Source organism: Haliotis asinina, chromosome 15, assembly GCF_037392515.1.
Source record: "Haliotis asinina isolate JCU_RB_2024 chromosome 15, JCU_Hal_asi_v2, whole genome shotgun sequence".
NCBI lineage: Eukaryota > Metazoa > Mollusca > Gastropoda > Lepetellida > Haliotidae > Haliotis > Haliotis asinina.
Window position 1 is genome coordinate 13,632,165 of NC_090294.1, and position 109,853 is coordinate 13,742,017.

The window sequence follows — 109,853 nt, forward strand, 5'->3', positions numbered from 1 at the left end:
ATCCACTACTCAAAGTTACTGTAGGCACAACATATTGTGGGTTAAGTTCGTCTCTGTTGCCACGTCTAACTCGGCGACGTCCGTCACGGACGTACAGATTGAACCTGGATTCATCGGACCATATTACCCTATGCCATGTGCTTCAGTTCCAACGTTGACGTTGCTGAGTCCATAACAAATGTTGATGTTTGTGACGATCAGTCAATCTGGGCCGTTTCACAGGCCGGCGTGCTTTTAAACCCCCACGGAGTAAACGTTTATTAACCAGTTCCCGTGAAACGTTAACGCCATTTGCATGCTGCCACCTCTGACGCAACTGATTAGTGGAGTGGAATGGGTTTTCACGTGCCATCCGTAGCAACAGCCGATCATCCCTTGCAGACGTCTTTCGTGGACGACCTTAACCTCGCCCGTCTGTCGATATTTTTTAAGAGTCTACTGACAACGCTATGAGAAACATTCATACGGTCCGCTATCTGTCTCAAAGACATTCCATCGTTTCTCATGCCCACAACTTGCCATTTTTGAGCTTCAGACATCCGATTTCGCGCCATTTCACCACGAACGCAGCTCTCAAAACCATGTGCTCAATACCGTGTTTTCACGAATCAGACACCACCTTTCCATTTGTGTCGTGAACGAGCATGCTGAGAAATGCACGTGCAAAACATGTGCTTAAGGTAACATATTGGGCGTATGATAAATTGCATTCAGGAGTTGAAGAATGATGTAGATTTTTTATGATATGACTAAACATTTAATGTTGCTTCAAATTTTACCTTTCAGTATAGTATATCATAGAAAACATAAAGGTAGATTATTTCTTGAAAAATGTGCATGTTTGTACATGGTAACATCCTGTTGAATTACAGTGTTATTTTGACAGTGACAGGTGACTCAGAGATGTCTCATAAACAGATGATAGAACATCTATGATCAAATTCTGACATACTTACAACGATTCACTTTTAGAATGCTGCCTGGTGTACCTCAAAGTAGTCAGTCATGCGAGTGCCTTATGATAGTGCAAATTTTAATTTTAGTGTTTGTGAAGTTCATTTTAGAGCACAAAACATTCAAAATAAATAATGAATCATGGAGCAGTTGTATAAATGTGATGGATTATTTCAAACGTCAGTGGTATTTTTAGATGTTGTATGGGGCAATTTCATATAACAAAAGAAATGTACCTTTTTAACATTTTGATGTGTGCAAAAGCATGACCCACCACAATTTGTGCTTTCTAATGTACTCTCTTCATATGTAGTTAAAAAATTGGGATAGGTGATGCTTTTGCTCACTCTATTTTATCAGTCTGAAAATGAGAAAATGTAGGTTGCTGGACGATGTTGTAAAAAGGGCTAACTTTAAGGTCTTCAGAATGGAAGCATAACAGCACTAAAACAGAAAAGGCATTGAAGGTAACTTCAATAAATAATTTAGCCTTTGTTCTGCTACAATTCGTAAATTGTAGTACTTTGGACATAATGAAATTGTGTGGGCCAGAATGGGCCTCTATCACACCTAGTCGTTTGCACTGTGAGTAAACTGTGGAATGAAGAGAGGGTCACCAAAGTCAACCGTCCCTGCACGCCCCCTAGATAAAGCTTGGTGTTAAATATGAAAAACATCCTGAGAAAGGCTCTTGAGATATCCCGCTGACAAGCTGGACATGCAGTTTAACATGCTGAAATCTTCAGAGTGTCGAGATGACTTTGCAAATTAAGTGAAGGTCACCCAAATCGACTGGGCCCTAGCAAACGCTTGGTGTCCAGCATGTTGAAAATACAGTGAACGGTTCTTGAGATGTCTGGGTTACAAGGGTTTAAGTACCCTTGATTGGTCAAGGTCACCAATCCTGACTGGAACCTTTCTAGTACTGTAGTGAGCATAGGTACCAAATGTGAAAAGAATCTGGTCAACAGTTTTAAGATGTTCGGAGTAGGCACTTTATCCTCCGAAAAAAAACGAACAAAAATACAAATAACTCCATAAAGAAACCAATCACTTTTAAGTCAGTGGTTTTTTTAGACTTGACAAATTAGCACATTAAAATATCAAAACAGGCATTGGTGTAATTCAATAAGGAGACACATCGAATCCAAGTTACTGTTCGTTTTGAGATATTGTGGCCATGGCCTAATCTAACGCATATTGTCTTTAACTCCTGAAGACATTATAAACACATAGTCATATTATGACATCATGGCTGTCCTTCCCGGGTAAGTATTTTAGTCGAATAGCATCACACAAAAATATGCGAACTCGTGCATTGTTTTCAAAGAGTGGTTAATGAGGTTCGCAATTATTACTCAGACCCAAACTCACGGAAGGGCCGGTAAAATATTAAAGGAACAAGAAATGTACCGAACAAACCAAATCAAGGTAAGTTGATTTTCCTGTCAGTCGTATTCTGTCTTATAGTTATTGAATTACGGATGTAAACTGCATCGATGTCGTTACAAGTTCAGAACACCAGTAGTCCTGTACCCTCCACAGCATTACCGTAGGCACGCAAGGTACCATGCATTATGGATGCCGTCATGTTTTTCAGTCTATTTATAACAGAGACGTTACTTCTTGTGACATCATCACCAAACTCTGATTTCTCACTTATTTGCTTCCTTACACGAATACTCAATACTCGTAACTTTGCTTCAGATGAGGCAAAATTGATTAGGATGGGTTTGATGATCGACTTATTTCCGTGATCAATCCTATATACAGCTTTATTTTTATAAAGTCCCCGAATATTTGCATCGAGTCTTCACATTGAAGAGATAAATGATATTCTTTCTGGAAAATTGTTTATTTTGGTTGCTGTCTTAAAGTGTGCGTTACTTCCAAAGATCCTTGTTCTAGACTGTCAGTTATGGCTTTTTTCCAAGTCTTGACGGAACATTTCGCTTTCATTGTGTTGCGCCAAAATGTCACTTTTTACTTCATCAATGCCAGTTTCGGTAATGGCCGCTTGTAAAATGTGTATTTTTCACATTGTCTCTCAATGAGTGCGTGGCTTCGTTAACCGCCGACTTTGGAAGTTCTCTGATATCATCCTTTGTGGGTGATGTGATACGCAACATATCGTGAAGTAACTTTGGGTTTTTGTTTTGGTTGCATAGTTAGTAAGAATAGACGCGTGGCCTGAACGCGTGGCCTGAAGTACGCTCAGCACGATTTAACCCTTGACCCGTCACATGTGTACAATTCACACTTGGTGAGTTTGAGGTATTTTTGAAAGTCACACATGTGTAGACATTATTTTCATAAAATTGACATCATAGCATCAGTAATATAACAAACTTACTTCTTAGTCGAGTTTTAACTTAGTAAGCACACCAGAAATGACGTTACAGGGCTTTTGTGTAAAAGCTGTCGTTAGGTGTCTCCAGATCTAGCCATCTAGGGGAAGCAATCAGAGATTTCTACAGTTGAAATTTAAGCACACTATTAAAGATTAAACCTGAGTTATATTTGAATCCATAGAACGTAGCTAAAACATTTGATTAGTGAAACTTGTGAAATTTATTGTGAACTTTATTGTGAACTTTATGTAACTGACTATATAACTAACTAACTATATTAACCCGTCCGAATATATACTGAGATGTAGTGGGTAGGCAAAGTCAAGAAAAATACCCAGTAGAAACAATCGGGACCGTTATGTAAACCAAATTTCGTGTGTGATATGAATCTGTCAACAATTTTTGTATGTCAATCCACAACGCTAATTCATGAAAAGAAGTTCTACTAGCTTTTAACTTTGTGACAAGTGGTTTTGATTTTGATTAATCATTGTCACATGATCATAAATGACCCCCTACTAAACCAAAACTGATAAAATGTGGGAACTCAGCACATTTGCACATTGTGTCGTGACAACCATGGATCGCACAGTACTGTTGCTACTTTGTGCGTGTAGCACTGCTCTTTCAGTGAAGCCAAATATAATTTTCATTTTTGCCGACGATTACGGGTACAATGATGTCGGGTATCACAACTCGGACATTAAAACACCCGTCCTTGACCAGTTGGCAGCAGGTGGGGTGAAGCTCGAAAACTACTATGTACAGCCTATATGCACCCCTTCACGGTCACAGTTCATGTCTGGCAGGTACCAGGTGAGTTAGACATACACTTTCAAGTCATAGGGTATACGCCACATGATAAGGATTGATCTACTGAGTTGGTATACGATGACATGTGGCAGGCACATCAGCGAGCCTGACCATGCGATAACATCGAAATGGAATATATAAGTATTATAAAAACATGTCGACAAAGGACAGTAAAACAACTAGAATATCACAGAAAAGAATGTAAAACTAGTAACTATACCTAAAACAGTTTATCTATACATGACAATACAATATAAAAATGGGCTATAGATTGCTAACAACTGAAGGTAGATCACCATACTAGGGACCATGGGGACTTACATCAGTTTTGCTACCTACATGGACCCTAGCTGGATTTACATCATCCCCTCAGCCGTCAGCAGTTTGTGACATCTAGCCATACAATAAAAACACACTTATTCTAAGGTTAAAAATCTGGAAATTTAGAATTTACTTTGAATGTTTGCGGACTTACGTACCCTCTCAGGAGGACAATAATTTTACGGTACTTCAACCCCCTTCGAGCATACAGCCACTAACAAGCACAGTTACGAATTTAAACTTCCAATAATAAAATATTTATCTATGTACAATTCAGCTAATAAATCTAATTCCTTTAAAAAATGCAATGATTAAATGAGAACTTGTGTTATCAAAAAGACCATTCATAGTTCGGGAATTAAAATGCTGATCCCATGTGATGGAATACTCAACACATTCAATCAGAATATGCTTGACTGTGATTCTTTCATCACAAGGGATACAAAACGGAGGATCCTCACCTTTAAGCAAATATTTATGTATATATCTTGTGTGGCCAATACGACATCGCCGCATGATTACCTCTTCAAATCTGGACTGACAACCCAAGTAGGTATAACCAATATAAGATTTTATTGCACGTAATTTATTTATGCCCTCTTGACTGGGTAACCAACAGAAGACAATGTCGTATGGGCCAGTGGCAACGTCATTATACAATTCAATAATTTCTATTAGAAATGGATGTTTGCAAGAAATATTTTTAATAGCCTGAAGGTAAGAAAGAGGGTCGGATAAGATTATATACTGCTTATGTTTCGGGTGCCCTTAAATATATTTAAGAGCCGTTAGTATGGCGTTAGCTTCAGCTGTAAAAATAGAACTGTTGTCTATTAATCTAGACGAAATTGTTCTCGATCCAATGGCAGTGGCGGGGCGGTGGGGTAGCCTAGTGGTTAAAGCGTTCGTTCGTCACGCCGAAGAGCCGGATTCGATTCCCCACATGGGTACAATGTGTGAGGCCCATTTTCTGATGTCCCCCGCTGTGATATCGCTGGAATATTGCTAAAAGCGGCATAAAACCAAACTCACTCACTCACTCACTCAGTGACAGTGGCACAAGCTACTGCTCCACCGTTTTTGGAACCATCTGTAAATAAGGGTTTGTAATTGCTATATTTAGATTTTAATTGATTGTATTCTTGTTTATATTGTAATTCATTAGTTTCTGACTTTCAAAATGAAGTTAATCTTAGGTCGACTTGTGGGCTAACCAACTGCCAAGGAGGAGAAGAAAGAAGACGGGAGGGAGCTATGTTTTCCAGCTCAACACCGGCCGAAGAAAGAAAGGGTTCTGTGCCCTAGAGGTGGAACAAGAGAACACTTCTTGTCGTAGAAATCCTCATAAAGTGGACTGAACACACACTTATATGCAGGGTTAGATTCATGAGAGTTTAATTTAGAATGTATTGTAAGGATAATTTTATACGATCTTGTGTAAGAGATGGTTCATCGGCCTCAATGTAAAGACTGTCAATAGGTGAAGTTCTGAAACACCCAAGACAAAGTCTTAAGCCCTGATGGTGTAAAGAATCAAGAAGTTTAAGGTTGCTTTTGCAAGCTCCACCATGTACGTTGGAGCCATAATCGAGTTTTAACGGACGAGTGATCGATATAGATGTAAGAGGGTAGTTTGGTCCCCTCCCCACTTTGAGTTGGAAACAACTTTCAACAGATCTAGTGCCTTCAGGCATTTTGCTTTAAGGTATTTAATGCGCGGTAAGAAGGTTAAATGAGAATCGAAAATTAAACCCAAGAACTTGGCCTCCTTTACAACTTTGGGAATTGCGGCTTATATTTTTTACGAAAGTGTATACAGTTAATTTTGGATTTAGAAAATTTAAAACCGTTTTCAAGACTCCATTTATTTATTTTGGTTAAACACAAATGCAATTGGCGTTCAATAGTATGCATATTTTTACCACGACGGGAAATATTAAAATCATCCCAAAAAAGTGGTCCATTAATTCAATCAATTAAAACCTTGGATAAACTGTTGATTTTAATACTAAATAAAGTGACAGACAAAATACTGCCTTGAGGGACACCCTGATCCTGATTGTAATGATCAGACAGGGTTGAACCCACTCGGACTTGAAAATGACTTTTTTTTAAAAACTCTGATGTAAAAAAGAGGCAAACGTCCTCTCAACCCAAAATCATGTAAATCATTCAAAATGCCATGCTTCCAGGTCATAAGCTTGCTCGAGATCAAAGAAAATAGATACAGCATGCTGTTTGTTTACTATAGCATTTTTAACGAAGGATTCTAAACGTACCAAATGATCAATGGTACTACGATTTTTCATGAAACCACATATTTCCTGAATATTTGTGATCAGGTTATTGGTTTCAAGATACCAAGCGAATTTGTTGTTCACCATACGTTCCATGGTTTTACAGACACAGCTAGTGAGAGACATCGGCCTGTAATTCGACGGATCTGTAGGATCCTGGCCTGGTTTTGGTATTGGGACTACAATGGCATTACGCCTAGAAGGAGGAAATTCCTCAGATGTCCATATTTGGTCAAATATATCTAACAGTGCCATAAGACATGGTTCAGGCAAGTGTTTCAATAGCTGATAATGTATGTTGTCATCACCCGTTGCAGTGCAATGAGCTTGCTGAAGAGCTGTATATAGCTCATGTAATGGAAACACTTCATTATAATCTTCACCGTTATTTGAATCAAAATTAAGTTTTGCTTTTTCCTGCTGTTTTTGATACCTCTGAAACTCAGAACCATAATTTGCTGATGATGAGTTTTTGGCAAGCGTTTCCCCAATTTTATTTGTAATTTAGATGTGTCAGTTATTAAATTATCACCGTCTTTAAGATGGTGAACGCCCGTTTTTGAACCTTTGCCTTTTATTCTCTGACTCATGTTCCACACCTCAGACATAGGCGTGCGCGAATTTATTTTGGAAATATAGTTTCTCCAAGATTGCCGTTTATTTTGCTTGAAGGTACGACGTGCCTTCGCATTTAATATTTTAAAGTTATTTAAATTGTGGACAGTTGGGTGATGACGGAAAAATTTCTCTGCCTTTTTCCTCGCTTTTCTAGCATTTGTGCACTCTGCATTATACCATGGCTTCCGTACATGTGGAGCTGTAGAGGATTTTGGTATACACTCATCAGCAATTTCAGTTAAAACGTCGGAAAACACGTGAATAGGATCAGCCATATTATAAATAAACATTCGGGTCGTAGTTTAGATGTGCATAAAGTTTGAAATATGGACCAATCTGCTTTGGAAAAATTCCATCTTGTGTAAGATGGCGAATCAGTTGGAAATAGTTCTGATAGTATCGTTGGAAAGTGATCACTTCCACAGAGGTCATTGTGGACTGACCATTCAAACTCATTGAGTGCATTAGAGTCTGCAAGAGATAAATCAAGAGAAGAGTAGGGACCAGTTGCAGGATGCAGATAAGTGCTCGAACCATCATTGTATATACACAAATCATTATTGGAAATATAATCTTCCAGTGTTTTACCGTTAGCGTTAGTATTTGTACCACCCCAGTGTGGATTATGGCCATTGAGATCACCCATTATAATGCAGGGTTTTGGAAGTTGATCATAGAGAGCTTGAAGGTCAGACAGGTTAAGTGAGTGAGAAGGCGGAATATACAGCAAACATATTGTAAATGCAATATGAAGAGTGAGTCTCACTGCAACGGCTTGAAGATTAGCGGGCTATGAATAACATTTTGCTTTACGAGGATTGAAGATCCGCCAGTGGCCTTGTCACCTGGAGGTGAGAAAGAGTGATATGCATCGAACTGACTGAGATGAAAATTATCTGTCTGTTTCAAATGAGTTTCCTGCAATACTGATGGTGCCAGGTGTTGAACTAAAAGATGTAACTCTTTAAAATTTGTCTTTAATCCTCTACAGTTCCACTGTACTATAGTTCTGGAAGACATTATCGTTTGGGTGGGTTGATTGGGAATCTACCCCGCGCTTTCGTTGACGGCGACAAGCTATGTGCCCTGGGATGGATGTGGTCCGATACATCCATTTCCTCAAGTGATCCAAACATGTTAAGCAATTTGATTATATTATCTGACCCCTTTGGTGCTCGATTTGATTTCGAAGTTTCTGGCCTTGTCTTGAATTTCGACTTTACAGTTTGTTTATCGTTTCTATCAGAGTGTGAAGCAGTTGTAGTCGAAGGAGATACGATCTTTTGGGTAGACTGAGGAATATCAGGTCAGTCTGGCATGAGCTTGACAAAGTTAGTACTGGCGTCGTTGTTACTTTTGATAAGGTTTCAGATGTTTTTGTGACAGAGGCGTACGTTTCGGTGTGCTCAGTAGATTGTGCAATCTTTCTTGTTTCAGCAAAACTGACGTTCCCGGAAAATTTGATTTTGTTAATTTCCATTTGCCTTTTCCAAATGGGACATTCTTTCGAAAAGGATGAATGATTTCCTGAACAGTTTGCACATTTTTGTGAATACTGTCACAATCTTCAGTTACATGTGTATTCTCAGCACAGTGAGCACATGTAACAATGTGCAAGCATTAACACCATGTCCGTACTTTTGACACTTAAAGCAGCGCAGAGGATTTGGAATATATAAGTCAATATTCAGACTGCAGTAACCTGCTTTGATTGACTTTGGGGGAGTTGGAGCTGAAAATGAAAACAGATATGTGTTGGTTTGGACAGTCTCATTATTTTTCCGTGTTGTGAAACGTTTGGCGAAAGATACTCCTTGATCTTTAATCTCGAACACTATATCGGGCTAAGTCATGTCTGTTAGAAGACGTTCACGGTCTCGAACTATGCCTTTGCTTGTATTCCGTGTTCTGTGGGCAGAAACTAATACCGGGACTCCGACAAACATATCAGTTGATAACAGGTTGGTAGCTTGTTGTTTTCTGCTACATTCAATCAGCAGTGAACCTGATCGCAAGCGTTTGATATCTTCCACCTCACCTGCAATGCCAGAGATACCTTTTGAAATTGCAAAGGGATCTAATTTTAGAGGAGTCTTGTCAAGGGTCTCAATATACAAAAAACGTGGCCAGTGATCAATTTGTATAGAGGGTCGATGGTGATCATCATTTTCCAGTTTTGTTTTTTTTTGGTAGGGGTTTGGTAATCCATGATTATTGGTATATTTGTTCGTCATCCGAGCTCTCCACCCACCATGGAGTATCACAAGGACAATGCTAAAGCGAGCGGGCCTCCAGCTTACAGCACCAAGCATACATGGATGATATACTCCAGCAGAAGAATTAAATGATTAATAATTCCACCGGATTGGCCCATGAGCCACCGCCTTCTGGGAATAGGACTTTAGGCAAAGTTCAGAACGACATAACTTCAAATAAAAAATGTTTTAGACAATAACGCCAAGACCAAAATACAAGGCCAATTCCAAATGATATTTGTGCAATGATAAATATAATTAGAATCCATGCAAAGGGCTTGGTGTGACCAGCCGATTCAATCACCCGTCTAGGTGAAGTCAGGGCCAAAGTTGTGTATTAGGCAATAGGAACATAGCTGCAGGCCCCTATTGCCCTCAACCACCAGGATCCCTTCCTCCACCGACACAGGGCCGCAACCCACGGCAAACGGGTTGGTGGACCAAATATCCCCCCGGGTCCACGATAGGGGTGAACGGCTCTCCGCATTACCCAGCACCCACCACGAGAAGGTGGCCGTTCACGGGTGCCAATCTGACAAGGAATTCCTAACATTAATCATTGTTTTTAATATCAGAACAGGGCCTGCCCACCAGATCAATTTTGTCGTCTCTTACAACACATAGTCATCAGTGCATCATTGAATGCGTTCAGCCTTTTACTGGTACCCTTTTATTTTGAAAGTAAATAAATGTCTGGTTCAGTTCAGTTTTGAAGCCTCCTTTATTTATTTTGTGTCTTTGAAACACTGTGATGACTTATTTGTTTTACAGATTCATACTGGTTTACAACATGGCATCATTTTGGCTACCCAGCCCAATGCTCTGCCGCTAGGTAGCGCCACAATTGCAGACAAGATGAAAGATGCAGGGTATTCAACCTATGCTGTCGGCAAATGGCATCTGGGTTTCTACAAGAATGCGTACCTCCCTACCAACAGGGGATTCGATTCATTCTATGGTAAGGAAATATGTTCCTTTATGTTTAACGTCACGTTCAACAGCAATAAGCAAAGTAAATAATCAAGTCTGAAGCACAGTCAAGATCTTTGCAATTTGGACACTCTGACTTGGAAGAACCTGACAACCCTCTTACAACAAACAGGGAATGGTGTGATCAGTCCTCACCTTGGCCCTTATTTACGAAGCGTTCTCAACCTCAAGCATTCTTAACAGTGACCGTAACAAGTGTATTAAGAATGGGTTTACGAAGTACGTAGTTCGAAAAATAAGTGCCCATGGCTTCTCTAAATTATTGGTTTTGTCACAGATGTTATCATGGTATGGCTGCAATACTGCCCTTGCAACCGCCATTCTTACTATTGATAAGAAATATATGAAACAAAAGTACCATTACCCCAAATCTTGAAGTAAACCTTCTTAAATTATTGCAGGTTAATAAAATACAAAAGGTTCGTATTTCCAAGACGTCTAAAATATTCGTTACATCTGCAAACTTAACTATGATTTTCAAAAGAAAGAAAATGCTGTGTATTACCCATGAGGATTGATAAATGTTGCACAATTGCATAAAAGCAACAGCCTGAGAGATTTTTAGTCATCGAGAATTTACACACATGTGATCTTTCACTTGCGTATTATTTGTCCAAACTTTAGATTTAGATTTACTCGTCACGCTGAAGACTCGGGTTTGATTCCCAGCATTTACAGTGATATTGCTGGAATATTGCTAAAAATGACATTTTTAAAACTCACTCACTCCGTCATCGGACGAAGGGAGAAATACATTGATTTATGGTACAAATGGCACATCTGTAGTATTTGTCTACAGATAATTCTGAATTGTGATAATTTGCAGGCTACCTGACAGGAAAAGAGGATTATTACACACACAGCCATTGTGACTTTTTCAATACCTCAATTTGTGGCCATGACTTACGGGACAATACAAAGTCAGTATTCACCGAGAACGGTCACTATTCTACGCACCTGTTTACGGAGAAGGCAATAGATATCATCCAGAAACATGACAAGTCGAAGGTAGGTGCAACTTTCCTCCAGAATCTTACATGAAGTTACTGTAAAATTATTGCGACAGTCTCTGTGATGACCTTGTTTGCCAGTTTCAATGTCTGTGCATCGATGTTATGTTCACTTTGTAATAGTTTTCTTTTTGTCTAGCTGTAGCTTAGTGGTTTAAGTGTTACCATGTAAAAGACCCAAACAGTCTTGTTCCCTTCTTATCTACAATGTGTGAAACCCATTTTGGTTTCCCTTGTCATAATATCCTAGGAACAACAATGCTAAAATCAGCAAAAAGCCATACTCAGTCACTGATTTTTGTCTTGTTGTTTGCAGCCATTCTTTTTGTACCTGGCGTATCAATCTACACACGTCCCCCTCCAGGTACCCAGCCAATACATGGATCAGTACAGCCACATCAATGACACAGACAGGCGGACCTTTGCTGGTAATATAATCATTGATGACTTATGAATTCGTCAGCACGTTTATCCTAACACAGGGTTATTCTGGTGCCAAGCTATTTATAGCAATATTTCAGCTAAATGATAGCAAGGGACACCAAGAATGACTTCACCCATTGTATCCATGGTGAGGACGAAACAAATAATGAATCCAAGGGCTCAACAAGACAAGGGAACACAATAATCAATCTATGGCACACTGTGTCCCTTGATTCTGCAACCTGCGAAGGTCCCGGGGTAGAATACGCCTTCAGGAACCCCTGTTTGCCATAAAAGGTGACAATGCTTGTCGTAAGAGGCGACTAACGGGATCGGGTGGTCAGGCTCGCTGACTTGTCATCGATTCTTAATTGTGCAGATAGATTCTCATGTTGTTGATCACTGGATTGTGTGGTCCAGACTCTATTATTTACAGACCGCAGACATATAGCTGGAATATTGCTGAGTGCGGCGTAAAACTCACTCAACTCACTCACCCATAATTCTGCCGCCATATGGTTGGAATATTAGTACGACGTTAAGCAACAGACATATCTTAATTTCATTTCTGCAACAGTACATGAATACAGCATGTGAAATCCTCGGCTAACCTGCATATGTGTACATAGCTGACACTGTTTCATACCATTAGTGTTATCAATATTAACCATGGGAAAGGTTTCTAGATTATTTTGCGTATATAAGCATATTAACCTCATAGACCTTTTCACAAGGCGTAAACTATTGTTGCTTGCCTGATTTTGATATTTTTCAAATTACAGGAATGACCACTTGTATGGACGAAGGAATCGGAAATGTTACAGCAGCTCTCAAGTCATCTGGTCAGCTTGCAAATACTCTCATTGTATTTTCCGCCGGTAAGTGATGTTTTATCTCTGCAAAAGTTCAAAACTGAGGTAATTCTCATACTAAAGTGGATAAAACATGGAAGTTCTCACTGAGAAATTTGACTTCTCAGATGCTCCGACCAACAATGACCCATCCCACCCCTGTCTTTTGAGAATGTTTACCATGAGATCAACTGAACGTTCAAATAGGTTTTCAGTTCCGATACTCTGTATAATGTTATGGATACTTTGCCTGTGTGCATGAGCAGTACTATATTTTATGTTCCTATTTTCGAGATTTATATCCGACTGAGGGCTAACTATCGGACCTTTTTGCAGACTTAGATAAATTGCTGTCCAGTGATAAATACTCCTGTATTCTGACACTCAATCGATTCTGATTCTGAAGATAAATTATTAGGTATTCGGGATTTATATCCGACTGAGGGCTAAATATAGGACTTTTGGTAGACTTAGCTTGAAGATAGTTTTCTTTTGCTGAAAATGTGGCGGAGTTCCAACACAAAATACTTGTTTTTCAGACAATGGAGGCCAGGTGAGCGACGGGGCAAGCAACTGGCCATTGAGGGGAACAAAAGGGACATTATGGGAAGGAGCTATCAGGGCTGTGGGGTTTGTGTACGGCGATATGTTGAAGAACAAAGGAACGATCAACCGTCAGATGATCCATGTGTCTGATTGGTTCCCAACATTGGTGGGACTGGCTGGTGGGAACACCAATGGAACAAAGCCTCTGGATGGATTTGACCAGTGGAAGACCATCAGGTAAACTCATGCTTATATCACCGACAGGGCTTCAAACGCAAAAGTTAGCACACATGTGTTCATTGTCAGTTAAGGACAATAAGGTCACCAGAAGGCCCTAAGATCCCGGCAGTGACAACATATTCCTCACTGCTATTTTAATGTTCTTTCATGTAGTTCAAAACCGCATCACAAACACACGCACGTACGCACACACACACTCACACATAGACCAGTGCTCGTTATAGTGAGTTCATATTTAATGTCACATCAGCAATATTGCAGCCATATCGTTGCGAGAACGACTAATTATAAAAATATAAATGAATTAATAGCACATACATTGTAAAACCCTGTCAACGAAGGACAGTAAAACTAACTAGAATACCACAGAGTAGAATGTAAAACTAGTGATAAGACCTAGAACAATGTATCTATAGAGGACAGTGCAATATAAAAATAAGCAATAAGTTGCCAACAACTAAAGGTAGATCACCATACTCAGGACCATGGGGACTTACAGTACATTTGCTTCCTACATGGCCCCTAGTTGGATTTGCATCATCCCTTCAGCTGTTAGCAAGTTAGACAAATCCAGCCATAAAGTGAAGAACACTTATTCTACGATTAAAAAACCTGGAAAATGCTGGATTTACATCATCCCCTCAGCCGTCAGCAATTTGGGAAATCTAGCCATACAATAAAAATACACTTATTCTACGATTAAAAAAGTGGAAATTTACAATTTACTTCAAATGTTTGGGACTTAAGTACCCTCTCAGGAAGACAATTATTTTACGGTACTTCAACCCCCTTTGAGGGTACTGCCACTGACGCTTTGAGTAACTAATTTAATCTTCCAATTATAAAATATGTATCTATATACTATTCTGATAACAAATCTAATTCATTTAAAAATGCAATAATTAAATGAGAGCTGGTGTTAGTAAAAAGATCCTTCATAGTTCGTGAATTAAAATACTGATCCCATGTGATGGACTACTCAACACAGTCAAGCAGGTTATGCTTGACTGTGATTCTTTCATCACAAGGGATGCAGAACGGAGGATCCTCACTTTTCAAAAGGTATTCATGAGTATACCGTGTATGGCCAATACGACATCGCAAAATGACTTCTTCAAATCTGGACTGACAACCCAAGTGGGTATAGCCAATATATGGTTTCATTGCATGTAATATATACATATGGAAATTAATTAAGCAACACCAAATTCAAAGACACATAAAAACTTAACAAAGTTCAACGAAGTAATTTTGATGATTGATTATTCAATTTTGATGTATTGACATACAGCATGAGCTTTTCATGGGTTGATATGACGCGCGTGAAGCTTGCACAGCGCACGTGCATTGCTTTAACCTCAACTTTCGAAAAATGCACTTTTTCCCTGGGGTGTTTACAAGCGCAGGTTGTCGATTGCATTCGGTTTTTCATTCATTTCAATGTCATGGCACGTAGGAAATTATCAGAGGCCACTCGTTGGCAAATAATCGGCATGAGGAATGCTGGTATGTCTCTAAGACAAATCGGGACTTAAATCGGACGACATCATTCCATAATTTCAAAACTTTTGAAAAAATACCGGGCCACTAATGAAGTTAAAGACCTGCCTAGACCAGGAAGACCCAGGAAGACCACAGTCCGGGAGGACAGAGCTTTACTGAGACTTGTACGGCGCAGGTCCTTCGACTCGAGCTCTCGGTTGAGACAGGAGTGGCTTCCAGGGAGACCCATCTCGAACAGGACTGTTCGGAATCGTCTGAAAGCTGCAGGATACCGGGCAAGGAGGCCAATCAAGCGACCCAGACTGTCTCCAGCCCATAAGGCAGCCCGACTGGCCTGGTGTAATGACCGTTTGCACTGGAACATTGCCTCTTGGAGGAAGGTCCATTTCTCAGATGAGAGCCGGTTCTTGCTGCACATGGTGGACGGTCGTACTCGGGTCTGGAGGCAGAGGAACACAGCAATGGCTCCACGGAACATCCAGGAGACTGTGGCCTTTGGGGGAGGTTCCGTTATGGTATGGGGGTGCATTTCCATGAACTGCAAGTTGGATATCATTACCATCCGTGGCAACCTTAACGGTGTTCGTTACCAACAGGAGGTTCTTGACAGGGCTGTGGTACCTCATTTTGAGAACCATCCTCTGGCAACGAGACCCATATTTATGGACGACAATGCTAGACCTCACAGGGCGCATGCTGTAAATGATTTTTTGCGGCAAAATGCAATTGACAGAATTCCATGGCCTGCCATGAGCCCTGACCTCAACCCCATTGAACATTTGTGGGACTTTATTGGCCGTCGTGTGAGGCAGAGAGACCCACCAGTCCATAATCTCAACGAATTGACGGCTGCCCTGCATGAGGAGTGGAACAGGATCCCCCAGAATCAGATCCGGAGACTCATCCAAGGAATGAGGAGGCGTCTGGAATCGGTGGTGCGTGCGCAGGGAGGACACACTAGATATTGATGAAAGTCGGTGTGCAGACTCTCAGATGACTGTTCTTTCTTTCCATGTGACATTTGTGTTAATACACCTGACAACAACGTCTGTGGATGAATAGTAAATTGTGTCCATTTTTTCATGAATTTAAGACAGTTTTAAGAATTTGGATTTCGTTGCAATAAAGCAAAGTCTTGATACTTTTTCCCTTTAAGTTGTTTGTCAGAGATCGTCTGTTGAATAAAAAAGTGTCAAACTATATCAACCCGGCATATTTTGATTGTCAGAACACTTCAAAGTTGCTCCAATAGAAAAAATTGGGGTGTTGCTTGATTAATTTCCAGGTGTATATTTACACCCACTTGGGTGTCCCGCTTCTTTTGCATCAGATCACGGATATACGATCTAATTGTAGCTTTATAATCAGAGTATGGAAGAAGAAGTGGTGTCACCGATTTGTTGAGTGTTGTCTTGGCAGCAAGCTTAGCCATTGTGTTTCCAGAAATTCCTACGTGGCTTGGTAAGCAACAAAGGACAATGTCATATGGGCCAGTAGCAAGCTCATTATACAATTCAATTATTTCATTTAAAAGTGGATGTCTACATGACAGGTTTTTAATTGCCTAGAGGGAAGAAAGAGAGTCGGAATAGATAATATACTGTTTATGTCTAGGATGTCTTTCAATATAGTTAAGAGCCATTAATATAGCGTTTGCTTCCGCTGTTAAAATATATAGAACTATTATCCGGTAATCTGGATCCAATGACAGTGGCACAAGCAAGTGCACCACACATCCTCGGACCCATCTGTAAATAAAGATTTGTACGTATTATAGTTACTTTTTAATTGATTACATTCTTGTTTATACTGCACATCATTTGTTTCTGATTTTTTTAAACCTCGTCAGTGTTAGGTCAACTTAAGGTCTAACTAACTGCCAAGGAGGAGACGAAAGTAGACGGGAAGGATGTATATCGGTCCCAGAGGCGGAACAAGAGAGGACTTTTTATTGTATAGATCCTCATAAAGAGGATTACAAACACAGTTAAATGCAGGATAGGGCTCATTAGAATATAGTTTTGTTATATACTGTAAGGAGAGTTGTATATGTCGTTGAGTAAGAGATGGCTCATCGGCCTCGACGTACAAACACAGTTAAATGCAGGATAGGGCTCATTAGAATATAGTTTTGTTATATACTGTAAGGAGAGTTTTATATGTCGTTGAGTAAGAGATGGCTCATCGGCCTCGACGTAAAGACTGTCAGTAGGAGAAGTTCTAAATGATCCAAGAGAACGTCTTAGACCTTGATGGTGGATAAAATCAAGTATGTTTTGAGGCTGCTTTTACAGGCTCCACCATAAAGGATGGAGCCGTAATCAAGTTTCGAACGGATGTATAAGTGGAGTAGGGTAGTTTGGTCTCCTCCTCACTTAGAATTGGAAACAACTTTTAACAGACCAAGTGCCTTCAAGCATTTAGTCTTAAGGGATTTAATGTAGGGTATAAAAGGTCGAAAATAAGACCCAAGAACTGGGCCTCCTTTACTACTTTGATGAGGGTGCCATTTAAAAATAATTCTGGATCTTTATGCGGTTTACACTTTCTGCAGAAATGCAAGCAATTTGGTTTTCTTGTAAAAAAATTTAAACCCGGTTTCAAGTGACCATTTTTCAATTTTATTGAGACACATTTGTAATTGCCTCTCTATTGTATGCATATTTCTACCTCTACAAGAAACATTAAAATCATCCACAAATAGTGATCCATATACTGAATCACTTAAAACCTTAGAAAGACTATTGATTTTGATACTAAATAAAGTCACAGACAAAATACTGCCTTGTGGAACACCCTGATCCTGATGAAAGTAGTCTGAGAGGATTGATCCTACACGTACTTGAAACTCTCTGTCATTTAAATTTTAGATACAAACTGAGGCAAGCGACCTTTGAACCCAAAAGAATGTAAATCTTTTAAAATACCATGCTTCCAAGTAGTATCATAATGCTTTTTCGAGATAAAACAAGATTGATACTGCATGCTGTTTTTTAATGAAAGAAGTTTTAACAAATGATTCCAAACGAGCCATGTGGACAATTGTGCTTCGGTTTGTACGGAAACCCCATTGTATATCAGATATCAGATTTTTGGTCTCCAGCTAGTTTTCCAGCGCAGCTAGTTAAGGAAATAGGTCGGTAATTTGATGGATCTGTACGATCCCTCCCACACTTTGGAATAGGAATAACTATGGCTTTTCACAATAGGAATAGTTTCATCAGCTATATGTTTTAGTTTGTTCGTGAACATTTTATTGTATCAGGTATATCCATGAAAAGGTCTGATTTACGTTCCTTAAGGCCAGTGGCCTGAAATAATGGCCAATTAGCCTTTGAAAAATTCCATCCTGTTACAGGCGGATCATCGAAAGGGTCAATTGCTGTAAGTACTGTTGGAAAATGGTCACTACCACAAAGATCATTATGGACTGACCATTCAAATTCTTTATAAACGTTTGAATCCGCGAGTGAAAGGTCTAAGAATATGTTCCCGTTGCAGGATGTAAATTTGTGTCAGTTGAAACTTGTTATAGATTTGTATAGGATCACGTGATCCCCTTTGTACTCGATCGGATTTTTGTCTGTAATCAACTTTTTGACAATTTTCACAACAGGAGATGCTGTTTGTGATTCAGTGCGGCAAGCTGATGTTGCATGGTGTTTATCAACAGTAGAATCTGATGTACTTAAAGTGTGTTTGTCAGCTTTAACCCAGGTGATACCTGTCTGACATGCAAGTGACAGAACAGATTTAGTATTGGGGCGAGCAACAACTCCAGAAAATGATACATCTGATGACTAAGGGGAGGCTATATTAACTAAATGTTTTACCTCATGATATATGACATTCTTTTGGATTTTGATTTTGACAATTTCCTATTCACGTTTCGAGACATAACATGAATTTGACGAAGACATATGATCTCCAAGACAATTAGCACATTTTGGAGAAGACAAACAGTCAGAACCTTCATGATCATCTTTGCCACATCTATAGCATATTGCACGATTCCTGCAGGATTGGGCACCATGACCAAACTTTTGACACTTGTAACAACGAAGTGGGTTTTGAATATACTGTTCCACCTTATATGTACTTTGGGTGTTGGGGTTGTGAAAAAGAAATTAAATATGTGTTTGTATTAAGAAATTCTCCATTTTTCTTAAACGTGAATCGTTTAACATTACTCCTTGGTTTTGCAGTTCAGTAGCGATTTCCTTTTCACTCATGCGGGCAAGTCAGCAGTATCTGCCCCTCAAGATGCCTTTGCTACTATGCAGTATTTGCAAGCTGTTTTGTGGCTATGAGGGTACCTGATTGTTTTGCTGTTTTACACTCTATGAGGAGAAACCCTGATCCAATTTTTCTAACAGCTTGGACATCACCAACAAGTCCATAAATTGCTTTTGATGAGGCAAACGGATTTCGTTTTAGTGGTTCGCCATCAGTCGAAGATGCAACCAAAAATCTACATCATGTATCTGGATATTTGTTTGTGATATTTTCCTCATCAGAGCACAAATACTCATCTAGTGCTCGTTTATGTTTTTTGGGTTGATCCATGGTTAATAATAGAAAGTTCACCATCCTAGCTCCCCACCCTCCACCAAGTATCACATGGACAATGCTATACACCAGTGGGTCTCCGACTGGCAGCACCAAGGATACCGAAATGGTATACTCCAGCAGAAGATTAATAGAAAATTAATCGATCTACCAGATTGGCCCATGAGCCACCGACTTCTGTGCATAAGACTCTAGGCAAAGTTCATAACATCACTTTTCAAATCTAGAAGTGTTATGTGAGTGAAAAGCCATGACAAAAATTGAAACAATGCAAAATCAAATTTGTGCAATTACATAATCCACGCACAGGGCTTGGCATGACCAGCCGATTGGTCGACCGGGCCCATTCGGGCCCGTCTAGGCGAAGTCAGGGCCAAAGTAGCGTGTTGAACAACTGGAACACGATTGCAAGCCCCTATTACCCTAAACCACCAGGATCCCCTCCTCCGCCGACACAGGGCCGCAACCCACGGCAAACGGGTTGGTGGACCAAATATCCCCCCCCCGGGTCCACAAAGGGGGTGAACGGCTCTTAGCATTACCCAGCACGAGGAGGTGGCCGTTCACGGGTACCTGTGCTTGTTATAAGCTGCAGTGGACTCTGAAACGGAAACAACCACAAATACATACTTTATATACTGCATATATCACTGGTGGGATCTTCCAGCCAGATAACAGAGCGGAAAGGTAACAGCTGTCAAGGCTGGTATGTAAACACCATGTAAGATTTTTAGAATGTGCTTAGATCGTGGCACAGACAGGAAATATCTAAGTGTTTGCTTACCAAGCCCTGACAGGGATAAAAATAATACTGCACCTTTTAGTGGTGTTCCAGTGGCCAAATCCGACACAAATGCATAGTTTATATATTACATATATCACTGGTGGGGTCTTCAACCACGTAGCAGAGCCTTTAAACTGGCAAAAACGTAAGGTCTGTCAATGCCGGGATGTAAACACCATTTACACTGTGCTTAGATCATGGCACAGACAAAAAATTTGTAAGTGCTTTTGCTTAGCAAGCTCTGACAGGGATAAATATACCATTGTACCTGATGATCTTCCAGTGGTCAAATCCGACACGTAATTCAAACAGTGTATAATCCCATGTGGTTCATATAGAGTTTTAAATACATGATGGATTTGGTAAACTAGATGACCGTCAGTTCTCCAACCAACTGCCCGGTAAATAATTTGAGCCTTGAGGCATCGATAGATGAAATTTCCGTATAACTGCTGTCTAGTTACGACTTTTTAGTCGGTCTCAAGCTCGTCCAAATTAGACAGAGTACACTGTAGATGCAGATGAGGCTACACAAGAACTGACGGAGCATTAACGAATTAATCAAACCAATTTCCAATGCTTGTTCAAAGCACTTAAACTTCTGTGTTGAATTTCAAGACATGTTGTTATTGCAGATTTTAAGCCTTGGGAGAATCCCCTTAAAACCTTTTGCTGAGAATGGACGTTCTGAATAAATATACTACCGACAAGAAATAAGGGAACTAATGAAATAATAGCGAATTTGAAACTGCTTTAAATATCCACTAAATCAATTTTAGGCGTCAAGTTCAATATCTGGTGTGTCCACCATGTTGGGCAACACATTCACGTTGATGGCATGCTGTTAAACAACTTCCGGATGGTTGCCCGTGGTATTGCCCGCCAATCCTCTTGGAGAGGGGATGTTCAATTGGGGACAGGTCTGGGGACTTAAAGGGCCAGTCCAATGTCTGGATACCTTCTTGTCGGAGATAAGCGGAGACAATTCGGGCCCGATGTGGTCTGGCATTATCATCTTGGAATACAAAATTTCCGCCGATAACTCTAGTCAATGGAGCCACAACAGGACGCAATATTTAGTCAACGTATCGCTGACCAGTCATGGCTCTGTTAATGATGACCAAATCTGAACGTCTGTCTTGTGTAATCCCACCCCACACGTATACCTCCATATCGATCATGGTCAAGAATTGCTGCTTTGGCATATCGCTTCCCGCTCCGACGCCAACAACGTTTTCTGCCATCTGTGAATCGTAGGCAAAACCTTGACTCATCAGAGAACATGGTGTAACGCCAGTGGCGCATAGCCCGTCCCTGATGCTGCCTAGCCCATGCCAATCTTTGGCGCTTATGGTGAGCTGAAAGGGTGACACCCTTAAAAGGCCGTCTTGCTTTCAGACGAGCTTGATAGAGTCGGTTTTTAACGGTTGAGGTTGAAATGCGTCTTCCAGTGAGTGTGCGGAATTCTCTATTGATGGCAGGGGCCGATTTAAACCTATCGGGTAGAGCAATTAACGTAATGAGACGATCCTGTCGTGGTGTTGTTGATTTTGGTCTACCACGCCCAGGTCTCGTTGCAACCCCACCCGTTTGACGGTACTTATCCCACAGGCGTGAAATTACACTTTTTGATTTACCCATCTGCCGGGCAACTTCACATAATGATGTCCCCCCTCCTCTATCATCCCCACAATTCTCCATTTTGTTGCTTCACCGAGATACTGCCTCAGAGGCATTTCTGTCAGTAAGTGTCAATCGCTATTGCATTAGTGATTGCGACTTCTCCAGTACATTTACAGGAGTTAACTTCTGTATGCACGTGCTGGGCATGCATTATGCGGAATTCCATTGTCATTGGATGTTGCGTTTGGGAGATACGCCACGATAACGGACCCTGTCACAGTCAAAGTCATCTACATTCAATTTCTTGGTTCCCTTATTTGCTGTCGGTAGTATAGGTCTTCACTGTGCAGTTTGTTACCCCTAAAGTGTTCTTCTGGTAAACACGAGCCTCATCGCGAAGCTTCGACACTTTGCTGGAAGGCTCAAGAATCAGTGACTTTGAGTGTGAGTGAGTGAATGTTTAACGTCACATCGGCAATATCTCAGCCATATCGTGACGAGAACATTCAACAATGAAAACGATCATATATACATTATAAAAACCTGTCAACATAGGACAGTAAAACAATTGGAATATCACAGACAAGAATGTAAAACTAGTAACTACACTTAAAACAATTCATCTATAGAGGACAATACAATATAAAAATGGGCTATAGATTGCTATCAACCGAAGGTAGATCACCATACTAGGGTCCATGGGGACTTAAAGTACTTTTGCTACCTGCATGGACCCCAGCTGGATTTACATCATCCCCTCAGCCGTCAGCAATTTGGGAAATCTAGCCATACAATAAAAATACACTTATTCTACGATTAAAAAAGTGGAAATTTACAATTTACTTTGAATGTTTGTGGACTTACGTACCCTCTCAGGAGGACAATAATTTTATGGTACTTCAACCCCCTTCGAGGATACAGCCACTAACAAGCACAGTTACGAATTTAATCTTCCAATAATAAAACAATTATCTATTTACAACTCATTTAATAAATGTAATTCTTTTTAAAATGCAATGATTAAATGAGAACTAATATTATTAAAAAGGTGCTTCATACTACGTGATTTAAAATAGGTATCCCTCGTGATGGAATATTCAACGCAATCAAGCAAGACATGCTTAACCGTCATTCTTTCATCACAAGGGATACAAAATGGAGGATCCTCACCTTTCAAAAGGTATTTATGCGTATATCTGGTGTGACCAATACGGCATCGTAATGACCTCTTCAAATCTGGACTGACAACCCAAGTGGGTATAACCAATGTAAGGTTTTATCTCATGTAATTTATTGATACCCACTTGAGTGTCCCACTTCTTCTACATCAGATCACGGTTATAAGATCTAATGGTGGCTTTGTAATCACTATAAGGAACAAGAAGTGGTGTCACAGATTTGTTGATTGCTGCTTTAGCAGCAAGGTCAGCCAATGTGTTACCAGGGATGCCTACATGGCTTGGTTACCAACAAAAGACGATGTCGTATTGGCCAGTGGCTAGATCATTACGCAACTAAATAAGTTCTATTAAAAGTGGATGTTTGCAAGAAATATTCTTAATAGCCTGAAGGCAAGAAAGAGAGTCGGAATAGATAATATACTGTGTATATTTAGGGTGTCTTTGAACATATTTAAGAGCTGTTAATATGACGTTAGCTTCTGCTGTAAAAATAGAACTATTATCAGGTAATCCAGAAGATATTGTTCTGGATCCAATGACAGTGGCACAAGCCACAGCGCCACCGTCCTTGGACCCATCTGTAAATAAGGATTTATAATTGCCATATTTATGTTTCAATTGATTATGTTCTTGTTTATACTGTAATTCATTCGTTTCTGATTTTTTAAATGTAGTTGTTAGGTCAACTTGTGGCCTAACCAACTGCCAAGGAGGAGAAGAAAGAAGACGGGAAGGAGCTATATTTTCCAGCTCAATGCTAGAAGCAGCAAGAAATGGCTTAATTCTGAGCCCAAGAGGCGGAACAAGGGTGGAATGGGTGAACATAGAGAGGGTTAAAGACACAATTAAATGCGGGATTAGACTCATTAGAAGCTAATTTTGTAATGTATTGTAAAGATAGTTTTATATGGCGTAAGTTGAGAGAAGGCTAATCAGCCTCGACGTACAGACTGTCGATAGGAGAGGTTCTAAAAGAACCGAGACAAAGTCTTAGGCCTTGGTGGTGCACAGGATCAAGTAGTTTTAAGTTGCTTTTGCAGGCTCCACCATAGACGATGGAGCCATAATCAAGTTCAGAACGTACGAATGATCGATACAGATGGAGAAGGGTAGCTTGATTCCCTCCCCATTTAGAATTTGACACCACTTTCAATAAATCAAGTGCTTTCAGGCATTTAGTTTTACGTGATTTAATGTGTGGTAAAAAAGAATTAAATTTGAATCAAAGATTAGACCCAAGAACTTGGCTTCCATCACAACTTTAATCGGCGTGCCATGTTGAGATAGTTCAGTGTCTTTATGTGGTTTGTATTTACGACAAAAATGTATGCAGTTAGTTTTGGATTTAGAAAGTTTAAAGCCGTTTTCAAGACACCATTTATTTATCTTATTTAAACACAACTGCAATTGCCGTTGAATGGTACGCATATTTGTACCACGACAAGAAATATTAAAATCATCCACAAATAACGATCCATCAATTGAATCGTTTAAAACTTTAGACAAACTGTTGATCGTGATGCTAAAAAGAGTGACAGACAAAATACTGCCTTGTGGAACACCCTGATCCTGATTATAATGATCTTGCAACCCGAAGTCATGTAAACCTCTTAAAATGCCATGTTTCCAAGTAGTGTCATATGCTTTTTTCACGATCACAAAAGACAGACACAGGGTGTTGGTTGTTAATTAGTGCGTTTTTAACAAATGATTCCAGTCGCACGAGGTGATCAACAGTACTTCTGTTTTTACGGGAACCACATTGTATATCTGTTATCAGATTATTAGTTTCCAAGTACCAAACAAGTCGATTATTTATCATGCGTTCCATGGTCTTGCAAACACAGCTAGTTAATGAAATCGGACGATAATTGGATGGATCCGTATGATCACGTCCAGGTTTAGGTATTGGTACTACTATGGCGTCATGAAGGAGGAAAGTTACCCGATGTCCAAATATCATCAAAAATATTTAGGAGAGTTTCCAGACAGCATTCTGGTAAATTTTTCAGGAGCTGATAATGTATGTTATCAGCTCCTGTAGCAGTGTCATGAGGTTGATCAAGAGCAGTATGGAGTTCATGAATAGAAAACGTTTCATCATAATCTTCCCCATTATCAGAATTGAAATTAATAGTTTTCTTTTCTTGTTTTTGATATTGCTGAAATTTAGGTATATAATTAGAGTGAGTGAGTGAGTTTAGTTTTACGCCGCACTCAGCAATATTCCAGCTATATGGCGGCGGTCTGTAAAGAAGCGAGTCTGGACCAGACAATTCAGTGATCAACAACACGAGCATTGATCTGCGCAATTGGGAATCGATGACATGTGTCAACCAAGTCAGCGAGCCTGACCACCCGATCCCGTTAGTCGCCTCTTACGACAAGCTGAGTCGCCTTTTATGGCAAGCATGGGTTGCTGAAGGCCTATTCTACCCCGGGACCTTCACGAAATATAGAGTGAGCATAGCGTAAACGCTACATGTAAAATAATTCTCACAGCAACAGCCTGCATATTAGTATTAAGTGAAACAGGGCTTTGAATAACGTTTTGTCTGACTAGGACGGACCCGCCAGTGGCTCTATCACCCGGAGGTGAAAAAGAATGATATGCATTAAAATGACGAAGGTAAAATGTATCTGTTTGTTTTAAATACGTCTCTTGGACACAAATCGCTGAAGGTGCAAAGTCTTGGACTAGTAGCTGTAATTCATGTAAATTAGTCCTCAATCCTCTGCAGTTCGACTGTACAATATTATTGGAATAAACTATCTTTTGGGGGGATTTATTGGGGATCTACCCCGCACTCATTTGGAGGGCGACAAGCAATGTGGCCTAGCATGGACTTTTTAAGATACGTCCATATTTATTGACCCATATTTATTGAGCACTTGAATTTTATTTTGTGACCCTTTAGGAGCTCTTCCACTTTGTTGTTTTGAAACATCAGGCTTAGGCTTAGATTTACCTTTAGGAGTTTGTTGTCTATCAGGTGTCGATTGAGACTCAGTGCGTGACTGCAAAGATGATTGATGGTCAGAAGAAGACTTTGATGTTCCAGGAAGTGATTCCTCAGTCTGTGATGACATAGCTGGGTATAGAAGTTGTGGAGTGTCGCTGTTGACCCAAGTCAAGATAGTTTGGCAGCTTGTAGATGATTTTTAAAGCTGCGCACAGATGATGCGTTTGCTACTGTAGCGTAACTTTCTGTAAGGTCAGATCTCTTCACCAGTTTTTTTCCTTCAGAAAAAGAGATGTTTTGGGTATGCTATATTCTGTTTATTTCCATTTGCTCTCTCCAGATCGGAAACTGTTTCGATGAAGATGAATGGTCGCCTGAGCAGTTGGTGCATTTTTTAAAATCACTGTCACAATCTTCTGTTGTGTGTCTCTTCTCACCACGGTGCACACACACAACAGACAATGTTCAGGTAGATACACCGTGTCCATATTTCTGGCATTCAAAACACCTGAGCGGATTGGGAACGTAGGTTTCAACTTGGATATCGCAGTAACCTGCCTTCACTGATTTGGGAACATTTGGCGATGAAAAAGAAAACAGATAGGTATTCGTTTGGAATATTTCATTGTTTTTTTAGATTGAAAAGCGCTTCACATACAGCACACCTTGATGTTTCATTTCGCATGCTATATCAAGTTCGGACATGTCAGCTAACAACCGATCACGATCTCTGACGATACCTTTACTAGTGTTCACGGTCTTGTGATCAGAGACCGTGTGCTCATCAGATTGGTTGCTTGTTGTTTCTTGCCACACTCAATTAGTAGCGCACCCGAACGTAAGCGTCTAATGTTCTTAACATCCCCAGCAATACCTTGAATACCCTTCGACACTGCGAAAGGGTTCAACTTCAATGGTGTCTTGTCAGGAGTCGACAATAACGAGGAAACGTGGCCAATACTCAATCGATAGAATCAAACAAGTAACAAATCACCAGTATTGCCAAGGCCGAAATTTAAAACAATTCCAAATCAAATTTGTGCAATGGCAGATAGACAGTCCATGCAGAGGGCTTGGCATGACCAGCCTTTTGGTTGAATCGGGCCCATTCAACCACCCGTCTAGGTGAAGTAAGGGCCAAAGTGGTGTGTTGGGCAAATGGAAAGCAGTTAAAAGCCCAAATGCCCTCAACCATCAGTTTCCCGTCCTCCATCGACACGGGACGCCACCCACGGCAAACAGGTTGCCCAATTACGACAAGCAATAGGGTGCTGTGGACACATTCTGTCACGGGTCCACACTGGAGAAGAGCACTTAGCGTTACCCAGCACCCACCACGAGGAGGTGGCTCTTCATGGGTGCCTAGTGACTATATATATAGAAGGTTGGTTGTTGTGTTTACGACACACAGACGGACTTACACTCAGATTAATACAGGAGCTGTGTCGTCATTCGACCTGCCAGCATCTTTCTGCCTCTTCGTCAAGCTTGATCTACATTCAAAATAGACACGCCTGTTCCTGAAAGTAACGTTTTTTAACCGTAACAGAATTGGTGTTCGTCCGGGATAGAATTCATTTGACGTTTGAGACTCATTGTGAAATTTATTTCATTTTTTTAAAACCTTTTGCAACAAGTTCATTGTGGAAACGGCTAAATGGTGTTTGAACTTGAGAAGTTTCTTAAGTCCCCTCACCTTGAGACAGTCAGTCAGCTGCGCTAATTAGATTTATTGAAAATTTCTTCACATCTCAAACTTGATGCCAAACCTGCAATGAGAAAATTTCAGATTTTGAAAATTGATGTGGGATTTCCGAACAAGATGTTTTGGAAATTGTTCATGAGGAATGTTCAGACCAGTTGGAAATGAAACAAAATAGAATTGAAAAGGACGAAAAAGAAATGAAAATGAAAATGTTTGAGATGGAGAAGGAAATAAAAAAAAATAGAAAGAGATATGAAATAAGTACAATTGAGAAACTTGAGGCATAAGGCTTGAGACTTATCAGTGACATTTATGTTAAGATTGTCAGTCTCCTGAAGCTTGAATAATAAGTGCCCTGTAAGCTTCCACTGTAAGGTTACCTTCTCAATGCCTTGCAGACTTACCTTCTCTGTGCTTCGTAGGTTGATCTTGGAGACTAAACCTTGAGGCCCTACCTTGTCTACGCCTTGTAAGCTTACCGTGTAGGCTTTTCTTGTCTGTGACTTGTACGGGTACCTTGTCGGGCTTATTCTAGCTTTGATGCACAAATATTCTTTTCCATGTTGGGTCGGAATGAACTGAAGATTTCTCTGGCATGAGCCATGATTGTGAATGCATGGTTTAGTAAATGTCTAATTATCCCCCGCAACGCCTTTTGCGCGGTTTTAAAACGGACTCCGTCCATGCGTAGATGCACACTATTTCTTTTCCATAGCAGAACTCTAAAACCGTTCAATATTGTTTCACCAGATGTGCCTATTAGATTGGTGTAGTGGTGCACTGGTGCCTTTTGGTAGTTTTGGATTTCTGAATAAATTATGTATACACTCTTGGTATAATGTTCACTACTCAGGGTTCGGCAGTGGAGTAGTCTCGTGGTTAAAGCGTCCACTTGTCACACAGAAGACCCAGGTTCTATTCTCCACATGGGCACAATATGCGAAATCCATTTCTGGTGTCCACTGCTGTGATATTGCTGGAATATTGCTAAAAGTGGCATAAAGCCAGACTCACTCACTATTCAGGGATAGGGTTAGTAAATTATCAAAGTAAATTTAGTAGGTGGAGAACATGTTTTTGAAACTAAAGTAGTAAACTTTGTTCACACTTAATGTATTCAGTTTGCGGTGAGCTAAATTCTCCGTTGAAAGGTATTTCTTCCAAGACTTTTGTTGCTGAATGATTCCATTTATGATTTGTCATGTACTTTCATGCATCATTCTTTTAGTAAGGGGGATACGTACGACTTACCTTCTAAGAGTAGTAACTCTTCTTGATAAGTCCGATAGTTTATCAAGTGGTGCTCACATTCTTTCCAGAGAACAGCATATTAGTGTGCAGTTTGAGGATGTGCAGAGGTTGGCTTGTAAGGCTGTTGAGGAGGTAGCAAGAAAGGTGTACTGATGAGGAAACATAGGCCTCTGAATGTATCATCAAATTGTGGGACCAAAATTATTTCAAAGACACGTACTTTCATTGGTACAGAAAAATGCCATGACAGTTATCTGGATGTAAACAAAACTGATTATTTTGACCCAGTTTGTCATACATACCAAATTGTTGGAAAACCAAATGAAAAATTTCCTTCCGCTTCCGTAAAACCTTTACCGGCTTTTGAGAAACACTTCCATAGAGTTATTACTGATTTCCTGAAGCGATTCCACATTGTAGGAGTGTTGCTCCTGTGACTGTCAAGGCTTTGATCAACGTTTTCACCTTAGTTGGTTTGCCAGATGTTGTTCATCCTGATCCGGGCCTACCTTTTTGTCCAAAATGTTTAGCAAGTTAAGCCTAGTGCTTATCATCCAGAGCTTTAGAGAGGTTTCATCAAACTCTGAGTATGATCAAGACTTATTGTTTTGAGACAGAGAAAAATAGGGAAGAGGGTGTACATTTGTTGTTGTTAGCTGTCAGGGAGTCAGTTCAGGAAAGTTTAGGGTTTAGCCCCTTTGAGCTTGTATTTGGTCGCAGTGTGTAGGGACCACAGAAACATTTAAAAGAACAATGTCTCAATCACAATCCTGAGATCAATCTTTAAGAGTATGTGTCTACATTTAGTGAAAGACTTTCAAAAGCAAGTGAGTTGGCCCGACAATACTTGAAAGTTTCACAAGCAAAAATCAAACAAAACTATGACAGAAAGTCAAAAGTGAGAAATTTGTGGTGAGAAAGTGTTAGTTTTACTTCCCATCCCTTGTCAAGGTCCATATGTTGTCCTCATGCCATCATAAACAAAAGAGGGTTTGTCATGTAAACATGATTAAGTGAGTGAGTGAGTGAGGTTAGTTTTACGCCACTTTTAGCAATATTCCAGCAATATCACGGCGGAGGACACATTGACGTGATTAAGATATATCATGACAGGTTAGAAACCAAACATGTCAGTTGTATTGCCACACTCTCCCCAGTTACTGATTGTACTAAAGACGATGGTACACATGTTGACAACATTGATGATGGTGTTGGCAATTTGAAGTGTGATGACCTTAGTGATAGTGTTTCTTCAAAGTTAAGAAATTCTAATTCACATCTGTCTTGTGAGCATTTTGATTTTCATTTGATTTTGCATTGTTTCAATTTTTGTCATGGCTTTTCACTCACATAACACTTCTAGATTTGAAAAGTGATGTTATGAACTTTGCCTAGAGTCTTATGCACAGAAGTCGGTGGCTCATGGGCCAATCTGGTAGATCGATTAATTTTCTATTAATCTTCTGGAGACCCACTGGTGTATAGCATTGTCCATGTGATACTTGGTGGAGGGTGGGGAGCTAGGATGGTGAACTTTCTATTATTAACCATGGATCAACCCAAAAAAACATAAACGAGCACTAGATGAGTGTTTGTCCTCTGATGAGGAAAATATCACAAACAGATATCCAGATACATGATGTAGATTTTTGGTTGTATCTTCGACTGATGGTGAACCACTAAAACTAAATCCGTTTACCTGATCAAAAGCAATTTATGGACTTGTTGGTGATGTCCAAGCTGTTAGAAAAATTAGATCAGGGTTTCTCCTCATAGAGTGTAAAACAGCAAAACAATCAGGTACCCTCATAGCCACAAAACAGCTTGCAAATACTGAACAGTAGCAAAGGCATCTTGAGGGGCAGAGACTGCTGGCTTGTCCGCATGAGTGAAAAAGAAATCGCTATTGAACTGCAAAACCAAGGAGTCATGTTAAACGATTTACGTTTAAGACAAATGGAGAATTTCTTAATACAAACACATATTTAATTTCTTTTTCACAACCCCAACACCCAAAGTACATATAAGCTGGATTTTGTAACACTGAGGTGGAACAGTATATTCAAAACCCACTTCGTTGGTCATGGTGCCCAATCCTACAGGAATCGTGCAACATGCTATAGATGTGGCAAAGATGATCATGAAGGTTCTGACTGTTTGTCTTCTCCAAAATGTGTTAATTGACTTGGAGATCATATGTCTTCGTCAAATTCATGTTATGTCTCGAAACGTGAATATGAAATTGTCAAAATCAAAATCCAAAAGAATGTCATATATCATGAGGTAAAACATTTAGTTAATATAGCCTCCCCTTAATCATCAGATGTACTATATTCTGGAGTTGTTGCTCGCCCCAATACTAAATCTGTAATGTCACTTGCATGTCAGACAGGTATCACCTGGGTTAAAGCTGACAAACACAATTTAATTACATCAGATTCTACTGTTGATAAACACCATGCAACATCAGCTTGCCACACTGAATCACAAACAGCATATCCTGTTGTGAAAAATCCTTGTCAAAAATTAGATTACAGACAAAAATCTGATCGAGTATTGCTAAAAAACTGGGCGAAACTCTCGCTAAACATTCTTCCTCTTCTAATTATATACCTAAATTTCAGCAATATCAAAAACAACAAGAAAAGAAAACTATTAATTTCAATTCTGATAATGGGGAAGATCATAATAAACATTTTCTATTCATGAACTCATTACTGCTCTTGATCAAGCTCATGGCACTGCTACTGGAGCTCATAACATACATTATCAACTCCTGAAGCACTTACCTGAATCCTGTTTAGAGACGCTCTTATCAATTTTTGATGATATTTGGACTTCCGGGAAATTTCCATCTTCATGGCTTGATGCTATAGTTGTACCAATACCTAAACCTGGACGTGATCATACGGATCCATCCAATTATCGTCCGATTTCATTAACTAGCTGTGTTAGCAAGACCATAAAACGCGTGGTAAATAATCGACTTGTTTGGTACTTGGAAATGAAAATCTTATCACAGATATACAAGGTGGTTTCCGGAAAAACAGAAGTACTGTCGATCACTTAGTCCGTTTAGAATCATTTGTGAAAAACGCGCTGATTAATAAACAACATGCTGTGTCTATCTTTTTGGATCTCGAGAAGGCATATGACACAACCTGGAAGTATGGTATTCTGAGAGATTTACATGATTTGGGTTTGCGAGGTCGTTTGCCTGAGTTTATAGGCAAATTTGTAAATTACAGACAATTTCAAGTCCGCATGGGTTCTACCCTGTCTGATCATTATAATCAGGATCAGGGTGTTCCACAAGGCAGTATTTTGTCAGTCACACTTTTTAGTATAAAGATCAACAGTTTATCAAAAGTTTTAAAGGATTCAATTGATGGATCGTTATTTGTGGATGATTTTAATATTTCTTGTCGTGGTAAAAATATCCATACCATAGAACGGCAACTACAGTTGTGTTTAAACAAGATTAATAAATGGTGTCTGGAAAACGGATTTTAATTTTCTAAATCGAAAACTAACTGTATACATTTTTGTCGTAAATTTAAACCACATAAAGACCCTGAACTGTCTGTAGATGGCACACCAATTAAAGTTGTGAAGGAAGCTAAGTTCTTGGGTCTCATTTTTGACTCACACTTAACGTTTTTACCGCATATTAAGTCACTTAAAACTAAATGCCTGAAAGCACTTCATTTGTTGAAAGTGGTTTCAAATTCTAAATGGGGAGGGGGTCGGGCTACCCTTCTCCATCTGTATCGATCTCTCATACGTTCTAAACTTGATTATGGCTCCATCGTCTATGGTGGAGCCTGCAAAAGCAACTTAAAACTATTAGATTCAGTCCATCATCAAGGTCTCAGACTTTGTCTTGGTTCCCTTCGAACATCACCTGTAGACAGCCTGTATGTCGAAGCTGATGAACCACCTCTTGAGCAGCGCCGTATAAAATTAGCTTTACAGTATGTAACAAAACTATATTCAAATGAATCAAACCCTCCATATAACTGTGTTTTCAATCCTCTGTATGAGGATTTATACAATAAGAAATCTTCTCTTGTTCCGCCTCTTGCTATAAGAATAAAACCGCTTATTTCTGCTGCCAGCATTGAGCTGGAAAACATAGTCCCGTCCCGTCTTCTTTCTTCTCCTCCTTGGTAGTTGGTTAGGCTACGAGTTGACCTAACATTAACGACATTTAGAAAATCAGAAACGAATGAATTACAGTATAAACAAGAATATAATGAACTGAAACATAAATGTAGAACAATATCGTCTAGATTACCATATAACAGTTCTATTTTTACAGCAGAAGCTAACGCCATATTAACAGCTCTTAAATATATTCAAAGACACCCTAAACGTGAACAATATATAATCTATTCCGACTCTCTTTCTTGCCTTCAGGCTATTAAAAATATCTCTTGTAAACATCCATTTTTAATTGAAATTATTGAATTGTATAATAATCTTGCCACTGGCCAATACGACATCGTCTTTTGTTGGTTACCCAGCCACGTAGGCATTTCCGGTAACGCAATGGCCGATCTTGCTGCCAAGGCAGTACTCAACAAATCTGTGACACCACTTCGTATTCCATAATCTGATTATATAGTTAGCATTAGAACACTTACATCCGTGATCTGATTCAGAAGAAGTGGGACACCCAAGTAGTTACAAATAAATTACATGAAATAAAACCGTATATTGGTTGCACCTACTTGGGCTGTCAGTCCAGATTTGAAGAGGTTATTTAAGACGATGCCGTATTGGCCATACTAGATATACTCATGTGCACCTGTTAAAAGGTGAGTATCCTCCGTTTTGTATCCCTTGTGATGAAAGAATCACGGTCAAGCATATTCTGCTTGACTGTGTTGAATTCTCCACAAGGGATAAGTATTTTACAGTTAAATCAATGAACAATTTTTTTATCAGCGTTAATTCACTTTGAATTATTGGTTTTTTAAAAGAAATTGATATTTTGGTGGAATTTTGAATATTATGTTGTGTAAATAGGTGTATTTTAATGATTAGTAGTTTGAATTAGTAACTTGAATTGTTGGTGGCTGTTCCCTCAAAGGGGGTTGAAGTATTGTAAAATTATTGTCCTCCTGAGAGGGTAGGTAAGTCCACAAACATTCAAAGTAAATTTTAAGTTCCGAGGTTCTTAATCGTAGTATAAGTGTGTTTTTATGTGTATGGCTAGATTTCCCAAATTGCTGACGGCTGAGGGGATGATGTAAATCCAGCTGGGGTCCATGTAGGTAGCAAAAGTAATGTAAGTCCCCATGGTCCCTAGTATGGTGATCTACCTTCTGTTGTTAGCAATCTATAGCCCAGTTTTATATTGTATTGTTCTCTATAGATAAATTATTTTAGGCATAGCTACTAGTTTTACATTCTTTTCTGTGATGTTCTAGTTGTTTTACTGTCCTTCGTCGACAGGTTTTTATAATACTCATATATTCCACTTTAATGTTACGTTCCTGTCACGATATGGCTGAAATATTGCCGATATGACGTTAACTTTTAACTCACTCACTCACCCACTCACTCACTACATAATATTGAATATATTAGACTTGTCTTTGTTATATATTGCTGGTTCTGATGGTATTTCTTATACCTTTTGTCATGGCAAATCATTAATCTTAACAAGTTCGTACGAGCTTCCAACGCAAAGCGTATCAGTTTGCCATTCTTTCAGTGAAAATAGTGCCAGTCCAAGGACGGAGATCTTGCACAATATTGACCCCCTGGCCAAACCTCGAGGGCAAACGCTTTATAACAACACCTTTGATACACGGATCAGAGCAGCAATAAGGGTCGGGAAATGGAAGCTTATCACTGGAAATCCAGGTCTGTAGACACTCTTTGCTGACTATTGTTGATCACCTGTCTATACATTGATTCAGCTTCCTCTTCAGGTCACGACAAGTGGTAAAAGTCATATTGAAAACCCCGTGAAGATTCGGGTTAGACTTGGTTTTCAACAAACCGCGCTTGCCATGAGAGATTCCATATTTGGGGAATTTTTATGAAATTAATTTTGTTTAATTATGATTTTATTTATGATGCCCTCCCACAAGCAGTTCCTTACATCATCAGAAACTACCTTCGGGCCTCCGCTCCTTGGTAAAGAACCTGTTGACGCCTCGAAGAACCTCTTGCTGTTCAACATACCAGATGATCCAAGTGAGCGCCATGATGTATCAGCGGCAAACCCAGACGTTGTCAAGGATCTGCTGAACAGATTAGCCAACTACCAGAAAACAGCAGTGACCCCTGTCTTCCCTGACGCTGATCCCAAGTCTGACCCTAAACTACACGGAGGGGTCTGGACTCCATGGGAGTAACTGGCATGTACACTCGCCTATCGTTTGGCAAAATCAGGTGTTAGATAGCGTTAATTGAATCCATGACGTCTTCATTCAGCTTAACAGTACTTTCTTGATTAGATGATATTGTACTCATGCTTATTTCAGTATCTTTCCTGAATTCATTATGCCCTAAAAGTTAGTACAAAGTTGAGTGTTCATTATAATGAAACACATATCAGTAGTAATGAGTATTTACGGTTTGTGGATTTAAACATATTCTTTATTACTGACAGCATAACAAACAATCCTCACCTATATATCATGCATGATCTGTATCTATCTTTATAGTCTTTAGTTTAAAAAAAAAACTTTCATAAAGAGTCGGTAAGTAGAAATGTCTAAAACTGTAAACTAGGTGCTGTTGTACAGTGCAGCCTTAAGTAAAAAAAAACTGGGTTAAGGAATGAGGGTGCATGAAGACAATCTACAGTGGTTAGATCACTTTGCAAAATGTCATTTTAAGAATTCTGGTTTGATGTACACTGCAGGTGTAAGCAGTGCTGTGATACAGTGTTACAGAGTTACATAGGTTTATACACAAAGTACACACAGTGCAAAACAGATATAGTTTAGGTCTTGTTAATGAAACATTTTCACTCAACTACAAATAAATATGGCATGTCCAATGTACTACCAATACACATTGCATGTTTAATATCCAACCAATAAAATAGAGCAAACTAATTTCGTGTTCATTTCATTTTACGAGACCTTTGATGATGGCAAATGTGGGTTACTTATGCATTCAGCTGTTGTATTTCCCAAAGGATGTAGGAGTCTTTTGGGTTTAGAAGTGATGAAGGAGTAAGCATGTGCTTGGAACACTGTGATTCTTTCAACGAAGACGTTGACATCTATGAAATCTCCACGGTAACAGAAGCATTTGTGTACCCTCTCATCTAAGGTTTCACAGTCGATTGTGTAATGTTGCACTCATTAGACATGTGGAATGGTCGTCGTTTTGACTTCTAGTTTGTCACCACTACACCCCTACTCATTGGTTTGCATAAATGTACTTTATATGCGACATCTGCATTACATGGAGGAGCTGCGATGTAGCGATATAAATGTTCTCTGTTCAATGCGGTGCTAATCACGACCGACACCGTCACTCACTTGTACATATTGATTCCTTTAAATAATAAATGATCTCAAGAATTACAAAAATTCAAGCATCTGTCAAAAGTGAGACTAATAACAGGTCACCAGATTTCATGAAGAAAAGTCAAGCAAATCGCAAGTACAAATTCAGAAAATCGACTGTAAAACTACAATGGTTGCTCCAGCTATGGGGAGGGAACATACACCCTACCTGCCAGTACGACCAGCAGAGAGAAAATAAGTTCCAAATGTACGCCCATTTTGAATGAATCCACGTTGGTGGTTGCAACTAAAACCCTCTTCTCTTCAAAGTTTCCAATGGCATTTTAAACACACACTCCAAACCCACATGGCTTATCTTGGTTACTGGACCCGTCCAACCAGAAAAGATTTAGTCAAGTAAATGTGTCTTAAGATAAGAAGAGTTGAAGAGAAATGTGGTTTAATGTTAGTAACGTTGCTCTTAACAGAGACCATATAATAGATCTCTGCTCTTAACAACAATAGGGATATTGAATTTATGGGTTTTGTATAAATCGCCAGTGTGCACTCTAGGTCTCGATTGCATGCTCATGGCACTGAGAACATATGGTACAAGGAAAATGAAGAGTCACTGGAAGGCTTAAGAGAAAAAAGTGTCTTTCTTGACAAAGATTCAGTTTTTAGAAAGTTTTGTGTGGAGTGGCAAAGAGCTTCATAGAAGTGGAGCAGCGTGTTGAAAACTTTTCTTTCCGTAGGAAAAAGAGAGGTGAGCCGGGTGAACTACCAGCAGATGCTGATCTTGAGAACGAAGAGTCCTGGATGGAAGATACTGGATCAGGGATGACAGATATGAAGGATTGTTGAGACACTTAAGTGCGTCTCACACGGTCTGCCGATGTGCATACATTGTACAACATGTTCGGTGGTTGGAGCCAATATCGATCAATTTGCTTCCTCACACACTTTTAATCTGATGCTAGTGTACTCTACACATTTACTCATAGTACTCACTTGTCTGTGACTATCCTGGAATAGCCGGGTTGGTCGCAGAATTCCTCTTCTCTCTTCCGGAGTAGTCCTTAGACGTAACACTCCTGAGTATATCATGACTCAGATATTGAGCCACATAACGCTCCGTTTCCACCCTGGTAAAATCAGTCAGGTTTCTTCGCAGCAGACGCTACCATCTTTCCCGCTTGTTTGTAAACATTTATCACGTGACACCAAAACACATTTTGATTGGCAGCCAACTTGCCGATCAACTAGAACAGGCTCTACACATTCGATACAAAATTGTCGTCGATTCGAGTGGTCGATTTGTACCATTTGTTGAATTCGATTTATCACTCAGACTCGGTCGAATTCGACGGGCCAACCCGTGTAAGCCCGGCTTTAGAGACGAGGCACAGAACTTTTCAACTGTTCGCCATCATGATGACCTCATGCGTACGTGTTTGAGTTAATGATAAATCTGAACACATTGCCCACATAAATGCGTTACAATGGCATATGCAAATCAATTTATTGAGCCTCAACATTTGATCACTTTAGTCACTTTTTATTAAAAGAAATGGTTGCTGAAGGCTAATCTAACCCGGATCTTCACGGGTAGTGTTTTCCTGTATTGGTAATGTTAGATACGTGTACCATCTTCAAGCTGCACATGGATACGCAACACAAACGCCGAACCAGCTCTTACTTTCTATATCAATCAATTACCAGTTCTAGGCAGGGTAACCAAAAGAACCATTTCTTGGTAAGACACTGCCATACACCTTTGCTCTTTGAGCATATAAAGAACTCATGACAGGGTTGGACTGGCAAGTTTATTACCATCTAGAACATCAAGACACTAAACAATGGCATTGTTTCGTTATTGTTGAAAAGTCCGCCACAAGAACCTTTTGGTTTTTGGGTCTTGTTTAATGCAGCTTTCAGCAATATTCCGCAAATGGGATACAATGACATATGTCAAAGACGTCAGCAAAACTGACCACCCGGCCCCATTCTCTTAGAATAAACATGGGTGCTGAAGACAATTTAACCCGGACCTTCATGGGTAGCATGGATATATATGTATGTTCTTAAAATGACATGGCCAATGGCAACTGATTAATTATTTATATGTGCTGTATAAGAAAATGCTTATTTAGATTGAAAGCATACACTCTTTGTGTCATTCACAAAATCGAAATAGGAAGTTCTTGTTCTTTGCAGAAGGCGACATTTCTGGTTACATTAAAGCATTGTCAATATACAATGTTCTAACCGTAGTTTCGACTAGAGTGCACTGAAAGTTCTCAAGGACAAAGGACTGCTTCTACTCTTTTTCAGCGTAGTATATTGTATTTTCTCATGCCATCAACCTACAGTCGGTCCCCTGCCATTGACGGTATGGTACAGATCCTTTGAATGGCCGATTGGTCGAACTTGTAAGCGAAGAATATAAACATTCCTCCGAATAGCAGCGTCCTGAATGAGTGACGTTAAGGGGAGTCGGGGTCAAAACTGGAAGAAAAATATAAATAGAGATATTATAAAACGATGATCAACTTGAAACACAATAAAAAGTATACCAAAATATTTGTTTTGGTAATATTTGTATCGACAATATTCAAAATTTACAACAACTATCGATTCTGGATTATACAAACCAGTGAATAACTTAATTGTGCATCAGTCTGTCTTGTCTGACTTTTGAATTACTGAGCTTGAAGTCCTTTCCGATCCTTTTCAACCCCTCCTAATTCTAACAGTTACTTCAACTTCGGTATCCTTCCATCTTCATTCGCCAGCCTCCATGTTGCTTCTATGCCACCTGCACCATCAACTGTCTGCACACATAGAGCAATCAATATGCTTTGATAAAGATCCATATAGTGCCTCTAACTCTATTCCATATTACAACTGGTTCACCGTAATTATTCCGCTTTGACGGGACAATGTCTATTCTTAGTATTCAATATGTTGAGATATCTGTACATTGAAAGTGGTATCTTCTCACAGATGAATCCAGCCATAGAGGACGTTTTGCAGGTAGACATTGGTATATTGCAGCTTGTGTTTCCGCCCAGAAATCTGGACAACCGAAAAAACACAAATCAGTGTAACCATCAGTTGCTTGATGTTCCATAACTTCATAATTGTGAGTGGCGGTGGGTTAAATGCGCAGTTGAAATGACTTTCACTTCGTTTTACACGCTCAAAGTTTAGGAAAACCAAAATGCGGCTGAACATCAGAAAAAAACCCTCATCAAATACTTCCACGACTTCAAGGTATGGGACAATAGAAACACAATTTGAGCGTTTACATTTGCCACACTGATAGAATCTGTCCATTTCATTTCTTGGCGTGAGCAGAGGCAATGTGATGTTTTTTGGTCTGAATTAGTCGCGATTCGGACCCCAACAGATGCAAGGAAGATGTTTATTGTTGAAAGTTGATTGTCGGGAGTGTTATTTTAGAGTGAGTTCATATTTAACGTCACATCGGCAATATTTCAGCCATATCGTGACGAGAACAGATTGGAAATTGAAATGAGAAATGTGCATACTATAAAAACTGTCGTCAGAGGACAGTAAAACAACTAGAGTATCACAGCCACGGATAAAACTAGTGTGGAACGGTAGAACTGATAGAACTATTAGGACAAAACAAGATAAAACACGGGCTATACACATCACCAGCAGCTGAAGATAGATCACCATGCCAGGGTCAATGGGGACTTACAGTACCTTTGCTACCTGCATGGACCCTGGCTGGATTTACACCAGCGCTTCAGACACTGGCGATGATAGGAAGATTTAGCCAGAATTTAAAACAACAAACACACTATGACTAAAAAGTATGGTTCAGCAAAATCGACTTTGAAAGTTTTTTGGGACTTACGTACCCTCTTGGGAGGACAATAATTTTACGCTACTTCAACCTCCTTCGAGGGCACAGCCACTAACGATCGCAGCTGCTAATTTACAATACCATGCATAAAAGATATATTATCTATGTACAAAACATATTCAGAATTTATGTAGCAATTCTATTTCCTTTAAAAATTCAATTATTAAATGATGATTAACGTTATAAAAAAGATCCTTTACAGTTTTCTCATTGAAATATTTATCCCTTGTGATGGCAAAATCAACACAATCAAGCGGGAGATGCTTAACAGTGATTCTCTCATCACAAGGGATACAAAACGGAGGATCTTCACCTGTTAGCAAGTGTTCGTGAGTATATCGCGTATGGCCAATGAGACATCGTCGTATTACAACCTCTTCAAATCTGGACTGACAACCCAAGTGGGTATAACCGATATAGGGCTTTATTCCATGTAATTTATTGATACCCACTTGGGTGTCCCACTTCTTTTGCATTAGATCACGAATATATGATCTTATGACAGCCTTATAATCAGAATATGGTATGACAAGCGGTGTCACAGATTTGTTGAGTGCTACCTTGGCAGCATGATCGGCCATTGTGTTACCAGAGATTCCAACATGGCTGGGTAACCAACAAAAGACGATGTCACATTGGCCAGTAGCAAGTTCATTATACAATTCAACAATGTCAGCTAAAAGTGGATGTTGAGAAGATACATTTTTAATAGCCTGGAGGCATGAAAGAGAGTCTGAATAAATGATATATTGTTTATATTTAGAGTGTTTTTTTAATATAGTTTAGGGCTGTTAATATGGCATGAGCTTCTGCTGTAAAAATGGAACTGCTATTTGATAATCTAGACGATATTGTTCTGGATCCAATGGCCGTGGCACAAGCAACTGCGCCACCATCCTTGGACCCATCTGTAAATAAGGATTTATATGTACTATACTTACTTTTTAATTGATTATATTCCTGTTTGTATTGTAAGTCATTTTTTCTGATTTTTTATATTTACTTAATGTAAGGTCAACTTGTGGTCTAACCAGTTGCCAAGGAGGAGAAGAAAACAAGCGAGAAGGAGCTATGTTATCCAGCTCAATGCCAGCAGCAGAAAGAAAAGGTTTAACTCTCAGTCCAAGAGGCGGAACAAGAGAAGACATCTTATTGTACAAATCCCCATACGGGGGATTGAAGACAGAGTTATATGCAGGATTGGACTTATTTGAATACAGTTTAGTGAGATACTGTAAAGATAATTTAATACGACGGTGGCCAAGAGAAGGTTCGTCTGCTTCAACGTATAGACTGTCAACAGGAGAAGTTCGGAATGATCCAAGACAAAGTCTGAGACCTTGGTGATGGATAGAATCAAGTATTTTGAGGTTACTTTTACAGGCCCCACCATAGACAATGGAGCCGTAATCCAGTTTAGATCTGATGAGTGACCTGTATAAATGTAGGAGGGTTGATTGGTCTCCTCCCCACTTTGAAACGACTTTCAACAAATCGAGCGCCTTCAGGCATTTGGTTTTTAGGTATTTAATATGTGGCAGAAAGCTTAAGTGTGAGTCAAAGATGAGACCAAAGAACTTAGCTTCCTTGACAACTTTGATGGGTGCACCATTTAAAAATAAGTCAGGGTCTTTATGAGGTTTGTATTTTCGGCAGAAGTGAATGCAGTTTGTTTTAGATTGAGAAAATTTAAACCCGTTCTCAAGGCACCATTTATGAATTTTGTTGAGACAGATTTGTAACTGTCTCTCAATGGTTCGCATGTTTTTGCCACGACAAGAAATATTAAAGTCATCCACGAAAAGAGAACCATTGATTGAATCTGTTAAAACCTTTGAAAGACTATTTATTTTAATACTAAATAAAGTCACAGACAAAATACTGCCTTGTGGAACACCCTGATCCTGTTAGTAATGATCAGAGAGTGTAGACCCCACTCGGACTTGAAACTGTCTGCCCGTTAAAAACTGTGATATGAAATGAGGCAAACGACCTCGTAAACCAAATTCATGTAAATCTTTTAAAATACCATGTTTCCATGTGGTATCATAAGCCTTTTCAAGGTCGAAAAATATAGATACAGCATGCTGGTTATTAACAATAGAATTCTTAATGAAAGATTCCAATGGAACCAAATGGTCAATAGTGCTTCTGTTTTTACGGAAACCACACTGAATGTTAGAAATCAGATTATTGGTCTTCAAATACCACACTAAACGATTATTTACCATTCGCTCCATAGTTTTGCAAACACAGCTAGTTAGTGATATAGGTCGATAATTAGATGCATCTGAATTGTCTTTACCAGGCTTAGGTATAGGAACCACAATAGCATTCCGTCAAGAGGGAGGGAATGTTCCTGAAGTCCAAATTTCATCAAATATGTCTAAAAGTACCTGAAGACATGAATCAGGCAAATGCTTCAAGAGCTGATAGTGAATATTATCAGCCCCTGTTGCTGTATCATCAGCTTGCACTAGAGCAGTTTGTAGTTCATGTAAGGAAAATACTTCGTTGTAGTCTTCACCATTGTCAGAGTTGAAATTAATGATTTTCTTTTCTTCTAAATTCTTGCCCTTGATCCTTTGTACCATATTCCACACCTTTGATGTAGGTGTGCGGGAGTTAATCTTGGAGACATAAGTTCTCCATGACTTCAGTTTATTTTGCTTGAATGTACGTCGAGCTTTAGCTCTGGTTACTTTAACATTATTCAAATTATGTACAGTTGGATGTTTGCGAAAATATTTTTCCGCCTTCTTCCTGTTTTTCCTAACCTGTTTGCAATCGCCATCAAACCATGGCTTACGAATGTGTGGATTTACAGAGGACTTGTTTCGGTAGCTATAGTATGCAGTGTATCTGAAAACAATTGAATGGCATCAGCCAGATGTGAATTTAGACCAGTTAGCCTTTGAAAAATTCCACCTTGATGAGGGTGGAACATCAGACGGGTTATTGACTGAGAGGAGTGTTGGGAAATGGTCACTTCCACATAAATCATCATGAACTGACCATGAAAAAATTCATTCAGAAGATCTGCATCTGTGAGTGTAACGTCCAAGGCAGAATAGCTACCTGTAGCAGGGTGTAAATATGTGTGTGTACCATCATTAAATATGCAGAGACTGTTGTCAGAAATAAAATCTTCTATTATTTTCCCCTTGGTATTGATAACATTACTTCCCCATAAAGGATTATGTCCATTTAAATCCCCCATGAGTATACAGGGATGAGGAAGCTGATCATACAGAGCTTGAAGGTCAGATTTCTGGAGGTTTGAAGATGGAGGGATATACAAAGAGCATAAAGTAAACGCAATGTGTAACGAAATCCGAACTGCAACAGCTTGAAGGTTAGTAGTAAGATCAACAGGGCTGTGTATTATACCCTTCCTCACCAAGATAGAGGAGCCTCCAGTGGCTTTGTCACCCGGAGGAGGAAAGGAATGGTGAGAGCTGTACTGACGTAAGTCAAATTTAACAGTCTGCTTAAGATATGTTTCCTGGAGACAGAAAACTGATGGTTGAAAATCTTGTACTAATAATTGTATTTCATTTAAGTTGGTCCCAAGACCTCTGCAGTTCCACTGGATAAGTGTATTATTCACGTTGTATTAGGTGGTAACACAGGCGCTCTGTTCCTGGACCGTGGCGAGTGACTTTTTTGGCGCACACGGTGGTGAGGAGTGACATCCATATCTTCCGGAAGTTGATATTTATTATATATTTGTACCGGATTCCGTTGACTCTTTGGAACCCGATCTGACTTTTTTGAATAGTTCACTGTCTTGCTAGCATTCACTATAACAGGTGATGGTGAACGAGATTGTGGACGGGATTGTGATGCTGTTTGCGTGGAAGCAACAGTTTGCATTTCACATGTGGAATAAGTCTCAGTATTCACCCAAGTGATTTCAGTCTGGCATTCAACTGATTTAGCAGGCTTAGTGCGTTGACGGGTAACAGCTGCAGAGTATGACACAGTTGCAGTTGGAGTGCTATCATGTGCAACCAAACGTTTAGCCTCTGCAAAAGTAATGTTTCTTTCATGTTTAAGTTTCACTATCTGATGTTGTTCTTGCCAGACAGGGCAAGATTTTGATGAGGCAGCATGATCGCCAGAGCAATTTACGCATTTAGGGTTGTTTGGACAATCTAACGTGTCATGAGCAAGTTCTCCACAGCGATGACATTTCTTGCTGTTGGTACAAGATTTAGCACCATGAAACACCGAAGCGGGTTCGTTATGTACTTATCAACATTGATATTGCAGTACCCTGCTTTGATGGATGACGGAGGAACAGGAACAGAAAAGTTGAGCAGATATGTGTTTAAGTTTACAATCTGACCATTTTGCCGACTTGTAAAACGTTTTACACCTGTTACACCCTGGTCTTTTAGTTCAAACGCTATCTCATCTCCAGACATGTCTAACAGACAACGTTCTCTGTCTCTGACAATGCCTTTAGAACTGTTGAGAGTTTTGTGTGGGGACACAGTAACAGGTACGGACACGAGATGCTCAACAGCTAAGAGTGTATATGACTGAAACGCTGATTTGCATTCAAGTAATATAAGACCAGATCGCATCTTTTTCATTGACACAACGTCACCAGCAATGCCGTAAATCGCTTTTGACAGAGCAAACGGATTCAGTTTCAACGGACCGTCATCTGAAGAGGAAATCACTAAATAACGAGACCAATGGTCAGATTTGCCTTCGGAGACTGTGTCATCATCAGAAGATGAACTGTCCTCTAAAGTACGTTTGAGTTGTTTTGGGGTTATCATGGTAAAGTCATAGAACTTCATCATCCCAGCTGCCCACCCACCACGGAGTATCATAAAGACAATGCTATATGCCAGTGGGTTTCCTACTGACAGCACCAAGGATACTGGGATGATATACTCCAGCAGAAGTATCAATTCAAGATCAGTAAATCCACCAGATTGACCCATGAGCCATCGCCTTCTGGGCATTAGACTCTAGGTAAGAACAGCTTGGTTAATGTGGCATCAATATATCAATAGATATTACTGGTCTACAAGCTATATGACAAAGGCCCATTTACAAACATTTGAAAAAGTAAAATTTGAGCAAAAACAATGAGAATGCTCAGGGCTTGGCATGACCAGCCGATTGGTCGAACCGGGCCCACCCGTCTAGGCGAAGTCAGGGCCAAAGTGGTGTATTGAGCAACAGGAACACGGTTGCAAGCTCCTATTGCCCTCAACCACCAGGATCCCTTCCTCAGCCGACACAGGGCCGCAACCCACGGCAAACGGGTTGGTGGACCAAATATCCCCCGGGTCCACTACGGGGGTGTCTGCGAGCTCTTAGCATTACCCAGCACCCACCACGAGGAGGTGACTCGCCAAGGGTGCCTGTTATTTTAGACCGCGACTGAGAAAGTCTGGATTATAAAACATGTTTTAATGATAAATTATGAAGAAGCCTGTACGGATTATGGAAAAAAGACGGATAACACAGAAGCGGATTTGACAGATTCCACTGTACGAAATGCATTAAGTAAACAAAGCTAACGTGTCGATGTTTTCATATATTACCATTTAGTATGATTAAGATACTGTAATTACGACGGTCAACCTGTGAGGGTCAACTCATCCACCAGGTTCACTGGTATACAACTTAGTAGGTGATATTAATAATTAGGGTCACTTTATGCGTAGCCTTGTCTATGACAGCAATAAGATGTCTTAAATTTGTATCGCCACACAAAACGAGAAACGCCGGCACAAATGTTTAGTTTGGTTTTCACTTAATTTGACAAACTGCAAGTTTTAGACAAACCACAATGGCGCAGAACTTCAGTGGAACGCAAACTAACCCAGTACCTCCACGCCTGCATGGCAGGGAACGATGACAACAAAGCAAGATTTTTAACGTCGGTTGCAGACCTATATATGTACTCTATTACTTACGAAACGAAAACAGATTGATGCAACAAATATATTTGCATTTGTTTCTAAAAAGACACTGAAGCACACATGCCTGAATTTACAAGAGTTTCCATTCCCCTGAAGATCATGTTTAGAAATGATCTTCAGCAACCCATGCTTGTCGTTAATGGCGATTATGCAATCAGGTGGTCTGGCCCGCTCACTTGGTTGACACCTGTCATCGTATCACAATTGCATAGATCGATGCTCATGTTGTGGTTCTTCGGGTTGTCTGGTCCAGACTCGATTATTTACAGACCGCCGCCAAATAGCATAAATATTGCTGAGTGCGGCATAAAACTGAACTCACTCACAGATGAACATAATTACATCAACGAGTGTAATGTAATGTTATATATTGTTACAGTTGTATGATAGTATACTGTTTGTAGAGAGGGATCCGGGGTGTTGTCGTGGTTGATGTATTCCAGACAGTTATCATCATCTTTGGTGTGATAGCAAGGTAAGCAAGGTAAGGTGCTGTCGTGTAAAATGCACACACCGACGGGTAAAAACAAGTTCCACTTGAAAACTTTAAGTGATGGAAAATTTAGAAACTTCTGAATAGTACTCTGAAATACTGGAAAAAATCAGGTTGAAAACAAGTGTGATGAATATCTACATAGCTGTTTTACCTTTTGTGCCCAGAAGAGTGTGTTCCGTCGGACAGACCATTTTTTTTTCAGTGATGTCATATCATACATATCTCTGCATTGGACATTAAATATCTTGACACCATTTCACAATACAAAACCATTAAATATATTGTTTAGAGCAGGAACAGCCACATGCGTCATATTTTCGGCTATCTGCTTAGTGCATTGTGATACAGGCGGCTTGGAGAAATCGCTGGAGTTAGCCATAGAAGGCGGGAGGATAACTCATGGCAAGTAAGTACCTGATCACTCATATGGGGACATCGGGCAATATTTGACTGAACATCCTTACATTCGACCCTTGTCGCCGATGTCTTGGTGAATCTGTGTTTTTTCTCCTCTCACCATTACATATAATCAAAGGTCATTGTTTCAAATGTCTCTTCTTTATCTCTGTCTGCAGTTTTGACTTCGACCCCCGAGAACGTCATTCCTTCTGGGCACTAGCTATAGGAGGGACATTCACATTCTGCGCTTACTCAGTCGACCAGTCAGCAATTCACAGGATTTGTGCTTTACTAACTAATACAAGGGCAAGGGTGTAAGTTTCTCAAAATTATCCATTTTGCTTTACATTATTATTACATTCTACATGTGGCAACCAAGTCAGCGAGCCTGACCACCCGAGCCCATTAGTCGCTTCTTACGACAAGCATTGTCGCCTTTCATAGCAAGCATGGGGTGCCGAAAGCCTATTCTACCCTGGAACCTTCACTGGTCATCATATTATTACAGTTATATGGTGCTAGCCTTGTAAGCAAATACTCTCTGTAATCACATTTTCAGTAATCGTTTCATTTAATTTTACACATTATGCTACCTTTTCACGACTGTCGTCTGGTCGGATGATAGTGGATGGTAAGGACGTTCCAATCGTAACGCATTCTACTACACAGATATAACAAGTAGCAAAGAAATGACGATATTTGACCCACAGCGCATACATTGGCAACATGCTTCTGGTTGCCATCTAAATAATCTGCGTATGCTTCATGGGAACACTGGCTTAGAGCTTCTTTGCTGCTACAGGGTGTAACCCCTTCAAGGCTGGCATCCTGACTAACAGAAATCAGGTAAGGTTTTGGGGGGGGGCGTGCATACCCTGGACAAATGAAATCGTAAGTAATATCTTCACAATGATACCGTAAAGGCAGTCCTTGTCAATTCCACTCATGTGTAAAAACTTTGGTAACCCCTTTGAAATATGTGCAAATTGCTTAAAAGCGGGTGCAAATATCTAAAAGCAGGAAAATACAGTATACTTGTGCTTTCATTTATTTTCTGAACACCCTGCTTATGCTCAATCGATAACGATGTTGCGCAATCATGCTTAGGTAAAAATCATTGAAGAAGAAACCGAGAAGGTTATTTATCGTACAATGGATAGTGTTCTCGGCAGGATAAAGACAACGGATCTTTTCGGTATCCGTTGGGGTCATACACGGATACCGATGCAAATTAGACAGGTCATATGCAAATTTTACGGACTACTTTCACAGTGTAAACAAACATGGCGTCAAGGGTGTGTGATCGTGTCGGGATTGTCTGCCGTGGTTACGGTATTGTAAGTCTTTTGATCCCAGAAAATTCGTGCCTGGTTATAATAGATTGAGTACATTATGAAGCGAATATAAACATCCATAGGCTTGCGAAGATACCAAAGACAGTTTCTCGACCGACTGTCAGTGTTAGCGAGAGTACTGCTTAGGAATCTATGTGCACAATGTCACGCGAACATTCAGTGTATTTGATGTTTAAAAGTGTAATTGAAATTTTCGGAAATTTCACGCGAAGTTTTTTTTTGGTTATTTTTCAAACGATGTGTTGTCAACAATGCGTTCTTTAACATAAAGCTTACTGGGAACTAGATGACGTAACCCACTCAAATGAGTGAATCAGTACAAACTTGCGTCACCGAGCTTGTGACGTCACGTATTACTTAGCACATATTTGTGACGTCATAGATATGCATGCGCATTCCACGAAATTTAGTTTCATAATCTGCGGCGAATGAAATCGTACTTTTGTAATATTATAAAGTAGGAATGACGTATGATAAATAGGTTATCACGCTCGTGTGTTTGGGGATGGTTAATATCCTGCATTAGGAATAAACACTATGTATTTAGCTCGCCAAGGCTGGCTAATACAATGTTTATTCCTAATACAGGATATTAACCATCCCCAAACACACGAGCGTGATAACCTATATTTCTACAGAGTAGAAACTGTGTGCGAGGACGTTCAAACATTAACGTGAAGCAGGTTCAAGTGCAAAAAATATGGCAAGAAGAACACTCTTATCCAGAGACAACAGTATACGGACTACATTTCCACAAGATCAAGATTGATATAGAGTGCATGTTTATAGGAAGTCATGTATACATTAAACGGAAGGTCTTGATGGACATAATCAGTAACTTTTAAGATAACATTTATAAATTTGGATAAGTTGTTTTTCATTTCTCTAAGATTTTTATGTTAACATTAGTCAGTCTATATGTATGGTATGTAAATGGTGATAAATACAATTCATCCTGCCTATCACTTACGCTTTGCAAGCTGGTGGGATATGTTTATAAGCAAGATTAGAATCACAATTCTGAAAGGAAAATCCATGGTATGTAATTATGAGAGGTCGTTAACTTACCGTTAAACAGTAAATACATTTTGAAGCGAGTCTACTGGAGAATATGACAGCAGGTCACCATTTGCCATTATAATGTTTATTCCTCGCTCCCATTCAGCATTCATTTTTCGTACAGGGAGCCTTATCAGGACTGATTGCCTCGTTTGTAGTGAACATGTGGCTGAGCTACGGAGCAGCGTTGTACCTGTACCATTCACCCAGCAACTCCCGTAACGTTTAGACAATCTCTATTGGGCCTACTTTAACGGCCTAAACGTCTTTACAACCTCTCCAGCGCTGTTGAATGTGACATCCACGACGGTATCGCCCAGGTACCCGTTTTCATCTAGATCAAGTGTAGAATATAATAATAATACCCAGTACAGACCCAGTACTTGGAAAACACACCATGTAGACGATTACAATGATACTGGTACAGCGTTGCTGAAAAGATACATAATTCATCCTTGTAGCAACATCAACCCATACAAAGGACATCCATTTTACGACATCTCCTACCAGTACTACGGATTGACAGGATGGCTTGTGTCCTTCTTCATTGGGTTGCTGATAAGCCTGGTGACGTGTAAGTCGGCAAGTCCAGTTCTTCTCTCACGATTGTGTGTAATGACTTTAATATCTTCGGAGCTGTTGAACTGTACGTGGGATAAACATGTCTTTTGTTTGTTTTTCACCGCACTTGACAATATTCCAACTATATGGCAGCGGTCTGTACATAATCAAGTCTGGATCAGACAATCCAGTGATCAGCGTTTTCAACATCAATCTACGCATTTGGGATAGGATGATATTTGTCAACTAAGTCAATCGGATCCCATTAGTTGCCTTTGCGACATTCATAGGTTGATTAACACCAATTCAAACCCGGATATTCACCTTCCTTCCGACTGGTTGTGTTACAGATAGAATGTAACCCCAATCACAGACGAAAGGCTGCTGATTCCTGTTGGAAAATGAAGGGAAATCACAACTCTCAACCCGTAAGTACTGATATGATATACTCATCTCTTAAAACTGAATACACAGATACTCTGTCTGGTGGAAACGAGAATGGTTATTCCATACATTCTGGTTACAAGTGTTTACAAAACAAGTGTTTTGTTTACTATCTGACGGCGGTCAGTAAATATTCTAATGTTCAGTAGTGTGAGCGTCGACTGACATTAGTCAACCAAGTCAACGAGTCTGACAACCCGATACCGTTAGTCCTCATGTGACATGATTGCTGAAGACTAATTCTAACGTTTTGTTTTGATTCTAAAATGTATATGTTCCTGGTATTAGTCTTGAAAACTTTTGATAATGTTATAAAGTTTAATCAAATCCATTTCCAAGTTGACACTCTGTTTCGCCTATTTGATACTGGTTATTCGCTAATGTTTAAATTATGTATATATCAGTACGATTTCGTTATATATGCGCTTAGCCAATCAGAAATCGACATTTATGTGTGAGGTAAGATAAATAATTATGTAGAAAATATTTAAGTCATATGACAAGATATTTAGTTAGTGCATACGTCTGTTGTATGTTTGTATGTATGTATGTCTATTGTAAAGTGAAACGTGCGATTGCTGACACAATCTTTGACAGATTCCATCTTAAAAATGTCGTCTGTGGAATTCTCAAACCAAGAAAGAAATGGGGAATCAAGTATTCATATTATTCATTTTCATTTCCAGTTCTGTATTATTTTCAAGTACATTACTGAATACATTAGTGAAGACGTAAGTAGGCTACACAGGAAACTAACAGAGTGTGGTCAGTGTAAACACATTGTAGTACCTGTGTAGAATATAGTTAATCATATAAAAAGTTGTTTAATTTGTGTTTACCTTTATTGTATCGAAAGTGAAAAGTATAATTGTTCTGCCGAAAAAATGAACAGAAAGTATGACAAGGCTACAGTAGAAGACGATCTTCAGAAAACACATGTGTGAGCAGACTTTAACGACCATATTCAAAGCATAGCACGGCAGGGGACACTAACAAGGTAGCAGATGTGGGGATTCAAACGTCTGTGAGTGAGTGAGTATAGTTGTAAACCGCAACTTGGTTGACACAAGTCATCGGCTCCCAATTTCGCAGTTCGATGCTCATGTTGTTGATCACGGAATTGTCTGGTCCAGACGTCATTATTTACAGACCGCCGCCATATAGCTGGAATATTGCTGAGTGCCGTGCAAAACTCACTCATTCACTGCAAAGATATAAAATATCCCCTTGCACCCTTCATCCACACAGACAGTCTTGGTTCAATTCAAGATCATCCTCTCTCAACTCAATAACAGATGACCTTTTATCAAAAAGACGTTAAGTTCTATTTAAGGGAAACATGACTTTTTTCAGTCTAGTTTTGACGGCTTAAGCAGATTTTGTTACTGAAATTTTGTCAAATTTAATCAGACATTTAAATAAAAACATTATTTAAAAACATATCTTATAGCTCATATTATGGTAACCTTCAACCTCCAGTTTTAAGTTGTCATCTTCATGAAATGACACTCCTGAAAGCAATTCAAGACCAATTCTGTTATCTGCAAACAAAGATTGAAATTATAGAATAATTATCATTATGTTCAAGAAACTGTTTTTTTTTCTATATTTTCTAATCCTAAATATGTCAATAGTATAGTTATATAGGGAAGGGAATTGACCTCCAACAGCAGGATCAATTATTAAGGCCACCTTTCGATCAGTTATACATATATGCTAAACACAACCGTCAGAGCGCATGAAAACATAGACAATCGTCAGTTTCAATATGAAGTCCGAAACTAATAGTCAATGATTCTGCAAACAGATTATTTAAAAAGCAAACAATCTAGGGAATGCTTTAATTGGTTCTCTCGTTACGGTTAAGAAATCCCCTCAGAACCATCAAAATATAACACTGACAAGTCTAAAATGTTCAGTAATATGTACTGAGCAAATAAGAGCAAGATACAAAGATTCACACTAGAGGTATCATGTACAATGTAACTTAGTCAAAGTTAAAGTAACGGGTCACAAATATAATATGAACCCACCAAAGTCATGGTTTGAGAGTGAGAAACAGTTATACTGAATGTTACACAGTGATCGGTCAGGCAGCCGTTATGTAGGTCAAGCACTGACGAATAGGCAGGCAGTTTCATGCACTAAAGTTCATCCATGTGTGTCCGTGTGTGTGTCTTCAACACAACAACCAGCCTTATATATACACAGTCATTGATGCTCGAATGTTCGAGCACGATGCGACTCCGGAAGTCAACTATTAATCGAAACACATACTCAAAGGGAGATAATTCTAGAGAGCTACCTTAAAGGAGTGCCGCTAAAAATACCATTACTACTGAACATTTTTATGATACGAAATGTAACCCCTTATAACTATCACTCAAAACTCTAAACAATGTGACCCAATAATAATTATCACTTAATCAATAATACAATATACAGGAAATTCACTCTCGTAACATTGGTTACCGGTAATTGGCAGCCCTCAAAATCTCCATGAACCAACTGTTTGATTGATCAGTACACCACTTATTAACAGCTCTGTGGAATGTGTAAATATTTACTTAAAGCAACTACTACAGTAACCTTTTGAAAAAAATGCTTACCTTCTCCATGTTCTTTTGTGTTTGGGAATATAGGCAACGGACAAAGCTGAAAGGTTAGTGTCTTCAGACTCAAGAAAAGATTTACATAATTTTAATTAAAGTTTCAACAGTGTAACACAGATTAAGAAACCTAAAAATAAGATGTGATGAGAACACGTTAGGCTAAACTTTGTAGACTGGATCACCAAACGTTTTACTTGGATTGGAACCTGCATGTCTGATAATAGAAACGTTTGACTCACCAGTACTGTAACCAATGGCCGACACATTCTTCACTTCCCAGTGCTGAATCTAAGGTAACAAAATTACTCTTTACAACAATGTGACACTTTACGCCTGATTTTGTTCATCATCTGCTATACCATGATAAAATGTTCTTATTCTAACCAAAAAAGTAATAACCTTTACATACAAATGTAATCAAATACATCATAGAAATCATCAAGTTTTTTTCATTATTTCAAATGTGTATGTTTGTACATGGTAACATCCTGTTGAATGATATGAATGCGATTTTGACAGTGACAGGTGACTCAGAGGTGTCTGATAAATAGATAGAGACAGTCTGATAAAACTATGATGAAATTCTGAGATAAGTACAAAGGTTCTCACCTTTAGAATGCTGCCTGACCATGTTATGAAAAACCTTCTATGTCTTCTTGCAGGAGACATCAACAGGGTCTCCGAAAATCTACCCTTTACTGATCAAAGTAATTATTCATGCGAGTGCGATAGTGAAATTTTAATAAAGGTGTTTAAAGTTCACTGTATTGCACACGAACATTCAAAATAAAGAATGAATCATGGAACAGTTGTGTAAATAAGATGGATTATTTTGAAAGGTGTTACTTTACGCCAATTGTGTTTCTTAGATGTTGTATGGGGCAATTTCGTGTTACAGAAGAAATATACTATTAGAGCATTTTGATGTGAGCAATAGCATGAGCCACCACAATTTTTAGGTGTACATTCTAATTTACTCTCTTCGTGTTTGGTTAAAAATTGGGATGGTCATGCTTTTGCTCACTCTTTGTCATCAATCTTAAAATCAGAAAGTGTAGGTTTTTAGAATATATTGTGAAAAACTTTGAGGCCTTGAAATAGGAAAAAACAGCACAAAAACAAAAAAAGGTATTGTAGGTAACTTCAATAATTAATTTAGCCTTTCTTCTGCTATAGTTAGTATGTTGGAGTATTTTGAATATAATGAAATTGTGTGGGCCAGTATGAGCTTTTATCATATCTAGTCCTTTGCACTATGAGTGAACCGGTCCTTCGCTCTCCGTAGATAAGGCTGGATGTTGAATATGAAAACAACATCCTGAGAGAGGCTCTAGAGATATCCCACTGACAAGCTGGACATGCTGCTTAACATGCTGAAATCTTCAGTGTCGAGATCGCCTTGAAAATTAAGTGAAGGTCATCCAAATGGACCGGGCCTTGCCCGTTACCTAGAAGAAACTTGGTGTTCAATATGAAGAAAATCCTGTGAACGGTTCAAGAGATATCTTGCTCACAAGGGTAAAAGTTAAAGTCCCCTTGATTGGTAAAGGTCACCATTCCTGACTGGAACCTTTCTTATACTGTAATGAACATAGGCACTAAATGTGAAAAGAATCTAGTCAACAGTTCTTAAGATATTCGGAGTAGGCACGGAGCCTAAATACTTTATCGAATAGCATCACACACCATATCCTGGCAGAACTCACCGAACCTGTGCACTGTTTTCAGAGAGTGGTTAATGAGGTTCGTAATTATCACTCAGAAAGAAACTCACTGAAGAACCGGTAAAATACCAAAGGCACAAGAAATGTAACGAAGAACATAAATCACAGTGAGCTGAGTTTCCCGTGAGTCCTATTCTGTCTGTATAGTTATGGAATTACGGTCTATTGTCCACTGCATCACAAGGGTAGAACACCGGTATCCATGTAGCCTCCACAGCATTACCGTAGGCACGCCCGTTAAGGTACCATGCGTTATGGATGCCGTCACGTTTATCAGCGTATTTATAACAGAGACGTTACTTGTGACATCATCACCAAACCTTGCGTCTGATTTCTCACTTATTACCTTCCTTAAACGAATTACTCGTAACGCTTCAGGTGTGCCAATATGCATAAGGATGGGTTTGATGATCAACTTATTTGCATGATCAGTCCTATATATTGTCATCTTGATCATCTTGGAAGTCCGCTTTGTTTTGTCCTTGAATATTTGCTTCAAGTCTTCACATTGAACAGTTTAATGGTATTTTTCTGGAAAAAATGTTCATTTTGGCTGTTCTCTTACAGTGTGCCATCAGCACGTCTTTACCTCCAAACTCTTTGTTCCAAACTGTAAGTTGTGGCTTTTTTCAAGTCCTGGCGGAGCATTTCATTTTCATTGTGCAGTGCTAAAATGTCACTGTTTATTTCATCAATGCCAGTTTCGGTAATGAAACATTGTAAAATATGTGTTTTTACGTTATCTCTCAATGAGTGTATGGCTTCGTTTACCTCCGATTTTAGAAGTTTTCTGATATCATCCTTTGTGGGTATGGTAATGATATGACATGGCGCATATCGTGAAGGAATTTTGGGTTTTTCTTTAGGTTACATAGTTATTAAGAATAGACGCGTGGCCTGAATGAAGCACGCTCAGCACGATTTAACCTTTGACCCGTCACAGGTGTACAATTCACACGTGGTGAGTTTGGGAATTTGTTTTAAAAGTCATAGATGTATACATATAATTTTAATAAAATTGAGATAATATCATTGGTAATGTAACAAACGTACTTCTTAGTCCAGTTCGAACACACCAGAAATGACGTTATACGGCTTTTGTATCAGAGCTGTCGTTACATGTCTCCAGACCTGGCCACCTTAGGGAGGCAATCAGATATTTCCACAGTTGATATGTGAGCACACTATTTAAGATTAAAACTGAGTTATATTTGAATCCATAGACCGTAGCTGAAACATTTGATTAGTGGAACTTAAGTTATTGTGAAAGTTATGTAACTGACCGGAATATTAACCCGTCTGAATATACACTGAAATGCATAGGGGTAGGCAAAGTCAAGAAAAATACCCTGTAGAAACCATCGGAACCGTTATGTAAACCAAATGTCGTGTGTTATATGAATCTGTCAACAATATTTGTTATGTCAATCCACAACGCTAATTTGTTAAAGTTCATTAAAGAAAGTTCTACTGGCTATTAACTTTGCGACAAGCGGTTTTGCTTGTTACGGAGATGTGCGAGTGATGGTGAATGTTTGCCTCAATAATTGCACAGTGCATGTTTCGTAGAACTGCTGTCGAGTTCGCTCAAGTCACATGATCAAACATTGTTACATAAATGACCTTCAAAAAGAAAACTGATAAAATGTGGGAGCTGAACGCATTTGCACATTGTGTCGTGACAACCATGGATCGTGCAGTACTGTTGCTACTTTGTGCGTGTTGCACTGCTCTGTCGGCGAAGCCAAATATAATTTTCATCTTTGCCGACGATTACGGGTACCATGATGTCGGGTATCACAACTCAGACATTAAAACACCCGTCCTTGACCAGCTGGCAGCAGGTGGGGTGAAGCTCGAAAACTACTATGTACAGCCTATATGCACCCCTTCACGGTCACAGTTCATGTCCGGCAGGTACCAGGTGAGCCAGATATACATTTTCCAGCATAGACTTTATACCACATCATAAGAATCGATCTACTCGGTTGGTATACAATGACGTATGACAGGCACGTCAGCGAGTCTGACCATCCGATCCCCTCTGTCGCCAAGCATGTGCCGTCACAGGTTAGCACCGAACTAGTTGTCCGTGATGGACTCCGCTTATCATGGTGATCAGAGAGTAGGCATCATTAATAATTTATAAAGGATGAAAGTGATATATCGTACATGTTTTCTCAGAAATAATGGATGTAAGAGTGTCGCCACAATGTTTAATGCGTTGACCACCACCACCACCACCAAAATGACACATGAAGCATTCACTTGTCATTCAGTATCTTGCGCCCACTCTTTCCGCGTTCAAGACACTGGAGCACCTTGTTCTCATGCTTTTTATCAAGTTCATAAAGAAAGCGCATGGAACTACAGCTCCGCGATGTCGTGGGAGATTCACTGGTGCTGAGTGTACACACGTCGACTGAGTTCATCCCAGCTATGCTCAATTAGATTGATGCATGGCGAGTATGCTGCCTAAGGAATTCCGAGACAAATCTGGCTCTAAGAGGCCTGGCATTGACGTCCTTGCAGTAAAGTGTCATCACTGTCCAAAGCATGATCGAACGACCGCCGATCGATTATGCATAGCGACAGTTGAATTTGTGAATCGTTCTATATTACAAAGTTAAATCCTCATGGACCAATGGAATCTGCTTTCATCTGTGAGGGGCACACGAGACCATTGACATTCATTCCAGGGGCCATGATATCTACTCCATCTCAAACGCGCCTGCCTGTTACATAGTGGAAGTGGTGCACAAACTGCAGGTCGCCTACAGGGTCCGGATGCCCTCAAAAATCTCTGAACGGTGCTCATTGATATCCTTACGCTAAAACCTTCTCCCTGAAGATCTTCTGCGTTAAGGAATCTGTTACATAACGTAGTGTTCATCATGTGCCTATCACCTCGGACTGTTGTGAACCTGGTTGGACCTGGTCAACGTGCATGTTCCAGAGACCCATCGGCTTAAATTGAAATGTCTGTCACTGTCTACCAGTAGTACTCTGACTCACTTTAAAGCAGTCACCAACCTAAGTTTGACCAGATTCCAAAAGCCCACAACAGGACCCCTTTCAGCAAATGCCATTTTTAACTGTGAGCACTTGAACAGTAACGGCAGTGAAAAGGTATCAATGCATGTGGTCTGTTCTTCACTTTTCATGGATAGAGCGACTTGAATATGGAAATCATTGACATGAAGCGACAGTTTGATTTCCTGATTGTTAATCTGAATAAAAAATGTGCCAGTTGTAACAGAATGTATCGGACATTAACGAACTAATAATGACATTTCCACGGACTGATGTACTTTTCCATATTAAGAAAGTTGTAAAACATCCAGTTTATGTATGTTTCAAACAAAATCAACAGCTTAATCCTTCATTAATGACTACGGGTATAGATCAGAATTTGTTTGTTTGAATCAAAACTTCGTGAGTCAGGAAAGACACTCAATGTTTTTAGCCTTTCACTGGTAACCTTTTATTTTGAAAGTAAATGAAATGTCTGGTTTAGTTCATTTTTAAAACCTCCTTTAGTTATTTTGTGTCTGTGCAACACTGTGATGACTTTCATTTGTTTTAATTTCAGATTCATACTGGTTTACAACATGGCGTCATCTGGGATACCCAGCCTAATGCTCTGCCGTTAGGTAGCGCCACAATTGCAGACAAGATGAAAGATGCAGGGTATTCAACACATGCTGTCGGGAAATGGCATCTGGGTTTCTACAAGAATGCGTACCTCCCTACCAACAGGGGATTTGATTCATTCTATGGTATGGAAATATGTTCCTTTATGCTGAACGTCACGTTGTTTAACAGCAATGTCCCTGCTATACGAATGTAATCTGTAAATAATGAAGTCTGAAGCACAGTCAAGTTATTGCCGTCATGGGCATCGAGTTTGCATTTTTGACACTCTGACTTGGGAGAACCAAATCAGCGATTTTGACAACCCTCTTACAAGAAACCTGGAATGCTCCTCACCTTGTCCCTTATTTTCGAAACGTTCTCAACGCCAAAAATTCTTAACAGTGGCCGTAACAAGTGTGTGAGGAATGGGTTTACGACGTTCGTAGTTCGAAAATTATGTGCCCTGGGCGTGTCTAAATTTTGGTGCTGTTAGAGGTGTTATCACGGTATGGCTGCAATACTGCCAATGCAACCGCCAATTTTAATATTGATAACATATGCACGAAATATTTGAAACAAAACTGCCATTATCCCAGATCTTGAAATACACTTTCTTAAATTATTGCAGGTTAATAATAGTCAAAGGATCATATTTTCCAAGCCGTCTAAAATATTCATCACATTTGCAAACTTGATTAAGACTTTCAAAAGAAAGAAAATGGTTTGTAACTATGACCCATGAGAAAAAAAATATTGATATATGGTAAGCAGCACCATACCCCAGATCATGCAATTAATGAGTGAAAAATAACTTCATGCAATGCAGAACAGGGATAATCTTGATTTTTTTTGTCTGAGGTGAATGTTTATCCTCAACTTTGACAAATTTGCAAAAAAGTAACAGCCAGAGAGATTTGTAGTCAGCGAGAATCTACACACACGTGTTATCATTCATGCTGGGTTGTGGTCAGGTTCGTTTAATTCAATATAAGTATGTTACTATCTATCCATGCCTAGGTGGTCATACTGATGGTTCAAACAATCACATCACACCGATTCGATTCCCCAAATGGGATCATTGTTTGAATTCGTGATGTCATCTGCCATGATATTGCTGGATTATTGCTGAAAGGACCATAGACTAAACTCACAGACTCATCGGATGAAAACAGGAATACACTGGATTATGGTACCAACAGCATATGTGTATTATTTGTCCAAACATTAGATTTACTTGTCACACCGAAGACTCGGATTCGATTCCCAATATTCCCAGTCATATTGCTAGAATATTGCTAAAGGTGACATTAACTAAACTCACTGACTCAGTGATCGGACGAAGGGAGGAATACACTGAATTATGGTACAAATTGCTCGTCTGCAGTATTTCTCTAAACATTTCAAAGATTTTTAGCATTTAAACACGTCACGCTATATAATTTTGAATTGTGACAATTTGTAGGCTACCTGGCAGGAAGCGAGGATTATTACACACACAGCCATTGTGACTTTTTCAATACCTCAATTTGTGGCCATGACTTATGGGACAATACACAGCCAGTGTTCACCGAGAACGGTCACTATTCCACGCACCTGTTTACGAAGAAGGCAATAGATATCATCCAGAAACATGACAAGTCAAAGGTAGGTGCAACTTTCCTCCAGAATCTTACATGAAGTTGTTACTGTAAATATTAAAATTATTGCGACAGTCTCTGTGATGATGTCTGTGCATCGATGTTATGTTTAATTTGTAAAAGTTTACTTTTTGTCTAGTGGTAGCCTAGTGGTTAAGCCGTTACCACGCAAAAGACAGTCTGATTCCCAACTTAGCTACAATGTGTGAAACGCATGTCTGGTTTCCCCGGTCATGATTTCCGAGGAACAACAATGCTAAAATGAGCAAAAAGCCATACACAGTCACTGTTTTTGTCTCGTCATGTGTGTTGTTGCTTGTTGTTTGCAGCCATTCTTCTTGTACCTGGCATATCAATCTACACATGCCCCCCTCCAGGTTCCTAGCCAATACATGGATCAGTACAGCCACATCAATGACACAAACAGGCGGACCTTTGCTGGTAATACAATCACCGTTGATTTATGAATTCGTCAGCACGTTTATCCTAACACAGGGTTATTGTGGTTCCAAGCTATTTATAGCAAAATTTCAGCTAAATGATGGCAAGGGACACCAGGAATGACTTCACCCATTGTATGCATGGTGAGGACGAAACAAATAATGAATACAAGAGTTAAACAAGACAAGGGAACACAATATTCAATATATACCACTCTGTGTCCCTTGATTCTGCCGCCATATGGTTTGAACATTAGTACGACGTTAAGGAACAAACAAATCGTAATGTCAGCTTTGCAACAATACAGCATATGAAATCCTCGGCTAACCTGTATATGTGTACAAAGCTGACACGGATTCATATCATTTGTGCTATTAATATTAACCATGACAAGGGTTTGTAGAATATTTTTCGATTTTTCTATATGAGCATATTAAGCTTACAGATCTTTTCACAGGGGGTAAACTATTGTTGCTTGCCTGATTTTGTTATTTTTCAACTTCCAGGAATGACCACGTGTATGGACGAAGGAATCGGAAATGTCACCGCAGCTCTCAAGTCTTCTGGTCAGCTTGCAAATACTCTCATTGTATTTTCCGCTGGTAAGTGGTGTTCTATCTCAACAACATTTCAAAATTGAGGTAATTCTTATACACAAGTGTATAAAATATGGAAGTTCTGAGTCTTTGGAGAAATGTTACCTTTAAATCAACTGAACATTGAAAAGCGTTTTCAGTTCTGACACTCGGTATATTTTTTTGGATACTGTATCTGTGTGAATGAGCAGTACTATTTTTTATGTTCCTAATTTTGTAAAGAATTAGGTATTCGGGATTTATGTCCAACTGAGGGCTAAATATCAGACTTTGGGTAGACTTAGATAAATTACTGTCCAGTGACTTAATACTTCTGTTATTCTGACACTCGATTCTGATTCGGAAGATAAATGAGGATCATTATTTTTAGTTATGTAAGTTGTAGTCATTATACCAAAATAAACCTGATGTCAGGTTGGCAAGATTAGCTAAAAGAAGGTCTGTAAGTTCACAGGCAATATTGAAGACAGACTAAATGTCTTTTTGCTCAAGGTGTAGTGGAGAAATTATCATTAGCTACAAGACAAAATACTCTTTTTCAGACAATGGAGGCAGCATAGGGTCAAGTAACTGGCCGTTGAAGGGAATGAAAGGGACATTATGGGAAGGAGGTATCAGGGCTGTGGGGTTTGTGCACGGCGACATGTTGAAGAACAAAGGAACGGTCAACCATCAGATGATCCATGTGTCTGACTGGTTCCCAACGTTGGTTGGACTGGCTGGTGGGAACACCCAGGGTACAAAGCCTCTGGATGGATTTGACCAATGGAAGACCATCAGGTAAACTCAGTCTAATATCACTGACAGGGTTTGGAATGAAAAGGTCTGTCACATACCAAAGTAACCACAACAGAAGAATAGTTTGTTTTGCAAAACTTTATTCCTCCCCTTAAGATATAAGTAACCCCAATACCTATACTAAACTAATTCTACAGGTGCAAATACAACTAACTAATCTAATTACCTAACCTAGCTACATATACAGTTCTGTCTACCACTTATATTGCTAAAGTTCTAATAATACTACTACTACTACTAACTACACTAAAATCCTAATACCCTCACTAATATAGATAATGATTACATATAATCCCAATCAGAAACTAAACAATTGAACTAAATAACAATAAAGGAATTAGCCACTCAGAGAGAACACTTTCTCTTTACAATGTAATCAGAATGTCAGTGCACTGTGGTTCCACTTGGTGACGTCATGGTATTTGTGTGGTATCCCTCACACCCAGGCGATGGTTTCCCTCACGGAGTTTAAGGGGCCTGTGTAATGGTTGATGGCTGTGCCATCCACATCTCACATTACTAGGAGATACATGCTCCTTGTACAACAGGGAAGACTCTTGTCTGTCTCCTTACAGGCGGAGATAATACCCCTCTCCTTACTTTAAGGATAACCGGCCAGTTCCGGGACACTACAATACAATATAAGTAACTACAGTTACTCAGTAAGACATGTGTCAATGTCTTATACTTTATGCATGTACTTTACTCCGATTTACATATTTGAAAGTGGAACAGTTTTTGTGGAACGATAACATTCAAATTTTGAATGGCTTTGTGGCTATATAGTGTTACAATATGCACATATATCTAGAAATACTACATCAGTAAAACAATTTCTTGCTACATCTACTCAATCAATAAATACAAAAGTAATAATGATAATAAAAACTTACGCCAGCCAGCGTGAGATGCAATCCCATACAAAAGTTGAACCCATACAAGTGAACACAGTGGTGATTCTGGCTGACTGTGCAGATTACTACCCTTCCTCACTATTTATATTGACCTCCCATACCCAAGCTACTCAACACCTCTCTATTGTTTACAAATTAACACCCCAGCTCTCTGGCCATACCTGGTCACGCTTCCCTGAACATAACCCTGTTCCCATAGTATTACCGAACATAATCTAACAACAACTCCCAACAATATATAACACACTCTAACAATACCATACTACATCTATTTACAGTACCATAAACTAATTATATAAACGAAATCATCTGTGATCTTGACATCACTCCCCTCTTCAAGTAATTGTACACAAGTACAATTATATATTACACTCAAGATCACATTTAAGTTTGTTTTAATGCATAAATATCATAAAACACAATTGTCTAAATGTACAATAGCACAGTAATACATAAGAAATAACTGCTGACAAATAATCTGGATATGCAGAGAGTACATTATTTACACACTACCATACACATAGTATGACTAGGGTGAACACCGGCTCAAGAGATCAGCCCCAACATTCTCACTTCCTTTGATTGCACGAATTAGAAATCTGTAGGGTTGCAAAGTCAGGGCCCACCTCATCACTCGTCCATTGGTCATTTTTGCCTTGGTCATCCATATTAAGGGCTGATGGTCAGTCTCCAAAATAAATTCTCTCCCATACAGATATCTTTCTAACTTCTGTATTGCCCACACAATAGCCAAACACTCTTTTTCTATTGTAGAATACGCTCTCTCACGATCTACTAACTTCCGACTCACAAACAATATTGGAAATCGCTCACCTTCCTGTTCTTGTAGCAGTACAGCTCCGATTCCAACGTCAGAAGCGTCTGTTCTTACCAAGAATGGTTTCTTCAAGTCGGGTAGTTTCAAGATAGGAAAACTTGACATATGGGTTCTTAACGTAGTGAAAGCTAATTCCTGGCTTTCTGTCCATATTACCTTGTTTGGCTTTCCTTTCTTTGTGAGATCAGTTAACGGAACTGCTATGGCTGCATAGTTTGGGATAAATTTCCGGTAGTACCCGGTCAGTCCCAACAACGCTCTCACTTGTTTCTTGGTTTGAGGTCGCTCCACATTTAGGATCTTTTCTACATTCTTACCTTCTGGTCGAATTAGACCACTACCCACCTTGTGCCCTAAAAAGTCCAGATGTTTATATCCCACTTTTACCTTTGAAGGTCGAGCTGTAAGATGGAATTGTCTTAACCTCGTAAATATTGCTCTCAGACTTACCATGTGGTGTGACCAGTTCTCAGTTCCTTCTATGATGTCGTCTATGAAGTTGTCTGTATTTGGTATGTTGTGCAATACTTGTCTCATCAGTCGGGAAAATACTGCAGGTGCATTAACTACTCCAAATGGCATCACCTTCCATTGGTATAATCCATCAGGAGTTATAAATGCTGTCAGTTCTTTGCTACTCTCTTCCATTGGAATCTGCCAATATGCTTTGCTTACATCAATTTTGGTAAGATATTTACAGTTCCGTAACCGTGCAAAGATGGAATCAGCTAATGGAATTGGTTCGGCATCAAATACGGTCACCTGATTCAGTTTGCGAAAATCGGTACAAAATCTGTAAGTCGAGTCAGGCTTCTTCACAAGTACAATGGGGGATGCATATGGTGACTGAGAAGGTTCTATCACCCCCATGTCTAACATTAGCTGTATCTCCTTAGCTACAACATCCCTCATATGATGAGGAAGTGGATAGGGCTTGGATCGTATAGGCTCATTACATGTCAGCTTGATCTTATATTCCATACAATTTACCTTCCCTGGTAAATCACTCAGTACATCTTTGAATTCACTTATGAGCTCCTTCACCTCATTTTGTTGCTCCTCTGTCAAATCTTCAGAAATGTCTACATCCTGATACGTTTCCTTAGAAACTAAAGAAGGTGAAGCTATGTCTAACATACTCACCTCTTCAGCCTTGACATCCACCAGACCAGCACTGACATGCACAAGTTGAGCTATGCTGACGTCACATACAGCTGTGTCCTTGACCTCCTCTCTCTCAATGTACCTTTTCAGTAGATTGGCATGATAGGTTTTAATCTTGTTACCAACCTGTATTCTGTAATTGCCAATGCCAAAGGTATCCAGTATTTCATATGGCCCTTTCCACTGCAGCAACAGTTTGTTTGAATCAGTGGGCAACAGAATTAATACTTTATCACCAACCTTCATTTTTCTTGGCTTGGACTTCACATCAAAGAACTGTTTGTATTTACATGCTTTCTTTTGAAGTTCTTGCTGTGCTACGTGAATAGTCTCCTCAAGACGGTTTTGAAGATCTAGCACATACTCATATGTGGTTCTTACCTCTGGATTTGGTATATCTCTTGTCCAGATTTCCCTCAGAATCTGTACTGGTCCTCTCACAGTGCGTCCATATAAGAGTTCAAATGGGGCAAAACCCAAACTCTCTTGAGGTACCTCTCGGTAAGCAAATAACAAAGCAGGTACATACCTGTCCCAGTCATTTGGTCGTTCTGCACACATCCGTTTCAGCATCGTCTTCAAGGTTCCATTGAACTTCTCCACTAGGCCATTGCACATTGGATGATAAGGGGAAGTAGTAAGCTGATGTATGGACAATAGTCTACTTACCTCCTTCATCACGCCTGACGTGAACTGGGCTCCCATGTCTGTTAATATCTCCTTGGGGATACCAACCCTACTGAATATCTCGAACAGAGCTTCGGCAACATATTCCGTCTCTACTCTGGGTAAAGCTACTGCTTCTGGGTATCGTGTTGCATAATCAACCACCGTCAGTATATACCTATTACCCTTGTCTGTGACAGGATACAATGGACCAATCAAATCAACAGCTACCCTCTCAAATGGCACTTCAATTAATGGCATTTGTCCCAGTGGTATTTTCCTTACCTTTCCCTTCGGCATGGTACGTTGACAAATATCACAAGACTGAACATGTCTTCTGACATCACCAATTACTCCTGGCCAATAAAACTGTGAGATTACCCTATCTAGAGTCTTCTTGATTCCAAGATGTCCACCCATCAGTGCTTCATGACATACCTTCATTACCTGTGTGCGCAATCCAACCGGTACTACTGCCTGTACAACTTGTTTACCATTGTCCATTTTATTGGAAGTATGCTTCCTATACAGCATATCATTCTCCACAAAGTAAGAGGAAGTACTATGTCGGGTCTCCCTAATCTTACCTTCTTCCACTAATTTTCTTATTTTGTTCAGACTTGAATCCTGATGTTGTAGGGATACGAACTCACCTCGACTCAGTGTCAACCCAACAGGTTCCAATGTCTTCAAGGGTTCCATGCCTACTTGGCGTACTCTTCTCTGGCTCCTTGTCTCTACAGCACCTACTGTTTTAATGTCCTGCTTATCCCACATCAAGTCTGGATCTCCTGGCTCTCTAACTCCGGGAATATTGCCTAATATTAAGTCACAGATTGGTGTGTCCATACATGCTGCTCTCACCATACCCGTGTAAAAGGGCGTATTTACAGTAATCCATGCTACCGGAAGTGTCAAGATCCTGCTATCTGCTAATTTACAAGATTGTGTTTCTGAAGTCAAACATGCATCTTTTACCATTGACCTCCTCACTATTACACCGTTACATCCCGTGTCTCTAAGCACATCTACTGGAGTGTCGTTTACCTTTCCCTGATAAAATGGCATGCGGTGATCTTTGGTAAGCACACTCCCTGAGGCTACATCTGCGTTAGTAACCTCCTCTGAAGTTGCTGCATCACCATCTAGAACTTCATGTATGCAGGGCTCTACTTTTGTGTTATCTGGATGTATTAGAGACATGTTTGTGTTGTCTTCACTCACCTGGATACTTGCCACTTTAAACTTGGGTTTCTTGCACTGTGCTGCCAAATGCCCAGTTTGATTGCAGTTGTAACATGTCCTTTCCTTAATAGGAACAAATTGTTTGGAACAAGTACCATGTTTACCTGATGCGCTACCCTCGACTATTTTCCCTTTGGAAACCTGCTTGTCAGTTTGACCTGGAATAACTGGTCTATTGTATCTTCCATGACTCGTACCTCTAGCTTCTATAAATTGCTCTGCTAGTCTAGCCATTTCCATCGCGTCTTTTGGCTTTCTCTCTCTCAAGAATATACCCAGATCCCTTCCAGTCACATTCAAAATCTGTTCACGCAGCAGCAAATCTCTCACACCTTCGAACGTCTTTTGTGTACCACTTAGTTCAATCCATCTGTTGAAATAGTTCTCAATTCTAACTACAAATTGTGTGAAAATCTCACCTGTTTCAGTTTTAGCAGTCCTAAATTTCTGATGGAATCCATCCTCAGTCATTTCATAGCGTTTAAGTAACGCAGTTTTAACTGCATTGTAATTTTCAGCCTCAAAGGCATTTAACCGGGAGTATACTTCTAAAGCCTTACCTTTCAGCAGAGTACACAGGTAAGCTGCCCAATGGGACGGGTCCCAGCCTTGCGCTGTAGCTACACGTTCAAACCTTTGCAGATATGCATCAATATTGTCATTGTGGTCGTCAAATGGAGGCATTTTAGGCATCTTGGGAATGGCTGCCGATCTATTCTCTCCTACCTGCCCTTCTTGATTTCCTGCCGCACTCTTTTCTAACTTGGCTAGTTCTATTCTTTCATTTGACTGTATTTTACACTTTTCTTTCTCCAATTCTAATCGTTCTCTCTCTCGTTCCCATTCTAACCTTTCTTTCTCCTTTCTTTCCTCCAGTTCTAACTTTTTAATCTCCCGCTCCCTAGCTCTTTCCTCCCGTTCGAGCCTGTCCTTTTCTTTCTCATTCTCCAACTCCATTTGCTCTTTCACAAACACTCTCAAATCATCTTTCTCATACCCTAAACTCTGACCCAGTTTGATAAGTTTGTCAATGTCCATAATTGTCTGTATGAGGGCAAAGCAGGGTACACAAAAAGTCAAACTGTCTGGAATAAATAGGGATCCTACCAAGAATAAAACCGGAGGTGATTTCCCATATATCCCAATGTTCAAAATGTTCACGACGAACCAATGGCCTTAACTGACCAATAACCACAATACACCCTCCACCCTTGAATTCCAAATCATACACTCAAGGACGCAGAAGTGGTGCCGTATGTTCTAACCCTTCTTTATGGACACAAAGATTCTGCAGCGATATACAATCAACAACGCTACATCAAATGCGCTACAGAACACAACTAGGGTTCCCTTTGATAGTGACAAATAATCTAATTATCCCACCGCTGCCACCAAAATGTCACATACCAAAGTAACCACAACAGAAGAATAGTTTGTTTTGCAAAACTTTATTCCTCCCCTTAAGATATAAGTAACCCCAATACCTATACTAAACTAATTCTACAGGTGCAAATACAACTAACTAATCTAATTACCTAACCTAGCTACATATACAGTTCTGTCTACCACTTATATTGCTAAAGTTCTAATAATACTACTACTACTACTAACTACACTAAAATCCTAATACCCTCACTAATATAGATAATGATTACATATAATCCCAATCAGAAACTAAACAATTGAACTAAATAACAATAAAGGAATTAGCCACTCAGAGAGAACACTTTCTCTTTACAATGTAATCAGAATGTCAGTGCACTGTGGTTCCACTTGGTGACGTCATGGTATTTGTGTGGTATCCCTCACACCCAGGCGATGGTTTCCCTCACGGAGTTTAAGGGGCCTGTGTAATGGTTGATGGCTGTGCCATCCACATCTCACATTACTAGGAGATACATGCTCCTTGTACAACAGGGAAGACTCTTGTCTGTCTCCTTACAGGCGGAGATAATACCCCTCTCCTTACTTTAAGGATAACCGGCCAGTTCCGGGACACTACAATACAATATAAGTAACTACAGTTACTCAGTAAGACATGTGTCAATGTCTTATACTTTATGCATGTACTTTACTCCGATTTACATATTTGAAAGTGGAACAGTTTTTGTGGAACGATAACATTCAAATTTTGAATGGCTTTGTGGCTATATAGTGTTACAATATGCACATATATCTAGAAATACTACATCAGTAAAACAATTTCTTGCTACATCTACTCAATCAATAAATACAAAAGTAATAATGATAATAAAAACTTACGCCAGCCAGCGTGAGATGCAATCCCATACAAAAGTTGAACCCATACAAGTGAACACAGTGGTGATTCTGGCTGACTGTGCAGATTACTACCCTTCCTCACTATTTATATTGACCTCCCATACCCAAGCTACTCAACACCTCTCTATTGTTTACAAATTAACACCCCAGCTCTCTGGCCATACCTGGTCACGCTTCCCTGAACATAACCCTGTTCCCATAGTATTACCGAACATAATCTAACAACAACTCCCAACAATATATAACACACTCTAACAATACCATACTACATCTATTTACAGTACCATAAACTAATTATATAAACGAAATCATCTGTGATCTTGACAAGGTCCACATGTAATCATTGTCAGATAAGGGGTAATTAGCACTGTATAAGGTCATTAAACGGTCTTAAAAGGACAATATATTGGCATGTATAAAAGACCAATTGTCCTTTCCGCTATTTTAGATGTCCATATATAAGACCAGTGGAAGAAAATGAGGTAAACAGTAGTATAGGGAATGATAGTCCGAAAACACTTTTCAAAAACCCCTCTAAAAAGCCTCATTTAGTAAATGAGGCTTTGGTGGGACCATTAGCTCTTGCTACTATTGCCCCTACTACAAAGCCACGCCATCACGTTTACCGTGACTTGGCAGGCGGTAACACTGTGCCGTACGGTACGATCAATAATTCTTCTCTTACAAACCCCCTACCCGGCCCATCCCTCAAGTAGTATAAGTTAGGTTCGTCGGATTTCATATCCACTTTATCTATGTTGTAAGTTTTGACTGACCATATAGGATCGGTGGCTCGCTTACGGCTATGTTATGTTTATATCGAGGAAACAGTTTAACGTGAACCGCCTATGATCTCTTTGGTGTTCGTAATAAAGGCTTGTTGGGCTTTTTGTATCCCCTGTTCTATATACCTTTTTTTCTCGTCCTCGCTGATAGCAGACTTACGAGACTTGGATCGAATATCTTGTTTCATTTCGTTATATTTTTTGAGTTCAGATAGGATTGAACGAAACTCCTCTTCTGAGATCTTACTGTCAGACAGTGCCGTGGAAATTCGCTCACTCACTGTGTTTAGCTTTGCTTCAGCCAGAACCTTTATCTCGTCGTGTTTCAATGCCTTACGATTAAGTCTGCGTGATACTAACTTAAGCGCCAACCCTACCAACCCTGTCACCCCAGCCGTTATTTCAATACCTAGCACTATAGGTGCAGCCACGATGGTGGTTAACAACCCAACGCCTGCCGCCCCTAGTCCCATGCTGGTTGCCATAAGGGTAGTGTCAGCCCCATCCACGATATTGAAAACTCTATTATATTTTTTACATAGTGCTTTCCGCGTGTCACGGTCTTGTTCTAGTTGACGTTTCACATCACATAACTGCCTCAAGCGGAACCCATCTACGGTTTCCAACGTCTTCGCTACTTCCTCTATAACTGGGTACAGACCCATCCTATAATATATATTATGAAAAATATTTTAATTGAGCTTCAGTTAATAGTCTATCAATGAATTTGAAGCCAACAAGGGATAGCTTATCATTCAAGGTAATAGGTGTGATTCTCATAGATAAATAGTCTGTTGTAATAAAAACCCCTTGCAGGCTTATTAAGTAGGTTAGATTAGAGGCTGAAACATTATTTTGTATAATAATACGACAATCTTGGTCTAAGTGTTCGGCATACCAGTGTATTACCAACCCGGGTAAAATTTGGTGACCTCTCAAGGAGTTTTCCTCGTCAAATCTCGTAAAGGAGACTTCTATGATGAGTGTGTAGAAGCTGGAGCTTATAATAACATCCCCCCCATCACTGCCAATTGTTAATTTACCTCTTACCCGTAACATATTTTTTTTCCCGCCCCACCTATATACTGGATTTGATAAACCATGCGGAATGAAATTTGAGAACCAGGTACCGTTGTTCTTAATCTCAGAGATAGAAATACTATCTTCGTTAAATATGATATAAGGTGAGGCGATTGTTAAGTTGAGCAACCATTTGGGCTCTTTAAAATCTGATAACAACACCCGACTGTACACGTTGTCTTTGAAGTGCAGGATGTATAATTCATCTTCCTCACCAGGCTGATCGAATCCCTCTGTATCTCCCAGGTCGTTAAGCGTAGTGTTGGGATGATGACTGGTCATTATTATAATATTATTATATAATTTTCAACTGGTTTTCTGTTAATAATTCAGGGATTAAATTCATACTAATAAAGTGTATGTTGTTAGGTAGGAAGATCTTGGTTAGTGATATCTTGTTTTCCACGATCACGTTGACACCCTGCAGACTGGTGTTGGAGCCGACACCCACCCGCACGTAAACGTGGCAAACTTGATTCTTGTGTCGTTTCTCCCACCCTAGTTTGACCCCCTTCACGATCTCGACGTTATCCCCCGATGATTCCCCTAGGTAGACTCTGATGACCAGTGTTGTGTTTGATGGTATACCATCTAGTATTTTGTCCACGCCTTCGAATTCAGACACCAACTGTAATGTCACGTTTTGTATGCCCGTTTTACTCGATAGCATGTGGAGTGGTGAATTGCCGATTGGGCTGACGACTACGCTGCGTCTCTGAGTTGGGACGTAAGCCACGAGCAGGAATCCATCGTTCACGACTTTGTTTAGGTAGTGGTCTTTGTTATCAGTGAACACGTAGGGGGAGAAGAGCTTAATATTGAGAAACCAGTAGTTGTCGTAATCGGTTAACAACACCCACTTGTCATCTTCGGTGAAGACGAGCTTATATGGCCGGTTCTTTTCGATGGCAGTTCTCTCAACATCGTCTAAGTCGAATAGTTTACCCCCGAACGATGGGTATATTCTCCAGTTGTCATCTCCGGTGTTGACGAGGGTGTATTTAGTGTTGACTGTTGCTCCTGTGGTATCTACTACATCGCTTAGGGCTCCACCGGAGGAGACTTCAACGCGTTTGTAAATGTTGTTTTTCAGTTGCAAGGCGTACGTTTTACCATCTACTCCGGGAGCGTCGAAACCGCGTGTGTCTCCGAGGTCGGAGATCCCGATATTGACGCATTTTTTCACTCCGGGTCCTTGTGCGCTGGTCATTTTACGTGAAGCGTTAAGCTGAGGTATCCTATATTTACAGGATTATGATTTATATCTAACACCGATATTGTCAGCTCAGGTATGTTGCCCTGGGTTAATTTCTTATACTGCCGTGGTGAAAATGACTCGGTTCTACCGTCGTTGAATTTCTCAGTTTTCACTGGCACTGCTCTCAGTATAGTGGAAGGGTGACCTCCTTGAATGTTATACGTTGTGCTCACCTGACTGAGATGAATGTATAGCTCTCGGTACGGTACTAGGTCGGGTAACTTCGTACCTGTGACGGTTGTTGTTGGTTTTATCTCGTCAGGAGACATACCGAGCATCCTTGCTAATGGTCGGCCGAGCCTCAAAGGGTTTATTCCATTGTTGATTAACACCACTGTACCGTTTGAGTCGTTCATCTTGAGTTCGGCTCCCAGGGGTTTGAAGACCTCATCGTTTAGAGAGCACACGCTGTAGTAGCCGTCAGTTATCTGACTGCGAGTTCCACTGACGAACAGCTTATTGTTGCTGATATTAATGTTAGTCCATTGCGGTAGGTAGGTGATATCGCAGAGTGCGACTTCGAGTTGACCTGACGTGTTATCGATCGCGTGCGTCAGCTGAACGGCCTCACCGCTCGTTATTCCTGGAAGTGTTATGTACATATTATAATATATGAATTATAAATTATAATATGGATTTAGCACACTTGAAAATCGTGGTGAATGCAGATGGTACGGGGTTTAAAACAACCTTTATTGATATCTTTGAAAAGTATGTCGTGTCCGTTAATAACGCGCAGGCGGTGGTAAACTGGAATCAAAACCCAATGCAGTTTTGGCAGAACCAACTAAACTTTGCTGTGTGGTGTGCGACGACAGGGTCGGGTGTGACACCAGACTACGGTATAGACGAACTGAGTAAGGCGGTTATTTTGTTTCATATTTATTATCAAACGAGACGAATATTAAAGGAAATAAGTGCTCCTCTTCCCCAAGATAAAGCGTGGAGTATGACGAATAACCCCTATGATAGACGCGCTTATGAACGTATTTGTGGGGAGTTTGAGATTCCAACGAATAAAGACTTTCGCCTTCCTGGTGTGAACCATGGTCTCGGTATAGTTCTCGTGTACTTCTACAGGTCCGGAAAATATTATGCCGGTTCTAAAGATGGTTCATACAACCCAAACCGGCATACATTTACAGGCCCCACAACGAATGAAAAGATCCATGTCAGTTGTATAAAGCAAACCAGTCCTGATGCAGCCACAGCCTGGACTAAAATGATCTCAAAAACATCGAAAGGATTCACTCGTGCTGGTACAATACGCTTGAACGACTCGATTCGAACGTACGTGTGGGCGCTGTTGGGTGCGCAGTCGATGACGCGTTCTAACATCCTCGGTAAGGGAACTGCTTACGACGCTCAGACACAATTCGTTTCCAACGTTGAGGATGCTATCAATTCTCCAGTTGATCTCCCGCGGGCTATCGACCGTTACCAAAACGTGTTAGAATACGCCAGATCGAAAGTCAATTACGTGTTCGGCGTGGGGTTGTACATGGCCCCGAGTGATATGCAACTGAGAATAAAAAAAGTGGTGGGTTATAACAACAAAATAGTCATAGCCACGAAGGATCAAAAGTTGGGTATCAACCCCGATATTAACACCCCACATATCCCACACACCCAACCACGTGAAACGGGTATAGTTGCGCCACCACCGGAGCCTAAAGTTCATGTGGAGGTACCCCCGGGGGGTGTGGGGGTTTCCACCACCTATCAACAGCATATTGATAATAAAACAGCTTTAGTGGTTGGTGGGGTAACTTTGGGACTTATTTGGTTAAAGATTTCTTAGCCGCTACGTACACCAGACCCGCCACGGCGACGATGGCTGCCCACAGGTTTTGACTGAGCCACATGGCAGTTTTAGACAGAGCGCTCAACAACCACGAGACGATGCTACCCAGGATGCCGGGAAGGGCTTCGGCGGCTTTACCAGCCAGTTTAGCTAGGCCTTCCCCGAGTTTTTTAATCCAGTCTTTAACACCACCACCGCCACTTGGAGTTCCGCCGCCGCCAGGTGTGGAGGGAACTCCCATAGTACCTCCTGTTAGTGACACCACCAGGGTTGATATGATGAAACCCAATGCAGTTAGAATGCTGGCGATGGTGATCCCTTGCTCCCGGAATAATATCCGAATCCTGTCTGCTAACGTGGTGTCTCGGTGGAGGACTTGATTGATGGTTTCCCGTATACGGCTGACCTGGGATCGAAGCTTTTCTTTGAAGGAGGATGCTGTCTCCAACCAGACCTTCTTTTCTTCTTCCAAATCACGTATTCGTTTCTCGATGGGGGCTTTCAGAGCCTCGTCCTCAGTTTCACCGAGTTTTTTCCTTTCATAGGCGATGTGGTCGTCTATCTCACTCATTTTGGCTGTGCTTTTCCAGAGATGACCACGAATGGTTTGCATTAACAGGTCCAACCCCCGCAGTTCCCTAAAGGTACTTTTAAGCCCCGGGAAGGGCTCGTTCTCGTAGTCGGCCAACACCTTTTTAATATCATAAGTCATGTTTTGATCCGATGGGGCGTCCCTGATGCCTTCCAGATCTTGAACTAACTTCGGAGGATACTGCTTAGGTCGCGCGCCACCGTAATCTGTGAAGCCTAGTTCATCTTGGACAAAGTTAATCTTATATTTACCGGCCAATGTTGATAAAGCAAGCGGTTTTCTCGTTGTTTGATGAAAGAGATCAATCCCCGGGTGAGCTTTCAAACGCAGCGTGCCATTGCTATCGAAGGTAAAATTGTTATAGTACCTTCCCGACGACTTGAGTTTGGATTTATTTTCAACTACGTCGTAATAATCGTCGACGGCGCCTTTAAGGAGCTCGTCACCTTGCGAGAATGAGGTCTCCTGGTCATCATCGTATACCTGGGCACTAGCGCCCCGCATATCATCCATAGGTATGTCTTCATCCATTAGTATTAAAAATATATTTCTTTTATATAACAATGTACGGTAGAAAATTAGATCCTTTCAGAAAATTGAGAGAGCCATTAGGTGCCAGAGCCGTGCGACAGTCGGTGACCATCACCAACAATCCCAGCAAGATAGACCAGAACCAAACTCTGCTGGTTAGATTTCCAAACCTTGGTGAGAATGACCTCATTGTACCAGGCACTGTTCGACTGGCGTTCAATATCACGTTGACCTCCGACAACGACAAACGCGAGCTAGTGCGGAACGTGGGTCGAGCTATCATCAAGAAAACGACCGTCAAGATCAGCGGTAACGAGGTACTGAGCATCGACGACAGCGACGTGTTTCACTGCTACAAGGATCTCTGGAAAAGCGAGAGAGAACGAGTCAATGATGTGTACCAGGGTATCAGCAAATCAACCCGGGCGCGCATAGGATACGTCTTCACGACAGACCAACAAGACAAGCTATCGGACGGTGAAAAGGCCATCGCTCTAGCATACGGGAATCGATTCTGCGTGCCGCTCGACTTCGAGTTGCTCACGGGACACGCGCCGTTTTACCAGGCCGCGCTGGGTGATAGGCTCGAATACGAGCTCACGTTTAACGACTATAGCAAAGTAGTGCGTACGCCGAACGGTGATGAGGCCAGTTATGCCATAGACAACATCTCTCTGGAGTTCGACATGGTCACTAGCCCGGAGCTGGCCAGGCAGGTTCGAAGCCAGTACTCTGGGAAGATGGCTATCCTGTACGATCGCGTACTGAGGCATAGATCAGTCGTGCGAGATAAGAGCGACACTGTGTGGAATATCAACCTGAACGTGCCGGCGCGATCGATGAAAGGTATCCTGGTCGTCCCCGTGGAGGATTACGAGCCATTCCGGAGGGACAGCGAGAAGTTTTTCAACCCCGAGATTGAAAAGGTGGAAGTGACTATCGAGGGCGTGCCCAACCAGCTGTTCAGTCATGGTATGAGACCACACCAGCAGTGGGATGAGATAAAAAAGCTACCAGTTGGGGACTACATAACAAAGGACCTGGACCTCGGCTCCGTGCAGATCGGTGAATACCTGACCACCAAGTACGCCCTATGGTTGGACATGCGATCCACGGATGATGATAAACTGCACGGTAGCGGGCGTCGTATAGATAACGGTAGCGAAGGGATAACCATCCAGATTAATAAGAAGGCCCAAACCGCTGGTAAGTTGAAATTATATCTGTACGTAATTATGGACGCGCAACTTAATATAGACAATGGGAGATTCGTGCAAGCCATCTACTAGTGGGGGTCTCCCCCACCTACCCACTGACCCACACTGCGCTATCATATGCGGGCAGACTGGCTGTGGGAAGACCGTTTTCGTGTTGGATATGTTGGAGGGTTACTACAAGGATGTGTTCGATAACATCGTTATCATGTGTCCTACTCTAGGTATGAATAAAACGTACGCGCGACCTTGGGTAATGACGGACCCTGACGTACACAAAATCGACCCTGGAACACGCCTGCAGGACTGGTTGAAAGCTCTTCACGAGAAATTTAAAGGGGAACCGACGCTGTTTATACTGGACGACTGCAGCGCTAATCGTGAGATAACAAAAAAGAGAGACATGCTATCGTACCTGGCCTTCTCCGGCCGGCATGCAAATCACAGCGTCTGGGTGCTAACACAGAAGTTCAACTCGGTGTTGAAAGACCTCAGGGAGCAGACGCGATGGGTGGCCTTATTTCACTGCAAGGACAGGGATTCGTTCGAGGAGTGTTTGAGAGAGAACGATGTGATGAGCAAATTAGAACGGGAACGGGTGAAGAAACAGCTCGCTGAAACTAAACACGCTAAGCTCGTTCTAAAGACCGACCAACCAGTAGCATATATAGTATACTAAAGCTAAGCTAAAGCTAAGCAAAGCTAAGCAAAGCTAAGCAAATGCTAAGCATAGCTATGATATTTGAAGTATTTGTCGTGTGCAACTTAACCTTCATTTCTCTGTGTTTTGTCTGCATCGGGTATTATATAGTTAAAACTAAATCTTACTTGTTATATTATAAGATGGAGTGTGAGGAATTACTCGAACAATTGTCTGTGGAGGGTTCCCCAACTGGGGATTCCCCCAAGCGAGAGAAACTGGTGGCGTTGGCTGTTGGCGGCAAAGCCAAACATTACTTTGGAGACTACACTCCGGATAAAATTAACAAAATGTCAGCCGAAGAAATCGATAAGCTGTACGCTAGATACGAGTCCCGGCTCGGAGCAGAAATGACAAAGACAATAGGATCGGCTATGACCCAGATATACACCGGTATTGTATCACAATTCCTTCCCATTCCACCAGAGCGCCGACTTTACCTGTGGGAGGACCTCGAGAAAGACCCTTTTATCGAACACGCCGTGAGCTCTATCAGCTGCGGGCTGTACCACAAATATGGTATGTTGTTGGCTCCAGTGACGGCGGCGATTATCACGGCAAAACATTGCCAATTTGAGAGAAAGAATAATAATAATAGTATAGATGGATGCTGCACAGGAAACCCCAGTGAGTCCCGAGGTGACGGAACCAGTGAGTCCCGAGGTGACAATGGAGACCACTTCAGTGGGGGTGCCCCCAACAGTAACCAGACAGAAGAATCCTAAGAGAGTAGCTGCCGGTAAAAAACGGTGGTGTAACCAACATAAAGTGACCAATCCAACCCGACTGTTGTTGGCTGTAGGCGTAACTGCTGCCGTGGTTATAACATGGTTATACACCTCCCACAGTGAGCCACAACCCAACAGTGAGGTAACCCCCAACAGTGGGGGTATGGGGGTATCCCCCACTATTGACCCGCATATCATGTTATAATTTAAAATATTTTATATCATATACATAATGTCTGAGGGGAAAACGTTCGTCAACGACGCATACCACGCCACAGTGGTAGCCAGTCTAGCAGTAGGGTACGCTCGGTTGACTAAAATGGTGCTTAAACAACCAACTATCAAGCTAGATTTCAACCTGCAGGATATGGGTATGCTCATAATGAACCTTGGTATGGCGATGGCCACAAAAGACATCCTAGTAAAACAAGGAATAATACCTGATAATATAATGAAATAAATATAGGGATGGCCACGATAGCTATGATGGTCGGTGGGGCGTTAGTGAATGCCCTGGCATTTTCCGGGAGTAATTACCTCTTCTCGAAACTACGAGATGATCACGCGGCTGAAATACAGGAAGAAAGGAAGCGACACGATCTCGCTACTGAGAAATTACAAAGAGCACAGGCCGAGTACGCTAAAAAACGCCTCCAGAGGATCGATTTTATTAACGAACAACTCACGCGTGAAAACCATGCCGTTCAAACATTCAACGATGTTGATGAAGCAATGAAAGAATACTATCTACTAACTGGTAAACGATTGGAAGCGCTCAATAAACCCACACTCGCTCAGTACTACACACCATCCAAGGGACAAATGAATCGTGAACTGGGCTTCATAGTGTTGGGTATAGCAGCTACTGCGTTGGTTGCGAAGCAATTAAACTAAAATACCTATATAAGTAAACATGAGACCCGCTCCATACCGATGTGAATATATACTTATGGGGAAGACCGAGGCCTGTGGTAGGAAATGCAGGAATCAGGGGTTCTGTTGTTTCCATATGGGAAGTCCTAACTACACGTGTTCTGTGTGTGGTATCGGGGTTAAAGGACACTACTGTTTATGTAAAGCTCACGGAGCGAACGTAGTCAGACATCAACTCATATACGAGAATAAAAAAGGCTACATAAAAGAACGTAGGCGACTGCTCAAGATAGACTCCAATTAGAGATTATACACACCTATGTATAGCTATGTCTGTGGAAAACATATTCAAATATGAACTGGCTTTATGGGGCAGCTTCAGATTTAAGATAATAGTGGACGTGGTATGGATTAAAGAGGGTGTTAAGTATACTCACCCCTTCGAATGGGAGCGGGATATCGCGTCTCAATACCATATAGAACGTTTTTCGAGTATAAGTGAATACAAGGAATACTATAACCAAGGTGAGTACTGGATTGAAACAGCCACACTATATATTTTACCAGGTACGTGGGACGATTTGACAGAATGTCTAGAATTGTACCCGGCCACCAGAAAATATTTTTTAAGAGTTACTGCCGACCAATTAGACATTGATTCTCTTAGGTGTAAACACTATGGCTACTGTGCGCGAGCTCAAGCGGGCCGCAAAGCAGAGAGGTGTTATCGGGTATTCTAGAATGCGGAAGCCAGCATTGTTGAGATTACTAGGTTTAGAACTCCCTCCTACGGTAAAACAGTTAAAAGCTCAAGCGAAACAGCTTGGATACACGGGTTATTCAAAACTGGGGAAAGCCGGGTTAACCGCATTGTTATCACATGCCCCCGTACCCACTGTAAAACAACTGAAAGCCGAGGCACACGATTTGGGTTTAGGCGGGTATTCTCGTATGAGAAAACCACAGCTTGTAGAATTATTACGACAGAATAGAGCTATTGACCTACAGTTTGTGCGCACTGAGCACGCCGTAGGCAATTATTTGAGAGGTTGGCGCATGCACATTGATAGAAACATAGACATTACAGATATTAAGCCTCTGATAGCTGATAAGGTCAACCAGGAACTAAATAATCTAGGAAGTATCAAGTTTCAGATCACAGTGAAAATGTCACTCGATAAGCAGGTTGGGAGTACCACTGAGTATGTTCAACCTTACTTCCGAGGTAAACAAGAGGTCGTCACACATGCAGAGACCATTGACACATCAATCAATACAAGTTTTCAGCAGATACGAGAATACCTAGAACGCTACACACACATGGGGTCCGGGTGGGCTGTAGATAAAATCGATAATGTCTATCTAGATATAGCTAAATACGTGCCGTTCAGAGGTGGGTCATACCTAGCCTTGCCTCCCTACTATAAGAACAAACAAGCCATAGTAAACGTTAAGAATAGAGGAAACGATTGCTTGAGGTTATCTATCAGGTCAGCCTTATTTCCAGCTGCCACTAATCCGAACAGGCCTTCTAATTATCCACAGGACGATGGGCTCAACTGGGATGGTATAGATGAACCCACCCCAATATCCCAGATCACTAAAGTAGAAAAACAGAATAATCTGGCTATAAATGTCTTTGGGCACGAAGGTAATACAACAATAATACACAGGGTCAGCCCGGTGAAGGATTGTCAAGTTATTAATTTATTCATGATTCAAAAAGGTGAAACGTATCACTACACGTGGATAAAACATCTCAGCCGGTTGTTGCACGACCAGTCGAAACACGTTGGGGAAAAACACTTTTGTGTACGATGCCTACACTGTTTCAGTCGGGCTGATTTATTAGAATCCCACCTGGAGGATTGCCAAGGTGTTGGGCAGACGGCCATACGAGTCGACATGCCTAAGGAAGGTGAAAATATCCTAAAATTCAGTAACCACAAGAACCAAATGTCTGTGCCTTATATAATATACGCCGACTTCGAAGCCTTAGTGGCTGCCGCCGGCGAGGCTCCCAGTGGTGCCTTCACACACAAAACACAAGAGCATATAGCCTGTTCGTTTGGATACATTGTCGTCCGTTGTGACGGGGAAACGAAAGCTCCGGTAGTGTATAGGGGTCCTGACGCGGCTGAAAGGTTTCTAAAGTGCTTGCAGGAGGAAGAAAAAATTATTAGGAATGTATTGTATAAAATCGCTCCAATGCGTATGACCAGAGCCGACATGCTAGCTCACGCCAGTAGCACTAACTGTCACGTGTGCGACTCGCCACTTAACGGTGATTCGGTGAGAGATCACTGCCACATAACTGGTAAGTATAGAGGCGCCGCTCATAACGCGTGCAACCTCAAGCTTAAAATCAACCCTAAGACAATAAACATCCCCGTTGTCTTTCACAACTTGAGAGGATACGACTCTCACTTGATCATGCAGGCCATCGCGAAAATCGATGGTAATATATCATGCATCCCAAACAACATGGAGAGATACATCTCCTTCAGCTTAAACGGACTTAGGTTCATTGACTCGTTTCAATTCCTCCTGTCGTCACTCGACAGTCTGGTCAAGGCCAACAATACCTTCCCTATCACAGATCGATACACAGACGCCGAGACTAGACACCTGCTCATGAGGAAGGGCGTATACCCATATGAGTACATGGATAGTTGGGCTAAGTTCACAGAGACAAGACTACCTCCTATCGACTGCTTTTATAGCAAGCTGAATGAGGCGTCCGTCTCACGAGACGATTACTCGCACGCGATTAACGTATGGAATAAACTGGGTTGTAAGAACCTTGGTGATTATCACGATCTGTACTTGAGGACAGATGTACTGCTGTTAGCCGACGTGTTCGAGACGTTTCGGCAAACATGTTTCAAGCAGTATAAACTCGACCCCGCATGGTATTACACCAGCCCAGGTCTGTCGTGGGACGCCTTGCTTAAAAAGACAGGAGTTAATTTAGAATTGCTTACAGATTACGACATGCACCTATTCATTGAGAAAGGCTTGCGAGGTGGGATTTCCATGGCATCCAAACGATACGCTAAAGCAAATAATCAATACGTGAAAGGTTACGATCCTAACAAACCAACCAATCACATTCTCTACCTCGACGCAAATAACCTGTACGGCTGGGCCATGAGCCAGTATCTACCTACAGGAGGATTCGAATGGGTACCAAACGTTGATGTTATGAGCATTGCATCAGATTCGAACAAAGGGTATATCCTCGAAGTTGACTTAGAGTATCCCAAGGAATTACACACATCGCACAACAGCTATCCCCTTGCGCCCGAACGTATGAAGGTTAACGCAGACTGGATGTCTGAGTACCAACATAACTTGTCAGGTGGTCGTGTGGCGGACGTTGAGAAACTCGTGCCTAACTTAATGAATAAGACCAAGTACATAGTTCACTATCGCAACCTACAGCTGTACCTGTCATTGGGTATGAGGCTGACCAAAATACACAGGGTGCTCATGTTCGACCAGAGCCCATGGATGGAGCCCTACATCAGAATGAACACAGACCTACGAAAAAAAGCCACCAGTGATTTTGAGAAAAATCTCTACAAGCTCATGAACAACTCGGTGTTTGGTAAGACTATGGAAAACCTGAGGAAACGCGTAACCGTGAAACTGGTTAGATCTAGTGAGGAAGACAAGCTCAGGAAATTGATAGCCAGTCCGGCATTCAACCGTAATAAAATATTCACAGACGACCTAGTTGCCATACACATGAAGAAAAGCCACATAAAATTCAACCGACCTGTTTACGTTGGGATGAGTATCCTCGATTTATCCAAACACCTGATGTACGACTTTTACTACAACGAGCTCAAGAAACAGTACGGCGACAGGTGCGAAGTGCTGTACACTGACACAGATTCCCTGCTGATGGAGATTCGAACCGAGGACGTGTACGAGGACATGAAAAAACACATCGATTTATACGACACCAGCGACTATCCTAAGACCCATACTATACACAGCACGGTAAATAAAAAGGTCCTAGGTAAGATGAAGGACGAGTGTGCTGGCACGCCAATAGCTGAGTACATAGGTTTGAGGCCTAAGATGTACTCCATATTGAAAGCCGACAATAGTGAGATCCGAAAAGCTAAAGGGGTTAAGAAGTATGTGGTGAAACAACACATCAAACACGCCAGATTCAAGGAGGCCCTGTTCAAGACCCGTACCTTTAGGCATAAGATGAACACGCTTAGAAGTGATGGACATAAGATATACGGACTGACTATAAACAAGACGTCCCTATCGCCTATGGACACGAAACGTTGGATAGCTATTGATGGTATAAACACATACGCGTATGGACATGAAAAAATTTGAGGCTATTTATTACAGCCCGCGTGGATATTGGAAAGGAGCTAGCGCAGTAGATAATCTATCTAAAATGGCACGAGTATCACCAGAGAAAGCCAAAGCGTGGCTTGAAAAACAAGCCCTGTGGCAGATCTATTTGCCGGCGCCACGCTACGTACCTAGAAGGAGTTTCGGAATTAACATACCTAATAGCATTCACCAGGCAGACCTACTGTTCCTACCTCATGATAAGAGGTACAAGTATGCCTTAACCGTAGTGGACGTAGCCAGTCGTTACAAGGAAGCCGAACCCTTGACCACGAAAGATTCGGCCAAAGTAGCCAAAGGATTAGAACGCATATACAAACGCAGCCCGCTGACTTGGCCAACAGAGCTGCAAGTTGATCCCGGACGGGAGTTCATGGGTGCCGTTTCACAACTGCTAGCCAAACACGATACAAAGGTCAGACGTGGCACGGCCGGAGCCCATCGCAGCCAAGCTATAGTTGAGAGATTTAATAGGACTTTGGCTGAGCGCTTGTTCGGTCATCAATATGCTAGGGAAATGACAACCACTGGAAAACGATCGACCGAATGGGTAGCGAGGTTACCCGAGGTGGTGTCGGCAATCAACCATGAAGTAACCCGGCTCACTGGTAAGAAACCGGCAGACGCTATCAAACTAAAATCAGTGTTAGCAGAGTCGTCTGCTCCATTGCGTGGAAAGGAGAAACAGATACCAGATAGGGCCTTAGTTAGGTATCTATACCAGCCGGGGGAACACGAGGGCGATAGCCGTAAGCGAGCCACCGATCCTATATGGTCAGTCAAAACTTACAACATAGATAAAGTGGATATGAAATCCGACGAACCTAACTTATACTACTTGAGGGATGGGCCGGGTAGGGGGTTTGTAAGAGAAGAATTATTGATCGTACCGTACGGCACAGTGTTACCGCCTGCCAAGTCACGGTAAACGTGATGGCGTGGCTTTGTAGTAGGGGCAATAGTAGCAAGAGCTAATGGTCCCACCAAAGCCTCATTTACTAAATGAGGCTTTTTAGAGGGGTTTTTGAAAAGTGTTTTCGGACTATCATTCCCTATACTACTTAAACCCATGCTTATATCACTGTCAGTGTTTGGAACGATAAGACTAGGATAAAGATAATTAATGTTAGCACTGCGGTCTGAGCGTTTATAAAGGTCATTTCAGACAAGTCCTAAGATGTCGACAGTGGCAACATATACCTTTCTCTTACTTTAAAGTACTTTATGTAGTTCTAAGACCCAAACAGTGACAATACGTATTGTGTTTCAAATACATGATAACAGAGATATCATTTGATTAAATGCTGTGATATTTTGGTAGTTTTACTGGTATTTTTTACCTTGTTTGGTTTGCTGTATTGGTTAGTCTCGTCAAGGTTTGGCTAATAAATGTGGGTAAAATGAGTCTTTTGCTACCATTATCACATACACACATATATGATACACAGTGTGTGTGTGTGTGTTTCTTCTGTTTCCGATTAGTTAGTATGGAAGTTTTAAAATGCTTTAAAGGTCTCACATTATCCCATGCTTATATTACCGCAAGGCCTTGGAAGGCAAAAGTTAGCACACATGTATTCATTGTCAGTTAAGGAGTATTATCACTGTATAAGGTCAGTAGAAGGTCTTAAGATCCTGGCAGTGACAACATATCCCTCTGCGCTACTTTAAAAGTTCTTTCGTGTAAAACCTCATGACACAGACACAGACACACACACACCTGTGCATGTTATGATCTGCTGTGGGCTTTAAAACGGAAACAAACACAAATGCATAGTTTATATATTACATATACCACTGGTGGGGTCTTCAAGCCACATGACAGGATCTTTGGCCCAGACAAGAAATATAAATATACTACTGTACCTGATGATCTTCCAGTGGTCAAATCCAACAAGTAATTCGATCTCTGTATAAGCCTCTGTGGTTTATGTATGGTTTTAAATACATGGCGGATTTGGCAAATTAGATGACCATCTTTTACATCAGTGTTTTATCAGTGAGCTTGGTAATCAAACGCACATAGATATTTTTGTCATTGTCATTATCGTAGTGCACACAATGTTAAAACATCGATTTTCAAAAATTACAGTTGACTATATGATAGCATAGAGCAAAGGAAACCTATTTGAGTGTTGAGAAGTGTTGGGTGCAAGATTGACAATCAGATAGACTGAATGGTCAGAATGATGGATTGTATGTCATAGTCCCAAAACTGAGTGAGTTGTGGCTCACCATGTTATTGTCAGTGAATTATCAGTTAAGATCTAAGATTTACAATCATCACATAACTGCAGTATTACTTATTCTGATGTTACAAAGGAAATATTCTTCTGCACATGTCATGATATGGATAGTATTATACATTTTTTCCGCTAATGATGCCACCTATCAATCCTGCATTTCAGTTTCAATTATTTAGCGAAGTATTATCTCATTCTTTTTTTTTTGTCTATTCTTTGGAGCGTCAAGATTATACATAAAAAGCTGCTGCTGATGTTATAGTTTTATTGAAACCCATTTGTTTTCAGTTAATGCATTTGAATCTCGTTGTAATGTTGTATTTCCAATAAAAGTCAAATGTATTAAATTTAGCACCTTCTAATAAAACACAAATGCAGCATTACCAACACTAATACTTTTCTTAGTACTTTGTCTTATTTATTGGGCAAGAAGTCTGCTTGGCCAACAGACTTTGAATATACAACCCGCTGATTGGTTTGCGTGTTTTGTCTGGCAGAACGCTTCTTTACCTTTGATGCGATTAACACTAACTTGTAAAACATAATTAAGATGATTATGTAATCTCAAATCATGCGAACGTCAGTTCTGCAACCAAATGACCAGGGAATAATTTGAGCCTGCTGGCACTGATATGGGAATGTCTCTCTAACTGTTGTCTAATTAGGACTTTTTAGTCAGTCTCAAGCTCGCCCAAATTAGACAGAGTACACTGTAGACGATGCTACACAAGAACTGACGGTGCATGAACAATTAATCAAATCAATTTCAAATGCTTTTTCAAAGCACTTAAACCTCTGTATTGAATTTGAACATGCCATTTTAAACCTTGTACATTTTAAACCTTGGGAGTATCCACTTAAAGCCTTTTGCTGAGAATGGACGGTCTTCACTCTGTAGTCTTATACTTCTTGGGTGTTCTTCTGCATATGAGTATGTGTTTTTGAATGTTGGTAAACACGAGCCTAATCGCGACTCTTCGAAACTTCGCTGGAATGCTCAACAATCAGTGACTATATATATATAAGTCTGCAGGTGGTTGTTGTGTTGACGACACAGATGGACTTACACTCAGAGTAATACAGGAGTTGGGTCATCATTCGGCCTACCTACATCTGTCTGCCTCTTCGTCAAGCTTGAGCTACATTCAAAATAGACACGCCTGTTCCTGAGTGTAACATTTAGCGTAACTGTTGCTTACTAAAAAAACAAGACTTCATATATATATATATATATATATATACACATATATATATATATATATATATATATATATATATATATATATATATATATATATATATATATATATATATATATATATATATATACATATATATATATATATATATATATATATATATATATATATATATATATATATAATATATTTGTGACCCATTACTTTAGATTTGACTCAGTTGCATTGTACTGGAAAATACACTCGTGAATCTTGCTCTTGTCCGCTCCCTTAAAAACCATTCCGGTAAGTGCTTATCATCCAGACTCGCAAGGTTTCATTGGGATGAGGGTGTGCGTTTGTTGTTGTTTGCTGTCATGGAGTCAGTTCAGGAAAGTTTAGGGTTCAGACCTTTTGAGCTTGTATTTGCTCACAGTGTGTGTGGGCCACAGAAACATTTAAAAGAACAATGTCTCAATCAAAATCCTGAGATCAATCTTTAAGACTATGTGTCTACATTTAGTGACAGACTTTCAAAAGCAATTGAGCTGGCCTGACAAAACTTGAAAGTTTCACAAGCAAAAGTTATACAAAACTATGACAGAAAGTCAAAAGTGAGACCTTTTAGCAATACAGACTATGTCATCCTGACACCTGATCATCATAATCAAAAGAGGTTTTGTCATGTAAACATGATTAAGAAATATCATGACAGGTTAGAAACCAAACATGTCAGTTGTATTACCACACTCTCCCCAGTTATTGATTGTCCCAAAGACAACGGTGCACATGTTGACAACATTGATGATTAGCAATGTGAAGTGTGATGACCTTAGTGATAGTGTTTCACCAAAGTGAAGACATTCTGATGAGTTAGGTCACCTTGATGAGAAACTATGACATTTATCCTCTGAGCAGTATGTCAGTTGTCATATTGATGTGCCTGGGCAACCTAATGTTGTTAGCCATGACATAGATGTAGGTGATGCTGTGGCCGTAAATCAACACCCATATCAGATGAATCTTGTGAAAAATGAAATTCTTCAGAAAGAAGTGAATGATGTGCTGGACAATGATATTATTTAAGCCAGTGACACTCCTTGGAGTTCACCATATATTCTAGTGCCGAAAAGTGTTTGAGGTGTTTGGCGCTGCTGTGCTGACATGAAACTCTCACGAAATGACTCGTATCCTATTCCAGGAGTGGACGTTTGCATTGATTGAGCTAAGTGTATAAGTAAGTTTGACTTATTGAAAGCTTCTGGCAGATTCCACTCACAGACTGTGTAAAGAAAATATCGGCATCCGCTACACCAGATGAACTTCATCAATACAAACTGATGCCGTTTAGTCTGAAGAATGCACTAGCGACGCTCCAGAGACACGTGAACAATGTCACATCTCGTCATGATAGTGTCGAAGCTTACATTTATGATGTCAACAATTACAAAATGGCGTGGGAAGACCATCTGAAGTTAGCTCTTGCTTTCTTCGAAAGACTGTCAGAAGTAAAACTGACTGTGAAACTAGCCAAGTTTGACTTTGGGAAGGCGCAAGTTGAATTCTTAGGGAATGCTGTAAGGCATGGCCAGGTACAGCCAGTTAATGTTAAGGTTGAAGCAACTGTACATTTTCCAGTACCTCAGTCCAAAAGAGAACTCATGAAATTCTTGGCAATGGTAGGCTATTATAGTAAGTCTTGTCAAAATTGCTCACAGTATCAACACTTACAAACCTTTTTGGGGATATAGCTAAAATTCCAGCATGATAACATATGTCACACTGCATTTGACAAAATCAAAGCCATATTCATGAATTCACCAGTATTGCAGGCAGGACATTTTGAGATAGCATTTTAGTTGCAAATTGATGCAAGTGATGTAGGTGCAGGTGCTGTCCTGATTCAAGAAGATGATTCAGGAATTGAACATCCAGTTCGTTACTTTTCCAAGAGGTTTGACAAGCATCAGACAAATTATTCTGCCGTTAGGAAGAGACAATAGGTCTTTTGTAAGCTTTCCAGTATTTTCAAGTGTACCTAGGTACCACTACTTTGCCAAATGAAGTGTTTACTGATCACAATGCCTCCTTGACATTTCTTCATAAAATGGAGAACAAGAATCAAAGTCTTATGAGGTGGTGTTGACCTTGCAAGGGTTCAATCTTGTGATCAGACTCATTAAAGACAAAGACATTGTTTGTGCTGATGCATGTTCCAGGTTGTAAAGGTTTATGACCTGATGATGTTGTATGCTTGTATCTACATTATATCAGAGTAGTTGTGCAAAATGTTTTTCATGTTATTCGCATTAATACAGGGCATGGTATTATGTTAGTTATCTTGCTACAATTCTTTTCCTTAAGGGGAGACTGTTATGAGTATGTGCTGTCTGTAATTTGTATTATTATTGATTTTGTGATATTTATTGTTGGGTGAAAATTATTAGTTTTGAGTGATAGTTATGAATGGTCATATTTTGCATCAAAGTAATAGTATTTTACTGGCACATCTATTAAGGTAGCGCTTTAGAGCTGCCTCGCTTTCGGCTTTCCTCTGCATATGAGTATTTGATTGTTGGTAAACACGGGCTGTGTCGCGAAGCTTCGATACTTAACTGGAATGCTCTAGAATCAATGACTCAGAGTAATACAGGCCTGCCTACATCTGTCTGCCTCTTCGTCAAGCTTGATCTACAAAATAGACAGGCCTGTTCCTGACCGCTCGATGAGTAACATTTAAGATAACTATTGTGACCCATTACTTTAGATTTGACGTTTGATTTGTACTGGAAAATCCTGTTGTGAATCTTTGTATCTTGCTCTTGTATGCTCAATTCATAATACTGAATAGTTTAGACTTGCCTGTGTTGTGTTTTGCTGGTTCTGATGGGATTTCGTATACCTTTTGTCATGGCAAATTATTAATCATAACAAGTTTATACTACCTTCCAATGGAAAGCGTATCAGTTTGCCATTCTTTCAGTGAAAATAGTGCCAGTCCAAGGACGGAGATCTTGCACAATATTGACCCCCTTGCCAAACCTCAAGGACAAAAGCTTTATAACAACACCTTTGATACACGGATCAGTGCAGCAATAAGAGTTGGGAAATGGAAGCTCATCACTGGAAGTCCAGGTGAGTAGACACTCTTTGCTGACTATCGTTGTTGATCACCTGTCTATCCATTGATTCGGTGACGACAAGTGGTAAAAGTCATTTTGAAAAACTCGTGAAGATTCGGGTTAGACTTGGTTTTCAGCAAACCATGCTTGTCATAAGAGATTTGGTGTTGTTTTTTTTAAATCAATTTTGTTTAATTATGATTTCATTTATGATGTCCCCCCACAACCAGTTCCTTACATCCTCAGGGCATGGCAAGAGGACCGGGCATTTTGGTAAGCAGCCGATTGTGGAACGTGTTGATGCCTTGAAGAACCTCTGGCTGTTCAACATACCAGATGATCCAAGTGAGCGCCATGATGTATCAGCGGCAAACCCAGACGTTGTCAAGGATCTGCTGAACAGATTAGCCAACTACCAGAAAACAGCAGTGACCCCTGTCTTCCCTGACGCTGATCCCAAGTCTGACCCTAAACTACACGGAGGTGTCTGGACCCCGTGGGAATAACCGGAATGTACCCCCTCCTATCGTTTGGCGAAATCAGGTGTAAGATAACGTTAATTGAATCCATGACGTCTTCAGTCAGCTTATCAGTTTTTATAAGTACTTTCTTGATTTAGATGATATTCTACTCATCCTATAGTTTAACATCTCTCCTGAATTCATTATGCCCTAAAAGTTAGTACAATGTTCAGTGTTAATTATAATCAAACACATATCAATAGTAATGAGTATTTATGGTTTGTGGATTTAAACATATTCTTTATTACTGACAGCATTAACAACTACCCTCACCTTTATATCATGCATTATGATTCGGTAAGTAGAAATGTCTAAAACTGTAAACCAGGTGCCGTCGTACACTGCAACCGTAAGTCTAAAATCTGAGTCAAAGAATGTGCATGAAGACTATTAAGAATGCTGAGATTGCTTTGCAAAATGTCATCCGGGTTTCACAAGTCATTTTTAAGAATCCTGGTTTGAAGTGCAGTGCAGGTTTAAGCAGTGCTCTCATACAGAGTTACATAGGTTTACACACAAAGTCATTTACCCCCAGTGCAAAACAGATTTAGTCAAGGTGTTCTAAATGAAACATTTTCACTGAACTGCAAATAAATATCGCATGTCCAATGTTCTATCAATAAATATTGTTTAATGTACTACCAATAAAATAGAGCAAACTAATGTCGTGTTCATTTCGTTTTACTAGACTTTTGTTGATGGCAAATGTGGATTGCTTATGCATTCATCGGAGGATGTAGGAGTCTTGGAAGTTTAGAAGTGATGAAGGAGTAAGCATATGCTTGGAAACGCCGTGATTCTTTCAACGAAGACGTTGACATCTATAAAATCTCGACGGTAATAGAATCATTTGTGTACACCTCTCGTCTAAGGTTCCACAGTCGACTGTGTAATGTTGCGCCCATTAGATATGTGGAATGGCCGTTGGTTTCAACGTATCATATTTGGGATTTCACTTCCTCAGTAAAGTACAAATTCTATTACTTTTTTTGTTAGAGTCCCATTCGGGATTCGAACCCGTACCCTCAGAGTCAGGCACCTAATCGCCAGCACACAAAGTCAGCCACCTCGAAATCCCAAATATGATATGTTGCATCTGACCACTTCCTAAATGGCATCGTGTAATCATGGCCGTTGGTTTGACTTCAGGTTTGTCTACACCGATGCTCATTGGTTTGGATAAATGTACTTTAAATGCGACATTTGCATTACTTGGAGGAGCTGCGATGCCGCGATATACATGGTTCTCTGTTCAAAGCAGGGTTAATCCCGACCGACACTGTCACTCGTTTATACACAGTCATTCTTTTAAATAATAAACGTTCTTTTCAAGAACTGCAAATGTTCAAGCACCTCTCAAAAGTGAGACTAAGAACGGGTTACCAGATTTCATGAAGAAAAGTCAAGCAAAACGTAAATTCAGAGAGTCGACTACAACGGTAGCTCCGGCTTTGGGGAGGGAACATACACCCTGCCTGCTAGTACAACCAGTAGAGAGAAAATACGTTTCAAATGTCAAAAGAGCCACATCCTCGTGGTAGTTGCTGGGTAACGCTAAGCACTCTTCTCCCGTGTGCACCCGGGGCAGAATGTGTCCACAGCACCCCATTGCTGGTCGTAAGAGGCGACTGAATTGGGCAACCTGTTTGCCGTGGGTTGCGTCCCGTGTCCATGGAGGACGGTAGCCTGGTGGTTGAGGGCAATGGGAATCTGAACCGTGTTCCGTTTGCTTAACGCACCACTTTTGCCCTTACTTCACCTAGACGGGTGGTAGAATCGGCCCGATTCTATCAATCAGCTGGTCACGCCAAGCCCTGTCTATGGCCGGTATTTATTTGTCATTACACAAATTTGTTTTGAAAATGGTAACCTTTGGTCTTGGCACATTTGTTCTCGTAAGCTTTTTTTGATGATTTGGATGTATGGTGTTTTGCACTTTGCCTAAAGTCTTATGCCAGAACGCGGTGGCTCATGGGCCAATCTGGTGGATTTGTTTTTTGTAACTCTTACGCTGGAGTATATCACCCGAGTATCCTTGGTGCTGCAATTTGGAGACCCACTTGTTTTAGCATTGTCCTTGTGATACGCTGTGGTGGGTGGTGAACTCGCATGACGAACTACTGAAAATTAACCATGGCTTATGAACAAAAACAAAGAATTAAAAATACCAAAAGACAACTAGACACTGATCCAATTGATACTGATCAGGCCCATTGATTACTGGCCACGATTTCTTGTAAATGACACTGTTGACAAGACTCCGTTTAAGTTGAACCCCTTTGCCATATCCGAGGGTATACATGGCCTTGCTGGTGATGTCAAGAATATTAGATGTTTGCGTTCTGGTGCTCTGTTCGTTGTATGTGGGAAAAGCCACTCACCTTATGAGTACAGAATTGTTTGTCGGCGTTCCAGTCACGATTACGGGTCATAAAACACTCAATACGATTAAGAGAATCATCAGAGATCGTAATTGTCTGCGGATATGACAGAGCTTGACATTGTCTCTGAGATGAACAATCAAGGTGTATGATAAACGTTTCACAATGCGGAAGAATGATATTGATACAAACACCAATACTTACCTGTTTTCGCTTTTCTTCACCAACCTCTCCCAAAACTCTAAAAGCAGGTTATTGTAACATCAATGATGACACGTACATTCCGAACCCTCTAAGGTGTTTTAAATGACAAGAGTTCGGTCATGGCGTCAATACATGCACATTGTCTGTTGTATGTGCTCACTGTGCTGAAAAGACACATACAACAGAAGATTGTGACACTAATGTTAAAAATGTACAAACTGTGTAGGTGATCACTCATCCTACTCTAATAGCTGTCCTGTTTGGAAACATCAAATGGAGATAAATAAAATCAAATTCACTCAAAACTTTAGTTTTCCGGAAGCAAAAAGAAACTAGTTCAAAGCTCAGAACATAAGGAGAGCTATACTTCTATCACCAGAACACCGTCAGAAGCAGTAACCACTAAAACAACGTCATCTGTATGCTGTCAGACAAACCTCACCTGGGTTGAAACCGAATCTCCTCTGATATTCTCACCTGCAATATGGATCCAAACAACAGAATCAGTTCCTAATACATCTCAAAGCCAATGTGAAACATCCTCTGATCTCGACGCATCATCTCAGCCTACATCAAAGTCTACACAGCTCTTTAAAGGCAAAGATACAAAGCCAGGTTCTTTGAAAAAACTTAGTGGCAGAGCCCCCAAAGGGTCAGACAATAGAATCTAATTATACAGCTTATAAGGATCCCTTGAGGACGTGACTGAAAACGTCTGTTCTAGGGCATATAGCTAGTCGCCCACCAAAAAAGTACGGGGTAGATAGATCCCCAATAAATCCTCCCAAAAGACAGCTTATCATGAACCTGTTATACAGTGGAATTGTAGAGAACGAAGGACTAATTTCCATGAACTGCAACTTTAAATCCAAGATTTATCACCCTCGGCGATCTGTCTGCCGGAGATTTATCTGAAAGAGACAGATGCTCTTAACCTGCATTCGTTCAGTGCATAACATTGTTTTTCGCCTCAGGGTGACAGGGCAACTGGAGGGTCTTCCATTCTAGTCAAACAGGACGGACAGGACATAGCCCAGTTACACTTACTACTAATCGTCAGGCTGTTGCAGTGCGACTTTGCACATTGCGTTTACACTATCTATGTTTCTGCGTCTTCAACGTTTCACAAACTCTTCAAGCTCTATATGATCAACTCCCAAAGGCCCGTATTATTATGGGAGATGTACATGGGCACAATCCACTCTGGGGTAGTGCAACTATAAATGGTAAAAGTAACGCATTGGAGGAGTTTTGTTCAGACAATGATTTATGTATTTACAGTATGGTTCAAAATTATTGAGAATAGCTAAAGCATTTCATATTATTAAACGAGAACAAATCAGATAAAACTGAATGTATTGTGAAAGTGAACTGACCTTTTCATGTTGTGTAGGTAACAATTTAATATTTTATCAAGTCTCCTTGAGCTTCACGGCACAGTCTAAGACGGGTAGGCATACTTCCTATCAGAGAGGTTAGTGTTTCGTGAGTTATGCTGTCCCAGTATCGGACCACTTCTCTCTTCATGTCTTCAATTTTTGTCAACCCCTTTTGATTCACACATTCCTTCATCATCCCCCAAATGTTCTCAATGGGATTTAAGTCAGGACTTTATGCAGGAAATGGTAATGCAGTCACATTTTTCTCCTGAAACCACTGCTTGGCATGTTTTGCGGTGTGTTTAGGATCATTATCTTGCTGCAAAATCCAGTCATTTCCATAAAACACATGTGCACTTGGAAGGAGAAAATTATCTAATATGTTAGTGTAGCGTTGACTTGTCAGATTTCCCTCAAACACACACAGCGGGGTCGTTCCTAATAAGGATATCCCTCCCCATACATGAAACTTTGGGCTGTATTTAGGTCGTCGATACAACGGTGCTGACGCAGACTTTGTCCATATTTTCACATTATTGGGATATACCCATATTGAGCTTTCATCAGTAAAAATCACATTTTCCCAGTCAAAGTTTTCATGTGTCAAACACCACTCAACACGCCTGTCTTTATGTTCTTGTTTCATGAGAGGAGAAGGAATTCCAGTCTTTTTCTCCCATCTAAGATCAATCAAATTTCTTCTAACTGTAGATTTTGATACAACTGTTGATCCCCTTTCTATCATTTCATACCTGATGTTGGAGATGCTTGCCCTTTGCTTTTTAGACGCTAGAATTCCCAGCCGGACGCGATCTGAGAAGTCCAATTTTCTGGGTCTCCCTGCTCCTTTCTGGTGCCCAAAATCCTTTCCCTCTTTAAAATTCTTCCTAATCCTATACCCAGTAGAAAGAGGAGTTCCTGTTCTCTCTGCCAATGTATTTACATCATCAATTCCTTGATTACACAACTCAAAAATCAACCTTCTTTTATCTTCAGCAGACATTGTTGACAGTGCTGAGGGAAATGACGTCTGCTACAAATTCAGGGGAGGTAACTCTAATTGTACTATACTCAGTAGGCCAAGATGAGTTACCTCCCTTATACCATTACTTAGTTTTTAAGTATCAGTGAATCAGCTGAGGTGTTAGGATAGCTCAAAGTAAGAAGAAAAATTCTCAGTAATTATGAACCAGACTATATAATGATGGTTCCAACACATATTTACATCCTGGCACAGGAACCTATTCTGCTCTCGACATATCAGTCACTATTTCAGAACTTCTAAATTAATTTGAATGGTCTGTTCACGATGACCTCAGTGGAAGTGACCATTTTCCTTCTATACTAAATCCTGGCACTGCATCTGATGTTCCTCCATCATCAAGGCGGAATTTTAAAAAGGCTAACTGGGCTTTATGTGAAACACTGTGTGCTGCAAAGCTCAAACCTGAACGTTATATTGACGTTTCTGACGAACTGAATTCCGTTGCTGATGAATGTATACAAGCTTGGTAGGCGAAAAAAAAGGCAGAACACTATTTCCGTCGCAATCCTATGGTGCATAATTTTAATAAATTCAAAATATTAAATGCTAAAGCACGGCGTCCCTTTAAACAGCATGAACGCCAATCTGGGCAAAATTATGTCCCCAAGATAAATTCTCGCCACGTTGGTATTTCTGGGAATACGATGGCCGATTTTGCTGCAGAAGCAGCACTCAACAAATCTGTGACACCACTTCTTATTTCATTTTCAGATTACAAAGTCTGCATTAGAACGTATATCCGTGGGACACTCAAGTAGGTATCAATTAATTACATGCTATAAAACCCTATATTGGTTACGCCTACTTGGGTTGTCAGTCAAGATTTGAGGTGGTCATCATGCGACGATGTCGCATTGGCCACACAAGATATACATATGAACATTTGCTTTAAGGTGAGGATCCTCCGTTTTACATCCCTTGTAATGAAAGAATCACGGTCAAGCATGTCTTGCCTGACTGTGTTGAATATTCCATCACAAGGGATGCATATTTCAAATGGGTGCCATTCAAATCGCCCCAGCGACAAAACGCCCCAGCAAATTTGGTCAAAATGCCCCAGATTTTTGGTCAAATCGCCCCGGTTTATGCACAATGGTGTAATATATGCCATAAATTCATGATTTTGTCAACTTCCATACTATATTCTTCACATAGTATTATGTGTTTTATTATTAGTAATATCCCCTGCCTAGGCAACACCGTAATACTAATTATTTGGTAAAGAATTACAGTCTGAATAAACTAAAAGGTTTGTATAAAATGTTTATTGTAAATGCTGTAAATGCATTTTTTTAGTTGTTTGTTTGGCATTGTGTAATCATAATAGGTTTGGGATAATACATAAAAACAGTCTAGATCATTACCAATTATTTGTTAAAGAAATACAATCTGAATTAAATGAATGATTTTTATAAAATGTCTAGGGTATATGCTGTACATGCATAGTTGCTTGTTTGACACTGTGTAATCATAATAAATTTGGTATAGTACTTAAATACAAACAGTCTACAGCTTTGTCCCCAGAGATATTATAATCCTGATAAAGAAGTTACTCATACAGGAAATCGCACGTCTTACTTATTTTTCTTATTAACTTTCGTCAGTATGGCGGGCTGGTCCAAGAATGCGGCTAACTTTGGACAGGAGCTGCTGGACTGTAATTTGGCCCTTTATGAACTCTATCCACAGAGCAAAAATCTCCTTCTGATCAGTCCTTGATTCCTGCTCATAATTTGCTTTCTCTCAGAAGGAGGATCTTGACTGGGAGCCCTCTCGATGTAGGGCTTTGATTAGTCGGTATAGTCCCAGCTGTTGCTCCCCGACTTTTGTATTTTGACGCCGGTGCAAACCTGGAAACATAAGGGTAATTTTAAAAGGAATGTTGTAATGCTCAACATAACTAACTCTTATTAAATTCATGAATTTTTATGGAATGTTTATTAATTAAGAGATATAGACCTTCATTGTGATTGTTTGTTCTTGTTGTCTGTCGGAAGCAAGATAGGCTTGAAGGGGACAGGTTCTCCTTTAGATCCATTGCTTCCTCATGTAAGCCACAAGCTGACGAAGCTTGTTGCTGGGGGTGACAGTCGCAGTCAGCTCCTCAAATGTCTGACGGATCTCTGATGCTGGGATGAAGGGCAAAGCCATCAGTTTCCGAACTGGATTCTTTTCTCTGTATGCCACCTGTAACAAGAAACTTTCACTTTTAAGATTTCACATATATTAACAAAAATTAAGAATTATCAAACAAATATGAAACATTTTACTGATGTGAGAAATAAACAACAATACACATACCGTCAGTCCTATTTCTTGGACCCATCTCTACCCTCCCTGAGTGTAGTGAAACAGACACTCACGGAGTCTCACATCTGGCATCACTGTTTTCAGGGCCCCCCATGTAGCAGCTTCAAAATCCATGACAATAGACTCCACAGATGATGCTACTGGCAGCAGATCAAGCAGTTCATTGAAAAGTCTGACGTAGTCCGATTTTGATCGTGAGGACATTATTACAAAAACTAACGGCATCATTTTCACATCCTGTTTCGACCTCACGAAGGAATGCACTGAGAGGAGTTGGTAAAACGGCCGTTTAACTACCTTGAAGGTTCCATCCAAGAACCATTGTCTTGACTTGCTCAGTTGTAACAGCTGACGGTCTGTGGCCATGATAAAGTGCCTTTTTTCCTTGTTTGTCAGGCCTGCTTTCAAGAAGCCCACAGGGATGGATGTGGTTGAAATCTGGAAATATAAGTTTACAAAAATTCATATTCATTTATTTTCAGCAAATTGAATATCAGGTTTGAGTTGTATGCAGTTAAAACAATATAGAACAAACCTTCTGGAAGTTTTCAGTTCCATAACGGTTAGAACACCTCAAAATCCAAATCCTGTGGATCTTAGGTCTATTCCTTTCCCGCGCTCTATTAGCAATTCTTGTTAGCTGATGCACAATGGTCGTAACCACATCCTCCACAAGAGTCGCAGCTGACTTGAATAAGTTCTTTGAGGCGTCCTCTTTTATCTGATAAATTGAATTTTTGTTTTTCTTTATATGTATTGATGAAATAACAGTGTTTATAAAGGTGAAGTGGATTGTGTTCAGACAGCCTCCTGGTCATTGGGATTAAGGAGCGGTAACTTTTGATGGTAATTGGATTAGTCAACTAAATGAACAATTGAGCTAGCTGTTTAGGCTTAAGGGGCTTAACTGGACTCTTTTACTTGTGATGCTTGTCACTTGCCAGGGTTAGCAGTATGGTTGTGAGGCTTGGCACTGGGTGTAATGTTTGTTTCCTTCTGTGTGACAGTAGCAGGACAGCTGTTCTTCTTGTTGCGGACACTACATCTCCAGTTGGTCTGCTTGACGTTCTCTCCCTGATAATGGTAAAACAATAAAGTGACTATAACGCAGGGATGCCACTGGCTATTATAGAACTTACAATTAACAAAATATATTTACATAAAAGAGATGACGAAACTGACGAACACACAAACCTTTTACAACATAGATATATCCATAGCTATCAACAAGTCTCTTCTTGCCCCTCAATGTGCCTGTTTCTGGGACAGCCCATGCGTTTCTTGCATCTCCAGGGATGTCAGCTACAGTAGAAGTAATGCTGTCCTCATACAAAGAAATATTTAGTGATTTGTTACAAGACTGTTGCAACTATTTGGAAATTAGTGATATATCACAGGTAAATGATATAATAGATACTCATTGTTTTTACCTTTCTTCAATGTCTTCTTCAAATATGTCTGAGAGGTTTTGTGTCTCCACTGTCGATGGCAGATAGATTGACATCAAAAGTAATCGTCCCCATTATTTCTGTCACCATGCTTTTCCACTCGTCCATGAAATGAGTGGTTTATGCGACTGCTTTCCCTCTGTGTGTCTTTGCAGATGGTGCATGTAAAGGGTATTGGGGAACCTGTCCTGTCTGCTTCCTCATACGTCTTCTTGGAAACTCAGTTCCACAGAGTCTGAGAGAGGTAGGGCAAAGGCCGGGGAGAGGGATGTGGTGCTGATTTGCGGCGAGGGCTGGCTGAGGGTGTACGCCTTGACCTTGGCTGAGAAGTTAGCGGTTGTTGAGGTGGTAGACTGGCGAGAGCTGTATGGGTAACTGGGGTCCGTTAAATGGTAGAGGTAATGGGCGGGTTTAACGGGACTGAACGGTTGATTAAGTCTGTCTGGCCGAGAGATTAAATTTGGCGGCTTTGAAAAAGCGTGGGCTGTTTATGGGTTGTTTATATTTTGTGTAGTATGTCAGGGTTTTGTCAAACGGGGTTGAAGTATAATGAAATTATTGTCCTCCTGGTAGGGCACGTGAGTCCCGAAACATTCAAAGTAAATTTAAACGTAGTATTCTTGTTTTAATATTGGCTGACATTTCCCACAATCGCCAGCAGCTGCGATGGGATGGTGTAAATCCAGGTAGGGTCCATGCAGGTAGCGAAGGTAATGTAAGTAACCATACGTCCCCATGATCCCTAGTATGGTGATCTACCTTCAGTTGTTGGCGAGCTATAGCTCGTGTTTTATATTGTCTTCTTTAATTACGATGTTTCAGTTTTTCATGCTAGTTTTATATTTATATCTGTGATAGTCTAGTATTTTTACTGTCCATTGTCGACAGGTTTGTATAGTGTACATGTATTCCATTTCAGTGTTAAATGTTCTCGTCACGATATGGCTGAAATATTGCCGATGTGAGGTTAAATACGAACTCACTCACTCAGATATAGAGGCACGAAACGCTCTGTTTTCACGCTGGTTAATCGAGTCACGTTTCTTCGTAGCACACGCTGCCAACTTGTTTGTGAACATTTAACACGTGACACCAAAAAGCAATTTGATTGGCATCGCCACATCCAGCTTGCCGATTAACTATAACAGGCTCTACACATTCGATACACAATATTGACATCGATTCAAGTGGTAGATTTGTACCGTTTGTTGAATTCGATTTATCAGACGATACGACTCGGTCGAATTCGACGGGCCAACCTGTGTGAGCCGGATTTATTGACGATGCACAGGACCTTTCAGTCTAGCCTGGATCTTCACGGGTAGTGTTTTCTTGTATTGCTAATTCTAGAATATATTAAGAACACATGGTCAACTCTCAGTTGGTCTGCAAAGTTCATTACCACCTAAAACATCAAGACAATTAGACATAGGCATTTTTGTTTCTTTGTTGTTGAAAAGTCTGCCACAAGAACATTTTGGTTCTTTTGTCTTGTCAAATGTAGCTTTCAGCAATATTCCGTAAATAATCAAGTTTGGTTCAAATAAACTTATGTTAGACGTAGGGTATCGATCTACGCAAATGGGATACAATGACAAACAAGTCAGAAAACCTGAGCACCCGACTACGTTCTCTCAGGATAAACATGGGTGCTGAAGACAATTGTAACACGGACATAGACAATGTTAACTGATTAATTGTTTATATGTGCTGTATAAAAGAATGCTTATTTAGTGTGAAAGCATACCCTCGTTGTGTCTGTCACAAATTAATCGAAATACTACGTTCTTGTTCCTTGGACATTTATGGTTTCATTAAACCATTGACAATATTATTACATGCACCCAGCATCTCACCAAATAGTTTACTGGCTCAAACTTATGTCCCACCTGCTATGTGCTGTTTGGGAAGCGATTCTGTTTATGCAAGTACTAGCACACACTAATACTTCTTTTAGTCAGTATGCATATTTGTTAAAATATCTATAAGGAATACGTACAGTATAATTTTCAATGATAATATGATGATGATGTTTATTAAAAACCATTTGGTCTGAATACATGCGTGGATTTTAGTCACCAAAGGATTAACATAATTCTAATTTATATGATGAGATAGTAAGTATGATATGTTTTTGTCATTAAGTTAACTTTGGCACTGTACATGTCAGTGCTTACCACAGTCAGTCTCTAATTACTGTTCTGGGCTCTTTTATAACGCTATTTAAGCGCTACGACTGTCGGTTCTATGTTACAATAAACGAGATACGAGAGACGGAGCGCAACGATTGCTTTGTTAAACGCGATCCTATTGCGTTTGTTTCATCATCACAATGTTTTACTCGTTTAACTACAATACGACTTTACTTGCCATAAGGTTTCTGATCCAGACCGTCATCAAAATGTGCTGTCCACTGAGTGATTATCTCAATTCACTGACCTAATGCTGGACTTGAAGCAGGTGAGTGCCCATGGTGTATAGTCTTGTAGAGTGACAGGCTTCTCTTCCTGTACATAAACACATATATTATAGCTATGTTTCACTGACCAGCGTCAAAAGTTGTGAGTTGGTTATTTAACGCCGCACTCACCAATATTCCAGCTATGTGGTGGAGGTATGTAAATAATCGAGTCTAGACCAGACAATCCAGCGATCAAGAGCATGAACATTGATTCACACCCTGGGATACAATGCCAAGTAATGACCAAGTCGGCGATCCTGATTACCCGATCCCGTTACTCAGCTATTCACGGTTCACGCGTCACAGATGCAGTAGCAGCGTGGAATTGTTTCATGCAGTGACATTCAAAGTAAGAAATGTAGGCCGTTGGCTGTGGCCTCGTATCGTTTTATTCCGTTCCTGCTGTCATTGAAGTACTTTTTGATAATATGCAAATAAACGTCTTTCCTAAAGATGGTCTGAAAAAAAGGTTCCCAAGAAAAAACTCAGAAAGTCGTATAAAAACTGAGAAAAAAGGTATACAAAACCAGTCGTATTTCAACCAATCAGAATGCTTGAAATCCATTTTAACCGACACTGTAAAAGATGGCTGCGCTCAGTAACAACATGTTGGCAGTGGAGGATCATGGTCAAAAGATCGTCATCGTCGATTTTCGTGTGCTTTATGCACATAGAAAATATAACTAATGAATCGGAAAATGATTTCACAAGCACGAGGTGGGAGAAATTTAATCAATGTTGTTCTGAGTGGCAGAAAACGGGCAGCGAATTCCAACTGTCTGAAGCCAACATGAGTGAACGTTCGGGCTAGCTAAGTGAAAACATTGAAAACCTTCCAACGAATATAGGATATTATGAAACTTGTTACAGGCGATTCACGCACAGAACACGAATTTCAAGTGCTAATTTTATAAAGAAAAGGCGATCCAAAACCATCCACAAGCGAAGCAGAATGTGTAACGGACCATTTCATTTCTCCGAAAAAACTCCGATCTGCAACAAGATTACCATGTTCGGCATCAATAGCTGTGTTGCCGGCAGTGTGTTTATTGTGCAGAAAACCACTGAAATATTGTATTAAAACACATCTGAAAATGAAAGACAAACTCATGCAAGCAGGGACTATAGATGATGGTAAGTATTGAATATACATGTAGGAGCATTTCATGCATGTTTCATATTAGCCATTGTAACTGAAATTGAAACTGATAACTATCTTCACACAGTAGTCTTTTACTCTTCACTTGTAACCGCAGTAGCTGAATGTTACTAGTGCCAATTTTCTTACATTACAATTTGCAGGTCTGTTAAGAAAAGCAGCTGAACTAAAGAAGGATGAAAGCATACTTATGTATATATGTGGTAAAGATTGTATTGCCATAGAAGTATGATGCCACCTTTCATCATGCTACCAGAATTACGCCAAATGTTTGACAAGGCAAGGTAATCCTTTTAGCAGAAAGTAAATGCAACATTGTCACTTTCTGCCCATCGTCTATCTAGAAACAAAATAGCAGCAACACGGCTCTAAACTGTTTGGTGCAGGAGTCATTCAACCGAGGGCCATTGTCAATGCAAACATATGAGAATGTCAAAGCTGATGGACCTGTTTCAAAAGCCAGTTCAGAAATATGAAAATCTTCTACCAGAAGTTACAGGTATTGTTTATAAATTAGTGCTGACATGTACACTTCACACATTTCTTTCTATTTTAGAAGTCGAGAAAATCAGACAAGGTAATAAAACAGTTCTTAAAGTTCTGTAAGGTGAAAACTTGTCATTTAGGGTCACAGTGCTGTTGAACCCCAAGTGATGCTGTAAAACATCACTGCAGCATATTTCGTCATGTTGTTGTCTATGGGTTAATGGCAGGTATAGTTTCATAAGGCAAACTAAACATGTAAAGACTGTGGTTTGCTAAGTTTTGGGTAGATTAATGATAGACAATATGATAATTTTTACACTGTCATAATTCTCCTTTAATGTTTTATAGAGGCACCCATGAAGAGCCACCTCCTCGTGGTGGGTGCTGGGTAACGCTAAGTGCTCTTCTCCCGGACAGTTACAGAATGTGTCCATTGCTTGTCGTAAGAGGCGACTAAATTGGGCAACCTGTTTTCCGTGGGCTGCGTCCCGTGTCGGTGGAGGACAGGATCCTGGTGGTTGAGGGCAGTTGGGCTTTTTAACTGCGTTCCATTTGCCCAACACACCACTTCGGCCCTTACTTCACCTAGACGGGTGGTTGAATTGGCCATATTCAACCAATCGGCTGGTCATGCCAAGCCCTGTGCATAGAGTACATATGTGTCATTGCAGAAATCTGATTCGGAATTGTTTTGAAGTTTGGTCTTGGCACTGTAAAGTTTGGTATTGTGAATTATGATCATATGAACTTTTCCTAGAGTCTTATGCCAGAAGGCGATGGCTCAAGGGCCAATCTGGTAGATTAATTTCTTATAATTCTTCAATAAATTCTCGGACACCTATGTCCAAGGTATGGAATATGGTCCAGAAAATTAAAGGTAAAGGTACTGAATCTACTGTCCATCATCTTAAACATGGAGATCAAGTACTTACCGATAAATCAGATATCGCAAATAAACTGGGTGAAACCCTTGCTAAACACTCTTCCTCTTCTAATTATTTACCTAAATTCCAGGAGTATCAAAAACAACAAGAAAAGAAAACTATTAATTTTAATTCTGATAATGGGGAAGATTATAATGAAACGTTTTCTATTCATGAACTCCATACTGCTCTTGATCAAGCTCATGACACTGTTACAGGAGCTGATAACATACATTATCAACTCCTGAAGCACTTACCAGAATCCTGCCTAGAAACTCTTCTAAATATTTTTGATGATATTTGGACATCGGGTAACTTTACTCCCTCATTGCGTGACGCCATAGTAGTACCAATACCTAAACCTGGACGTGATCATACGGATCCGTCCAATTATCGAGCTATTTCACTAACTAGCTGTGTTTGCAAGACCATCGAAAGCATGATAAATAATCGACTTGTTTGGTACTTGGAAACAAATAACCTTATCACAGACATACAGTGTGGGTTCCGTAAAAACAGAAGTACCGTTGATCACTTAGTGTGACTGGAATCACTTGATAAAAACGCACTCATTAACAAACAACACGCAGTGTCTATCTTTTTTGATCTAGAAAAAGCATATGACACAACCTGGAAATATGGGATTTTAAGAGATTTACATCACTTCGGCTTGCGAGGTCGTTTGCCTGAATTTATATCCAACTTTTTAAATAACAGACAATTCCAGGTCCGCGTCTGTTCTATACTGTCTGATCATTACAATCAGGATCAGGGTGTTCCACAAGGCAGTATTTTGTCTGTCACTTTTTTAGTATCAAGATCAACAGTTTATCTAAAGTTTTAAACGATTTCATAAATGGATCTTTATTTGTGGATGATTTTAATATTTCTTGTCGTGGGAAAAATATGCATAGTTTTGAACGGCAACTGCAGCTGTGTTTAAACAAAATAGACAAATGATGTCTTGAAAACGGCTTTAAATTATCTAAATCAAAAACATCAATCAAATTTGTCAAGGAGGCCAAGTTCTTGGGACTTATTTTCGATTGACACTTGACCTTTTTGCCGCATAATAAATCCCTTAAAGCCAAATGCCTGAAGGCACTCGATTTGTTAAAGGTTGTCTCAAATTCTAAATGGGGAGGTGATCAAGCTAACCTCCTCCATCTGTATAGATCACTGATCCGTTCCAAAATTGATTATGGCTCCATCGTCTGTGGTTGAGCATGTAGCAGCAACTTAAAGCTGTTAGATACTGTTCATCATCAAGGCCTAAGACTTTGTCTTGGTTCTTTTAGAACTTCACCCATAGACAGTCTATACGTCGAAGCTGACGAGCCTTCTCTCAACCAACGCCGTATAAAACTATCTTTACAATACATCGCAAAATTAGCTTCTAATGAGTCTAATCCTGCATTTAACTGTGTCTTTAATCCTCGTTATGAGGATTTGTATCACAAAAAGGCTTCCCTTGTTCCGCCTCTTGGGCTCAGAATTAAGCCATTTCTTGCTGTTTCTAGTATTGAGCTGGGAAATAGCTCCTTCCCGTCTTCTTTCTTCTCCTCCTTGGCAGCTGGTTAGGCCCCAAGTGGACCTAACATTACCTACATATGAAAAAACAGAAACTAATGAATTACAATATAAACAAGAATATAATCAAGTAAAACATAAATATAACAATTATAAATTCTTATTTATAGATGGGTCCAAGGACGGTGGCGCAGTGGCTTGTGCCACTGTCATTGGATCCAGAACAATATCTTCTAGATTACCAGATAATAGTTATATTTTTACAGCAGAAGCTAACGCCATACTAACGGCTCTTAAATACATACAAAGACACCCTAAACATAAAGATTGCATAATCTATTCAGACTCTCCTTCTTGCCTTCAGGCTATTAAAAATATTTCTTGTAAACATCCACTTTTAATTGAAATTATTGAACTGTACAATAACCTTGCTACTGACCAGTGCGACATCGTCCTTTGTTGGTTACCTAGTCACGTTGGGATTTTTGGTAACACAATGGCCGATCTTGCTGCTAAGGCAGCACTCAACAAATCTGTGACACCACTTCTTATTCCATGCTCAGATGGAATAAGATCTTATATCCGTGATCTGATGCAGAAGAAGTGGGATACCCAGGTAGGTATAAATAAATTACATGAAATAAAACCTTATATCGGTTATACTTACTTGGGGTGTCAGTCCAGATTTCAGGAGGTCATTATGCGACGATGTCGCATTGGCCATACGAGGTATGCTCACGATTATCTATTAAAAGGTGAAGATCCTCCGTTTTGTATCCCGTGATGAAAGAATCACAGTCAAACATGTTTTGCTTGACTGTTGAATATTCCATCACAAGGGAAAAATATTTTAATTCACGAACTATGAAGGATCTTTGTAATAATGTTAGCTCTCATTTAATTATTGCATTTTTAAAAGACTGAGATTTACTAAATGAATTGTAAATAGATAAATATTTTATGCTTGGAAGTTTGAATTCGTAACTTAGAGTGTTAGTGGCTGTATCCTCGAGGGGGTTTAAGCACTGTAAAATTATCGTCCTCCTGAGAGGGTACGTAAGTCCCAAAACATTTGAAGTCAAATTTAGTCTTCCAATTTTTTAGCCGTAGTATTTCTGCCATTTTAATTTGTGGCTAATCTTGCATACTATTACCAGCAGCTGAGGGGATGATGTAAATCCAGCTAGGCACCGTGCAGGTAGCAGAAGTACTGTAAGTCCCCATGGCCCCTAGTATGGTGATCTACCTTCAGTTGTTGGTGATCTATATAGCCTGTTTTTATATTGTATTGTCTGAATAGGGATATTAGTTTTAACCTTTCACGCTAGTTTTATTTCTTATTGTGATATTCTAGGTGTTCTACTGTCCTTCGTCGTATCATATACACAGGTTCCTTTTTAAAGAATGCTCTCGTCACGATATGGCTGCAATACTGCCGATGTGACGTTAAATATTAACTCTCTCACACACACACATATTCCGGTTTGATGGCACATATCTTATGTCTATCCTTAGTATTCAATATGTTGAGATATCTTTACATTGTAAGTGGTATCTTCTCACAGATGAATGCAGTAATAGAGACAGATTTTACAGAAAGACCTTGGTATATTGCAGCGTGTATTTTCGTCCAGAAATCTGGACAACCGAAAAAACACAAATCAATGTAACCATGAGTTACTTGATATTCCATAACTTCATGATTGTGACTGGCAGTGGGTTAAACGCGCAGTTAAAATTACTCAGTTCGTTTTACACTCTCCAAGTTCAGGAAAACCAAAATGCGGCTGAATATCAGAAACACTCACTCATCAAGTACTTCATGCCATCAAGGTTTGGGACAATAAAATCAAAATTTGGGTGTCTACATTTGTCACGCTGATAGAATCTGCCCAATACAGACTTCCCGGGGACCGACACAGCTACTCTTTATTTCGAGGAGTGAGTAGAAGCAATATGATGTCGTTTGGTCTAAGTTGGCCGCGATGTTTACTTTGAAAGTTGATTGTCGGGACTGTTATTTTGGACCGCAACTGAGAGAGTCTGGATTATAAAAGCAGGTTTTAATGATGAATTAAGAACAGTTTTGTCCGGAGTATGGAAAAAAGGGATAACACAGAATCCGGATTTGACAGATTCCACTGTACGAAACGCATTAAATAAACAAAGCGGACGTGTCGGTGTTTTCACATATTACCATTTATTATGATTAAGATACTGTAATTACGAGCATGAACCTGTGTGGGAGGTCTCTCATCCACCAGGCTCATTGCTGTACACCTTACCAAGTGATATTAATAATTAGGGCCTCTTTATGCGTCTTTATGCGTCTTATGCGTTGCACTGTCTATGACAGCGATAAGATGTCTTGAATTTGTATCGCCACACAAAACGAATTACTGTGTCACACACCGCTGGCACGAATGGTTAATATGGTTCTCACTTTATTTTCTACACTCCAAGTTTTAGACAAACCACAATGGCGCAGAACTTCAGCGGAACACAAACTAACGCAATATCTCCACGCCTGCATGGCAGGGAACGATGAAAACAAAGCATGATCTTTCACATTGGTTACAGACCATTCTCGTATCTTCCTACGTAACCTCTGCTCTAATACGGCCCTTTCATGGTGCGAGTGTTCAAGACTCGCGATTGGAGGCGTTCAGATTTAGCTGTGCAATCAGAGACTTTGTTTCAAGAGTGATCATTCGCAAGATCTCATTAATTTCCGAATGCATCTGGAAAACTTGCCACTACCACTTTTTGTTTCTACAAACACATTATGGCGATTGATCCCAGCACTCTCTATTGCCAGTTTCTGATTTTCAGTTAAACATGAACTACCGAATCTTTCCTTCGCACGTTGATGAACCAACTCCATGGGGGCCGACATATTGCAGCTAAGTCAATTTAACGCGTGTTCTGATTGGATAGTAATAAGGGAGATAAATCCTGTTGCGATTTCTTACCACAAGGGGATTTCTCGATGACTGTAAAATATGGCCGTATTAGAACAGAGGTTACGTAGGAAGATATGACAGGAGTAACCTCTGTGGGAAGAGAATGGTTACAGACCTGTACGAAACGAAAACAAAAACAGATTGGTGCAACAAATACGTATGCATTTGTTCCTAAAATGACACTGAAGCTCATATGCCCGCATTTTCATAGTTTTCATACCCCTGAGGATCCTGTTTAGAATTGATCTTCAGCAGCCCATGCTTGTCGTAAATGGCGATTATGCAATCGGGTGGTGTGGTCCGCTCACTTGGTTCACACATGTCATCGTATCCCAACTGCGAAGATCGATGCTCATGATGTTGCAATCACGGCATTGTCTTGTCAGGGATCAATTGTTTACAGACCGCCTTGTTTACAGTGCAAGCTTAAACAACAAAGAAAACTAGTTTTGACGTCCATGGACTAAGGTTTTAACACAACGTCCATGTCAGCAGCCAGGAATACACAGAATACGTGGCCTACCTTCAACAGAACACAAATGACACCGACCATGATGATTACAGCTTGAAAGACATCAGCAAAAACTACACTTCGGATGCCGCCCTGGAATAGATGAATGAGTAAAGTTTGTACGCAGCATTTAGTATACTTGTATGTTGTTTAAAGTCAGTGGGCAACATTCCGGCTGTATAGCGGGCACCTGGTACGTCGGTGGCAACCACTTAATATATACAAGTCATGATCTTATGTACGTACCTTGGGTTTGTTCAAAGACCTGTAACATGCTTTTTGTCGTGTACAAGTGTCAGAGATATGTCAAGCTCAGCACCAGCTAAGGAGCTCCTGTCCATGAGAATTACCGACTTCACTTTTACTTTTAACTTCAATAAACCTTTTAAATAATGGATATATTATTTATATTTCTATTTATGCCTTTATTGTCAGATGCATGATGGCAGCATATAAACAATCGATTCTGGCCAGGACGAACCAGAGATTGATGTAATGAACAAGTTCGGTTCTGGTGCTCTTGTGGCTGCCAAGATACAAAACCTATATAACCTATATAACGAATGAGGTAGCATTGTTATACTTACAATGGATGTGTATA

At 40.3% G+C, this 109,853-nt stretch overlaps 2 protein-coding genes across 2 annotated transcripts; both read left to right on the forward strand.

The window, feature by feature from the left end:
- Positions 1-3,854: 3,854 nt before the first annotated feature.
- Positions 3,855-36,327, forward strand: LOC137266448 (arylsulfatase J-like). Its single transcript, XM_067801948.1, has 8 exons — positions 3,855-4,121; positions 10,381-10,567; positions 11,426-11,607; positions 11,926-12,037; positions 12,815-12,910; positions 13,423-13,666; positions 34,971-35,122; positions 35,372-36,327. Exons 1-8 carry the CDS (start codon positions 3,885-3,887, stop codon positions 35,617-35,619), a joined length of 1,458 nt encoding a protein of 485 aa, XP_067658049.1. The 5' UTR covers positions 3,855-3,884; the 3' UTR covers positions 35,620-36,327.
- A 20,531-nt stretch (positions 36,328-56,858) lies between these two features.
- On the forward strand, positions 56,859-91,115 carry LOC137265327 (arylsulfatase J-like). The gene is made up of 8 exons (XM_067800696.1): positions 56,859-57,149; positions 58,818-59,004; positions 60,324-60,505; positions 60,828-60,939; positions 61,446-61,541; positions 62,078-62,315; positions 89,793-89,944; positions 90,178-91,115. Exons 1-8 carry the CDS (start codon positions 56,871-56,873, stop codon positions 90,435-90,437), a joined length of 1,506 nt encoding a protein of 501 aa, XP_067656797.1. The 5' UTR covers positions 56,859-56,870; the 3' UTR covers positions 90,438-91,115.
- Positions 91,116-109,853: the final 18,738 nt, after the last annotated feature.

What these genes read in the sequence shown, in the direction of transcription:
- LOC137266448 (XM_067801948.1), top strand. Translation starts at nt 3,885, where the DNA reads ATGGATCGCACAGTACTGTTGCTACTTTGTGCGTGTAGCACTGCTCTT. An exon ending in GGGATTCGATTCATTCTATG is followed by an intron (nt 10,568 to 11,425) that starts GTAAGGAAATAT and finishes GATAATTTGCAG; the next exon opens with GCTACCTGACAGGAAAAGAG. An exon ending in TCTCATTGTATTTTCCGCCG is followed by an intron (nt 12,911 to 13,422) that starts GTAAGTGATGTT and finishes CTTGTTTTTCAG; the next exon opens with ACAATGGAGGCCAGGTGAGC.
- LOC137265327 (XM_067800696.1), top strand. Translation starts at nt 56,871, where the DNA reads ATGTGGGAGCTGAACGCATTTGCACATTGTGTCGTGACAACCATGGAT. An exon ending in AAACAGGCGGACCTTTGCTG is followed by an intron (nt 60,940 to 61,445) that starts GTAATACAATCA and finishes TTCAACTTCCAG; the next exon opens with GAATGACCACGTGTATGGAC. An exon ending in TCTCATTGTATTTTCCGCTG is followed by an intron (nt 61,542 to 62,077) that starts GTAAGTGGTGTT and finishes ACTCTTTTTCAG; the next exon opens with ACAATGGAGGCAGCATAGGG.